Source organism: Megalobrama amblycephala, linkage group LG20 (assembly GCF_018812025.1).
Source record: "Megalobrama amblycephala isolate DHTTF-2021 linkage group LG20, ASM1881202v1, whole genome shotgun sequence".
Lineage (NCBI taxonomy): Eukaryota > Metazoa > Chordata > Actinopteri > Cypriniformes > Xenocyprididae > Megalobrama > Megalobrama amblycephala.
In genome coordinates, this window is record NC_063063.1 from 8,674,588 (window position 1) to 8,796,483 (window position 121,896).

General features: G+C 36.2%; 5 protein-coding genes across 5 annotated transcripts; 4 read left to right on the plus strand and 1 right to left on the minus strand.

Moving 5' to 3' along the window:
- Nucleotides 1-14,944: 14,944 nt before the first annotated feature.
- Nucleotides 14,945-26,146, plus strand: LOC125255621 (putative serine protease 46). The gene is made up of 6 exons (XM_048171006.1): nt 14,945-15,032; nt 15,184-15,249; nt 22,918-22,941; nt 23,016-23,187; nt 23,308-23,582; nt 25,717-26,146. Exons 2-6 carry the CDS (start codon nt 15,210-15,212, stop codon nt 25,968-25,970), a joined length of 765 nt encoding a protein of 254 aa, XP_048026963.1. The 5' UTR covers nt 14,945-15,032; nt 15,184-15,209; the 3' UTR covers nt 25,971-26,146.
- Nucleotides 26,147-26,311: 165 nt separating this feature from the next.
- On the plus strand, nt 26,312-33,852 carry LOC125255978. Its single transcript, XM_048171590.1, has 14 exons — nt 26,312-26,503; nt 27,567-27,845; nt 28,395-28,490; nt 28,609-28,726; nt 28,871-28,916; nt 30,412-30,567; nt 31,023-31,168; nt 31,772-31,866; nt 31,985-32,117; nt 32,245-32,369; nt 32,461-32,739; nt 33,268-33,363; nt 33,479-33,608; nt 33,737-33,852. Exons 1-14 carry the CDS (start codon nt 26,312-26,314, stop codon nt 33,850-33,852), a joined length of 2,007 nt encoding a protein of 668 aa, XP_048027547.1.
- A 132-nt stretch (nt 33,853-33,984) lies between these two features.
- LOC125255615 (serine protease 27-like) lies at nt 33,985-41,929 on the plus strand. Its single transcript, XM_048170994.1, has 8 exons — nt 33,985-34,231; nt 34,349-34,441; nt 34,545-34,681; nt 34,854-34,880; nt 35,903-36,098; nt 39,948-40,216; nt 40,326-40,471; nt 41,243-41,929. Exons 3-8 carry the CDS (start codon nt 34,552-34,554, stop codon nt 41,636-41,638), a joined length of 1,164 nt encoding a protein of 387 aa, XP_048026951.1. The 5' UTR covers nt 33,985-34,231; nt 34,349-34,441; nt 34,545-34,551; the 3' UTR covers nt 41,639-41,929.
- Nucleotides 41,930-45,312: 3,383 nt separating this feature from the next.
- LOC125255624 (cytochrome c oxidase assembly factor 3 homolog, mitochondrial) lies at nt 45,313-49,076 on the plus strand. The gene is made up of 2 exons (XM_048171010.1): nt 45,313-45,573; nt 48,610-49,076. The coding sequence occupies exons 1-2, from the start codon at nt 45,369-45,371 to the stop codon at nt 48,702-48,704; spliced, it is 300 nt and encodes a 99-aa protein (XP_048026967.1). The 5' UTR covers nt 45,313-45,368; the 3' UTR covers nt 48,705-49,076.
- A 27-nt stretch (nt 49,077-49,103) lies between these two features.
- wnk4a (WNK lysine deficient protein kinase 4a) lies at nt 49,104-121,326 on the minus strand. Its single transcript, XM_048170978.1, is given in 23 exon segments — nt 49,104-51,018; nt 52,688-52,791; nt 54,456-54,661; nt 56,576-57,182; nt 58,906-58,984; nt 60,741-61,495; nt 65,918-66,028; nt 66,134-66,182; nt 73,069-73,239; nt 76,594-76,710; nt 78,328-78,463; nt 80,045-80,109; nt 80,281-80,447; nt 82,952-83,312; nt 85,973-86,192; nt 87,394-87,482; nt 90,024-90,181; nt 90,905-91,125; nt 91,224-91,366; nt 91,368-91,397; nt 120,256-120,447; nt 120,449-120,895; nt 121,088-121,326. Coding segments are annotated over 22 exon segments (4,404 nt in total). The 5' UTR covers nt 120,869-120,895; nt 121,088-121,326; the 3' UTR covers nt 49,104-51,015.
- Between the last annotated feature and the right edge of the window lie 570 nt (nt 121,327-121,896).

Genomic DNA, 121,896 nt, shown 5'->3' on the forward strand with positions numbered 1-121,896 from the left:
ATGTGTTAATTAATAACACATTTTTTGTGTCATTTTTTGTGACACGTTTTGTCATTTTGTGTACATAATTAATACAAATTGTGTAAATATAACATATTAGTGAGTAGAAAATGAGCAGGAATAACACATGGTTGAGTTAAAAGTAACACAAAATATGTTGTCCTTAACTAGACACATATGTATTAAGATATAACACAGGTTGTGTTGTTTTTAACACATCTGTTTTAAGGCTAGCCTATACATTTCCTTTGGGATTTTTGCTGTAATTATGCTTGATTTCACACTTTTAAACAGAAACAAGGGCTGTCAATATATTAAATTAATTAACCACAATTCATTTTATGATTGCATGTTTCAGGAATTGTATATTCTTGACTAAAAACATTGGTTTAATAATAAAACAGAAAAATATTCATTTTTACATGTTGATTTGTTGTTTTATATATTTTAATAAAGTCTGTTTGCTAACATTCATGTTGCAGAAATTAGAGCGCTCTGTTGGTCAAATCAAGTCACATTTATTATTAACACTTTACAATAAGGTTCCATTTGTTAATATATTAACAAGCATTAACTAACAATGAGTGTTAAAGTTTTTATTGGTCTTTGTTAATGTTATGTAATAAAAATACAACTGTTAGCTCAGTATAATATAAAACAGATGCAACTTTTGATTTTAATAATGCATTAGTAAATGTTAAAATAAACATTATCTAAGATTAATAAATGCTTTAGAAGTATTTTTTTTATTGTTAGTTCATGTTATCTAATGTAGTTAACTAATATTAACAAATGGAACCTTATTGTAAAGTGTTATTTATTTACATAGTTTCAAAGCAATTCAATTTAATCTGTAAATAAGACAATAAAGTATCAAGTTCAATAACTGTAAAATGTTGTAAAGTTCATCAAAATAATTATATTATTTTATATATTAATATATAAATATTAATTTCAGCTTTAAGCAGCTCGACAGAAGATAAGTGTCATTATTCAGCTCAGTTCGGTTCAATTCAGTTTTTTTTTTTTCCTTCAGTCAATGCATTAAATCGATAACATTACTGAATATTAATTATCTTTTGGTGTCTTTTGGAATGTTTAACCCTGTATTATTCATATGTTTTAAACAATGTAAGGTTCATTTGTAAAAATAAATAAATAAATAAATAAAAAATACAATAACATGATAACAGAATAAAATTGAGTAGCCTATAATCTCATTCTTTTATAAGTATTATTATAAAGTATTTTGTATCCTTTTATATAAGTAATAATAACAACAGTCGGACTGTAAACACATTTTCTGACAATCAGGTGCACTGGATACTGCTATATAAAAACATTTTTGTTTCAGTATGTCAAGGTTAGAGGTTGAAGTAAACACAATGAAGTACACACAGGAGATGTTTTCTGTTCAGTCAGCTTATTTTCATACATGGAAAAAGAAGCATTGTTCTCTTTGTCCAGGAAATCAGATGACTGACCCTGATATTTCTTAATCCACCAGCTGTTTCTGCATTTGGACTTTTTGGATATTTGTATTATATTTACATATATTTGCAACTGTCTTACATCAAGAAATAAAACTTTTGATATGATTTTTGCCTGCATCCAATCTAAAAACTGATGGGGAAAAAAAGTTATTGGGGAAAAAGCACATATAAAAACAAAGGGAATACAAAAATTAATTGTTTCAAATGTTTCAATTATTTTTCATTTGTTCAGTCTTGTCAAATATAGAATGCTACAATGACACAAAGGCCCTTCAAGCTTTTGTGAGCTATTGATTTAAAATTGAATATTTGTGTTCACTGACAAAAGCAGATCTTTTATGTTACCTTGGACTTTCAGAAACGTCTTTGTGGAGCTACACTAGCCTCCTGGAGAAACATTTTAATAAGAATATCTAAAAAATACTGATATATAATTTCTTTCCCTGTGCACTTGTTGTGTCTCCCAAAATGCCTGATTTACATGCTTTAAATCACAGTGTCCACTACAGTGGATGTTTGAAATCGATGTTTCATAACAGAAAGTCATATTCTGAAACAAACAAGTCATATTTGAAACCCTATAACAATTTACTGAGGTGTTGATCTATGACAAACAATTTGAAAATAACTCAGATTTAAATTATAATTACAAAATATTATCATACTTCCATAAGTGTCCTAGCGTTAGTCCTAGGAGCCTTAGCAGAAGTCACTCTCTGAAAAAATGTTGACTCTTAAAACAGCTTTACTATTGCTGTTGACTTCACTTAAAAGTGTAGGAGACCATCAGGCCTGCATATAAACTGCATATCTCATGTTATGACAAAATATTTTAGTGAGAACGATGATCGGTGGAATATTATGGCAGAAACTGCTGGATTCAGTGGTCGAACGGTCCATTGTCCAGTTTGAATAGGTCCAATGATAATATCTTACTGTACAATCGCAGCTGCACAGAGGTGTTGATGTTGTGTGAAGGCATCTTCAAATAATTATGAAAAAATACTACTGTATTTGAAGGATACAATGTGAAGAAAACGGTAATATTTGCAAGTTCCCTTTTTAAAATATTTTGTCAGTGATGTGTTGAGTCAGACAATTGCATTTACACTGCAATAAATAAGTAGTCCTTTCTGTTTCCACTAAAAATAGCCAATAAGCCCTAGAAGATATGAGGTTAAGAGGTTATGCATAGTAAAACTAGGCATTGTAAGCTTTATATATAGTGATATCGGGGAGGAGACGGGGCAGAGATGCAAGAATGCACAATCTTCCACTGATTGGGGTTTATGAAGGGATTTTTGCGCAGGTTTTGGCATATCTAGTTGTTGTGCATATGGACACTTTTAGGATGAAATCTATGGAAAGTTTTATAAATGAGGCCCCTGCTCTCTTTAACCAGAGCCACCTGGATGCCATCTGGACGCTGTGTTGGTGTGAATGACTCTCCTTCGTCTCTTTCCTGTCATTCCGAGAGCTGTAAATGCCCTGCAAAGTGAATGGCCTGTAAAACACTTAACCTCAACAGGCCAACACTTGGCAGACAGACAGACAGATAGGTCTCATGCGTCAGGCACCATCCACGAACTGAGACACCAAGGGGTCCCTCCCATCAGAAGTTAGCAGAAATAGTGACCACATAAACCTTTAAAGTAACTGGGTTCAACCCTGCTGAAAGACATTCTTGAAGAAACTCCATCACTGGGCAAACAAGGCAGTTAATTGGGTTCAGTTGATGTTGCTCACACCATGATACAAACATCTGCCATTTCAGGGCATACAACTTCCAAGTGGATGGACCTCTAAAATTCAGGATTGTCTCAGTAACCTCAGCCGAAAGACCAGAATCTATGAGCTGGTGCTCCTCAGGGGCCAGACTCAAAGTTTCCAGATCTCTGGCTGGGATAAAATATCGTCCCCTGAACTTGAGACAGAAGGTCTCTCCAGACTGGGACCTCCCAGGGAATGCTATCCTGGAGAGACACAAGGTCCGCCAACCAAACTTGGGCCAGCCAGAGCGGAGCCACTAGAAGGAGGTGAACTCTGCTCGGCTAACCCTTGCTAGAACTCCCGGGAACACATCTGCACCATGGCGTCCAGGTGTGAGGGTGAACCTTGTTTTTGTTTAATTAAATTTCATACTGCATTTCATATCCGCTGTCTCATCATCTCTCCTTCATCTTCAGCCATCCATGACAGTAATATTATGTTATCAGTAGTTGGACCCTAAACACATTTTCTGAAAAGTTACAACCATGCTCACTGGATCCTGCAACATAAAAAAAGGATGTAAATGCCAAGGTTTGTAGTTGAAGAATACACAACGAAGATAGATGTTTATTGTTCAGTCAGTAATAGGGTTATTTTCATATGTGGAAAAAGATAACTTTCAACTTTGTATACCGGGCTATTTCTGCATTTTGACTTTACCTATTTTCTGGATATTTGTATTATATTTACATAAATTTGCAACTGTGTTACATCAAGCCAATGAAGCCATAAGAAAGAAAAACAACTGCTGATATGATGAATTTTTCCTGCATCCAATTTCTAAAAATGGCTAGAAAAAGGTTCAGACAAAAAACACATAGGGGAGAGTGGGGTGATTTGTGCCAGGGGGGAAGTAGTTCCACCCATTGTTTCTGGAAAACCATAGAAGAAATTGGTCATGTGACCACATAATTTTGAAAAGCCATCCATTTTACTCATCCTCCAAAGAAGAGAGACACATGGCATGAGAGGAAAACACATTTTAGCTAAAAAAATGTTTTTTCCCTTTCAAAGTAAAATTTCTATGATCAAGGTTTTTTGATTGTAGTGTCTGAACAATTATTGATAAGTTTGAAAACATTTCACACATGTTTTAGTGCTTTAGCAGGCTACACAATGAGTCTATACAGTTAGCATGATGTTAGCTCTTAACTGCTGGATCATGCTAGTTTTTCAAACTTGTGGGTCCGGGGTGATTTGTGCCAGCGGGCCTGGGTTAAGTTGTGCCAGTGGCACAACTCATCCCCACGTATGATTATTTTCAACATATTATTAATTTGTAATTGTACATTGTACTCTTACATTTAAGCAGTTAAACTATGTGACATTCTTGATTTTAGACCAAAAGCCATCATGCCACGCACTTATAAAACGCACTTTCTGAAGACGAAAAGCATGAAATGGTCAAATGTTGTGCAAAAGGCATGAAAACAACTAATATTGTGTGAAAACTGAATGGAGATTATCGAATTATCATAAGATTTGTGAGTGATTTAGAGCACAGCAGAACTCGGTCAGATAAAGGCTTATTAATGAAAGTTTCTGTCAAAAAAAATTAATTGTATTAAAAGGGCAGCTATAAAAAAAGCCAGTGTTTAGCAGCAAACAGGTATTTTCATCTTCAGAAAGATCTTTCTTCCTCCCCATTTTGCATGAAAACTGTGACTTGCTTAATAATGTGGAACAACCTCTAAGTAGGGTTTCCATAGACCTGGCAAATAATTTTGATTTAATTTTGAAAAACAATGGTGACAAAAATTTAATTTTGAAAAACAATGGTGACAATCAAAAAAAGTGCTTCATGTTGCAGTGTATGATGGGAGCCACCAATCAAAATTTAAACTCAAAATAGTAAGTTATTACAGGGATGGTAATCTGAACTCAAAATAGTAAGCTTTTACAGACTTGAAAGTTCCAGTAACTTGAATTTAAAAAACTTAGTTGTCAGAACTTGAAAAACGTAGCTGACGGAACTTAATAATTGTAGTTCTTCAAAACTTAAAAAAATAAGTTGATATCTTCAACTCAAAAATTCTGTGCAGTCGGTTGCCTTGAAAATTTGAGTTGAACTAACTTTTTCTTTTTTACAGTGTACCAGTTATAAGACATGGATAAATAAACAAACAAACATTTTCTCAGGAAAAACTAAAATCTGAATGTTTATTCTACTGAAGTCTTACTAATATGTCACTTGCATAATAATTTGTAACATGGCGTATTCTTATGTTATTCTTATAATTGACAGACAGCGTTCTATGTATGTCAACAGGCATCTATTGCCAAAGCCTTTTTGCCTGAAATGATTCACAAATATCATATATTGTGTATTTAAGTTTTTTGTGTTTTCCCAAAAACTACAAAATATGACTTAGCCTATTTCAACAGTTTAATATGGTGACAATATCTAAATAAACCTTAAATGAGTAATTTTGTATTGAATTTGTCTTGATTTCATATAGCATTACAGTTCATAACATTAAAATGTTCTGTTTTACTTCAGAAATGACTGGCACAAATTACCCCTACGTATTCTCCCTAAAGGCACAACTTACCCCGCACCAGGGGCAAGTTGTGCCACGAGACCACTTTTTTTCCAAAAGCTATATTTCTGAAACAATTTATTTCAGATCCAAAGTGATTGTTCTCAGGCATGCACCACATCCTGAAATATATGTACATTCTTAAGTTGAAGGCATTACTGCCATGGCCTCACTTTAAAGTCACTTTGAGTAAAAACTGGCACAACTCACCCCACTTTCCCCTACACTCAAAAAAAAATGAAAAACATCTTTTCACTAATTATATCATCAGTATATGGGAAAGTGTGAAAGAGTACTATCATTTAGTATTCAGTAATCATTCTGTTTATAATAAGTTTCTAATAATCTTTTTCAATTAACTTGTTCACATTCTTTCTCATTTAAAAGTGTTTGCAGAGTATACGATCACTATCATTTGCCATGTGCTATTTCACGAGTTCACACTTACAAATAATCAGATAGTAAATAGTATGCGTAATAGTATGCGTAATAGTATGCGTATGTGGCATCCGCCTAGGTTGAACTGTGCTCCTCTTAATAATAGACTAGATGCGATATGCAGAGCCTCAGTTTCCTTTGGTGTGTGGCATAAAATAGACACCTAGTTTGCCTAGGTTCTGCTTCTCTGAACCTCCCTTTGGATGTCCTGAGTGTTGTTGGCCTCCTCTCCATTCTGAGAGTTGAATACGATATGTTGAAGCCTCCGCTCTTCAGAGCTTAGTTGTAACCCTCCCCTTTTTAAGCTCCTTGATTTTATCAAGTCACTGGTCAGAATTGAAGGCCTCTATATTGATATTTAGGCCTCTTTCTTCTCCGGAGCTCTTTTTTCAGACGCTGTTTTTGGCTGTTTAAGGTCTGCACCCTTGAGTCCTAACTCGGGTTCTTTCTCTTACTCCTAGGTTTTTGCCCCAATATGCAAACAGTGCATTTTGTTTACAGTGCGTGACTGAACAACAGAAAGTTATGGCTGTCCTTTTAATGACTTCCTGTATTCTTTTATAACATTTTTGCCTTTCAAATTGTGGTTACAGTACTCTGCAAAAGTTTCACGATATGGTTGCACAAATCGAATGACGCAGGAGATTAAGGAAAAGAAGAGTCTTTAAAAATAAATCCAACAGGGAACTCAGGAGAACAACCGCATTTACACATAGACGACACCGAACAATGAACACAGTGAACACTGGGCTTAAATAACAAGGAGAACTAATGAGATAATTAACAGAACAGGTAAACGTTATCAATAATCAGACACACTGGGAAACTAGGTCAGATGACAGGCACAAGGAAAACAGAACCTAAACACAAGCAAGGAAAATGAAATCAAACAGAGCAGTGGTTCCCAAACTTTTTTGCTTGGAGTACCCCCTGAAGGGATTACCATCCTTCTGCGTACCCCCTCTCTTCCACTTCGACTGCAGTTACACCTTTACCATTAAGGGACAATATTTGCCCCTAAATTGATTTTCCAGTGCATATTTTTACCTTTATGAATAACTTTATAAAATAAATAATGTTATAAAATAAAAAAATAATATATAAAAATGTTCAATAGAGAAATATGCAATGATGGTAAAACTAAGTAAAACTTTTAAATATTAAACTAAAACCGCCAGTAGGTGGCAGCAAGTCACTGTTTTTATGAGTGAGTCATCGAGTCATTCATTCAGTAACGAAGCAAGTGGCTGTGAATGAATCATTGAATCATTGACTCTTATGATTCGTTCAAAGCCGCAGAATTGTTCGCGAAACAGAGACGTGTGTTGTAGTTCTGCTGTGGTTTCGTTAGAACTATTATTTCATTGCAAAATAGTAAATACAGACAGTACTGTGTTTAAAATGTACGTTTTTTTTTACCTGTTGTATAATAATGTCACGTTTGCATTCATGTGGATATTTGGGAACAATTGCGTTCTTGCTTATTATCATCATTAAATACAAGAACTCACACAAGGTATGTTTTTGTATCGGAGAAAGTTTGAGTCTTAAATCGAAATTAATCCATTATCTGTGTCTTTATTTGTTCTTCATGCGAGTAAAGTGCTAAATCCCTACTGTTACAAAGGTGCATTGTCGAGAACGACAGTAAGCGCGATTTAAGGCAGCAGATTCTGCACGCAATCTATCATATGCATGCTGCTTGTGTGGATACAGTCATTTTTTATTCCAAATGATGAGGTAATTTGATTAAATGTACTGGATTTGCGACATTTTGGCTCGGTTTTAATATTATTTTAAGATAGAATTAAATGAACTACTCAGCATTTGGTCGCGTACCCCCTGTTGTCACCTCACGTACCCCCAGGGGTACGCGTACCCCAGTTTGGGAACCACTGAAACAGAGCATACACGTTACAAAATGAGTATACTCTGTCTGAATTTATAGATATTAATTATCATTATAAGATAGTAATTATCACTGTTGCAATCCATGGAAAGATGACAAAATTTAAATTTATTAAATGTATGCCTAATAAAACCTGAGGAAAAATGTCATCAATATCTGTGAAATAAGTAAATGATCCAATTTTACTTAAAAGAAGGATTGCAAAAACTAAAACACCCTTTGTTGAATTCAACAAACATGTAATATTCTAGTATGTATATGTATACAGTTGTAAGAGTCAGGGGGTGAAAACTTTTGAATTTGAATATCGAGGTAAATTGTACTTATTTTTTCTTCCGGGAAACATGCAAGTATCTTCTGTTGGTTCCAATGGGCAGTACTAAATGAAAAGCAATGATATTTCAATAAAATAAGAAAAAATTGGACATCTTCATCTTGTTCAAAAGTTTTCACCCCCCGACTCTTAATGCATCGTGTTTCCTTCTGGAGCATCAGTGAATGTTTGAACCTTTTTTAATAGTTGTGTTTGAGTCCCTCAGTTGTCCTCAGTGTAATACAAATTGATCTGAAAATCATACAGTCACTGCTGGAAAGGGTTCAAATATGCAAAAGATGCTTGAAAACTGAAGAATCTGCAGGACCTGAAGGATTTTTCTGAAGAACAGAGCTCAGTTTAACTGCTCAGGACAAACAAGAGACTCATAAACAACCATCACAAAACATAAAAACAGTCGTGGATCATCAGATAACCACACACAGTATTGAGAACCAATGGTTCACATACTTTTGAATGGGGGCATTTGAATAAATTCAGCTTTTTTGTTTTTTCTTGTGGACTACATGTAAACATCTTTTATGTAAAATATCTTACTCAGGACAGTACTAAACAAAAAATAACATGCATTTTGTATGATCTCTCTTATTTTGTTAAAATTTTGCACATTTTCACAGATTCTGCAAGTGGTTCACATTTTTCTTACAACTGTATGTGCTCTGACCCTTCTTGGCATTGAGTGTACAAGTTCATCTCAAATTGACAAATCTTTTCTGTTTAACGTGTGCTTGCGCGTGCCTCAAAAGACTTACAATGACTTAACAGCTACAAAAATACATAACAGCTACAAGTGTATGCACTACCTGCTTTATGCATGCACTATATAGGATAAATCACTAAACAGGATTTACCCCATTATACTTTACTGTCACGAATTGATAGGTGAAACAACAAACAGCCACCCACAAATAGTCTACAGGGAGTGCAGAATTATTAGGCAAGTTGATTTTCTGATCATATTTTTTTCCCAAGCACATTTTACCAATTCCAATCCACATCAATCTTAATAACTACTATTAATATTGTTTTTAATCATTTATAAGTGATATATAATTGTTCATGAAGGCTGGAAATGAAAAATGCCTTATATTCAGGTGTGCAGAATTATTAGGCAAGTTTTCTTTTACAGGCAAAATGAGCCAAAAAAGAGATTTAACTCAGACTGAAAAGTCAAAAATTATTAAATACTCATGAGAAGGACGCAATACTAATGCAATACTAGAAATTGCAAAGTTAAAGCATGACCAAGGGACAGCAAAATGCTCATTGGGTCAGCGGGGTCAGACAAAAACAGGTGGAAAAGAAAAGACACATGTTAACTGCAAAATAATTAAGAATTAAGTGTGAAACCATCAGGAACCCTTTAGTCTCCAGCGCCACCATTTTCCAGAGCTGCAACCTACCTGGAGTCTCCAGAAGTGTGAGGTGTCAGGATCTCAGAGACTTAGGCTAGCTAAAGAATCCTAAAAAATGACCTGCTCTTAATAAAAATCACAAGCTGAAGTGTTATAAAATACATGAAGACTGGGTTTTTATAGGCCTTATAAACAGACAGCTTGAGAGTGACTCCTGAAGGACCAGCACCACATCCTCTTGTACCACTGTTTGAAGAATTTATCTTCCAGAATCTGGCAGTAAGTTTTGGAAGATCATTTTTAGTCCATCTCTGCAAGACAGACATTTCAGGATAAGAGATGGACTAAAAGTGAACTCAAACACCTTACTGCCAGATTCTGGAAGATAAATTCTTCAAACAGTGGTAAAAGAGGATGTGGTGCTGGTCCTTCAGGAGTCACTCTCAAGCTGTCTGTTTATAAGGCCTATAAAAACCCAGTCTTCATGTATTTTATAACACTTCAGCTTGTGATTTTTATTAAGAGCAGGTCATTTTTTAGGATTCTTTAGCTAGCCTAAGTCTCTGAGATCCTGACACCTCACACTTCTGGAGACTCCAGGTAGGTTGCAGCTCTGGAAAATGGTGGCGCTGGAGACTAAAGGGTTCCTGATGGTTTCACACTTAATTCTTAATTATTTTGCAGTTAACATGTGTCTTTTCTTTTCCACCTGTTTTTGTCTGACCCCGCTGACCCAATGAGCATTTTGCTGTCCCTTGGTCATGCTTTAACTTTGCAATTTCTAGTATTGCATTAGTATTGCGTCCTTCTCATGAGTATTTAATAATTTTTGACTTTTCAGTCTGAGTTAAATCTCTTTTTTGGCTCATTTTGCCTGTAAAAGAAAACTTGCCTAATAATTCTGCACACCTGAATATAAGGCATTTTTCATTTCCAGCCTTCATGAACAATTATATATCACTTATAAATGATTAAAAACAATATTAATAGTAGTTATTAAGATTGATGTGGATTGGAATTGGTAAAATGTGCTTGGGAAAAAAATATGATCAGAAAATCAACTTGCCTAATAATTCTGCACTCCCTGTATAAACAAAGCATCAGGCTGTTTCTGAGTTTACAAGAACAACGGTTAAAGTTACTCAACAGGCTACAGAATAATACCAAAATTCCTCCGTTCAATTAGGCCTAAAACATTGAGAGTCACACAGACCTATAACAACCCAGCCACAACACATAATTGTGAATAACATGCCTTACCTTAACGCAGAATTGACCACAACTCCAGTGCCCCCACAACTTGATGCTCATGACAAGAATAGCATGTATAGTTATCTTTATTGAAGTCAATTAGGTTTAAATCGCCGTAATGCATGAATGAATGATATTTTTGCAATTTTACACATAATAATCCACGATGATCACATTACACAAAACTGAAATTGCATGTCAAATAACACATTGTAAATATTTTTTGAGACCCCCCAAAATTTCACAAATCATGTTTTCATGGGAGCCCATGTCTTATTAAGGGTAGCCGGGCTCCCCCTAGCTCCCTCATAGTTCGCACCTTCATAGTATTCATATCATAGTGATATTAATGATGTTGCCGTCTTCTTTTGTTAGTCATACCAAAGGATGAATGTGTGGGAGCAGGGAAGCCAGGGTAGTCGGCACAAGCGCCTTTCCATTATTGGAGAAACAATTGAAGAAGATCTTTGTGTCCTTTGGAAAGCCAGAACAGTGCATCTACACTGATGTGTTGAAGACACGGAAAACCCTTGAAGGCCAGTTTGTTTGTTTGTTTGTTTATTTTTTTACACCATGTTAGCATCAGGGCTATTTACATGGCAAACACAAGGTCAGTATCATAATCCGTAAAATTTAGATTATTATATAAACCTTTCAACTGGACATAAGATGGAAAATCTAAAATACTTTGGGGTGATACATTCTGAAATATTCCATGTAAACATATTTCTAAATAAAAGCATTTTCTAATAGTATCATAAAAATTACAATCCAACAGAATATGTTTAACAGTCAAAGGAAAGTCTTGAGTGACCCAGTCGGCACCTAATGAAGTCGACTTGGTCATGTCTTGATTTGAAGTTATGAAAGATACTTCTTTTTATACTGGGCTTTATTTCATACAGTTTATTATTTATTATTTTATCCATCCCATTCTTTCTGCCACTTGTTAGTGATGTACAGTCAAACCAAAAATTATTCAGACATTTTTTATATTTTTGATATATTTTTACTAGTTGGTGCAGGACACTATAGTTCAATTTATGTGAATGAGGATAGCAAAATAAAGTAAACTGTGACATATTATACCCGAAGACCTGACCATGTTTTGACATAATTAAGATTTTTTTTTCTCTTTTTTTTCTGACACAGTTTAACTCATATTTTATTACCATTTTTTTAAACTATAGTGAATAAACTGCATGTATTAATGAATGAAAATGTTCAAGGTGTCTAAATAAATTTAGGTTTGACTGTATAAATTAATTAATGGTCTAAAATCAGAAGGTGGCATTTGCAAAGTGAGTTAATGTGCGTTGCAGTCCAGTGGCCAAGACATAAACAATCTGTATTTAAAGACTACAAGGTCAGGATGGCAGAGGATAATTCTGGTGTTTGGGAGGAGGGAGAAATACAAAATAGCACCTGCAAGGCCTGTAAAAACTGCACAACCTGTTGCTATCAACTCCTCACAAGGTACAACCTCCTGACCGATGCCTATCACATAATTGGATTGGCATACAAATTCCTGCTGACTCTGCCTGTGACACAGCTTGTGAGAGAAGTTTTTCCATCTTGAAATTCATCAAGAATCGCCTAAGGAGCACAAATTCCATGGCACACTTGGAGGCATTCATGCTGATGGCCACAGAGAAAGACATTCTCATGTCCCTTGACACTGACACTGTCATAGACCGAGTTGCTGAGAAAAGTGACCTGTTGAGGAGGCTTTTACTCCCCCAACATTAAATGCAGACACACAGAAAGACAGATGGCATAGACACAGAGAGAGAGAGAGCGAGAGAGCGAGGGAGAGAGACATAAGAATACTCAAATTGTACAAACCCGATTCCAAAGAAGTTGGGACACTGTACAAATTGTGAATAAAAACAGAATGCAATGATGTGGAAGTTTCAAAGTTCAATATTTTATTCAGAATACAACATAGATGACATATCAAATGTTTAAACTGAGAAAATGTATCATTTTAAGGGAAAAATAAGTTGATTTTAAATTTCATGGCATTAACAAATCTCAAAAAAGTTGGGACAAGGCCATGTTTACCACTGTGTGGCATCCCCTCTTCTTTTTATAACAGTCTGCAAACGTCTGGGCACTGAGGAGACAAGTTGCTCAAGTTTAGGAATAGGAATGTTGTCCCATTCTTGTCTAATACAGGCTTCTAGTTGCTCAACTGTCTTAGGTCTTCTTTGTCGCATCTTCCTCTTTATGATGCACCAAATGTTTTCTATGGGTGAAAGATCTGGACTGCAGGCTGGCCATTTCAGTACCCGGATCCTTCTTCTATGCAGCCATGATGTTGTAATTGATGCAGTATGTGGTCTGGCATTGTCATGTTGGAAAATGCAAGGTCTTCCCTGAAAGAGACGACGTCTGGATGGGAGCATATGTTGTTCTAGAACTTGGATATACCTTTCAGCATTGATGGTGCCTTTCCAGATGTGTAAGCTGCCCATGCCACACGCACTCATGCAACCCCATACCATCAGAGATGCAGGCTTCTGAACCGAGCGCTGATAACAACTTGGGTTGTCCTTGTCCTCTTTAGTCCGGATGACATGGCGTCCCAGTTTTCCAAAAAGAACTTCAAATTTTGATTCGTCTGACCACAGAACAGTTTTCCACTTTGCCACAGTCCATTTTAAATGAGCCTTGGCCCAGAGAAAACGCCTGCGCTTCTGGATCATGTTTAGATATGGCTTCTTTTTTGACCTATAGAGTTTTAGCCGGCAACGGCGAATGGCACGGTGGATTGTGTTCACCAACAATGTTTTCTGGAAGTAATTCCTGAGCCCATGTTGTGATTTCCATTACAGTAGCATTCCTGTATGTGATGCAGTGCCGTCTAAGGGCCCGACGATCACGGGCATCCAGTATGGTTTTCCAGCCTTGACCCTTACGCACAGAGATTGTTCCAGATTCTCTGAATCTTTGGATGATATTATGCACTGTAGATGATAACTTTAAACTCTTTCCAATTTTTCTCTGAGAAACTGAGAAACTTTCTGATATTGCTCCACTATTTTTCACCGCAGCATTGGGGGAATTGGTGATCCTCTGCCCATCTTGACTTCTGAGAGACACTGCCACTCTGAGAGGCTCTTTTTATACCCAATCATGTTGCCAATTGACCTAATAAGTTGCAAATTGGTCCTCCAGCTGTTCCTTATATGTACATTTAACTTTTCCGGCCTCTTATTGCTACCTGTCCCAACTTTTTTGGAATGTGTAGCTCTCATGAAATCCAAAATGAGCCAATATTTGGCATGACATTTCAAAATGTCTCACTTTCAACATTTGATATGTTATCTATATTCTATTGTGAATAAAATATAAGTTTATGAGATTTGTAAATTATTGCATTCCTATTTATCCTTTTTGTCCCAACTTTTTTGGAATCGGGTTTGTAGAATAGTTCTGTTGTTTCAGGTTTCTAGATTCTAGGTTTATGTTTATCATTATATGTCAAATTATACATTTTTGCGTTCTGCTATTTTTATGTAGATTTCAAGTATTTTAGTTAATGCAATAACAAATTTATTTCAATCACCATGGGTTTTGTGATGTTATTTGTCATTAATGTGATACATTGACTGCTGTAATACAGTGAGATAGTAGTGGCTGTTTGTAGTTGTCGTGAGGCCTACCTGGGGGAAAATCCAGGGCGTTTTTTTCTTTCAGTCCATCCCTGCTTATTTGTGCTGTAATATTTCCTTATTATTCTGAGGACAGGTACAACAAAGATCTTTTTCACACCAACATTTTTGCATGCTAATATTCATATTCATATAGAGACATTTGAGTTTATATTCAAATTCTAAAATCAGTGATGTACCTGATATCATTCCATATAAAATAGATAGAGATCATTAGTTAATAGAGGACAGACGATATCAGAAACAGCTGTGAACATACGGCAAGGTATACAAGGGTTTTTCAGATATTATTTGACTTCTTTAAAAATTTAACTTTTTATATGACCTCCATAGATTTATTGCTATGTTTTCTATATAATGAGTCATGATTGCATGTTTCCATATTTATTTTCTCTTCTATTCCTCTCCATTTTTAGAGCTAACTGAATCTCCTTTCATTACAATGGAGTATCTGAAGTATCTGATGCTGATATTTCTCATCAGTAAGTGTTTCTTAGTTTTCGTCAATATTTATAACAAGTCTGAAAGATTTTTATTAATTATTTATACATATTTTTAGAAATGAATGCAAAAAAAAATAAATAATAATAATTGTATTCCCTACAATGGCAATACAACAGCAGGTGTTTAAAAAGGACATCTAAGCACAAAGAAAATAACAATTTTAAATATTATTTAAAAAATAAATTTATTCTTAATAAATCAGATGATTTATTCTTACACATGACAGCCTAAAGTTTTTAAACTTCTAAACAGAGACACTGGAAGGAATTATTTTTAGAAGTTTTAAATGAAACTATAGTTTTTAATAAATGATTATTACATTTTATTATTACAAGAGAATGCTATTTCAGTCTTTCTACTTCAGAATTTCATGTTTAATTCAGTGAGTTACTTGCCATTTCTTTATAATTGTTTGTGAAATTGACTAGAAATTTCGGTAACACTTTAGTATAGGAAACACATATATTAACTATGACTTCTTCCCTCAATAAACTCCTACTTTACTGCTTATTAATAGTTAGTAAGGTAGTTGTTAAGTTTAGGTATTGGGTATGACTAAGAATGTAGAATAAGTTCATGCAGAATAAGGCATTAATATGTGTTCAATAAGTACTAATAAATAGCCAATATTTTATTAATATGCATGCTAATAAGCAACTAGTTAAAAGACCCTAAAATAAAGTGTTGCCAAAATTTCAGAGTGAAAATTAATTCTAAATTTTTTTCAGTGCCTATAATAGGTCATCTGGTTGTACATCTTGGTTGTCTTCAAAGCATTATTGTTGTTGTTGCTGACAGTATGTGTTTGTCTAGTTGTACTACGGATGACTAACCATTTTAAAAAGCACAATAATTATATTAACAGTTATGAAGGCTATCAAGCAATTAGAAACAGTTGAAACAGTTATAATGAAGAGCATTGAAGTGTTTTGTATAGGTATGGTGAGCATTTTCTACTCATTGACTGAATAACATACAATTTTAAGGAAACATAGGTAGATCATTAATATTAATGTTTATAATACAGGGCTCAGGTACACTATGTAGGTGACTGGCAAATACTGCAGCTCTCTATCAGTCTACCTTTATTGCAGTAGTCCCCGAAATTATTTTACAGGCACCCAAAGCCCCCCAAAATAAATAAATGTGTTTCAGATGAGCATGAGATTGAAGCAAAGAAATATATATGTGCCAATATTTCTTGTAAGAATACATTTAAAAAAAAAAAAAAAATTGTATTCCCTACAGTGGCAATACAACAACAGGTGTTTAAAAAGGACATCTAACTAAGCATAAAGAAAATAACAATTTTAAATATTAAAAAAAAAAAAAAAAAAAAAAAATCTAATGATCTCAGATGATTTATTCTAACAATTATTATTATTTATAATTATTATCTTATTTATTCTTAGTGAAGTGAATAATTTATTTCCTTTTTTGGTAACACTTTATAATAACTGCACACTATTAATCATTAGTTAAGCATTGGTAAGTAGTTAATTCATCATTAATAAAGCATTGTCCCTACATTAATAGACATTAGTAATAAATACAGCTATAACTGCTTTATTTTTATTTATAGGCATATCTATAATGTGTTTAATAATTGTATTTTCATACTTTATTAATGATCAATTTATCATTTCTAAATTAAGTTTTACATTATTTACAAACCAGTTATTTTGGAGTTGTTTATTTAATGATTAATAAACTATGTACATTTATACATCTTTTTATCTAGACATATTTTAAGTTACTCAGTGTGTTAATAAATGCTTTATTAGTATGTATTCCTACTGTATTTCGTAATTAATTCAGGTAGTTATAAAACATTTAGTAGCTGTCAGTTAACTATTTTTGTGAGCTCATCTAAAGTGAGGTCTATTTATGGCTTGTAAAGCTTTTACAAAGGAGATTTAAAGGCTCAGTTATCTTCTAAAAAGAAAAAGGAAGCAAACACAACACAGAGTGATACAGAACATGGAAATATTTATTTCAAGATGCAAAACATGAAACTGTACACTTGTACTCGATATAAAATAAAAATAAAAAACCTCTGCTATATCATATAAAAAAGGAACTTAATAAGCAATAAAATGAACAAAAAAGAACAAAATAAGCAAGAAATTGAATATAAAATATAAATATGTGTCAAGAAAATAAGCAAAAAAAAATCATTGCCAAATTTCACATAAAATCTTAGTGTGGCAAAAGATCAATTCTAGTTTTGTCAGTTCTACTTTTCAAACTGAAAACTCACAATTAGCTGAGAAACAAATATACTCAGCAAGTGAACAAACAATTTATGAAATGAACATTTTATGTAAATTCTTGCCATTTCAGTTTCTTACACTGGTTACAGTGACTGGATAGAACTGCTTGTACTTTCTTGAAATGTCATGAATCAATTTGCCAAATCATAATGGGTTTTTTTTTTGCCAGCCATTCATTCCACTGAATCACTGCAAGGTGCTCAGAAAGCAAACTCTCAGTTCGATTTTATTTGTTGTATTTTGGTACTCCTGTAATCCAGTGTTGGCACTGTTAAGTTTTCTGGAGGTGTACAGGAAGTTTTATTTTCTATGACATTGCAGAGGTTTATTTTCCATTTTATACGTTTCATTTTTTGCATCTTGAAATAAATATTTCTATGTTCTGTATCACTCTGTGTTGTGTTTCCTTTTTCTGTTTAGAAGATAACTGAGCCTTTAAATCTCCTTTGTAAAAGCTTTATGAGGCATAAAAAGTCCTTACTTTAGATGAGCTCACAAAAATAGTTACAACTACTATATGTTTTACAACTACCTGAATTAATCATGAATTACAATAGGAATGCGTGTTAATAAAGCATTTATTAACACACTGAGTAACAATTACTATATTCAGTTTACTTAATAGATGCTAAATCACAGAAATATAACATTTTGTAAATTACTTACTACACAAAAAATGTTTAAGTTGTAAATTCTGGCTAAAAGGGGTGACACTATGTCAATAGTCCACTTTAGACATTCTGCTAACTATAAGTAACTTTGCAAATCCATGTCAACTAACATGTTCCATACTTTTGAATGAGTCTCAACAATAAAAATATTTTAAAAATCTGATAAATAATCTATTGCAATATTATTAACGTTGTTGTTGTTTAGATCTTAAAAATATAAAAGTGACATCAGATCATAACCAAACTGAACAAGCTCGGATCAAACATTTCTGTTCATGTTTGTTCTGCTTTAATTTTAATGTTTAGCATTTTGGTTACTTTTAAAACCTATTAACTAAGCAATCATGTCTAATTTCCACAACCTGGGAATACACAGCCCTGAGTATATGGAAAGGGCTATGTGACATCTAGTGGCTACAATATGGTATTACAGATTATTTTTTTAGTCCTTTGATAAAGAAAGAGTTTTTGTAGCTGGAAGGCAGAGTTTGCACTGTACAACCACTTTGTTTGGATTTTCTTCTTTGAAAACAAAATAGCAGCGAAAATTTCCATGAATTGAAAGCGTTTTTCCCTAGCCTGGATGCCAGCCGAACTTAGCCCTGCCCACAATATTTTGAGGTCGGGGAGTTCGGTCTGGACTCGATCCGTAGAGGAGTAATTATGCCCGAACAGAAACTGTTCGGACCAATCACATTGTCAGGGCGATGACTTGACAGATTATCACCAGAAACGTAATCAGCCACGTCATCAAAGAGCGCTTGGGGAGTTTGATTGACAAGCGATCTAACCAATCAGAACGCCGCATCTGCCATTTTGTCCGACAAAGCATTCAGGAGTTAGAAGATTAACCTCGGTGGAGTTAAACTTGAAAAATTGTGCATATTGACGTCTTTCTGCGTTTGAAAAAACATTCATTTTCATGTTCATTCATGTTTATTTGATGCTATAAATGGACTATAGGAAGAGATGATCGGTTCACGAGCCTCTGCAATCTGTCACGATCATGGTCACAACCCATTAAAGAGCCACAAAACGGTTTTTATTGTTTGAATTTTTTAAATAACTTACACAGTTTGAAAGCTGGGACTTTGTTTAATATCATAAGTGACCTGCTCTGTCTCGTCTGTCGATGTGTTGTCAGTTTCCTCTTTGCTCCGCGATGTATTTTCCACTCTGTGTGGCGTGACAGCGCCACGGCTTCTCGGACAAAGCAACAAGTAACTAAGGGGGGCGGGTCTTTGCGAAAGGTCAATTAGTTTACAACAATGATGGCTGTTGTTGAAGAACTGAGATGTGTAGATTCCGCCATCGCGTCCGTTATAGAAGATATCGACAGTGCATTAATTTTAAAAAAGGAACAGAGGACCGCGATCAAGGCATTTGTCGATGGGAAAGATGTCTTTGCCGTCCTTCCTACGGGATTCAGGCAAAAGTTTGATTTATCAGCTGGCCCCGATGGTCGCTAAGAAGAGTTCTGCTTGACAACTATGCGTCGCTCAACATACGTCACTTACTCTGTAGCTCTGATTGGTTGTAGGTCTATCCAATTGAGGTCTTTCCTGGATCGGTTGAAATACGCCCCCATAATCAAAGCCCAATGGAGCAGTATCAGACTCATATTCGAACTAGAATTGAGTATGACCACGTCAGGCTAGTTTTTCCCCACAGGCAGCATCATTTCAACTAGCAGCAGTGATTCAATCTGCGTCTGAGGAGATCATAGACGGGTGTTATTTGCACATGCACCAGCAGGTGGCTCGCATGAGCCATCACTGGCAAAAGAACCAGGAAATACTGTATAATCAAGCAACGCTTAATATGGTGTTATTATGGCAAAATAATTATTTATTTAGTTTTAAATGAAACCATTGTAATCCTGATAGTATTCCCCCTTTTTTCAAAATGTTACTGTAATCTGATTACTATGTTTTTTTGACATAACTGTAACGAATTACAGTTACTGGATTTTTGTATCCTGATTATGTAACGGCCGTTACATGTATTCCGTTACTCCCCAACCCTGGCTACAGACAGCAGGAATATTAGGCTGCTGTCCCTTTAAGATGTAATGCACAGATACAGTACACTGATACTGAACACATGCATGCGTTCTTGAGTATTTAAGTTCACTTAAGGCATAAGTTACTATGTTTGCAAGGATACTCACCAAGACGGGCATGTTGACATAATATTTGTGTGAATTTCTCCATTCTAGCACAAGACTTTGAAAGACAACTCAATATTTGCGTGCTTTGGATGAGTGCACAAATCTTCTCACAGCACGCGCACCAGTTCATTTTCTCGTCTTGACCTCGAATGTTTAAATTGGCAAGGCTTAAATGAGTTTAGTTTAAACACAGATAGCAACGTGTGCTGTTCATGGCGTAAATGACTGCTAATATTCGAGCATACAGTACGGCACTCGCATTGAACAAAGTTTACAAAGAGTGACTGTTTTGTCCACGTTTTTTGATCATCGCTGTTGTTGTAATGTATTGTGAAAGCCATGCGTATCCATCGACAGAAACATACATTAGCCTAACTCTCTCTGTCTGTTTTATTTATTTTCAACAAACTATATTATAGATGCATATGCGTCATCAGATATGAGATGAACCGCTGTGCAAGTGTGTGCCGAACACTTAACGACTTAAAGGTGCCCTCGAATGAAAAATTGAATTTATCTTGGCATAGTTGAATAACAAGAGTTCAGTACATGGAAATGACATACAGTGAGTCTCAAACTCCATTGTTTCCTCCTCCTTATATAAATCTCATTTGTTTAAAAGACCTCCGGAAGAACAGGCGAATCTCAACATAACACCGACTGTTACGTAGCAGTCGGGGTGTTCACCCCCAATATTTGCATATTCCAGCCCACGTTCCCAACATTATCATTATGAAAGGCATTAGACAAGGCAGTATTAACGTCTGGATCTGTGCACAGCTGAATCATCAGACTAGGTAAGCAAGCAAGAACAACAGCGAAAAATGGCAGATGGAGCAATAATAACTGACATGATCCATGATTACATGATATTTTTAGTGATATTTGTAAATTGTCTTTCTAAATGTTTCGTTAGCATGTTGCTAATGTACTGTTAAATGTGGTTAAAGTTACCATCGTTACCATTCACGGAGACAAGAGAGCGTCACTATTTTCATTTTTAAACACTTGCAGTCTGTATAATGCATAAACACAACTTCATTTTTTATAAATCTCTCCAACAGTGTGTAATGTTAGCTTTAGCGACGCAGCATAGCCTCAAACTCATTCACAATCAATGTAAACAATATAACAGTATACAATACTCACATAATCCGACGCATGCATGCCGCATGCATGACGAACACTTTGTAAAGATCCATTTTGAGGGTTATATTAGCTGTGTAAACTTTGTTAAGGCACTGTTTAAGGCAAGCACAAGCTTTGTGGGCTTTCCCTGGCTTCCTGGCTCGTGCTCCTCCTAGAGCGCGCGATTTAGGTTGGTCGTTCGCTGGAAGAGGCCACAGCATAAATCGGCGCGTTTATAATGATGCCCGTTGATTGGGTTCAAAATAGGCAGTTAAAAAAATTAATTAAAAAAAATCTATGGGGTATTTTGAGCTGAAACTTCACCCGCTCCAGAGAGCCCGCTCCACAGAGCCCGCTTCAGGGCTCCAGACACCTCCAGAGCCCGCTAGTCTCTCCACCCGCTCCAGTCTCTCCAGAGCCCGCTATTCTCCAGAGCCCGCTCCATCTTCCAGAGCCCGCTCCAGTCTCTCCAAGCCCGCTCCAGTCCCCAAGAGCATGATTTTAATTGTATTTGAGGGGATGAACGAGCCCGCTCCAGCCCTTTCCGAGCCTGCAGCTCCACCCTGGGCAACTTTAATCAAAATATATTTGTATATTATAATTTTCTCCGCCGAGCCAAGTTCTCCAGTCTCCGCCGAGCCAAGTTCTCCAGTCTCCGCCGAGCCATAGTCTCCGCCGAGCCAAGCTTTATCCAGAGCAAGTCTCCGCTTTAGCCAACAATTTCCGCCGAGCAAGCCGCTCCAGTCTCCGCCGAGCAAGCCGCTCCAGCCGCCGCCGAGCAAGCCGCGCCAGTCTCCGCCGCCGGACAAGCAGCGCCAGTCTCCGCCGCCGAGCAAGCAGCGCCAGTCTCCGCCGCCGAGCAAGCAGCGCCAGTCTCAGCCGATGTGAAGCAGCGCCAGTCTCCGCCGCCGAGCAAGCAGCGCCAGTTCCGCCGCCGAGCAAGCAGCGCCAGTCTCCGCCGCCGAGCAAGCAGCGCCAGTTCCGCCGCCGAGCAAGCAGCGCCAGTTCCGCCGCCGAGCAAGCAGCGCCAGTCTCCGCCCAGCAAGCAGCGCCAGTCTCCGCCGCCGAGCAAGCAGCGCCAGTTCCGCCGCCGAGAAGCAGCGCCAGTCTCCGCCGCCGAGCAAGCAGCGCCAGTCTCCGCCGCCGAGCCCTATCCAGCCGCCGCCGAGCCCTATCAGCCGCCGCCGACTGGATCCTACTATGAACTGTGTGTTTGTATCCTCCAACCCAAAGTGTTTTCCCTCCCTGCCTCCCTCTCCCGCCTCCTTCCATCACCAGAATATAAAATACTGAAATGAGCAGATATTCTGCAACAGCTAGATTGTGAACCACAACGTATTGTTTCATCTTGAACATACTCACACTGTTTAACTTTTTAACTACTTCTCTCCTTTTACGTTTTAGATGACACAAGAAAAGCTGTAGAAGGTAATGTTTTTAAACTTTAAAGTATAAAAAATATCTCAGATTTGGTGAATTATGTACATCACTATTCCCTTCAGCACAGGGCTGTGGTGTTTCCTCACTGAGCACTGGTATTGTGGGAGGTGAGAATGCATCTGCAGGGAACTGGCCTTGGCATGTCAGTCTACACTTTTTTAACTATTACATCTGTGGAGGATCCCTCATCAGCCACGAATGGGTGCTCACTGCGGCTCACTGTGTTTCCTTCTTGTAAGAACACAAAATAGATTTGTAAATCAAGTAATGTGTGATTTAATGTGATAGTGTATTTGTTAGTGAGTGCATTAATTACAGAGCTAACATAATGAGAGTCTTTTCTTCCACATTCAGACCCTCAGCCAGATACTGGACTGTTTATCTGGGTAGACAGAGCCAAAACATTTCAGTCTCTAACCCAAACGAGGTGAGTCGAAGAGTCCGATCCATCATTATACATCCAGACTACGACTCGTATCAATTCACTAATGACATCGCTTTGCTGAGATTGAGTGTGCCAGTGAACTTTACCAGCTACATCAGCCCAATCTGCCTGGCTGCTAATGATAGTGTCTTTCACAACGGCACCACCTGCTGGTCCACTGGATGGAGAAGAACTGGCTTTGTAGGTAATGATCATCGGTTTGATGCATTGGACTACATGTAATCTGGATTATATAGTCAGATTAAAAAAATAAAAAAAGAAAGACTTGTTATTGTACAACATTTTATTTTAAACATTACTAGTAGATATATATTGGTAAAATGAGACACTTTATTTTACTTACACTTTTAATTAGGGCCCACATACTGTAACCTGACATTATACCGTAATGAAAAGCTTAGGATTTCTCTTACATTAGTCAAATAAAATAAATACAAATTTAAAAAAAGAAGAATTACTGTACTTTACTGTAAATAATACTGTAAATACTGTACTGTAAATACTTGGAAAAACAACAATGAACCTCTTCTGACAAAATGCCAGTACAAGCCCACTGACCAAACTGAACTAACTCCAGATTTACTTCAGACAATATTAGCATGGGTATATATATATATATATATATATATATATATATATATATATATATATACAGTACAGTCCAAAAGTTTGGAACCACTAAGATTTTTAATGTTTTTAAAAGAAGTTTCGTCTGCTCACCAAGGCTACATTTATTTAATTAAAAATACAGTAAAAAACAGTAATATTGTGAAATATTATTACAATTTAAAATAACTTTGTACTGTTTAAATATATTTGACAAAGTAATTTATTCTTGTGATGCAAAGCTGAATTTTCAGCATCGTTACTCCAGTCTTCAGTGTCACATGATCCTTCAGAAATCATTCTAATATGCTGATTTGCTGCTCAATAAACATTTATGATTATTTTCAATGTTGAAAACAGTTGTGTACTTTTTTTTTCAGGATTCCTTGATGAATAGAAAGTTCAAAAGAACAGCATTTATCTGAAATACAAAGCTTCTGTAGCATTATACACTACCGTTCAAAAGTTTGGGGTCAGTAAGAATTTTTTTTTTTTTTTTTTTTTTTTTGAAAAGAAATTAAAGAAATGAATACTTTTATTCAGCAAGGATGCATTAAATCAATCAAAAGTGGCAGTAAAGACATTTATAATGTTACAAAAGATTAGATTTCAGATAAACACTGTTCTTTTGAACTTTCTATTCATCAAATAATCCTGAAAAATATTGTACACAAATATTTTGTACAATTGTACACATTAAATGTTTCTTGAGCAGCAGATCAGCATATTAGAATGATTTCTGAAGGATCATGTGACACTGAAGACTGGAGTAATGATGCTGAAAATTCAGCTTTGATCACAGGAATAAATTACTTTGTGAAATATATTCAAATAGAAAACAGTTATTTTAAATTGTAATAATATTTCACAATATTACTGTTTTTTACTGTATTTTTAATTAAATAAATGTAGCCTTGGTGAGCAGACGAAACTTCTTTTAAAAACATTAAAAATCTTAGTGGTTCCAAACTTTTGGACTGTACTGTATATATATATATATATAAATATGATCTTTATTTCATTTTTTTCTATGTTTGTAAAGCGCTTTGAGATGTTACCTTTCCCATCTAGTTGTAGCCAATATGCTATGCTATATAGAGGTTAAATATAGCCGTAATATTAGGGTGACCAGACGTCCCCGTTTTCCAGGGACAGTCCCAGTTTTTGGTGTTCTGTCCCCGACTGGAGCTGTCCCCGGAAATTTCCCCGTTAGCTCCTTCAAAACAACCCGCATATACATTGCAAAAAGACCTACTGTCTGCTGGAGAAATTGTGTAGTGATCATGTTCACCAACAGAGGGGGCTGACTTGGATCACGTGAGGCACTTTACGTTAATCAGTTTCTTGTGGATTAGCATGTTGGTTCTTTCTATCGCTACCAGGTTAAACTTGTATTGAAATGTGCCTAATAATGATCATATAACATTTTTTAATGAATGTTAGTACATAAATTCATAAAATTTTAATGAATTAAATATGTATTAAATTACAATTAAGTTTTGGTGTAATCTTAAATTTTGTAAGCGCCATGCAGTGACTAATTTGCAGCTAATAAAGACTGCAGTAAAACACATTCCACAAACAATGCAGTCCTACTGTACATTTACTAGTATAGTGTACTAGTAAATATAGTGTTATATACTAATATAGTGACTTGTGAATACATTTATTATTTTTTTATTACATTTATGTTTTCTTCATATGACAATTAGGCGCCGAGTCCAGTTCTGGAACTCTACAGGAAGTGAAGGTAAATGTGGTGGGGAATAAGGAGTGTGACTGCAGGTTTCAAGACATCCCATTTTTGGACATACCAATCACTCCGACAGTGATCTGTGCTGGAGGAGAGACAGGCACAGGAACATGTTTTGTAAGTTGCAATAGTTCCCACAACAATGTTGAATTCTTGATTGTGATTGATTGTGACACTTTTGAAAGGGGTTTTCTTTCTTTCACTCATAGCTGAAAGATGCTGAGATGTGACTGCCTCCATAACCTGCCAATAAACAAACAGTGCAAAGTTACGAGAAGATTTTATTAACCAAATGAATTATATTCATTATCTTTAGGAATAAAGTCATGCATTTTATGCAAGGAGTTAGGCATTTCAAACAGGCAAAAAGACAGATGTGCCACTCGTTTAGGTGTCTGAGATTGCTTCCTTATATGTCGTTTTGCATTAAATAAAATGATTTAAAGCACAGTTATGATTTTACAGATAAAATATAACATACACAAACCTGAAATTCTCAGAGGAAATGCACTAATTCTGCAACACTGAGAAGAGGGAACTACCATGGAGCCTGGATGAGAGAATTCAAACAGCCCGCGCTCACTCAGCTGTTGAGTTCCTTTCAGTCGATCACTCTCGATGTCTCGTTGGAGAAGACTGGCGAATTGGGATCTCACTTAGAGGGACCAATCTACTTTGAGTGTAAACTAAACAAGCCAGTGCACATTGGCATGCGATTATTGCATTCAGCTGCTCTGCCTCGCAGTGTGGGTATAAATGAGCAGCAGGTGTAAGCGCATATCAGCTTTTCGCTTTGGAGCCAAGCTGTTCATTTCTCTGAATGCTCTACAATCTATGGATTTGTGTTTTCTACATGTTGGCGAGACAGCATTTCAGTGGTGGCCACATTCTCCAGCTGACTTCAAACAAACAGCTGCTTTCACCGTTTCGGGAACAGTGGCGTTGCCCAAGTCAAATCCTGAGTTGATGGCTATGCTTGCCCAGGCTACTGAGAAGGTCGGGCTTGTGTGGAACCCTCCACGTGTCCCGAGCCTTCGATGTTGGGCGATTGGTTTCTCGGGGAGGCCCGTGTGGATTCTCAGTGCCCTGCCCCGGTGCCTTTCTTCCCGGAAGTGCATGAAGAGCTTACCAGGTCATGGACGGCACCTTTTACTGCCAAAAACTGGTTTCTTCTCCCCCTTTACCACCCTCGATGGTGGGGCGGCTAAGGGGTATACGGGGATCCCCCCGATGGAGCGGTCAGTTGCGATACAGTTGTGTCCAAATACTGCCTCCACCTGCCGTGGTGACACATTGCTCCCCTGACGGGCCTGTAGATATTTGTCTAGTCTTACTGGCAATGCCTATGGAGCCTGTGGGGAAGCTGCCTCAGCCTTACACGCTATAGTGTTCTGCAAGTTCATAAGGCACTAAAGAACTTGCACAAGGATGGTCACGACCCGGAAGTTCTCCAGGAACTCTGTACTGCAAAGGACCTCACTCTACTAATGACAAAGGNATATGAAGAGTTTCGTTGCAAAACGAGATAACTCCGTTTTTTTAATTTTTCAAAAATCTTGTTTTTTGGTTGTGCATTCCAATTAATATCAATTCAACTGCAGTTGGTTTGTTTTGATTTAAACCTTCATAACTTAAAAAATACAGCTAAGTAGCACCATAAAACAAAATAATAACATGATAACATAATAATAAACATGTTTTGACAAAATTGTTAAAAACGGAGTAATCTCGTTTTGCAACGAAACTCTTCATATATTCCACATTGATGATGTTACTTGAAAATCCAGATAACATATTTTGATCCTACAGGTGAATAATAATGGAGACCTGACCTTTGACAAGCCACTTTCCCAGTGGCTTCCCAATTTTTTTCCTGCATACTCGACTAAAGACATCATCGCTCCACTGTGGACAGACATTAATAATAGCAGGAAAGGAACCATCTCTTACCGACAAGTAACAGACGGTCCTCTCTTGAAACGGGCATCAAGAGACTTAAACAAATATTTTCCCAACTTGAACTTCTCAGCCTCGTGGGTTTTTATTGCTACATGGGATGAAGTACCGTACTTTGGAATGACAGAGACAGTAAGTTTTTCTTTCAACCTTGAATGTTTATTTGTCTCTCAATCATCATTGTATTGCATTGCATTATAAGATTTGCCCCCATAAAAACTACAGAGCTTTGATCATAAAACTAAGCATTTAAATATCATCTCACTAAGACATAATTGGGAGATATAGAGTGATATTTAAATTCTTTTTATCTTAGTAGTCTGTTATAAATATCTCATTGATTTATATTACAAGATATCAGGATTTTATCTTACGTTTTGGCCATATAAATATCAGCATCCGCAACAAACTGCAAATTTTTGCTCAGTTTGTGTTTTTTCCTCCAATGCGAGCTCCATATTCTCACTATCACATGACGCTCAACACAAAACACATATGTAATTTTTATTTCTTGAGATTTAAAAAAAAAAAAAAAAATTCTGAAGGCTCTGTTTATGATTATTAAAGCACATAAATGGGAAGATGACCTGCTTTTATTTAAGGCACTGCAGAATTAAGCATAAAGATGGAATTCTGTCTATGAGATATTAGGATAATTTTCTTTTCTTTTTTCTGTAACAGAGTTCATCTTTTCAAGTTGTTTTGGTCTCTGATGGCTCTCTGTCTTTTGTCATGATGAACTACGGAAATATTTTCTCTACGAATCAATGGTTTCAGGTTAGAAAGAATTAAAGAACTGTATCTCTGAACTCTGGCACTAAGATAATACTAGAGAACTTGTAAATATCTTGTGCTGCAAGGCCTTTTTTATGATGATTACTTTTTGTTTTTTCAGGCTGGCTATGACACAATAGACTCAACTAATTATTTTTCAATCACTGCGCCTGATGCAAATAAGCTGTCCAACTCCAGCAATGTCAATGTGACGGGACGATGGGTATTTCGCGTTGATGGTGGGTCTAAGGAAGTTAACATAACTGTTTGATACAAATAATATGATAAATAGCCATGAAATATAACATGAAAGAAAAAAGTAGACACTATAAAATTTCCTCCAAATCTTGAAACACTCATTATGATATTATTGGGAATATTAGAAATATTCTACCCATATGGAGATGTAGAGGATGTGAAAAACCCACAGTCAGGATGATGGAAGTTCTCCACTGATCCCCTTGCGGCGACCATTTGTGTACTTTGGCCGTGTATATGACAAAATATTTGTAAGAAGCATTCATTAATGACATTCATTAATATATATTCCACATTGATGATGTCACTTGAAAATCCAGATAACATATTTTGATCCTACAGGTGAATAATAATGGAGACCTGACCTTTGATGAGCCACTTTCCCAATATTATTCCTATTCTTTTCCTGCATACCTGACAAGAGACATCATCGCTCCACTGTGGACAGACATTGATAATAGTAGAAAAGGAACCATCTCTTACCGACAAGTAACAGATGCTCATCTCTTGAATCAGGGCTTCAAGAGAAATAAACCAATATTTTCCGAACTTTCCAAAGTTCTCTGCCTCGTGGGTTTTTATTGCTACATGGGATAAAGTACCATACTTTGGAATGACAGAGACAGTAAGTTTTTCTTTCTATTATCATGCACTTTGAAACCTTGAATGTTTATTTGCCTCTCAATCATCATTGTATTGCATTGCATTATATGTTTTGCTCCCATAAAAACTACAGAGTTTTGATCATAAAACTATGAATTTAAATATCATCTCACTAAGACATAATTGGATATAAAGTGATATTTATATGCATTTTATGTTAGTAGTCTGTTATAAATATCTCATTGATTTACATTACAAGCTATCAGGATTTCATCTCTTTGGCCATATAAATATCAGCATCTGCAACAAACTGCTAATTTTTGCTCAGTTTGTGTTTTTTCCTCCAATGTGAGCTCCATATTCTCACTTTATCATTCTAAGCCACGAAAGCCTGATATATCAAATATGATGCTCAACAAAAAACTGTTACAGATCCCTTGTTCCCCTGGACTCTAATTCCCATGATCCTCCTGTTTCGTCACCTGCACTCACTTCCCTCGTCAGCTCCTCATCACTCATCACCTGCACCTGGACTCTATTATCAGCACTCCCTTTATATGGCACTCACTCCCTTCACTCCTTGTCCGTCTTAATGTTCTGTTAAAGTGTATGTTGGGTACTCCTTGCCTGTGTATATTAAAGAATTGTTCATGATTGTGGAAATCCGTATCTGCCTCATCCTTCTACACCAGCTACACGTAACAGAAAGACGGACCTATACCGACTGGATTTTCACAAACAAAAATGGAGACTTTCCCCCGCTCCCTGGCTCCTGCTCCTTCTACGCCTCTCTCTCATCTGTCAGCCGGCGATCGTATCATCGGGCTTCTGCAGGTCGGTCGTTCGCTGGAGAGGTATGTGGAGGAGTTCGTTGAGCTCGCTTTTTTGTCTGACTGGCCTGAAGCATGTTTGATCTCCCTGTTTCTGGATGGACTAGACGACGACACTATCCGTTTTGGTGAACCCGATTATTGTTTCTCAAGCGAAACTATCAATTCCATTTTGTGGTTAAATGACTCCAAATCCTATGTTGATTGGGTTCAGGATGGGTGTTTGTCTCTAGTCCATCCAGAAACACGGTTGGCCGGGCCAGTCAGTCAGCCACCGTCTTCCTCCGCATGCCCCTCCAGCGAACTTCCTGCCTGTTCTATGCTGGACTCCTCCGCTGGGTCCAGAAAGCGGAGGAGGAAGAAGAAAGCAGCCCCAGCCCTCTCCAATCGTATATAATATCTCCAGCTCCCTTTGAGCGCACGTCAGCCTGTCAAGAGCCTTCAAATGATTCTGCTTGGCTAATAGACTTTTGGACAGAGCCAACATCTCCAGTCTCCGCCGAGCCCGGTTCTCCGGTCTCCGCCGAGCCAAGTTCTCCGGTCTCCGCCGAGCCAAGTTCTCCGGTCTCCGCCGAGCCAAGTTCTCCGGTCTCCGCCGAGCCAAGTTCTCCGGTCTCCGCCGAGCCAAGTTCTCCGGTCTCCGCCGCCGAGCCCTCTGCTCCAGCCGCCGCCGCCGAGCCCTCTGCTCCAGCCGCTCCAGCCGCTCCAGGACTGCACTCCTCGGATTTCACCTCGTCCCTTCGTCCCTCACGCTCCGTTGGCTTCCTCACTCCCTCCTGCTCCCCTTTGGTCGTCTGTCGCTCTGGCTCCTCTGCGGCCTTCTGGAGCCCCGTCTGCGTCTCAGTTGGCTGAGCCTGCGGCATCTCCATGTCCCACCAGATCCTCACCTCCACCTGGGCTTGGCTGCATTTCGGCTACGGCACCTGACCCGCCGCGGCAGCCCGCTGCACCTGACCCGCCGCGGCAGCCCTCGGCTCATGACCCGCCATGGTTCTTGGACCTGCCCTGGAGACCTCCACTCCAGTCTACTCCTCCCCCTGCTCCGGCTTGAGGTCTCCAGGGCGCCCACCCCTCCTCCCGGTTGTTCCATCTACGGCGCGAGGACGCGCCTACCGGGAGGGGGAGGTACTGTTACAGATCCCTTGTTCCCCTGGACTCTAATTCCCATGATCCTCCTGTTTCGTCACCTGCACTCACTTCCCTCGTCAGCTCCTCATCACTCATCACCTGCACCTGGACTATTATCAGCACTCCCTTTATATGGCACTCACTCCCTTCACTCCTCGTCCGTCTTAATGTTCTGTTAAAGTGTATGTTGGGTACTCCTTGCCTGTGTATATTAAAGTATTGTTCATGATTGTGGAAATCCGTATCTGCCTCATCCTTCTACACCAGCTTCACGTAACAAAAACATATATGCAATTTTTATTTCTTTTTTTTTATATTTTTTTTTTTCTAAAGGCTCTTTATGATTATTAAAGCACATAAATGGGAAGATGATTTGCTTTTAGTTACAGCTATGCAGAATGAATCAAGCATAACTATGAATTTCTGTCTATGAGATGTTAGGATAATTTTCTGTTTCTGTAACAGAGTTCATCTTTTCAAGCTGTTTTGATCTCTGGTGGCTCTCGGTCTTTGTCATGATGAACTACAGAAATATCTTCTCTACGGTTAAACACTTTCAGGTTAGAAAGAATTAAAGAACTGTATCTCTGAACTCTGGCACTAAGATAATACTAGAGAACTTGTAAATATCTTGTGCTGCAAGGCCTTTTTGATGATGATTCATTTTTGTTTACTCAGGCTGGCTATGACACAATAAACTCAACAAATTATTTTTCAATCCCTGCGCCTGATGCAAATAAGCTGTCTAACTCCAGCAATGTCAATGTGTTGGGACGATGGGTATTTCGTGTTGATGGTGGGATTGATGAGGGTAATGTCACTGTTTAATACAAATAATATGATAAATAGCCACGAAATATAAAAGAAAAAAGTAGGCACTATAAAATTTCCTCCTTTAAATATTCAAACACTCATAATGATACTATTGGAAATATTAGGAATATTCTACCCATATGGAAGTGTAGAGGATGAGAAAAACCCACAGTCGGATGATGGAAGTTCTCCACTGATCCCCTTTCGGCGACCATTTGTGTACTTTGGCCGTGTATATGACAAAATATTTGTAAGAAGCATTCATTAATGACATTCATTAATATATATTCCACATTGATGATGTTACTTGAAAATCCAGATAACATATTTTGATCCTACAGGTGAATAATAATGGAGACCTGACCTTTGATAAGCCACTTTACCAGTGGCTTCCCAATTATTTTCCTGCATACTCGACTAAAGACATCATCGCTCCACTGTGGACAGACATTAATAATAGTAGGAAAGGAACCATCTCTTACCGACAAGTAACAGACGGTCCTCTCTTGAATCGGGCTTCAAGAGACTTAAACAAATATTTTCCCAACTTGAACTTCTCTGCCTCGTTGGTTTTTATTGCTACTTGGGATGAAGTACCGTACTTTGGAAACAATGAATCAGTAAGTTTTTCTTTCATTTAGCATGCACTTTGAAACCTTAAATGTTTATTTGTCTCTCAATCATCATTGTATTGCATTGCATTATAAGTTTTGCATAATTGGGAGATATGGAGTGATATTTATATGCATTTTATGTAAATAGTCTGTTATACTGTTATAAATATCTCATTGATTTACAAGCTATCAGAATTTCATCTTACTTTTTGGCCATATAAATATCAGCATCTGCAACAAACTGCATATTTTTGCTCAGTTTTTTTCTTCCTCCTCCAATGTGAGCTCCATATTCTCACTGTATCATTTTATATAAGCCATAAAAGCCTGCTATATCTAATATGATGCTCAACACAAAGCACATGCAATTTTTATTTCTTGAGATTTTTAAAAAAATATTTTCTAAAGGATCGGTTTATGATTATTAAAGTACATAAATGGGAAGATGAACTGCATAAGGCACTGCATAAACAAGGATAAAGGCAGAATTACTCTTTGTCTATGAGCTATTATCATTTTCTGTTTCTGTAACAGAGTTCATCTTTTCAAGTTGTTTTGGTCTCTGGTGGCTCTCTGTCTTTTGTCATGATGAACTACGGAAATATCTCCTCTACGAATCAATGGTTTCAGGTTAGAAAAAATTAGAACCGTATCTCTGAAGTCTGACACTTAGATAATACTAGAGAACTTGTAAATATATTGTACTGCAAGCATTTTTGGTGATGATTGATTTTTGTTTACTCAGGCTGGCTATGACACAATAAACTCAACAAATTATTTTTCAATCCCTGTTACTGATGAAAATAAACTCTCCAACTCCAGCAATGTCAATGTGACGGGACGATGGGTATTCCGTGTTGATAGCGGGCCTAAGGGTAACTTCACTGTTTAATATAAACATCATAAATTGCCATGAAATATAACATGAAAGAAAAAGTATGCATTATAAAATTTCCTCCTTCAAATCTTGAAACACTCATAATGATACTATTGGGAATATTAGGAATATTCTACCCATATGGAGGTGTAGAGGATGAGAAAAACCCACAGTCGGATGATGGAAGTTCTCCACTGATCCCCTTGCGGCAGACCATTTGTGTACTTTGGCCGTGTATATGACAAAATATTTGTAAGAAGCATTCATTAATGACATTCATTAATATATATTCCACATAGATGATGTCTCTTAAATACAGATAATATATTTTGATCCTACAGGTGAATAATAATGGAGACCTGACCTTTGATGAGCCACTTTCCCAGTGGGATTCCCAATTATTTTCCTGCATACTCGACTAAAGACATCATCGCTCCACTGTGGACAGACATTGACATTTCACAAAAAGGAACAATCTCTTACCGACAAGTAACAGATGGTCCTCTCTTGAATCGGGCTTCAAGAGACATAAACCAATATTATCCCAACTTGAACTTCTCTGCCTCGTGGGTTTTTATTGCTACATGGGATAAAGTACCGTACTTTGGAAATAGTGAATCAGTACGTTTTTCTTTCAGTTAGCATGCACTTTTATTGCATAGTATTTATATTGAACTGAACTTTATGGTATGTCCAGAATGATGCCTGTATTAATGAGGATTTCCTGGTCTCTTCCAGGAGTCAACTTTCCAAGTGGTTTTGGTGTCTGGAAGAAACTTGTCATTTACATTCATGCATTATGATCATATCACCTCCACCTATGCTGTAGAGGTAAAGCAGTGTGGGAAATGTGTTAATAGTTTATGGTCTGTAGCAGTGTGAAATGTATTCAGATTTAATGGAGTTTTTTTCTTTGTGTTTTCTTCATTAACAGTCCGGCTATGACACAAATTACTCTACTAATTTCCTTTCAATTCCTGTTTCTGACATCACAAACCTGTCATACACAAGCAATGTCAATGACATGGGTAGATGGGTATTTCGTGTCGACAATTCATCAGGAAAGAAATGGTAAATATGTGTCTTAATGAAATGTGCCATTTACTTAAATTTGAGATGTATAATTTTGTAACTGTTGTCTCAACATGCATTTGTTTGTTTCTTTAAATAGTGTGTGTAAGAGAGTTTTAAGTCTTATAGGTAGATATATGTATGTAACATCTACATCTGTTTTGTTTTTCAGGATTTTGTGGCAGAACTAACCCTCAAGGTAGATTAATTTTACATTGACAATTTGGTTTATAGTTATAGTAAAAGTAGTTGATGCCTCTGTTTTTGGTGAAATCATTGTGCATTTAATATACGGTATCTATAGAAGAATGTACATTCAATCTGCATGTGTCCCCTCAGATTTTTGAGGCAGCTTAACTTTGAATGCAAATTCCAAAACAACAAATAATATTTTTACCTTTAATCACTTTTAATTATTAGTGATTGGTGAAATATATCAGTGCTGAAAACTCATCACCATTTGGTGAGATTCACTGTTTTTAATCTTTTGTATTTAAATTATTAATTTAAAATATTCAACATAATATAAACTTTAATTAAAGTCAAATAGTTGAAAGAAAAAAAATCCCATCTTAAAACATTTTTTTTCTTAAATATATGTACTCCACAATTATACTCTACTCCACAATTAACCCCTTCATTTAATACCTTGCACAACCTCCCTTTACCAAGATAACACCTCTGGATCTTCTTCTATAATGCCTGATAAGGTTGGTGAACATATGGGAAGAGATATGAAACCATTCCTCCATAGAACCCTGTGAATATTGTGAATATTTTTTAATTCTTTCAAAGAGGAGAAGATTGAAAAAAAAAAAAAAAAACAAAAAAGAAAAAAGTCAGTTTTGCTCATATTTACCAAGGGTGCCAATATTTGTAAAGCAGACTGTATTTATAAAGTACTTTATAAAGTTTTTTAATTTTGTTGATTTTTATTATTTACTGAAATATTTATATATATGTTAAAATGTCAGCCGTATGTGAATATGCCTTTTGCTTGGCTGCTTGAATACAGCATCATAATCTCAGGAATTAATAACATTTGTTAATATTTAATGTGGAGTTAGGATAACTTTTTTTTTGCTTGAGTAATTACATAAAATGTATATACTGAATCAGGATTTAAATGTGGGTCCACTTTAAAAAATAAATTAGTGCATGACGCCGTCTGCTGCAACTCACAGTTCTTGAGTAATACAACATCGTCTTCTGTGTTTGCAGCCTCAGATAATCTTCCCAGTGCTCAGGTGTGTGGAAGACCCACATTTACCGCCAGCAGCAGGACAGTAGGAGGTCAGAACGCTTCAGCTGGACGCTGGCCATGGCAGGCAAGCATTCTTCTGAATGGAAGTCACTTCTGTGGAGGGTCTCTCGTCAACAAAGAGTGGGTGCTGACCGCTGCCCATTGTGTTGATAGGTAAACTCATTCAACTAAATACTTCAGCTTTCATAGAATCTTTGAGTAGATTACATTTTAAATGAGGAATTGATTTAACTGTATACAGCCTACTGTATCATATATTGATACTCAAATTTTTATGGCCTCTAAATTTTGAACATGATCAGAACTTTGTATATTTTTGTACACAAGCTTTCTGCATTTCTTGATGCAGCGGCAGACCGTGTTCAGTGACAATGGTTTTTCAAAGTACTCCTGAGCCCATTTGGCTATATTTAACACAGAAGCATGACAGTTTCCCGTGCAGTGCCATCCGAGGGCTCGAAGGGCATGCACATTCAATGGAGGTCTCCAGCCTGGCCCTACACGGACTGAGATTTCTCTGGATTCCCTGAATCTGTTCACAATATTATGTATGGTAGATGTGAAAGACATAAATACTTTGAAATCTTGCATTAAGAAATGTGATTTTTGAATTGTTTGACGATTCTCTCATGAAATTTGGCCCAAAGTGGTATGCCATGACCTATCTTTGCTCGCAAAGTCTCAGTCTTTGGTGGATGCTCGTTTTATAACCAAACAAGATACCATCACCTATTACAAATTCACCTACTTATTGTGGACAGATTCAAAACAGTTTAAATTGGATATTCTGTAATCTTTTCACTTTTAATTTTGCCTCTGTCCCAACTTTTTTGGATGTGTTGCAGCCATCAAAATCAAAATATATATTTACAAAATACAATTAATTTGGCCAATGAAAAAATCACTACATATGGACACCCAGCCTAACACAGGTTCCATAATGCATATGAGTGTAGGCCTGGCGTCAGACACTCCGCCACGTCTGACTGCAGAGGGTGATGGATGAACTCAACAGGGTTAGCCAAATCTGGGTAACTCTATTGGAGCAAAGAACACACGTATCAGGTCCAGCGGGCGGGAGTGGTGTTGCAAGCCGACACTTAGAACGGGTCCCTCGCGCTACTGGCCACTGGGACGAGTACACGAGAGGATACTGGCTCTATACAAGGCTATATAATCTAGCAAACGTGCTAGGTGTCACCTAGCCCGCAGCTCTACATATATCTGCCAGTGGGGCATCTTGAGTCAGCGCCCAGGAGGAAGCAACACTTTTAGTTGAGTGTGCTCGCAACCCAGATGGGCAAGGCATGTCTTTGCGAGTGGGCTAACCTCTGCTTGTAGACAGCCTTTCCCTTCTGCTGGCCTTTGTAATGGATGAAGAGCTGGTCTGAGGTTCTAAAGTTTTGAGTTCTGTCCACGTATCTGCAGAGCACGGACGAGACAGAGCAAAGCTAGGTCTGGACCGCCCGGGGATGGAGTCGCCACTCTCACGGAAGCGCAAAGTGTCGTGAGAGCTCGACGGCTGCACAATTGAGCACGCCTGGGATATGAATGGCACGAAGTGACCTCAGATGCTTCTGACTCCAGAGGAGGAGATGGTGGGCGAGTTGCATCCTGCGGCAGAAGCGTAGACGGTCACAGTGTTGTCTGTACAGACAGTACGTGCTTGCCATGTAGCAGCCCCTTGGGGCGGCCCAGCACAAGACCTAATTCTAGCAACTTGAGGCAGTTGATGTGCCAATGCAGTTGGGGACCCGTCCACAGACCTGAGACTGAATGCCCATTGTGCATGGCCCCCCAGCTGGTGGCAGGCATCCATGTGCACCCCAGCATGCATGGACACTTGTTCTAGGGGAACTCCTGCCCATAGACACGAAGGGTTCCACCACGGGCTGAAGGATTGGCAACAGTAGGGGGTGACAGACACCCAGTGCGTGCCGCTCTGCCACGCCAATCTCAGGACTTGGTCGTGAAGCCAGTGCTGAAGCGGCCTCATATAAAGCAATCAGAGCGGTGTTACTGCCCCAGGAGTCTCTGAAATAGTTTCAGTGGGGCCGGTGTCCTACCTTTGAACGAATTCAGGCAGTTCAACACTGACTGGACACACTCCTCTGTAAGACGTGCTGTCTAGTTGACCGAGTCCAGCTCCATAACGAGATAAGAGATCCTCTGCACAGGGGAGTGTTTGCCCTTGTCCCAGTTGACCTAAAGTCCCAACAGGCTGAGGTGACTGAGCACCATGTCCCTGTGTTCACACAACTGATCCCATGACTGGGACAGAATCAGCCAGTCATTGAGATAGTTAAGGATGCAAACACCACGTTCTATGAGTGGAACAATGGCTGCCTCTGTGACCTTCGTAAAGACATGAGGCAACAGGCACAGCCCGAAGGGTAGGACTTTGTACTGATATGCTCGACCCTCGAACGCATAGTGCAGGAATGGGAAGAATCGAGACATGAAAGTCCTTAAGTTTGATCGCTGAGAACCAATCCTGGGGACGGATGCATTCGAATGGAGGCTTATGCAGGACCCGAGGTTCGCAGGTCCAAGACTGGCCGTAACCCACTGTCTTTTCTTGGGTACAATGAAGTAGGGGCTGTAGAACCTTGTCTTCATATCGGCTGGAGGGACCAGCTTGATTGCGCCCTTCTCCAGTAGGACGTCGATCTCTCCCCTTAAGACCGGAGCATCGCTGCACTGCACATAGGTGAACTGGATGCCCCTGAACTTGGGAGGGCACTGGGCAAACTGAATCGCGTAGCCAAGTCTGATTGTACAGATGAGCCAGCGAGACGAACTGGGAAGCACTAGCCAGACTCCCAGAAACCATGCAAGTGGGACCAAAGGACCACAGATGTACACGGGGTGGGACAGCGAGGCGGAACACAGAGACCTGACTCAGGAGGCACTGAGGCAGCCCGAAGTGTGATTTGAGTGTGCGGTGAAACACTTACCTGGTTTCAAGGTTGGGCAGAGGGTGCGTGAGAAGGGCTGGTGGTGTCCTCGAGCCACAGACTGCTGCCCGCTGGCGATAGTAGAGGGGCATGGGAGTGGAAAGGCATTTTTACAGTTTCGCACACTCACAACCGTGCCCTCTTGTGAACAAGAGATAAAGGAAACTGCTCTTTCTTTGAACATGTAGGTACAATTGGACTCCAGGGGGCCAGCGGCAGAACAGAAACAAAATGAAACAAAAGATTCTCCACCTGGCCCTCCCACGAAGAAGGGAGTTCTGTGGTCACCATCTCCTGAAGAGCAGCTCCTTCCATCTCCAGGTTGCCCGTCTCAGGGCCGCTTTCCCTTTTTACGTTTAACGCCTTTGGCGGGGACCTGGACGGGCTGGGCACTCGCATTGTGACCAGCCGCCTGCTGCCTAGGTGGAAGCTGCTGCTTAGGCTGAGCAGGGGTGGAGGCGGTGCGCTGGATAGAAGCAAAGTTTGAATGCCAATGTCCATTAGGCTCGTTTAGTTTACCACTCAAAGTAGATTGGTCTCTCAAAGCGATCCCCAATTCGTCGGTCAGTTCCGACGTAACGCTGGGGTTGTATTTCATGATGAACGTACTGAACTGAAGCATCTTAGCAGCTTTTTACTAGATTATCCATACTTAATTTTGTTAGAAAAATTATGTTAAAATATGAGTACCAAATATGATACATCAGGTTTTGAGGAACATTTATTTGTTCATCTCTCAGTCATCATTAAATTGTATCACATTATATGTTTTAAAACTACAGAGCTTTGATCATGAAATTAAACATTTAAATATCTTATATAGAGTGTTGTGATGTGAGCTCCATATTCTCACAATATCGTTCTATATAAGCCATAAAAGCCTGATATATCAAATATGATGCTCAACAACAACAACAAAAAAATTCTTCATTTAAAAAAAAAAAAATTAAATGTAATTGTTTTTGTTTTTTTAAAGGATGTTAGGCTTTATAGGGTTAAAACTCATCTTGACTACTTTCTTTGTCTATTTCTTTATCTTCCTCAGTTATTCCATCTTTTCTTTAACTGTGGTTTTGGGGCGTCAGACCCAGAAAGGCTTCAACCCCAATGAAGTGTCCAAAAATGTGAAACTAATCATCAAACATCCCAGTTACAACAGACGTACGAATAACAATGATATCGCTCTGCTCAAACTGAGATCTCCCATCACCTTCACTGACTACATCAGACCCGTGTGTCTAGCAGCTGATGGCAGTGTGTTTAACAATGGCACAGACAGCTGGATCACTGGATGGGGAAACATTAGTCGAAGAGGTGAGAATTCATTTCTGGTTCATTTAGTTACATTAAACTCAACATGAAACACCTTTCACAATACCATTCGAAAAAGAATAGAGTAAATAACTTCATGTCTTTCCTACAGTGTCCCTCCCATCACCTAATGTTCTACCGGAAGTGGAGGTTCCTGTAATTGGTAACAGACAGTGCAGCTGTCTCTATGGAGTTGGAAAAATAACAGACAACATGATCTGTGCTGGTCTACTGGAGGGAGGCAAGGACTCATGTCAGGTACACAAACCCTGTTCAGTTCCCTTAAGCCACTTTTCCACCGTTGTTTCGAATGGTTATAAGAACGGTAAGGAATGGTTCCAGTTATATTTCCACTAAAGCTTGGTTCGGTACGGCACAATTACAAATCATTCTCGGCCTGGAATTCTCAGCATGGTTGGCTAAACCGTGTTGGTAGAATGCATGTAGTGATGTCACAATTCAGGATCGGTCACTTATTTGTTGCCTGAATGGTTTGGCCCAATGGTGGTAAAGTGGCTTTAGTGTCCTCAAACTTGTGTTTACAAATTAAACAATGAGTGCTTCAAATAAAATAACATGCTTCCAATTCAGAGGCTGTATTCTGCAATGGTGGAACTGGGCATTGTTTAATGGGATGGTTTAACCACAAAAACATTCTGTATGAACTTAAATCAGTTTCATGCCACGATTAATTGAGAATTGATGTCATGGGCCAAAAAAGAATAAATAAAATAAAATTTATATAAAAAATATCTTGCAAAAAGAAGAATTTTTTTGCAAGGATAATACACAGCAATAATTGTCAAGATCAAGCTTAACAATCTTTTAAAATATACCTTTTTGGGAAAAAAAGTCCCAAACAAATGAAACAGCCCTCTGCCATATATTTTAATGTTTTTGAAATGAAATTTAATCAAAAATAGAGTAAAACAAAGTATTAATTTCTTTAAATCAATCTTACTGACCCCAAACTCTTGAACAGCAGTGTATGTCTCTTTCTACAATGATTGCATTGATTTGTATTTTTAGGGAGATTCAGGAGGTCCGATGGTGAGCAATCAGAGCTCTGTATGGGTCCAGTCCGGTATCGTTAGCTTTGGCTGTGCTCGACCTGAATATCCCGGTGTTTACACCAGAGTATCCCGCTATCAGGAATGGATCACCTCCTTCATGTGCAGCGATCCTCCAGGTTTTGTGCAGTTTACCTCTGCTGGAAACAATTCTGACAACAATTACACCTGTCCTGATCCTCCTCCTTCTTCTCTTCCTCCTTCCACAACAATAGTTCAAAGAAACAAATATTCCATCTTCTGCAGCATCTGTTGTACAAATCTCTTTGATATCATTTTCTCTATTTTTTATAGCAATTTTTTTTATTTTTGTTTTTTATCATTTTTTAGGCAAGAAAGCATGCAGTGCTTGTAAAAAGTTCTTTTCCAGTGGTGGAAAGATTACTGAAAACATTTACTTAAGTAAAAGTACCATTACATTCCAAAGAATGTAGTGTGAGTAGAGGAAAAAGTACCAAAAAAATACTTAAAAAGTAGCTTTCAAAAGTACTCATGAGTAGTGAGTACTGAGCTGTGGATTCTACCCCTTTACAATAAATACTGTACACTACAATTTATAAATTTAGAAAACTAAATTTTACATACTGTAATTCCCATTATATTTTGTTGTTTGTCAGAAAGATTAAAGAATATCTATCATCCATTTTTTTTAAATGTATCGAAACAACACAGAAAGACTAGTATTGAGATGAGAAGATGAAAGTTATTCTCAGTTCACTTGAAATCATAATCATTGTTTAATAAAAAAGATTTAAAATTAGGCGTAAGGTCCACTGAGCCTGAGCATGCTATTTTTGCACAGAAAATATCAATGATAGGAACAGTGCAAATTCAAAAACCTTTAGAAACTCATACAAGAGTTCAGAATCACACACCCCAACCTCACACCAAATGTGTATATATGTATATATATATATATATATTATTTAGCATATTAGAGGAAGACGCTGATATCTGAATTGACTCAATTCAGCAGCCATGATCGGCGGTTGAAGTTTTGCAGAATTTGATTTGACGACAGTCACAAGACCAATTACTCGATCCAATTACGTTGATGGATAAAAATAAAATTAAAACAAGCATGTAACCAGTAACAACCACAAACGGAGGGAAAATAGTGGAGTAAAAGTAAGCTACCGATACATCACTTAAAATAATAATAATAATAATAATAATCCTTACATTTATATAGCGCTTTTCTGGGCACTCAAAGCGCTTTACATATTGAAGGGGGAAATCTCCTCAACCACCACCAATGTGCAGCATCCACCTGGATGATGCGACGGCAGCCATATTGCGCCAGTACGCCCACCACACACCAGCTTATTGGTAGAGAGGAGACAGAGTGATGAAGCCAATCAGTGTATAGGGATGATTAGGAGGCCATGATGGACAGAGGCCAATGGGCAAGTTTGGCCAGGATGTCGGGGTTACACCCCTACTCTTTTCGAAGGACATCCTGGGATTTTTAATGACCACAGAGAGTCAGGACCTCGGTTTAACGTCTCATCCGGAGGACGGTGCTTTTTGTCAGTATAGTGTCCCCATCACTATACTGGGGTGTTAGGACCCACACAGACCACAGGGTGAGCACCCCCTGCTGGCCTCTCTAACACCTCTTCCAGCAGCAACCTAGTTTTCCCAGGAGGTCTCCCATTCAGGTACTAACCAGGCTCAGCCCTGCTTAGCTTCAGTGGGCAACCAGTCTTGGGCTACAGGGTGATATGGCTGCTGGCAAATGTTCTCAAGTAAAAGTAAAAGTACACAAATTTTTAAACTACTCAAAAAAGTACGATATCTGAGTATTTGTAATTTGTTACTTTACACCCCTGTTCTTTTCATTTTTCCATTCATCAAAGAAAGGCTGCTGAAAATGTATCTTTGGGATCACAGGAATGAATAACATTTTGAAATATATTACAACTGAAAGCAGTTTTTTAAAATTGTAATAAGATTTCACAATAGCCTATTACTGTCTTACTATTCTGTTTTAATCAAATAAATGCAGCCTTGGTGAGCAGGAGAGACTTCTTTCAAAAACATGTTAAAATCATATCAACCCCAGACATCTGAACGGTAGTGTATGTACAAAAATAGACAACAAATCAATGCTAACATAAGTGGTGATTGAGCTCAGTCAGTTACACTGATGTAAAGAGTCTTACAATATTTTGTTGTTTTCTTGATTAATCTTACACAATGTTAATTATTCCCTGACTTTTAAGTACTTCTAACTAATAATTAATTTCTTTTCTTCTGTATCTCATCAACTTCTATTTACTGGGCTTATGACAATTTTCTATCTTTTATTGCTATGGATATATATGTTATTTGCAGATGCATGGTGTGTTTCACAAATCACAAAAATATATATTTGTTTTACTGGATATTAATGTGGCAACATAAATGGTCACAATCGGTTTTATATTCTGTTGACGTTTTTCCAAATATATCACATATAAATGTCATTTCAGTTTATTAAGTGCTTTTTAAACTTTAAGGGTTTTAAGTTTTTGCTATTTTTAAGAAAGAGCTGTTTGACATCTGGGTGGGCTGATTGTATTGTAGCACAACATTATCTTTATGTTTCTCTTTAGTCTGTATCCTTTCATTGTTTGAAAAAAATAAATATAAGTTTTAAAGATATGTACAATGAAAATATGTAATACACTTTGTTGTTATGGTGGCATACTTACTCTAATGGGCATTATTTCTTTTTTGAAAAAACTTTTTTTGTAAGTTAATATATCTTTATATATGATCATTGTCAAAAATAAATAAATAATTAAATAAATTGGAAAATGCAAGGAATCCTGGATTTCTTTACTGTGGTACAACCATTAGTTTCACAAGCTGTCTGATGAGATTGATCAGTTTGAGCGATATTTCAGTTTCTTCTTCAACACATTGCATGTTATCTGGCTAGCTGACTTGCACTGCCTTCACTTCTCATTTCAAATAGTTATCCTCACACTTCCTGGGGTTTGTCAGGATGTTGATGTTCCAGTAAAAGTCTACTGAAAAGTGGAGCGCATATACTATAAAAGTATAGGCTATATACATTTTACTTTAATGCATTTTCTTATTTAATTTTATCAATTTTATTATTATTATTATTATTTTACATTTTTTACACAGTTTTTCTCTAAACTTTTACATGGAGCCCCTAGCACTCCCTTGCTGTTTGTTATTTATTAATGTTTTTTAAAAAATCAAAACCAGAGAACATGAAAAATATTTAAGTCTGAACAGATTAAGTTATGAATCATTATACCAGGATAGGTTACAAAATATTATTACAACCTAAAATGTTACGGAAAAAAACGGTATTGTATTCAATAAATATAGCTCCAGTTGAACTTTATGGAGGACGAGAAATGACTTAAGTATAAATAAATAAATAAATATAAATAAGTAAATGCATAAATAAATAAATAAATGAAGAAATAAATATAGAAATACATAAATAAATAAATAAATGTAGAAATACATAAGTAAATAAATACATAAATAAATGAATGAATAAATAATTAAATGCTGAAATAAATAAATGCAGAATTACATAAATAAATAAACTAATAAATAAATAAATAAATAAATGAAGAAATAAATATATGAAGAAATAAATACACAAATACACAAATAAATAAATAAATGTAGAAATCCATAAGTAAATAAATAAATGAATAAATAAATAAATGCAGAAATACATAAATAAAGAAATAAAAACAGAATTACACAAATAAACAAATAAATCTAGAAAATCATAAGTAAATAAATAAATAAATGCTGAAATAAATAAATGCAGATATTTATGTATTTCTATATTTATTTCTTCATTTATGTATTACTGCATTTATTAATTTATTTCAGAATTTAATTATTTTTTATTCATTCATTCATTTATTTATTTATTTATGCATTTATGCATTTACGTATTTATTTATTTATTTATACTTAAGTCATTTCTCGTCCTCCATAGAACTTGTGTGCAGAAAATAAATAGCAAGGCGACCTGCGCAAATGAAGTGCATCATTGACGTGCAGAGTAACCTCGCGTTGCGTCACAACACAGCGCTTCAAACATGGCAGACAAGAGTAGTCAAGGGGACTCCAAACCTGAAGCCCAGTTTGCAAAGAGAATAGACCCTACGAAGGAAGATCTGACCAAGGAACAGTTGCAGTTCATCCGACAAGTGGAGCTGGCGCAATGGAAGAAGAACACAGCCAAGCTCCGGGGTCGAAACGTTGCGACAGGACTCGCTATCGGCGCTGTGGTGCTGGGCATCTGTATCCTTTACAGCTCTGTTACACAAGGTTATGTCAGTAACACACTGCTACAGCGTTACATTTATCAGATGAGCTAGCTGATTATGTTGGTATAATGAATGATAGTTATATTAGGTCATAGACACTACACGTGGGCGCGTTATTATATGATCAAACAATGTGACATAAGTGCTGATGTCACGATGAACAATGATTCTCCAAATTTCTTACACCAGTGAAAGACACTTGAATATGTTAATAACCCTCTGGTGCTGTTAACTTCCGGGTTAACCCTTTTTTTATTTTATTATTATTTTTTAAGGGATACATTAAATATAAATTTTGAAACAAAATACAAAAATGATGTATAAAAAAGCAAGCAAAAAATTATTTAAATAATATTTAAGACAATAAATAATTTATATATATATATATATATATATATATATATATATATATATATATATATATATATATATATATATATATATACAGTACAGTCCAAAAGTTTGGAACCACTAAGATTTTTAATGTTTTTAAAAGAAGTTTCGTCTGCTCACCAAGGCTACATTTATTTAATTAAAAATACAGCAAAAAACAGTAATATTGTGAAATATTATTACAATTTAAAATAACTGTTTTCTATTTGAATATATTTCACAAAGTAATTTATTCCTGTGATGCAAAGCTGAATTTTCAGCATCATTACTCCAGTCTTCAGTGTCACATGATCCTTCAGAAATCATTCTAATATGCTGATCTGCTGCTCAAGAAACATTTAATGTGTACAATTGTACAAAATATTTGTGTACAATATTTTTTTTCAGGATTATTTGATGAATAGAAAGTTCAAAAGAACAGTGTTTATCTGAAATCTAATCTTTTGTAACATTATAAATGTCTTTACTGCCACTTTTGATTGATTTAATGCATCCTTGCTGAATAAAAGTATTCATTTCTTTAATTTCTTTTCAAAAAAATAAAAATAAAAATTCTTACTGACCCCAAACTTTTGAACGGTAGTGTATAATGCTACAGAAGCTTTGTATTTCAGATAAATGCTGTTCTTTTGAACTTTCTATTCATCAAGGAATCCTGAAAAAAAAAGTACACAACTGTTTTCAACATTGAAAATAATCATAAATGTTTATTGAGCAGCAGATCAGCATATTAGAATGATTTCTGAAGGATCATGTGACACTGAAGACTGGAGTAATGATGCTGAAAATTCAGCTTTGCATCACAGGAATAAATTACTTTGTCAAATATATTTAAATAGTACACAGTTATTTTAAATTGTAATAATATTTCACAATATTACTGTTTTTTACTGTATTTTTAATTAAATAAATGTAGCCTTGGTAAGCAGATGAAACTTCTTTTAAAAACATTAAAAATCTTAGTGGTTCCAAACTTTTGGACTGTACTGTATATATATATATATATATATATATATATATATATATATATATATATATATATATATATATATATATATATATATCAGGAAATTCACAGGAGGTATTATAATTAAATCATTTTTTTTTTTTTTAGCAGTAGTGCAGTTTTAGCAGCTTTCTTGTTGAGCGATGAACAAAGAGAGTCATAAAATAGTTTTAGATCAATACAGAAAAGCATAATGTTGCAGTCAGAAACTTTATATTTATGAAGATGAAATAGGCCACAGATAGTTAGCAATTTTAACACATTGTCCATCTCCTTTGACCCACATCAAAAACAGAACATTAATTATTTCAAAAATAAAAAGTTTGCATAAGCAGAGAAAATAAGACAGGCTACTTCTATCCAAAAATCATTTGCATAATCACATTCAGAAAATAAATTTGGTTTTGTTTCAAGATTACAGAATGTGCATTGTGAAGAAATGTCCAACTTAAATTTAGAAAGAAAAGAGTTACATGGATTTTGTAGTAAAGTTCTTTTGTCTTGTTAGGTAACAACAACGTATTAATACCAGACCATACTTTAATAGTAGAAAAATAAGCATAGTTTATTTTCCATTTAAAAAAATGCTTTTGGGTGACAGCTGAACTTCACCTTCTTCTCATCCAAAAATTGTTACATTTAACATTACAAAGCTCCAGACCTCCAAATGACAATTTGGGTACTTCACATTTTGCTACTCCGTAACTACAATATGCCCTAACTGGATATAACAGTTTGGGTGAGATAGATTTAATAACCCAATCATAAATTTTAGATCAAAAAAGGCTGTAAATTGAGAATAGGAATAGAAGTTACCATCCCTTTTTAACAAATCTAAAACAAAAGTTACACCTTTGTCAAACCAGTCTTTTAAAAAAATAGATTTTTTTTCCACGCAGCACATTCTGATTATTCCATATGATACTTCTATGGGGGGAAAAGTTGTGGCAGAAAGCAAGCTTACAGGCTTCCAAGGCTTGCTTATGGAAATTGGCAAGCTTGATTGGGAGTTTGCTGGAATTAAAATCGCAAGCCAACAAAAAATGTAAGCCTCCACATTTATCAAAAATCAACTTAGGAATATAAACCCATATCATATTAGGTCAGACCCCTGCACTCTTTCAGCCAGTCAAATTTAAATTAAATTAACATACTGTTTGTTTTCCATAATATTTTTTATTTAAATAATTTGTGTTTTGTGTCGATTTCATGATACTAAACGTTTACAATATTTACCTCTAAATTGTGCACCATGTATTTACGTAAAAAAAAAAAAATTAATAGAAGCACATTTTATACTATTTTTCGACGAATGCATTATGTAAGTTAAATCTAGAGCAAAGGAAAGTGAAAGCATTTTGTTAAACAATCTTATTCAATCATAAACTTTAACGAAATCATTGTGCATCGTGGCTGATTTCTAGATCGTATCTCCTGTTTCTTCATGTTGCTATGGATTCTTGGTGGTTGCTGCTGTTTGAAAGGGATATATAATGTATTAAACTGAAATATAAATATGAATAACCAGTTGTTACGTATTCTCCTCAGACTGTAAAAAAACTCAGACTGTAAAATCTCTGTGTGCTATTTGCCTTGACCAGCCGTCTGCAGATGGCTACACTTTCTACTCAGTTTCCCAAGAAAAAATCATGGACGAAATAGATGAAGAAGCAAAAGCACGTGCTCCGAAGACCGGAGCCAACTGAATGAACTTTTATCTTCAGGAACTGTCTGCACTGCCACAGATGAACGCAGTTGAGCAGGGGCGCCAGCAGAGGGCGCCACATCCATTCAAATAGTCTCCTGTTGGAACTGAGACTCCATATTTAATGAATACAAGGAGGAATCCTGCGTTTTTATAAAACGTGTTTCTGATATGCAGTTCATGGAATATGTTAGGAAACTGAATGTCATAATATTCCCTGTTAAACTATGAATACTACAGTAATTCTACTGGTCATCTTGCTTTGAGTGCAAATACATAAACAGAGAGAGATTAATTTAAATAATGCCCACCATTTTCTTTTGTTTATGTTTGTCTTTTTTTTTAATGAATACAATAAATGTGTCCTAAATAATGCAGTGTGTCTAAAATGAATACTCAATTAACAGTCATCTTTATGCTGTTTATTGACTTTAAATGTACAAATATGATTTAGAATATAATACATAATCATCATAAGATAGAGAAGGCACAGCATGGACGTGTTGCATTGCACACTGAAGTGTATATCAATATAACAGAGCATGAAGTCACATTTATCTCAATCTGAAACACGGTCTGTGTTTGTGTCTGCAGCTGATTTCAATGCTCATATAAAGGCATTCATATGATTTTTCACAGTTTTTAATGAGCCATGAATGGACGTTCTTGGGTTGTCATATTAAAGATCTGGTTGGCATGTGTGTTTGAAACTCTGAAACTGGAAAAGTGCAATACATCATGACAGAAACCCACCCGAAAATATGAAGCCAAGTTTTTTTTTTTTTTTTTACATCATGAACTTTTATATTTCTTAATGTTCATATTCAGAATCCCTCTTTTACATCATGCAAGTAGATGTCTTATAAGTTAATAAAAAAAATGATTTCACTGTACATATAGTATATTTAAACACTTAAGCCCAAAGCATACTTCACGTTTTACGCGTACGCGAGGGTCAGCGTACAGTGCACGTGACGCGAATTTCGTCATTAGAAGAGTATGGGCACGGCAGGGTTTTTGTATGAGCATTTAATTTTTCTGCAGTCATTAGTTTATCCACAAGGGGGCGTCGATTCTCAAGGTAATAAACAGAACAGACTGGAACTCATGCAAGCTACAGTGACAATGTGCGAAGAGGTCAGAAAGTACCCTCATTTGTACAACTCTAGCATGAAAGAATTCATATATTTACATGGGTTGTAACTCATGGTGAGAGATTATTCAAAACTGCGCATGCGTCAAGTGAAGTATACTTTGCAAGGCCGTGCGCTCGACTGCATACGCGTAAAAACATGAGGTATACCGAGGGCTTAAGACTACAGAAAGCATAAATGTTGAACCTTTGGGCTCGATGTGAAAAATCTGAACATACTGTGTTAATATATTACAATGAAGATAATGAATGCACTTTTATTGACTGCTCTTTGTAAACATCAGAAATCAATCATTTATTATTGAGTCTATTGTACAGTCCCAGACGGGACTTTGAAACTTATGCCAAAGTGCAGTGTGCATATCATTTACATTTGTCTTTAACTTTATGGCTGATACTTGCTTTGATTTTTGGTGCAAATAATTAGTCAGTCAGTCATAGACTGGTAAAAGACATTCAAATATATATGTAAATGCACATAAACATAGACTTCAAGGAAACAAAGTTCTGCATCTCAATGGATGAAAATCTCAAAGCTGGAATAATCATTGCAAAAATAATATATTTAGCTCAACTGCACCCACTCTCAATCTGTTTTAATTTATTTATCATAGTTTTTATTCACATTTAAACTACTATCATAAAGCCTATCAGGTGATAGCAGAAATATCTCTGGACCGGATCTTCAGAGTTCAAGGCGACCGCTGCGATTCTTGCGTGACGATTTGGTGTTTCTAGAGCGCACACACGAGCAGTAGAACAGAAACGGCAGGACATCTGTTGATTCAGATGTTTGCCCGTTCAGCAGGTTTTCAGAAAGTGCAAAAGAGACAGTTAGGAATCTTCCTCAGTGCTGAGCCTTCAGAGAGAACGTCACAGCATCGTATGACAGCAGAGTCCCGCCAAACCATTGGCTCTTCACGGAAATAAGGGGACTAGTTAGTGCATTTGCACTAGAAACATCCCTTATGTCAATCAAACAGCATATTCTGCTTAGGAAACTGTACATTATATATTACAAAGCAAATCTGTCCAGTTCATGCTTTCAGTATATGACTGACTGGATTGTGACTGGCTGGTTGTTGAAGGTTTGCCGTGCTGAGAGCAGTCACGTATGGATGAGGTAGTCGGATATAGTCCCGCCAATGTACCAGGATTCTTACTAATGGGAAAACAGAAAAGAGAAACGTTATTCAGATTTAAATGCATGAAAAGAACATACTATCGGACAGTGTTTATGCATAGATCAGCTTTAAGCATCGTAAGATGCACAAAATGAATCCTGCATGGGCGATATACTGAATATTCACAATATATGATTTTACAGTTGAAATTGTGCACTTTTGAGTTTGATCATCCTTGTATCGTAACTAACTAAAGCATTAAGACATATTATCTCTGATTTGAACATCGATAGCAGAAATGCTGTTAGTTGTTAGTTGGTAAATTTCTGTGAAACTGTCTGTTTCTAATCAATTCTGTTAATTCACTACTTGTAGCATTTTTCATATTATGTTTTAATAAAGATGTATGTAGGTAAATATTGCTGTTAATTACTATGCATTATTATATTGGTGCATATAAATGAAAATATAAAAAAATGGGTAACACTTTAATACGGTTTCATTTGTTAACATTAGTTAAATACATTGGTTAACAATGAAAAATACTTCTAAAGCATTTATTAATCTTAATTTCAGCACTTATTTGGGTATATATTATATATATTTATTTTTAAAAAAGTTAAAAGTTTTTTCTGTTAATATTTAATGGGCTTGAACTTTAATGAACTAACAATAAACATTATTTTTATGAACTACAAACAAAGATTAATAAACACTGTAGCAAACGTATTATTCATTGTTAGTAAATGGTAGTTAATGCATTAACTAAATTTACTAAAAATAATTTGTGTTTATTTAGTGAAAGACAGTAAGAAAAACATGCCATGATCATTTCTAATAATCTTGAATCTACTTGGTAAAAAATATACTTGGTTGAAATGATGGTTCAAGAGAAAGAGTATGCACACAGCCAGGTTTTTGTATGAGCATTTAATTTTTCTGCAGTCATTAGTTTATCCACAAGGGGGCGTCGATTCTCAAGGTAACAGTAAACAGAACAGACTGGAACTCATGCAAGCTACAGTGACAATGTGCGAAGAGGTCAGAAAGTACCCTCAATAATCAAGAGGAACCATCATTTCAACCAAGTATATTTTTTACCAAGTAGACAAAAACATAAAAATCTAGGAATTCTATTCAATATCATTAAAATTAACAGATGTCAGTGCAATTTCTGAATGCTGCATTATTAATGTCCCCCAAAAAGTTGAATAAAGCATTTAAATTTAAATAAAAATTATATTATATATTTGATTTAATTTAATTTTATTTTTTTGTTTTGTTTTGGTAAGACTTAACAATAAGGTTCATTAGTTAACATGAACATTTTTTTAATCTACAGCATTTATTAATCTTTGTTAATGTTAATTTCAACATTTACTAATACATTATTAAAATCAAGAGTTGTATTTGTTAACATTATTTAATGCACTGAACTAACATGAACAATCAATGAACAGCTGGATTTTTATTAACTAACATTAACTAATGAACCTTATTGTAAAGTGTTACCATTTTTTTTTTCATTTTTTTTTCTTTTAAAATGAATTACAAATTTTCTTTTATGTCTGTCTGAATAGAGTCTACACTGTGTAAACCAGCAATACAGGAATGTTTATTCCATTAACGGTGATGGCAATCAAGGACTCGGAATGAATTGCACTCATTAAACGAGTGAAACCCTGTGCTGGATGTAATGCATCATACCATTCTAGTAAAGTCAGCAGCGAAAGTCACTCCTTTAGTCGGCCGTGAGTCATCCTGGGAACTGCTGCTACTGTTGCCGCTCAGGGAGTTTTTCCTCATGATCCCTGTGGGCCAATCACAGCACAGGAAGATGTTAAACATTTCATTTGGTTATTTACAGTTTTCATTTAATTAAACAATTGCTTATTCAGCCCCACCTAAAACCACTAATATGGCTCTGTAATGAAAGCTAGTGTGCTATGAACTATGAAGGCAGCATTTTAAGGCATCATAGATGCAAAGGCTGTTCCAAAAGATATTTTCTTTGTATGGGACCTTATTGTAAAGTGCTAATTGAAAAGTTTTATTTGATTAATTCTGGTATTTTCCCAGACTTTCTGTGTGATGCTGTCTTCTAATGCTTATTAGAGTATCGCAGTGTAGGTGTAGAAACACTAAACTGTTGCTGCCTGTGTAGAGCGTTCCAAATCTGCTACTTATAAGCTGCTATCTCAGAAGGATGCTTCCTTAAAAGGCAGCTGCCAGTGTAGATGGTAAACAGCAAGGCAGCCAGTAACACTTTACTTGAAGGGGTGTGCATAAGACTGACATGACACCTTCATAATCTTGACATGACACGTGTCATGAATATGAAGGAGGTTTTATGCATGTTTACGACAACTGTCATTAAATGTCATTCGCTCAATTATGTCATTTTTAATGCAAAGATGACATTGTTTGAGATGTCTGTGTTACGACAACTTGACATAAACCAACACATCATAACCTCTCAGTGTCTTTGTCATGACAACTTGACATTAGGCAAAACATCATAACCTGTCATAAACATGACATAGCAGATTAATTATCAAACTTAAAAAACTACTTAGCTTTATGGGTTAACATTACATGACATTATTTTGGTAACACTTCAGTATAGGGAACACATATATAAACGATTAACTATGACTTTTCCCTCAATAAACTCTTAATTTACTGCTTATTATAGTTAATTGTTAGGTTTAGGTATTGGGTAGGATTAAGAATGTAGAATAAGATCATGCAGAATAAGGCATTAATATGTGCTTTATAAGTACTAATAAATAGCCAATATTTTAGCCATATGAATGCTAATAGTAATAAGCAACTAGTTAAAAGACCCTAAAATAAAGTGTTACGATTATTTTATAACAGTGTCATCTTTTTTAAGAAATTTGAAATTGTCTATTATCTGACCTTCTGTTGGTGGAAAAACAAAAAAAAACATGAAATGAAAAATAGTCATGACGCTGTTATAAAATTATTTGTCAGAGTATTGTCACTTAATGACATTTTAATGTACCACTGTACTTGAGCTCAAGATACATATTCATGACACTATTATAATGGCCTCATGACAGCCAATGTCGAAACCAACCACATGACAGTTTAATGTATGTTAAGCCATAAAGCTAAATAATGTCAAGTTGTCATGACAAAGACACTGACAGGTTATGATGTATTGGTTTGTCAAGTTGTCATAACTCGGAAATCTCAAACAATGTCATCTTTGCATTAAAAATGACATAACTGAGCGAATGACACTTAATGACAGTTGTCATAAACATTCATAAAACCTCCTTCATATTCATGACATGTGTCATGTCAAGATTATGAAGGTGTCATGTCAGTCTTATGCACACCCCTTCAAGTAAAGTGTTACCAGCAGCCCACTAAAAGAGCCTAAAATTTTACTATAATGATTATGGTTAAAATGTGGATATAATAAAAAGCTAAAACATTGCTGAACCTGTTAAAGGGAGAATGTCGACTCTCTGGAGGCTGTTTCTGCGAGACGACGGGAAGTTTCCTCCTTTAGACATGCGGCGTTGGCGGCTGGAGAGCATAGCAGCTGGAGACACGATACACGGGGGAGGAACCTTCCCCATCTTGGCGTACAGTTCCTCTATCTCTCGCTTCTGCACCGCCTGCAGAGACTGAACCTCAAACAGATGCCTGAGAGGGAGAGAGGAGGATTTTCAGAGAAATTAGGGCTGCCTGCACGATTATGGCAAAAATCATATTCACGGTTATTTTGTTCAATATTGTGATCATGATTATATAAAGGGGTTGTATGTAAGAATTTTAATGTATTGATCTCTTTTTTTATTGCCAATGTGTGAACAGCCTGTAATGAAACTTGAAAAACGAGATCTTCCCTGACTGTAGGCTGGTTTTTATGTGAAGGATTGCTGGGAAAAATTAAAAAAGATGTTTGTGAGCCTTTCTTCCATTCTATGACACATGAAACTAATGCTTCTACAGTGTTCAGGATAATGTCGAAAGAGTCATTCTTTACTGTAATGTCAATGTGTCATGCAAACAAAAGAAAAGGGATTAATTAGCAGATCCTGTGCAAACATTTCCACGTCGCTATGATCAGATGCTTTCTGAACGGCTGTTTTCTCACCGCTGTCATTTTTGTTGTTTATTTTGTTATTGAGAGGAAAGCGCACAGCACATATTAACATATTCATCTAAACGTCACTCTCTATAGCCTACTATAAAGAAATTATACACTAGCGTTCAAAAGTTTGGGGTCAGTAAGATTTTTTAATGTTTTAAAAGAAGTATCTTCTGCTCACCAAGCCTGTATTTATTTGATTAAAAATACAAACAAAAACAGTAATATTGTGAAATATTTTCCAATTTAAAATAGCTGTTTTCTATGTCAATATACAGTAAAATGTAATTTATTTCTGTGATCAAAGCTGAATTTTCAGCATCATTACTTCAGTCTTCAGTGTCACATGATCCTTCAGAAATCAATCTAATATGATGATTTGATGCTCAAGAAACATTCATGATTATTATCAATGTTGAAAACAGTTATTTACATTTTTATTTCATGATGCTATGATGAATAGAAAGTTCAAAAGAACAGCATTTAATTTAAAATAGAATATTTTCTAACATTATAATTGTCTTTACTGTAACTTTTAATCAGTTTAACTCATCCTTGATGAATAAAAGTATTGATTAATTTTATTTCTATCCCCCAAAAATAAAATTAAAATTCTTACTGACCCCAAACTTTTGAACGGTAGTGTTTAATGTTACAAAAGATTTAGATTTCAGACAAATGCTGTTCTTTTGAACTTTCTATTCATCATAGCATCATGAAATAAAAATGTAAATAACTGTTTTCAACATTGATAATAATAATGAATAATTTCTTGAGCATCAAATCATCATATTAGATTGATTTCTGAAGGATCATGTGACACTGAAGACTGAAGTAATGATGCTGAAAATTCAGCTTTGATCACAGGAATAATTACACTTTACTATATATTGACATAGAAAACAGCTGTTTTAAATTGGAATAATATTTCACAATATTACTGTTTTTGTTTGTATTTTTAATCAAATAAATGCAGGCTTGGTGAGCAGAAGATACTTCTTTTAAAACATTAAAAAATCTTACTGACCCCAAACTTTTGAACGCTAGTGTATAAATGCAAAAATATAAATAAAACGCCGCATAGTATCTACTTTATGAATTAAATATACATTAATTCTAAAGTTTTACTACTAAAGTTAGTCAAAAGCAGTGAGTGTTTGCTTTTTCTTTGTTGTTGATTAATATTAATAGAACAGACAGCAGCAGGTATATTAGACAATATGCACTTTCAACTCTTTTTAATATCAAGCATGTCCCAACTGCATGTTACGGCAGTAACGTTACGATTTGACTGATTTGGATGTTACATTTGTTTTTTTAGGGAGGAAAGGAACTGAATGCGGCATAATAATCTCAATTATTGTGTTTTAATAATCCTTGGAAGCCAAAATAAAACTAAAAATTCGATTAACCGCACAGCTCTAAGAGAAATACAATAAAAACACAGAACATTAAAAGGCCCTTACTTCTCCCTCAGCTCCTGTAGCTCCCCCCACATCTCCTCATCCTCGCTCTCTGATTCGTCACTGCTCAGGTAGGAGGAGCTCCGCGTGTAGCTCATCCACAGGTTGTGGAAAGGAGTGGCATACGGAGGGCTGGCCGTGTTTCCATCCCACACCCTCCCCTCTGTGTCCAGGGCCACAGAAAAACCGCTGTCCACCGACGTTCCCATGAGACCCGGGCCGCAATCCGCTCTGCGTTCCTTCTTCCTCCTGTGCTTCTTATCCACAGCGGTCTCATCACGATCATAATCCTCATTATCCCGCTCTTGCTCATCAATCCGTCCCTCTCGGTTCTCTTTTTGATCGCTCTCCGTCACGGGCTGGTCAGCAGGACTCAAATCACGCCGAGCCTCACGGGAAGGAAGAACGGAGAGGTCCTGCCTGTTTTCCGCTGGATTTTGAGCTAAAAAAGAGCACGCAGGCTGATCCAGTGACCTGATGAGATTATCCGGAGGGACGACAGGTGGAGTTTCAGTGGGTGTATTTTCACTTTCTGTGTGTCTGACGGGAGCAGGAATCTCTTTACTGGGGGACACTTGAAAACGGCCCACAGTCACAGTAGACTTTGGCTCTGTAAGAAAGACAGAGTGATAGAAAAGGTGGAAAAAGTTGTAAAAGACTGCAAACATACCAGTAAATGTCACTTAACCTCATCACATTGCATTTGAGTGACCGTCCAGTTATCATCATGAAAATAATGTGCTTAAAGGATTAGTTCACTTTCAAATTAAAATTTCCTGATAATTTACTCATCCCCATGTCATCCAAGATGTCCATGTCCTTCTTTCTTCAGTCGAAAAGAATGAAGGTTTTTGATGAAAACATTCCAGGATTTTTCTACTTATAGTGGACTTCAATGGAGCCCAAACGGTTGAAGGTCAAAATTACAGTTTCAGTGCAGCTTCAAAAAGCTCTACATGATCCCAGATGAGGAATAAGAGTCTTGTCTAGAGAAACCATCACTCATTTTCTAAAAAAAAAAAAAAAATACAAATTTTATATGTTTTAACCATAAATGCTCATCTTCAACTAGCTCTCTTCTTCTTCTCTATTAGAATTCCAGCAGTATAGACACTGCTAAGTGTATTACTGCCCTCCACAGGTCAAAGTTTGAACTAATTATAATATACTTGCACTAGCATGGGGGTAATGGGGTAAAAAAACATGGGGGTAAATAATCAGGAAAATTTATTTTAAAAAGTGAACTAATCCTTTAAATCCTCTGATGGTCTTCGGTCATTTTACATTTTGAATTTTTAAATTGTTTTCTTCATTGGAATGGTTTGGTTACATTTGTGGCACTTCCTAAATAAATGCATGATTAGAAAATGCAAAATGGTCTTAAAAAAGTTTTTATGTTTTTATAAAGACATTTTTTATGGGGTACAATCTACAAATTAGCCATAATAAAGTACTCTTTGATTATTTCTTAATATATAAAAAATGGTAACACTTTACAATAAGGTTCATTAGTTAAACATTAGTTAATGTATTCACTAACATGAACTAACCATGAGCAATACATTTGTTACTGTATTTACTAATCTTCGTTAATGTTAGTTAATGAAAACACAGTTGTTCATTGTTTGTTCATGTTAGTTCACAGTGCATTAACTATGGGTTTTGACTGCTGAGGATCACAAGTATGACCCCTGAAGGTTAATTTCGATTTTTTGTAAAAATGCTCCAATAATGAGTCAAAAAGAGAGATTACAGCTGTAATATTTTGTCACGCAGGAAATGAAAGACCCAGTCGAGAGCACTGCATTGTGGGATGCAGTATTCTCCATCTATATAACTTTTTTACTCATTAGTCTGCCACAAGTTAAAATAGTTAATATAAATTTGGAATAAAATGCACAATAATATTTATTTCATGTGATAAAATGCAGCACAATACTATTCAAAATGTCTCATGTTGTTTCACATTTTACATATTTTTAAAAAAAAAATATATGACAGTATTTAGTGTAATATTCAGTAAGTATTATGTTTATATTCCATTCCGAACGCAGCCAAAATCGCTCCGGTTTTAGGAACACATAAAAGCTGTGAAAAAAGGAAAAAAAAAAAAAAAAACACTTTAGTTGTGCAAGACCTCCGCAGGCATATTTAATAGATGTCCACAAACCCTCTGTGAGTGCGAGAACATTTAACCATGTATTTAGTGCTGCTACATTATAAAACCACATTATGTAAGAAGAAACCACTAAGTGTACCAGCTAGTGCGTAACAGTAGTGTTGAATACATTTGTGCAAATGTGTGTGTTTGTGTTTAGGGGTCAGTATCTTACCAGATGGTAAAGAGTTTTCTTGGCACTGTGAAGTTCTGCTACTCTGAGGGGACAATGATCTCGGACTGGATGACGACACCTGGAGAGAAAGACCGATTCATTCAGGCATACTCACACATCTGGGTTTCATTACCGAGGATGAGCACATTCAAAGGTACATTAGCAATGTTAGTTATTGACATTCAGAGATATAAAACATGTTCAGAACAACTGCCAACACTATGGAAACAAACACAGTCATAACACAGAAAAGCACAACAGTTGCTCAATGTTAAAGAGATAAGTCACTCACCCTCAAGTTGTTCCAAACCTGTATAAGTTTATTTGTTCTGCTGAACACAAAGGAGGATATTTGGAAGAATGTCAGTAACCAAGCAGATCTCATCCCCCATTGAATACCAAAGTAGGAAAAAAAATACTATGGTAGTCAATGGGGGGCGAGACATGCTTGGTTGCAAACATTCTTCGAAATATCTTCCTTTGTGTACAGCAGAAGAAAGAAACTTGTACAGGTTTGGAACAACTTGAGGGTGAGTAAATTCGACACAATTTTCATTTTTGGGTGAACCATCCCTTTAGGAGCAGAGGTCAGCAATTTCCTTACCATGATCAAGATCCGAACCCATCATTGGTTCCACCCAGGCCAAGAATTATTTATCATATATGCACACATATATGTGTATAACATTATACATTTGATTATATATTTAATACCATTATTGTTGTATTAATTAACTGAGTAATAATTGAAATTAAGAAATATTTTATGAAGTGATTATTTGACATTTCTTTATTATTTATATAATTAAATTGCATTTTAAATATATTTTTTTAAATGTATAATATATATATATATATATATATATATATATATATATATATATATATATATATATTGAATATATATTATTATTTATATAAAATATATATTATTTATTAAATTAAAAAAATAAATATGTTTAGTATTTATTATAAGAGAAATGTATTTATTTATAAATTTAGTATTTATTATAAGTTTTATTTATTTTATCATTTATTAAACTTTTACTAGGTGCTGCCAAAATGTAAGACGAATTTTTCTGAAATGCAAATAGCTTATTTACTGTAAGTTATTTTGGGACCACTGATTGATCAGAATGTTGCTGGGAAGGAATTTTGTTTTTTGTTTTTTTTTCTGATAAAATTGCGATAAAGAATTTTTGTTTTCCGATTAAACAAAAATGCTATAAAAAAGCTCCCTTTTGCTGTGCTTGTTTGATGCACAATTTGGCCAAAAAATGTATGATTATGTATCAATATAACTATGAAATAATAATAATGATACTATTTATTTATATTTATAATAACATATTTATAATATATAATAATAATACTTATAATATTATTATTACTTATTAAAATATGAAATGTATAATATAAATTAAGACAAATGAAAAAAATAATAACTAAAATAAATTATTATTATATATTTCTTAAATGACCCATTTTTTATTTTAGAGTAAAATATTACAATAGTAATAATTCTTATAGAAATTAATTCTATTTTAAAATGATTTATATTATAATAATTGTCTATTTCTATATTTATGCAATATTTATTAAGTTATGCGATATATATATATATATATATATATATATATATATATATATATATATATATATATATATATATATATATATATATATATATATATATATATATATATATATATATATATATATATATATATATCGCAATTTCAGCTTTATTTAAATGAACTGTGCAGCCCTAGAAGGAAATGTACAGACTGGACCTCTTTAATTTCATTCCACTGGTTAGGATGTTAATGGCTTACTCTGCTATCTGGACTCGCTCTGGGGGAAGACGACAGTCCAGATGAAGACCCGGGGCTGCTCCGCTGGTCTAGTAAGTGCCTGTGGAAAGCGGGTCTGTATCCGTGAGGATATTCATTAGAGGATTCCTGTGCATATTGCATTCCCTCTTGGGAAACTGTAGATGCTGTCTGCTGGGCGGATATGGAAACGCCACCGGGAGAAGTAGATGTTGGAATAGTTTGGGAAGGTGACGACATCATAGTGTCTCGAAACTGAGAATCCATGGTCTGGTAATACTCGGCCATCCCTGGAGGTGGAGCATACTGGGGCGCATACATCGTGGGATAACCAGGCTGGTAACCCGGCATGGCCTGTACCAGGTTCGGTGCGGGCATGAAGGAATGTGCCATGCTCATTGCCATAGACAGCATATTAGCCAGGGAAAACAGAGGCTGACTGTGTGGTGGCCACATGGCCGGAGACATCAGGTTGACGTCGGAAAAGGGACTTGAGACGTCTGAGCTGAGTGGGCTGGGGGAGCCCGGGCCGGATGCAGGGGACGAGAGGGAATATGACGGGCTGCTGTGTATACGGGACAGAGGAGGATGGCTGGGATTGGGGGAGCCTGGGTGAGGTGGGTACGGAAAGGGGAAGTGGGTGGCTGTGTTCATGTACGAGGGTATATACTGCTGCACGTGAGGTAGTTTAGAATGAGGCATTCTGGGATCAGAAGGGTAGGCTGAAGCTGATGGAATGTGATGAGGATGAGGAGAACCTGGGAAATGACAAACATATAAGTCAGATAGTAGTGTAGAATGAGATTTTCTAAAAATATATATATATATATATATTTTTTTTTTTACAAAATTTTACATATACACTTACATTTTATATGTGTAACTTAATAAATAGAACTTAATAAACATGTGAATTATGCTTGCACTGTGCAAAACTTTCCTCCAGAACTTGCCTTTAATTTTTAAAAACACTCATAATTTAATACCATTCTTAAATGTAATTGTTAACAAATTTCTAAATCAACATCCATTTTCCATACTGTACATTATATTGTGATGCCTGAACGTCTTAGCGATTGATTTTAGTGTTTTGGGTTTTATTTTCAAATCACTTAGACTAAATAGTATAGAGTTTTAAATGTTTGCCACTGGGGGCAGACCAGAGCCAATGATTTTGTCTGAGAAATGAATAAAAAATGTAAAAAAAAAAAAAAAAAAAAAAAAATAGAATTCATATTTTCTCATTCTATTTGTCTTATTTCAGTGTAGAATGAGTAAAGCTGTTTGTTACTAGGATGACAAAAACGTTTTATGAAATTTCGCCATTTTCAATTGAAAATATGCAATCGTGATTCATGTAATTCATAAATGAATGTGACAAGAAACGTTTGCGTTTTCCACATATTATACCAATAATAATAGTGAATGTGTGCACATTTAAAAATAAATTATTTGCAAATAGCTTAAATTGATTATTTCCTAACTACAATATTAGACCTAGAACTTGCCATTCTTATTTATTTATTCCCTTAAATCCCTTTTAATCCTTTAATTATTTAATTCCTTTATTATTATTGTTATTATTATTATTAGCCTATTTATTAAGGCTAGTAATAATAGCTTGCCGGTAGCGCAAGAGTGAAACTCTGCCTATGTCTGCAGCACAAATATGAGGGCGAGTATTAGGTTATCAAGCACCAACAATGTTATCAAAAATCAGAAGAGTTGTTCATATACATTGATGCATTTATAAATGTATTTAGAAACTGTTCAATATATGCTTGAAAGGATCTGTTGAGAGGCACACCAAATTATTTTAGATGGATGTCCAGAAGAAGGCTTTCCAGAAAACAACAAAAGCTACTGTCAAATTCATTAGCAGTAACTGAACCATGATTTCAATACTCAAGTGAATACTGACAATGATAAATGCCCAAAACAGGTTCCTCTGCTGGTAAGTCTTTTGTGCGAGTCTAACCAAACAGGATGAGATGTCACCCTCGCTCTATTTCACACACCTATGGGCTTGTCCCGTCATCTCTTTTTGTGCAGCTGTCAATGCCAAATTGAAATGCCTCTATACAATAACACCTTTCACACATTGCCATCTCAAAAGCAATACAAAAGTGTTGTCTCTGATGGGTCCATTACGTCAACGGACCGGCCCCAGTGAATGATCATGCCTGAAGTTTAACATCGATGAAGTGAGCAAGCCAAAGTCTCTCTGACATTAGTGAAAATAAAAACCATATGTGCATTCGCTTGTAAAGCTCCCATTGTAGCGGAGGCTGAACATGATTACTGTAGACATCGTAACAGTGGCTCCTCTGGATATTCTTTTTTCAAAAAGGAATAAGCAAGATGTATCATGGAGGCATGAAGCCAGAAGGCAACAGAACAAAATGTTCTGTAGGCGGGACAGAAAAGCATCCAACAGTAGTGGAGCGAGATAAACTCTGGGAGGGGGACATGCAGGGTTTGTGGGTACTTGTATTTAATTTACGACAAAGCTCATGGGGAGAGTAGAAGAACTTACAAACAGATGTGGAGACCTTAAGTTACACTACAAATATCATTATCTGTCACTTTGACGGACTGGGTTGTAAATTTTCCTCACTCTAAACTATGATGTACTTACAGTTTTTTTTAATGCATACAATATAAAAGTACTGAATACATTTTAAAGCTGCGAATCAATGAAATATTCCTTATAAATTGAGTATACATAAGTAGATCTGAATAACTGCATTTGGTACCATGACAAATAAAATTGAGTAGACCCAACAATATAAGGTAAGCCAATTTAAAAAAAAATACACAAAAAATACCATTTATGAGTAATGTGACCTGCTAATGGCCGGTGACTTTAAAAAAAAATAAAAAATTTTTTTTTTTTTTTTTTTTTTTTTTTTTGCAGCCATTTTTGAAAAAACAGGCAGTTATGATACCATCAATTTAGAAAATTCACAACTTTTTATTCCAATTTCGATACCACAGCTAAAACTACTAGTCTAACTAATATAAATGTAAAACAGTCAGTAATAAAATAATAACAAAAAAATCATATTACAAGCAAAAGCACAAATAAATACAATATTAGAAAGGTACAAATGAAATAAACAGTGCTTTTCAGGTTTCAGGTAGGTCTGACAGTAGTTTTCAGGTACAGAAATTTAATAAATTAAACTTAATAAATTAATAAATTAAATTGAGCAAATTTATAAATTAAACATCCTTATTAATTAATCCTTATTAAAGTTATAAAAGTTATAAAGTTATTTTTCTTTGTCCTTTGTTGTTTGATTAACATTAAAGGGTTAGTTGACCCAAAAATGAAAATTATGTCATTAATGACATTTAATCCTTTCATCTGTTGGCGTTGGTAATGCACCAATAAGCTGGATGCCAACCGCCGTAAAACAGGAAAGTAGGGCTGCACGATTAATCGCATGCTATTCTCACGCGCATTTCGTCAGTAAAGCCGGTTCCCTGATTACCGCTAAATCGCCATCACCTGTTTTTAAACGGAGCGCCTTTTAATAGATGGAGCCGTAGTTCACGGACAAGCCACGCAATATCGCGTTCATTATCGCAGGCGATTCATCTGCGATATGAACGCGACATTGCGTGGCTTTTCAGTGACCTACGGCTCTGTCTATTAAATGCCGCTTCATTTGAAAGCAGGTGATGGCGATTTAGCGGTAATCAGGGAACCGGCTTTACTGACGAAATGCGCGTGAGAATAGCATGCGATTAATCGTGCAGCCCTACAGGAAAGAAGAAGAAGAAGAAGCAGAGTCGTGAACGCGAATTGACAACAGACCCGGAAGAGAAGACAATGCTGAATGAAGTCATAGTTTTTGTTATTTTTTGACCAAAATGTATTTTCAATGCTTCAAAATGTCGCGGATGTCCTAATCGCCAAAAACAACCATGACGACGTAAAAGTGCATTACCAACGCCGACAGATGAAAGGATTCAAAGGAATCAGTTCAATGGAATAAATTCAATGGAAAGGATTCCGGAAGAGAAGACAATGCTAAATAAAGTCGTAGTTTTTGTTATTTTTGGACCAAAATGTATTTTTGATGCTTCAACAAATTATAACTAACCCACTGATGTCACATGGACTATTTTGAAGATGTTTTTATTACCTTTCTGGACATGGACAGTATACCATACAAACATTTTCAATGGGGGGACAGAAAGCTCTTGGACTAAATCTAAAATATCTTAAACTGTGTTCCGAAGATGAACGGAGGTCTTACGGGCTTGGAACGACATGAGAGTGAGTCGTTAATGACATAATTTTCATTTTTGGGTGAACTAACCCTTTAAAAACAGACAGCAGCAGGAATATTAGGCTGCTGTCACTTTAAGAGCAAATGCACTGATCTAATATACTGATACTGTACACATGAATTTACTTTCTCAACTGTTTACATTCACTTAAGACATGACCGACTATATTTACTAGGATACTCGCTATTTTTTGACAATTTTGTCCGCTCAAGTGCAAGAAGACCTAAAAGAGAGCTCAGTTTAGTATTCGCCAATTTGTACTTGCATCTGGCGCTTGGAGAGCGTTATTTTAGGCCCTGGTTACAAGAGAACCAATGAAATATCAATAACTGATTATGGTTTAGTCAATGTATGCTTTTTCCTGTCAGTTTCTGCATAGTAACATAAACCCCATAGCTGTAGTTTTGTCAGATAAAAATACCATAACCAAGTTTAGTGTTTTATTCTTCCCTCATATTTAAAAATAGAAATATTTTCTTCATATTTTGATGGTTTAATCGAACTTGTAGGGTCATTGAAAACGAATATCCCTTCCGGACATCTCTTTTGGCCACTACTGTAAGTCACAATAGGGAAGAAAATGTTATCGCAACTTGCATTCCATGCCAACATTTTTTTTAGGTAATACAAATTCAATTGTTGGGATCCTGAAGACAGCATTCACAGTCCACAAACAAGCTGCCTCCAGCTAAAGCGGTTACCCAAGAGTCCCTGGAGCCATGGCTGAATCAAGCTACATCTTTGATGTGCAGTATATGTTGAAGGGGCTGACTAAAGCCTGGCGACCTTTAAAGAGTGGCGAGCTTTCATTCCCACTCACTGCTAGGTAGGAACAATAAAGACTAGCAGAGTTACACTGGAGAGAAGTGGTAACTTACCTGGGGCATTATGGAAAGACTGCGAACGTAAGAGTGGACGTGTGGATGAGGTAATGTCTCCACCGATTCCCGGAGGAGAGGCTCTCGCCCCGGTGCCCAGACCAAACTCCGCTTAAAAAAAAAACATATGTATATGTGTGAAAAAGCTGCTGAATTGAAAGAGCTACTTCATTTTGACATCATCAATACTCAATGGAAAAGTTTATGCAAGCTTACCTGGTAGAGAGGAAGAGGAATGAGCTCGTGCCAGATTGTGGAGGTTTGGCTGAAAGGGAAAAACAGTTTTTATTATATATTATAAATGCACTTTAGTAGGGGACAGTTTTTGCAACGGGTGGGTTTGTCCCAGCCATATTATGAAAAAACAATTTATGTAATATTTAGTGTTTTTGAAAGAATTTTGTTGTGCTCACAGAGGATGCATTTATTTTATAAAAATGCAGTAAAAGCAGTAATATTGTGAAATATTATTACCATTTAAAATAGCTGTTCTCTATAGTAATATGTTTTAAAATGTAATTTATTCCTGTGATCAAAGCTGAATTACTCCAGTCTTCAGTGTCACATGATCACACGTATACACATAAAGAATTTACACTGTACTATAATATACACTGCCCGGACAAAACTGGTGCTAAACATACAGTATAACATGCTATAAACACAATAATCACTGCAATAATGAGCCAGTCATAGACTCTTAAGCATTTTCCTATTTAAATCCAAACAGCGACTTTTTTTGGCCGGGCAGTGCATATAAAACTATAATAATATAAACTAAAATTTATATAATCAATCTTTCATTCATGTTTAATCACATTGGAAATAAATACAGCATAATCCTTTTTAATCCTGTAATTTATTTCATTATTGCATAATGTTCAGATTTTAAATGCTCGAGAACTGAAAGGAGTAACAGTATTGACTTCAGCCTGAGGTTCTATTTATTAGTGTAATATTCTGTAATGACAGAGTGCTTAAATTTAATTAAGGTTACGATCAGTCGCAGCCTAATTGCTTTAGCTCTCTCAGCTCCATCACAGCTCACTCCACTGCAGTTGCACACTGGAACAGTCATTTTACGTACTATTTGTGCAATAATTAACACGACAAGCACTCTCTATGGCAATGCAACAGGACAAAACAGCTCATACACACACAAATGCCACTTCTTCTGCATACACTCTCTCAGTCTCAACTCCACAGCTGCGCTGGTTATTGGACAAGAGGCCTGCGGTTTGTGTACGAGGGTTACATTCTGTCATATTCAAAGCCTGCTTTGAGCCTGGTGAGCGAATGACGCTGGAGACTCTAGAGACGAGCAACTAATGATGGGGAAGACGCCTGCAGGGAGGAGGTCTGGGACGCAGCTACTCTTGCACGGCTGGTTGCAATCAGGAACTGGTCCGGGTCCAGCGGACTTCTCGAGCGGTGGTTTCGCAATCCTCAGGGTACCACGCATGATTGTGTGGGCGTGTGTGCCTCCATTATGCTGTTATAGATCTCTAAATCCAAATAACACAGCCATTGTTCTGCTTCTCTGTACTAATTAAAACGTATCTTCAGATCAGTTGACTGGCAGGCTGGAGTAAACGGAGACTGCATAGTTTGAACACGAAGTGAAGATTTTATTGCAAAGAGCAGCTAAAAATACCATAATGTTCATGTTACTGTTTCTCAGTTATATAGATACCATATTTTGTATAGCAGCATGACTAGATATACTCAGCCAAATGATACTATGAATATAGTTGTAGCTAAAGGGCCTATTATAAAAATGTTACCAGATAATTAACATGTTCAGGACAAAATGTTCCTTTTATTTCATTAAACAAATGATTAATTGTAGTATATACACTAGGGCTGGGACAATAAATCGTTGCATCGCGAATTGAGAAATGATTCTGGATCGATTCTGAGATTTTCCGAATGCATCATGATTCTCTCTCAAATCGATTCTGAGCTTCGTTTTTAACAGCTGATGGCACTGTGTGCTTTAAAAAAAATCATCCATAAAGTTCAAAAAGTTTGAAGGGAATTAAAAGGTTGTTTGCATTGGGCTGTTTACATTAATCTTGCGTCACAAAAGCATTCTGAGGTGCAAATTACATAGCCCAACGCACAAGCGCTTTTCTTCGTGAGCATTTCAACGTAGCTAGCCTAGAGCGCCATCTATTGTTAAAAACGAACTCAGAATTGATTAATGCGATGCATTCGGAAAATCTCAGAATCGATCCACGATGAATCGATTTACTGTCCCAGCCCTAATATACACTATTGGTCAAAGTTTGGAATCATTAGGATTTTGTAATGTTTTTAAAGTCTCTTCTGCTCACCACGGCTGTACTTATTTGATAAAAAAAAAATATATGGTCAAAAATGATTGCAAGTATTTGTAGTATGGACTTGCTACTGCTAATAGATACATAGACAAGCTGTTGTGAGCATGTAAGAAATGCTGCTGCTGCATAAATAGACATACATAAATCTCCTAGCAGATCTATGCAGGTGGAGCTGGGGAGGTGGAGGGTTTCAGAGGATCAAGCAAGCAATCTCACTGGCTGCAGGATCAGCAGAGGCCAATCAGCTTGTGCCATACCATAATGATGTGATTGCTTGCAGATTGCATGGAAAGGACCAGCCTGCACCCTCTAGAGCATATATATTGATCAACATCCTTAACCAGAACTGTCCAATGTAAGTCTTCATTGGCAGTATAACTTTATTGAGGATGTTGTAATGAGGTAGGATTGGAGAAAAAGATCTGTGATTACGCAGGTTCCCTTAAGGGTTCATTTACATTGTAAATGGCACAGGAAATCAGAGAAAATGTAAATGCACAAGGTGTACACAGATCTAAAGCAGTGGCTCATTGTTAAACTGTCCTGTTTTGTGCTGCCCAGAACAGGACAAAATGGTACAGAACACGCCTCGAGATAATGAGTTAAACCTGAAACCGATCATTTTCAAACAAACACCCTCACAACAACAAAGAACTCAAGATAGTGGTTGTGTAAACTCCTGAACAGAGCGCGCACCCTCACCTACAGCTATAGACAGTGCCGGTCCTAGACTTCTGGGGGCCCTAAGCAAAACTGTCCTGGCCTGTCTATGCATTCATAAAAACCCCAAAATGATGCCTAACCCCTTAATATGTTCTTTCAGAGCAGTTTCACTGTCAACAAACAACAGTGAGTTGAAACAGTCAGTAAAATGTAAAAATAAAACTCAGGTATAGTCATCACCGTATGAATTAAATATACATTATTAAAGTTACTAAAGTTATTAATTGAAGAGCAGTAAAAGATTCTCTCATTTTCTTTTGTTGTTTGATTAACATTAAATGACAGACACCGGAAGATTTATTAGGCCACTGTCACTTTAAGACCAAATGCACAGGTCTAATATACTGACAAGCATTCGATTACTTTCCCAACTGTTTATGTTACCTTAAGACATAAGTGACTACATTTAAGGGAAAACTCGCCAAGACGGGCATTTTGACATACTTTTGTGTGTATTTGTCTGTTTAAGCACATGCCCGAAGCCCAAAGTATCCTATACTTGTCTGTGCTTCTCTCCGTCTCGGATCACAAGCACAGAAAGCTGCCTGGGGAACAGCATCTCATTCGCAGCTCAATGTGATTTAGTATCGAGCAAGTCTGACAGGAGTAAAATTCTATTAATCACATCCCTAATCATTAAATCACCAGAGAGCAAGGGAGCCCCCTGGTGGTTCAGGGGCCATACGCAACTTGCGTACTTTGAGTATAGGGAGGACCGGTACCAGTTTTAGCTGAAAACATGATTTATCTTCTTCCTCAATTACACAGAGGTCTTTAAAACACCTCTCTCATCAAATTATCTGCTACTAGTGCATAAATATTGTGCTACAGAAAATAAAAGTAGCTATTCAAATAATTATCATACTGTACATTATATATATAAGTCATTATTTTATTGATTAATTAATTATAGTATATACACTACCGGTCAAAAGTTTGAAATCATTAGGATTTTTAATGTTTTTAAAGTCTCTTTTGCTCATCAAAGCTGCATTTATTTATTGTGTAATTTTGTAAAATATTAGCACAATTTTAAATAACTGTTTTATTTATATGGGCAAATTCATCAAGGTTCATCCTATAGTCCCTGTATAAAAATGCAACCGATCTTGATTTTTTATGACAGCTAATATACAGATTATTTTTGAGTGTCTGATGACATAATGGATTATTTATTTATTGTTTTATTTCATATATTTTTAAACAATAAAATAATATTCAAACAAAACAAAACAAAATTATAATAATATAAATAATAATAATAATAATAATAATAATAATAAAATGTGCGCTATGATCTAAGTAATAACAATTTTTTTTTTTTATTATGTGTGGGATACAAACCCGATTCCAAAGAAGTTGGGACACTGTACAAATTGTGAATAAAAACAGAATGCAATGATGTGGAAGTTTCAAATTTCAATATTTTATTCAGAATACAACATAGATGACATATCAAATGTTTAAACTGAGAAAATATTTCATTTTAAGGGAAAAATAAGTTGATTTTAAATTTCATGGCATCAACACATCTCAAAAAAGTTGGGACAAGGCCATGTTTACCACTGTGTGGCATCCCCTCTTCTTTTTATAACAGTCTGCAAACGTCTGGGCACTGAGGAGACAAGTTGCCCAAGTTTAGGAATAGGAATGTTGTCCCATTCTTGTCTAATACAGGCTTCTAGTTGCTCAACTGTCTTAGGTCTTCTTTGTCACATCTTCCTCTTTATGATGCACCAAATGTTTTCTATGGGTGAAAGATCTGGACTGCAGGCTGGCCATTTCAGTACCCAGGATCCTTCTTCTACGCAGCCATGATGTTGTAATTGATGCAGTATGTGGTCTGGTATTGTCATGTTGGAAAATGCAAGGTCTTCCCTGAAAGAGACGGACGTCTGGATGGGAGCATATGTTGTTCTAGAACTTGGATATACCTTTCAGCATTGATGGTGCCTTTCCAGATGTTTAAGCTGCCCATGCCACACGCACTCATGCAACCCCATACCATCAGAGATGCAGGCTTCTGAACGGAGCGCTGATAACAACTTGGGTTGTCCTTGTCCTCTTTAGTCTGGATTGACATGGCATCCCAGTTTTCCAAAAAGAGCTTCAAATTTTGATTTGGTCTGACCACAGAACAGTTTTCCACTTTGCCACAGTCCATTTTAAATGAGCCTTGGCCCAGAGAAAACGCCTGCGCTTCTGGATCATGTTTAGATATGGCTTCTTTTTTGACCTATAGAGTTTTAGCCGGCAACAGGCGAATGGCACGGTGGATTGTGTTCACCGACAATGTTTTCTGGAAGTATTCCTGAGCCCATGTTGTGATTTCCATTACAGTAGCATTCCTGTATGTGATGCAGTGCCGTCTAAGGGCCCGAAGATCACGGGCATCCAGTATGGTTTTCCGGCCTTGATCCTTACGCACAAAATTTGTTCCAGATTCTCTGAATCTTTGGATGATATTATGCACTGTAGATGATGATAAGTTCAAACTCTTTGCAATTTTTCTCTGAGAAACTCCTTTCTGATATTGCTGCCACTATTTTTTCGCCGCAGCATTGGGGGAATTGGTGATCCTCTGCCCATCTTGACTTCTGAGAGACACTGCCACTCTGAGAGGCTCTTTTTATACCCAATCATGTTGCCATTTGACCTAATAAGTTGCAAATTGGTCCTCCAGCTGTTCCTTATATGTACATTTAACTTTCCCGGCCTCTTATTGCTACCTGTCCCAACTTTTTTGGAATGTGTAGCTCTCATGAAATCCAAAATGAGCCAATATTTGGCATGACATTTCAAAATGTCTCACTTTCAACATTTGATATGTTATCTATATTCTATTGTGAATAAAATATAAGTTTATGAGATTTGTAAATTATTGCATTCCTTTTTTACTCACAATTTGTACAGTGTCCTAACTTTTTTGGAATCGGGTTAGTATTTATGTGAAGTATTTTTCATGTAAAAAATTCTAAACGATATTATATATGACATTTATATCAAATATTGTGTTGTTGTTGTTGTTTTTTTTACTGAAATGTTTTCTAAAATAAACCTTTAACGGAACCTGCATGATCACAGATCTTTTTCTTCAAATCAAACTCATTAGAAACAACATAGTCAATAACTACAGAGGATAGTTAGACAATGTTGTTTCTAATGAGGTAAGACTGGAGAAAAGGATCTGTGATTACGCAAGTTCCCTTAAGGGTTCATTTACATTGTAAATGGCACAGGAAATCAGAGAAAATTCAAATGCACAAGGTGTACACAGATCTAAAGCAGTGGCTCATTGTTAAACTGTCCAGTTATGTGCTGCCCAGAACAGGACAAAATGTAACAGAACACGCCTCGAGATTATGAGTTAAACCTGAAACCAATAATTTTCAAACAAACACCCTTACAACAACAAAGAAATCAAGATAGTGGTTGTGTAAACTCCCGAACAGAGCGCACACCCTCACCTACAGCTATAGACGGAAACATGATTTATCTTCTTCCTCAATTACACAGACCTCATTGAAACACCTGTCTCATCAAATTATCTGCTAATGAATTGATTTTAAAGGAAAAATAAGGTAATTAATAATTAATTAATAATAATTATTATAACTAATAAATAATAGTTATATTATACATGTAAGTCATTATTATATATGCACTACCAGTCAAAAGTTTGGAATTATTAGGATTTTTTAAATGTTTTTAAATTATCTTATGTTCAACAAGGCTGCATTTATTTGATCAAAATTACAGTAAAAACAGTAATGATAAAGTCCAAATAAATACGACATCCGTTTTCAACATTGATAATAAAATGTTTCACGAGCACAAAATCTGCATATTAGAATGATTTCTGAAGGATGATGTGACACTGAAGACTTCTTTCAAAAACTATTAATGATCTCAGAATTTTTGACCAGTTGTGTAAATTACAGTAAACTTATGTGTAATAATAAATTATATAATAATAAACTATAGTAAATCATTTATTCAAATAAACGGCGTAGCTTATTGGTAGTTATCATCAGGTATGATTATGAATGTGAGTGGATTGGACACTTTCTTCACTTGCAGGCTCACCTGAGAACCAGACAGTGAGTTGACGGCATTGAGATAAGAGGGACGGGCGGCTCCGTAGGCTTCATGGTGACCCGACGAGTCCTTCATCATAGACTCCGCTCGCTTAATGATGTCACGGATGCGGTGAATGAAACCTTCCTTCTCTGAGGGCAAGATGAACTCATTATGCACCTGGAGAAACAAGAAATAAACAAAACCAAATGAGCAAGCATGACTTAAGGAGCCCATCCATTCTGAATGCCGGGGGGAACTGGCATCGGCACACGTAGCGCACGTAGACCATGCAGGGATAAAGGGTACTCTCTGTGCGATGCAATCTATCCCTCGACTACTTAAAGTGAAACGTGCTTAAATTGAGCATGTGCGCACTTGTGGACACTCTTTTAATTCAAAGGAGCTTTAATTAAGTTTGTCCACAAGCTGAGCTTTTACACACCACTAATAGCAGTGGGTGTTCACGCTTCGACCAATAACACACCAGGAGTGACTCCAGCGCTGCCAGGACTCTGAGACGAAACAAAGAGCTTCTGTATGTGAGAAAAGGAGCTGTGCGCAGTCACAGTCATGTAATCGAACACACACACTTACAATAGATGTCCGTCCATCTACTCCTACGCACTCAGTATTAGAAACAAAGCCTCAAATTTAAGAAAAATGACAGGAATAAATTAATATTTGATTTATACTTTGATATGAAATGGGAAAGGCACAATTTTATTGTTGTCCTAAGATTTTATTGACTCTGCTTCTTGCCCATTCATCCTAGACGACCTATTATGCCTATTTTCAAAGTCTTGATTTTGTTTTTGGGCTCTACTAGAACAGGTTTTCATGCTTGAATGTTCATAAAACACATTATTTTCCCCATATTTGACATTGTTGCAGCTCCTCTCTTCCCAGTCTGTCAGTAACACTCTGTTTAGTTCCTGTCTCTATGAAGCCCCTCCTTCTGAAAAGCACAATGTGCTCTGATTGGCCGGCTGAATCAGGGTGTTGTGATTGGTCAACCGCTTTGAGCATATCTGGGAAATGTCCCGCCCCTTACCATAACAGTGAGTTTCAACACATTACTAACTAACTCAACCAGGCCCCGCCCCTTTATTCTGCATATGCCTTGGGCGGGAATTATTTAAATGAGGAATATTGTGACGTGTTCTTTTTAAGTACTATAAGTAACTTTACAAAGTATGTCAACTAACTTTCTAAGGTTTCCATAGATGCATGGATTGTTAGGATAGGACAATATCTGGCCGAGATATAACTATTTGAAAATCTGGAATCTGAGGGTGCAAAAAAAATCTAAATATTTTAAAAAATCACTTTTAAAGTTGTCCAAATAAAGTCCTTAGCAATGCATATTACTTAAAAAAATACATTTTTGATATATTTACCGTAGGAAATTTACAAAATATCTCCATGGAACATGATATTTACTTAATATCCTAATGATTTTTGGCATAAAAAAAAAAAAAAAATGATAATTTTGACCCATACAATGTATTGTTGGCTATTGCTACAGATATACCCGTGCCACTAATGACTGGTTTTGTGGTCCAGGGTCACAATTTAATAATTTAGCAACATATTCACATATTCACTGTTCTCTGGTATTGATTCATGTTCACACAACATGCAGGTAAACAAAAAAAACAGTGTTTTATTTTTATTTGTTTTTATTTATTTATTTGTATTATTTATGACTTCATTCATTTTTAGATTTTTATCAACTCACAAACCCCCAGCAGTTCTTTCACAAACCCCAGTAATGTGATGTACAGTATAAGGCATTTCATGTTACTGATAACAAAGAACGGAATCTATTTATATTTATTCTTTCTATATTTATTTTTATTTCAATATGGTACAAGATTATCCTTTTCAAGTTAACACAAAAAATGAGTTAGGTAAAGTTAGGTCAAAAAGTAATTTAAAAAGTAGTCAGATTTTATTATATAAAATGTGAAATGTCTGTAATAGATTACATTATGAATCACAGTTTTCCTCATATAATTAGCAATCAGTAACAACCTACAATTTGTAAGTAATCTACCCAGAACTGTCCTTCTTTAACAGGAACATTCGTAGCCCTCTGGTGCAATGCATGAATTATTAAATCACAGAATAATTTATGACCTCTCTGGGAGTAAACATATTAGAATGTCTTCAGACAGTATCAGTATCTGAGGTGTGTATCTGAGAAAAAACAAAATTAAATAATAACTAATGCAAATAAATAACTCCTGCAAATCTATAGACAAAATTGTTCACAATAAGATCAATAACATGCATTTAGAAAATTAGGTGAATTTTCGGTTCATGCTGACATTTTATTTACAAAGTATAAATAGCCCATGACGTTTTATGTAAACCCCGGGACATTTTAAATGATTTGGGGGTGAACATTCAATCAGAACAAACAAAAAAAAAAAAAAGAAAGGAAAAAAGAAAAAGAAATGCACATCGCTCTCCCGCATCTTATAATGAGAGGCAAACAGAACCAGATGTCTGAAACAGTGGGTGATCTGGGCTAGTGCTAGTCAGCTTATGACAAAATAATACAATGTAATAGTAAAATGTCAGTGCATGTGTATCATGTTTTGTGCTCTACTTTGAAAGAATAATTTTAAAAATATGGTAATACTTTACAATAAGTTACAATTCCATTTGTTAACAAGTTAACTTTATTAACTATTATAAGTTAATGAACTGTATTGCTTCTGACTTTATTTGATAGCTTGAAGCGAGGACCACAAGCAGGGACTCAAAGAGGTGAGCCTCGGCTCACTAAAGCTCCCATCTCTAATCCAATCTATCACTGTACGCTCTGCTAAATGAGTGTGAGATCTGGATCCGTGCTCAGGGCTTTCTCATAAGGTTTTCAGTAAACAGAGCGCAAAAGAGCGTATCACTCACTGATGAAGAGGAAGCAGAACATTTGCTTGTGGGATTTTCCTGATAAGGGCAGTAGTAGGACATTTGTGTATATAGCTGATAATGTGTGGTTATGTGCTAACGTGTGTCCCATGACTACTAGTAAACATTTAAAAACACTAAAGTGCTGAGCAAAAATAAGAATCCAATACAATAAAAAAAATATAAAACAATCTAAAGAATACTTAAAACGCCGGGGAGTAAATATACATTTTCAATCTATAGTTTTAAAAATGATAATGTCAGGTGGATTTTTAGAAGTTTTTAGAAGTGATTGTGGGACGTACAATAATGCCATGTCAGAAGATCTTAAAGGTCTACTAGATATAGAGGATAAGAAGATATTTAAGATAAAATGGAGCTTGGGCATTAAAAGCTGTAAAAACAAAATCTTGAGTTGTATCCTAAAATGGACTGGAAGCCAATGGAGAGAGGCTAAAATTGGGGTGACATGGTGGTATTTCTTTGCCCTAGTCAACAGCCTTGCAGCTGCATTTTCAACCATCTGAAGGCATGAAAGGGATGAATGAAGACATGGTAGATGGAGGAAAAGACAATGTGTCAATGTGTGCATTTAAGATGTTACACACTTACCATTACCGCAGCAATGTCCTCAGGATTGTCACCATCCAGGTCAAATTTAAAGGTGACCATCTTATCGTTATGGGTCTGAAGCTGACACTCAACCACCCGATCGACTTTATCCGAGAACTGTGGGGAAAAACACACACATCATAGTCACGGAAAATACTCTGTGTCTGTGTGCATCTGCACATTACTAGACATTCATGTTATTGAAATAGACAAGGTGGGTTTCTAGAAGGCTCCCAAACGTATTCCATGTTTTGATGTAAATATTTAACATTTATGCATTTAGAATAAATCACCTTTATTTTTATAACGCTTTATACTGTAGAAACTGTTTCAAAGCAGATTCACAATAATAAACAGGAAAGTAACAGAATTAATCATGCAAAACTTCATCAAATATGAGACAAATAGCAAGATAATAGTGTTATTATTGAGCACAATTTAGTTCAGTGTTGATTTAAATCAGTTCAATAACTGTGTAAACAAGAGTATTCAAATTATTTAGGCATAATAGCATAAATAAACAGCATTTGGGATCAAGTGCCCTAAATTCTCTTTGTGCATGTGTTCATTGGTCATGGTCTGAGCTAATTTTGTTTGACAGTGTGTTTATTGTTGATCTCTCTGGCCCTTTGAACACTTAATCAATGCAAGCCTATAGGGTTCCTCATGAAACAAATGACTGAGGACATGCCGTACCCACACTGAGAATGATCACACATGGATATCTGCAAAACATCTTGAATTCACATGCGATATCAAGGCAAATGACTGATATATCACTGATATTTAGCATTTTTTAATAATCAGCATCCGGCACTAAGTTTTTCTGCTTGGTTGATAACCGTTGGAAGCAGACTTTTATTTTGACAGCGCTAAGACTTGTCAAAATTATATTATAGTATTATTTCAAATTAATTAAACTTGTATAATTTATAATTTTTATAAATTAAGTTATTATAATAAATTAATAATAAATAAGTTACTAGTAATAGAAAGGCAAATGCTTCCTTTCCTTATTTGTATTTTTTCACCATTTTTTCACTATTTATTTAATTTAGTAAATATGTCAAATTAATGTAAATATCATTGCAGAATTTACTATTTTTGCAAATTAAAGTCAAAATTTATATTATAATATTATAACATTATTTTAATTTTTATATATATATATATATTTTTTTTTTTTTTTTTTTTTTTTTTTTTAATTAAGTTATTATAACAAAAAAAATATAACAAAATAAGTTATTAATAGAAAGTTAGTAATAGACAGTTTAACATTAACACTTCCTCATGGTTTTTTGTATGATTTTTTTCCCCTTATTTATTTAATTTGGTAAATATAATGTCAAAATTAATATAAATATTATAGCAGCATTTGCTATTTTAACAAATTGAATAATCAAAATTATATTATAATTATATTATATTATTTTTAATTAATATTTTTAATTAAAAAAAATAAAATACAAATATATATATATATATATATATATATATATATATATATATATATATATATATAGCATTTTAAAAGTTAAGTTATTATAATAAGTTTAGAATTTAATTTGGTAAAAAATAATGTCAAATATAAATATTATTGCAGCATTTACCATCTTTAAAATGAGGTAGTTGAAGATCATATTTATCAGCTTTATATTGATTACCCTGCTATCTAAGATATCGGCATCTGCATCGGCCTATACGTGACTGTATGAAATGCTGAATTTTTCTCACCCCTGTAATTCGCAGACGGGACCGTGTTCTTCGCCTAAACAGTTTCCCTGCTGTCCGTCTGACAGCTGACTTACTCCCTCTCTCCGATTGTCCCTCATAGCCATCGCTCAAGCCTGACGTCACATCTGAAGCATAACTGTGGAAACAGACATAAACAGGATAAATATATTATAGACAAAACATTATATTTTGCATTCTACAGTCCAAACTGCAGGAAAATACCTGTGTTTCATTATCAGCTATCATTACCAGCTGTTTGCTAATGCATACTGCTCATAGTTCAGGTAAATGGATTAAAACAAACACCCAAACACAGTATTAAAGTTATGCGTGTAACTCGCCCAACACCATTCATCAAAATCAAGTTTGTTATGCTGTCACATCAACATGACTAGCACACCGCACAACCTAGTAAACTTATAAAAGTAAATGTGAACATCATGTTAAGTAAACGGAGGTTTGTAAGACCTGAAGTTAAACCGAGCCTATAAAAACGGTTCAATAAGCACAAAACGAAGAAAACCATTGAGGAATTTCCCTCTCTCAATATCTTAACACCATTATTTGTTTAATATTAGGTTTTTAAGAGAACATGGTGTGCTGTGTTCCCTTTTATTAGGTTTTACAAGTCTGAAGTAAACAACATTTTTGTATGTCCTTCTTTTAGTTGTCGGCCTTTGACCCCACAACTTGCATTGTGTCAGTAATGTCAGCACAGAGAACCCTTGTTAAGTCAAGTCAAGTCACCTTTATTTATATAGCACTACAATACAGATTGTTTCAAAGCACCTTTACAGTGACAACAGGACAATGATTCAATGATGCAAATAGAGTTTATTTTGGCTGTATAGCAGATCTAAAATCAGTTCAGTGTTGATTCAGTTCCTTTAAAAAGATCATCAATATTAAACAATAGAAGTAATTGTGAAATTGCATATAAAAATGTACTTTACTGGAAAAAAGCACTCTTTACTAATATAATATGAAAATATGATATTATCATTTAATTATAAATAACATGCAATTAAGTGTCCGAAAACATTAGAATCAGTTTGCACTTAAAGTGCATAGTTTCCATAATAAGTACGCTTTTAAAAGTTTACTTTTTTCACAAGGGACAGCAAAAAGTATTTTTCACCGCACTGTTTCAGGAAATCCAATATAACAGCCAAAGTGAAAGAACTAGACAGACATAGTATTTGAATTGGCTTTATCTTTGCCGAAGTGTTTGACTTTGGCCCGTTGGGACGTGGAGTCCATTCTGAGCTTGTTTCTGTGAGCTAATTGTGTCTCTCAGGTCTTTTACCAACACAAGCCTCCGTTTTATCCAAACACTAGGCTTCCTATGAGGCCCACAAACGATTAAAGCCAGCCTACTGCTTGGCAGACTCTGGCTCTTTTGAAAGATCTCTGCCTGCTGAGGAACGTGAAGTTCTTATGAGTGGAAAACTATGCTGTAATGGCAGGCATTTGCTAGGGACAGCATCCAAGAGCCCTGTAGTGTATAAACAGTATCCTATAGGACATGGAACATGTGCTGTGTTACGAAAGATGAGTGGAGCCAATGGACTCCAGATGAAAACATGGACCCTACTGAGCACAAAGCCATCAGTACATCTGGCACTAAAGAAAAACACAAACCTCGAAGTTCTGTATGATGTCTTTAATATGACACAGATGTTATTGAAGAGCTGAGATAAAGAAAGCAGGTCTTTACCTGTCCACAGGTGAGGAGAAAGGGCTAGGTGGTCCTCTCTCGGTTTTAGTCGACACGGCAATACTCTGAGAGAAGATTAAGGGATAGGCTTTTTTTTTAGCTACATGGAGTACTTAACAATGAACATCAAAGAAACAAGATCATTATGACTTCCTGCAATGGTAAATTGTGTTTAAATGGGTCTCCTAAGATTAACTTGTCATTAAGTGAGGCCAATTTTGTCATTATAAACTCACTGAGGGGAAACGGAGAGCCGGGATTGGTGGGGTGTGGATGGGTGTGGCCTCTGTGGGAGTGGCCTGTGAGGGGAGGGAGACTGGAGAGCAGCTGATGTTGCCATTTGGAGCCTCCGTACCATCCTGTAAACCAGAGGGGCTGAGATATCCATCAGTCTCACAGTCAGCTGGAGAAACACAAAGATAGTCAGACAGTCAGTAAGGGTCACACTTATGATCCTCAGTGGTCAAAACAAGCCAAAGACAGTACGATTTTTTTTTTTTATTCAATGAACGTTCTATATTTTATTTCAAAATTTTTATTCTTTAATAATTTGCATTTTGAGGGAACAATATTCACCTCTAAATAATGCACTATTTATTTCTATATAAAATAATACAAATATTGTTATAATATTGTATAATAAAAAAATATTGAAAACACTCACTGCAGTCTTATTTTAGCATCATTGAGATACTATTATATTTTTTAATTAACATTTTGGACTTTGTTTTTTACTCCTGCAGTGTGTTTCTAGCTGAAAATGTATGTTTTTTATATTTTATTTTATTTTAGTTAACATTTGTTTTATTTCAAGTAATGGACATTTTTTATGGTTTTTAATTAACTACATTAACCTTGACTCACTGTTAACATGTCAACATAGAGAAAACGTACACATGATGTAGGAATATTAAAGGAACAATATGTAATTTTCGCCACTAGAGGTCGCTTATTCAAATTGATGACACCGTGAATGAGCGTGGAATCATGGGAGTTGACATCTTCACCTCCACAGCTGATGGAAAGCAATTTGACGGACTCAGGCAGAAATCATGTTCATGGATGATCTAACATATTAAAGGTGCCCTAGAATGCTTTTTCACAAGATGTAATATAAGTCTAAGGTGTCTCCTGAATGTGTCTGTGAAGTTTCAGCTCAAAATACCCCATAGATTTTTTTTAATACATTTTTTTAACTGCCTATTTTGGGGCATCATTAACTATACACTGATTTTGGCAGCGCCGCCCCTTTAAATCGCGTGCTCCCTGCCACACGAGCTCTCGACTATATTACAGTGCATTTACAAAGTTCACACAGCTAATATAACCCTCAAATGGATCTTTACAAGATGTTCGTCATGCATGCTGTATGCATGTTTCGAATTATGTGAGTAAAGTATTTATTTTGATGTTTACGTTTGATTCTGAATGAGTTTGAGGCTATATGCTCTGTGGCTAACGGCTAATGCTACACTGTTGGAGAGATTTATAAAGAATGAAGTTGTGTTTATGCATTATACAGACTGCACATGTTTAAAAATGAAAATAGCGACAGTCTTGTCTCCGTGAATACAGTAAGAAACGATGGTAACTTTAACCACATTTAACAGTACATTAACAACATGCTAATGAAACATTTAGAAAGACAATTTACAAATATCACTAAAAATATCATGCTATCATGGATCATGTCAGTTATTATTGCTCCATCTGCCATTTTTCGCTGTTGTTCTTACTGGCTTACCTTGTCTGTGCACAGATCCAGACATTAATACTGCCTTTCCTTGTCTAATGCCTTGAACATGGGCTGGCATATGCAAATATTGGGGTCATACATATTAATGATCCCGACAGTTACGTAACAGTCGGTGTTATGTTGAGATCCGCGTGTTTTCCGGAAGTCTTTTAAACAAATGAGATTTATATAAGAAGGAGGAAGCAATGGGGTTTGAAACTCAATGTATGTCTTTTCCATGTACTGAACTCTTGTTATTTAACTATGCCAATATAAATTCAATATTTAATTCTAGGGAACCTTTAAAGTTTTATTAACATTTTGTAGTATGAAGCAGGACGGGCTGAGAATCACGGGATTCCAGCGGAGCTTTTATTACGCTTATGCTGCAGTCGGCCGCTTCCGCTCTTTTCGTTGAGTATGTGGGGTAGGTAACGCAGCGCTGTTTTACATGGCTAAAAGTAAAATCAATTGAGTAAAACTGGAAATTGAGAGTAACCCGGATATGACGTCATTGACAGGCAACGAAATGACACCTTTCCTCGTTAAAATTGCTAATTTTAACTGATTTTGCGGGATTTAAACATTGTTGGAAACATTTGGGATAATGTAACTAGACAAGTCAACAAAATACATAACACTGTTCTAGTGTTTTTTTTATATTTTAATCTAAAAATCTTACATATTGTGCCTTTAAAGTTAATAATGCAGTAAAATCTGCTGCTCCATATTAGTGTCCTCCTTAGTTTCCACTCAAAAAGTGTGTCAAATTGCGTAAGTTTCTAACTGTAACCGACCCCCTCACCCTCCCCGATAAGCATACACACAGTGGCTATTAAAAAAGAGTTTATTTGTGGAGTCAGTTGACTGTGCCATGCTGTTCTCAGGTCTAGGAGAGCTGCTGGTCTTAACACACCGTGAAAGAAACATTGAGGAAAATTTAGGGCACTGCACAATGTAGTTTATGTGAGGCTTACTGTATGTCTTGAACCTGTGCAAGGGAGCAAAAAGGCATCTAAAATAGTGGTTTACCAATGTGGGGTTTTCAATGGCCAATAATGAACCAAAAACATACCCTCCTGACTCATGCACTGGTCTATAACTACTCCAAGAATTAACAATAGCATTACTGTAATCACATAAGCACGGTAAAACGAAGATCTAGTGCTTACAGGTTGCCGAGGAGCAGCTTGTATGGCGAATGTGGAAGTGTTGATCGGCCTCTGGTTCCTCTGGCTCCGGTGGGAAGCTCCCGTTAATCCCAGAATCCGATGAGCCACTAACAGGTTCAGGGATTACAGGAGTGGGCGGGGCCTGCACAGGGGAAAGGGCGGGGTTTTCAGACATTTGAATGGTGGATTTGGGCGATGGCAGCTCAGGCTCTTCCTCAATAATTTCGCCCTTCTTCTTCTGCTGCTGCTCCTCTGCTAGCCGACGATGTTTTTCACGCTGGCGCTTGATGGCCGTCACGCGGTCTCGCATGGCCTTGGCGACCAGCTTGTAGTCCACCTCGCATACAAACCCCAGAACCACCTGGGAAAGACAGGCGTTTGATAAAACTTTATTAGGAAATGCAACACAATATATGGTTTAAATCACATTCAAGTGTATTTTTTTTTTTCCATTTGCATCAAATTAAATATGGTTTACAGAAAGATCCTATTAGTAACTGCATCTACTGTACATGTATAAGGCAAGAAACCACATGTGAATAGGATGAAAATACGTTCCCCAGTTGATCATTATCTAATTAAATATGCGTACATTTCCAGCACAGAAATCTGAACATTGGATAAAGCCATGTTCAAAGTTCTTGATTTTGTTGACAGATTAAAGGTTTTTACAGAGAGAATTTTGAATATCTCTTTTATTTTGTGAACATTAACTGAAATAAAATTATATATTAAAGGGAACCTACAATGCCCCTTTCACAAGATGTAATTTAAGTCTCTGGTGTCTACAGAATGTGTCTGTTTCAGCTCAAAATACCCCACAGATCATTTATTATAGCTTGTCAAATTTGCCCCTATTGGGTTTGAGCAAAAACACGCCGTTTTTGTGTGTGTCCCTTTAAATGCAAATGAGCTGATGCTCCCGCCCCCTTTCCAGAAGAGGGCGGAGCTTTAACAGCTCAACAACAACAAAGCTGGAGAATCTCACGCAGCCAAAATGAGGATTGTCAGTAACGTGTTCAGCCTTTACTCGCTGTGGAGTTGATTCAATGTTAATCTTTTGTGCAAACCCAGCGTTAAATTGACCCTCGTTTGTGAAGCAATTGACCAGTGCCTGAAAAAACAATGGTTTCGCCTGTAGTGCCTAATGTGGCATGGGAGTTTGAACTATGGCATCTTGTTATGGATGGCAACAAATTCTGCATTCTTTGCCGATCTAAAACTAACTTTTACTTGGCATAAAGTTGATGAAAACAGCTCTGAGACGGAGATCTCAATAACCTTTCACCCAACTTTGGAACAGTGTGTTTTCACTGAAACAACATTGGTTGAAGTCTCTATCACCACATCAGCTAGTCAAATTACACGATAACCCTCCGTCGATGTGATTTGATGATAAATTTGTTCTTGATGAAAAGCAGACCTGTTGAGAGATAAAAGAAGGATTGTGAAGGTCCAGCCTAATAAAACGTCTGGACAAGAGAAAGGCTCCAGTTTCACAACACGGTCTTGAAACCGTTCTATCACCGGTCACGTGACCCTCTTCCTCCTTTGGCCTCGCTCTCACATTTCCACACCGATGATTAAAAAGTTATGCCCTTGAAACTGTTACGCAACACACAGCAGGGTTACACAGGCCCCGTCTTTAAGCTGAAGTGAATGGTGAGGGGCATGTCCCACTATGTCAAGAAAAAGCTTGCCAGAAGATACACACTCAGGTGTGTTTGAAACTTTGTGCATTATGAAGGTCAAGAGTTCAGTGACGTCCCCATATTACTGACACAGGAAGAGTAAAGAAATCGACACAGAGTGACGACAGATTGTTGGACATTACCAAGATTGTGAAGGTCACAAAGAAAACAGTAGAAAGTCAAAACCGTAAAAAGATAGACACTGAAGCTTAAGCATATTGAGTGATATAGAGGACCAAACCTGCAGAAATTATAAGTAAATAATTAAGTAAATAAGTAAATAAATAAGTGAGCTCTCAAGCCCTCCCTGATTTACATACTGCACACAGAAAAGTAAAAATAAATAAATGTATAAATAAATAAATATAGAAATAAATACAAGAGGGAATAAATAAATAAATCTAAAAATAGATAATAAAAAATAAAAAAATACAGAAATCAATAAATGAAGGAAAATGTAATACAAAAATAAATGTAGGATTATATTTGTTTCTACAAAGTCATTTATTCCTTTATTTATATATATATTTTTAATTTATGCAGGTTTGGTCCTTTAAAAGGTGAATCTTGTTTCATATTTGAGTCCAAAAAAATAAAAATAATGAATTATATTTTACTTAAAGTACATAAGTCAATATAACTGCAATAAACTTGCCACCTGTTATGTTTTTTATTTTTTCTACTAACTTTTCATTATCATTTTAATGCAATGTTTATGTAACTGAACAATATGCTGTTTCAATGAATTAATAATTAATTATTATTAAACTATGATTTAATTCATGTAATTATTTAGATTAATTAATTTATTTAATATTACATTTTTATTTTCAAACAGTTACCTAAAAAACTATTAAAATAATATAGTTCAGTTACACTTTATTTTAAGGCGTCATTGTCACAGTGTAATTATACAAAGCATAAAATACTGATTAATATAGTTTTAACAACATGTTCTTGCTATAGGGTTAGGAGTAGGGTTTGGTTTAGGATTAGTTGCATGTAATTATGCATAATTTACTGTTATTACTAAAGTTTCCTTAAATTTTCCAAAAATCTCCTTAATAGCTTAGGACCATTTTTGCAGATCTCTGCAGGAAGATCAACCCACATATTTACGTACATCTGTGAGTACGTACGCTTTGTTGATCCCTGAGGGGAATATCTGGGTTTAGTGTTTTTAAATTGACAGTAAGCCACTGAGTCAGAGGGCTGAGAAATGTAACCACACCTATAGGATCTCTTCAAGAAACGCACATTAAACGCTGACAATAAGACACCATACTGGGACATGAGATCCGGTTAGCGCGAGATTATGTGTGAAGCTCACCATCTCCTGCGCCACCTCCTCTGGCACGTCTTTGTAAAGCTCAAATAGGAACTCAATGGCGTTGTTGTCCTTGTACTTTCCGTGGAGTTTCTTGGTGTCGTCCATGCGAAGCCACAGCTTCAGGCTGGATTTGATCATATCATCTTCCTCAGCCAATTCAACGTGAACGCCGTTATGCTCCTGGAAGAACGTGTGCTCCAGCAGGTCTTGGATGGTGTACCTAGCCAGAGAGATTGACATGAATCCACACAAACTTGAAATAAATGTCAGCTAAAGCTGTTTTGTGAAAAATTAGGTTATATGCACCTGTTTTCAATTAGTACAATTATTTAAGAATAATAATGATTAAATTGTAAAAAATATTTTGGCATAAAGGGGCAGGTACACTAGACTTCATGCTTCAAAATGTATATGCAGCTGAATGGGTGAAAATACATGCAAAAAGTGTTGTATATCACTTCAGGTTCAGGTTGTGATACATGACTTTTATACTTTTATACACTGAAAAAAAATGGGTGTAGGAACAGTTTTCAAATTTCAAATTTAAATTTCAAAAATAATTACAAATAAAATTAAATGAATTAAATGTGAAATTTTAATGTATAAAATAGTGTTTTCTTGTAAAAACATACTCCAATAATCTTTGTTTTATTTACAAATTAAAAAAAAAAAATTGGTTCAGTATTAGTTTTTATTTATTTACAATTAGTAATTTTAGTGCTTCAACTTAAACTTATTTCAGTTAGTTGCCAAAGCAAAATTTTTAAGTTTTTGTACTATTATATTCCTAATAATAGTATTTAATACTATTATATTCCTTTCATTGGTCTGGTTTGTATATATAGCTCTATGTTTGTAGTGCCCGATCTTGTCCGTATAAAGTGGTTGTTCTATTTGCCGAAATTTCCTATTCAATTCAATTCACATTTATTTGTATATCGCTTTTCACATTACAGATCGTTTCAAAGCAGCTTTACAGAAAGTGCATGTCTACATAACAATTTAGAGTGACCTGTTATCAGAGGTGACATGCAGTTAGCTAATAATGTATTAATTTAAGGCAGAAACAATGAGCTCAATGAAGCAAGGAATTTGAAAATTGTATTTTGAAAGTTTGTTATTTTGAGTTTGTTTTCAATTAAATCACTGTTGCAACAAGATCCAGCCTTTATTTTCATTCTTGCTGAAACCCTTTGTGACCTTAATGTGTTTTTTTATTATTAAAAACACAAGCTCTGTAGAATGACATCATATTTTGCTGATATTTTGCAGCGTCACTTTCTCGAAGACTGTGACTTTGCAGAATAATTCCACATAATAACTGGTGAATATGTAAAATTATTGCTTCCGTACCAGATTTGGATCACAGAACATTTTCAAAATGTAAAACCAAATCAATAGGCTGAGCTGCAGTAAAGTACCTTTCATCTTTGTTCATGCGGATACAGCCTTCAATGATTTCCTTTAACTCTGGAACTTTCACCTTGTAGAAACTGTCTGGCTTTATACCCTGGAAACAGCAGAAATGTCAAAAGATTGAGAAAAACATCAGTAAGCGAGGCTTAATATGTTTTAATAATGTCATTCATTAATCTAATGTTCAAATGTTAATTAGATGATTCCCTTTCAGATAATCTAATCACAGTGAGTTGTTACAGATATCTTGTGCCAATTTCCCAGGAAGACAATTTAGTTCTCTTGAACACATGGGATGGAAATGGTGCTTTTTCACAAATGTTTTGTGCGATATTCCACTTTTGCGCATAAGTTAAATTTGGTTCAATCTTTGGATGGAAACATAGCTATTGTTTCTGACTCTTGTGCCATTGAGCAATTTTTTAAATGTTCAGTACTAAAAAACACTTTGACCCGATTACTTTTATGATGGATTGGTGCCCTTTTTTGGGCTTCAAAATATTGGTTACTATTCACTCCCATTATAAAGTTTGGAAGAGCCGGAATGTTTTTCTTTTTTTTTTTTTTTTGAACAAGGTCTGTTTATTTAAAATTTCATAATATGCAAAAGAAAAGACGAAAACAACACATATACAGTCAAAACCCCAACACAACCCAAGTATCAATTACATACAAAGAGAAGAGAGGGGAAAAAAATGAATTATACATATTTGGACATGTATTCCCTACTTGAGTTTTTCAACAAATGAGCCAGAATATTTTTTAATATAACTCCAATTGTGTTTGTCTGAAAGAAGACACCTAGAATGGCTTGAGGATGAGTAAATCATGGGATCATTTTCATTTTTTGATGAACTATCCCTTTAACTCCTTGTACCCAGGTATAACATTTAATAAAGCCTTGAAATATTATTAATTTTACAATGTACAATTTACAACACTGACACATGCTTGGTTTACACGCCTGTTATTTGTCACATTTGAATTACTTCGAGTCTTCGATAATGTGAAGTTAAACTGTGATTTCAAAGAATTACAGCTGAGGGCTGAATTACAGCTGGAGTAGGTCACTTTCCCTGTGGACTCGTGTAATATTTGTGGAGCATGAGCTCCATAAAGCATGGAGTTCACGGGAGTTTTGGATAACTGCCCGACGCGTTTATACTTTGGTGCGCTCCTTTGCTTTGTCATTAACACTCAACAACCTTTTCAGAGCTGGCTTTGTTTCGCTCATTCAAAACACGTTATTTAACAAACCTATAAACCAAAACCACTGGCGTCATCCGCATAAAGTGCGTGTCGAGTTTAGCTATTCGTTTAAAAACATCATAAACTTGTTTTCTGACATGCAAAATCAAAACATTACTGAAACCCTGATTAATGTTGTACAACATTTCTCAATCCACTAAATGTTAAAAATACTTTTAACTACAAACTATGAGTGAATCTATTACTTTAATAAGTTTCCCTTCAGCATTTGAACTGATATACTTAGAAACGCTCCTTCATGTAAAGGCTTTTTTTCCGAATAAATTGGTTTTCATTAAAGAGATCTGTCTGAAGAAGACATGCCGTAAACATGTTGATGACATTAAGAGGTAAAGTTTTCCAAATGCAATAAGGGGCAGACAAGTGAATATACTGTATCAACAAATTATATAATCAGAGTTGACCTCTCTGTGTCCACATGTGACCTGTGGGGCCTTTCTCAAATTATACAGAAAGAGACGAGCCCTGGGCTTTGACAAAACAGGATACAAACAGGGGGTATTCCAAACTCTGCCTTAAGCTCTAATCAAACCGAAGCACGAGTCTTAAACCGCTGCTCAAAGACGTCTCACAGCGAGCTGTTTAGGAAACGAGGACATGCAGGAAGAGAAGGAAAGAAGAGAATAGAAAGAGGATGTTTACAGCACTTCGCATGCTAGGTTAAAGGTCTCAGAGCTGTCTGTGTGAGAGACTAAACTGGGACATACTGAATGGACGGACATGTGATTATGCAAAACATTTGCGAGCAGCACATCTGCATGATAATATGACCTATTTTAAAGCAATCTCACAATTGAAAACATATACTGTTCAACATTTTTTAATGTTTTTGAAAGAAGTCTCACCAAAGTTGCATTTGTTTGGTCAGAAAAACAGTAAAAACAGTGAAATATTATTACAATTTAAAGTAACTGTTTTCTATTCTAATATATTTATTTATTTCTTTGATGCAAAGCAGAATTTTCAGTCTTCAGTGTCACATGATCCTTCAGAAATCATTCTAATATGCTGATTTCCTAGTCAAAAACATTTATCATTATCAATGTTAAAAACAGTTGTGCTGCTTAATAATTTTTGCATCTTTTTCAGGATTCTTTGATGAATAGAAAGTTCAAAAACACCATTTATTTTAAATAGAAACATTTTGCAACATTATAAATGTCTTTACTGTCACTTTTGATCAACTTAATGCATCCTTGCTGAGCAAAAGTATTAATTTCGTTCTTTAAAAAAAAAAAAAGTACTTTAACTTTTGAACTGTACTATATCAATATTTTCTGACAGAAGCCCCCAAATCTAAATTAAATTATTGAGTAATTAATCGGACTAAATTAAATATATATAATACAAGCAGGTTGAAACTCACGCTAGTAACTTTGCGGTAAATCTGGGCAGCGTTTTGGCACTCTGAGTATGGGTATTCTGATGTGGTCATCTCCAAGATGCACATGCCAAATGCGTAGACGTCCACCGCCTCGTCGTACTTCTCCTCATACATTTCTGGAGCCATGAACTCTGGAGTTCCTGTAAAACACATTATGAGGACACTCAGACATCACTAACAAAAATGGTACCATAGTAATACTGTGTTTTTGGGCATGATACACTGGAATACCACAGTTACCTTGAAGAACCATGTGAATACCACCATATGTAAAAATGGTAATCACTCAAAACCCTTGTAAAAAATAAGTGTGCTTGATCGTATTGAAAGTGCACTTGAAATGTACTGTAAAAGTATATTAAAAAACTGTATGTATAATGGTCACACTTTAGATTAGGGTTCGGTTCTCTCACTATTAATATTAACTATGACTTTTCACCTCAATAAACTATTTATGCTTATAAATAGTTAGTAAGGTAGTTGTTAAGTTTAGGTATTGGGTAGGATTAAGAGATATAGATTATGGTCATGCAGAATAAGGCATTAATAAGTTCTGTTAAACAGCCAATATTCTAGTAATATGCATGCTAATAAGCAACTAGTTAAAAGTGAGAGCTGGACTCTAAACTAAAGTGTTACCAATAAAATATGAATTACTTAAAAGGTCATTGCAATTGCCTTTATTTGATAGGACAATCAAGAAGAGACAGGAAGCAATGGGAGGAGAGTGGGCAAAAGAGGCTAAAGGTGAAAGCGTCAAATATAAAATGTAATGTTTAATTTGAAACTTGAAACATGATGAGGTTGAAGATCTCAGGAGATAAATCATTACTAAGAAACTACAGTAGTTTGCAATGACTTACCTATTACGCTCTTTGCAAAACTCGCTCTCTTGAGTGTGGCCAGTCCAAGGTCCCCGATCTTCACACTTCCTGTGGGCCCTGTGATGAAGATATTGTCACACTTCAAGTCCCTGTGAATGATGGGAGGGGCGCGCGTGTGCAGGAAGTGAAGTCCTTTAAGGATCTGACGACTCCACCTCTGTAGGAGCTTTGGTTTCATCTCTTTAAAACGCTTTAGATACCTAGGGATATTGTAAAGTATATGTCAATGTTCACCTCAGCAGCAAAAAAAGAGGCATTAATATGATATATGAGATTCTGAGATGAAGGACAAACTCACGTTTTGAGAGTGCCAGAAGTCATGAGCTCAGTGACCAGCAGGATGCACTTGTGACCTTTCACAGTGGACTTCCAGGAGTCGTAAAAGCGCACAATGTTCGGGTGCTGAAGACCCTTGAGCATTTCAACCTCTTCACTGAAGCGCTTGACGCTCCACTTTGGTCAGTTTGCGAGTCTGAAAAAAGTAGGAAAAATATGCTCTTTTACACAGTCTTTTGTTTTTGGGCTCTACTAGAATAGGTTTTCATGTTTTAAAGTTCAAAAACACATTATTTTTCATAAATCTGACATTGTTGCAGCTCCTCTCTTCCCAGTCTGTCAGTAACACTCTGGTTTAGTTCCTGTCTCTTGAAGCCCCTCCTTCTGAACAGCACAATGTGCTGTGATTGGTCAGGCTGGAACAGTGTGTTGTGATTGGTCAGCCACTTTGAGCATGTTTGGGAAATGTCCCGCCCCTTACCATAACCACGAGTTTCTACACACTACTAACTAACTCAACCAGGCCACGCCCCTTTATTCTGCATATGCCTTGGGCGGGAATTATTTAAATGAAGGATACTGTGACGTGTTTGTTCCCGGAAGAAAACTCATTTCAGGGAGTTCAGAAACAGTGACACTGATATAGAAAATAACTCCCGCTGGAGGGACTTTACAGAGCTTTTTCATGCTCAAAAAGCAACATTACACACTAAAGAAAGTTGAACATGTAAAAAAGCATAATATATCCCGCATGGTTTTAAGTGTCGTAAATTCTCATAACGTAACGTCCTCCCTCAATAAGCATGATTCACTGCAGATTCTGACAGATAACAACCTGTAATTAGTGTTTAAAAAATCATTATAACAGATAAGAACCTGCAAGACAGTTACAATCGCAAGGAATTTCACCATTTACATAAAGCACTCTGCATAACATAATCATATTTTTCCCATGTCACATAATTAGATCCCATTCTAAACATAGGTTTTCGGAAAAACTTTAGCAACTATAATACAAACAAGCAATTACTTGGCAATTTCTGTCCTCTGGTGGGTATGAAAGGCTTGATTTAGCTGGCCTGGGCCTCTCAGCCGTGTGGAAAACTCCTCAGAAACACCAGCTCAAGCACATGAATCCCACATTCAATGAGTTCTAGGAAAAGTAGTGTGTGTTTATGTCTCGAGTGACCACTCTGAAGAGATGAAAACATACGGGAGAGGCCGAGATCCGCATTTAACTCTGTATTTAATCATGTTTCTCATTAGATTCTTTAGGAAAAAATAACAATAGACACAAATGAGGCAATCTGGTGAATGACATATAAGAGTGTCCAAGAAAAATCCTTTATAAATCTATCATGTACAGTACTATATCAAGCTTCTTAGAAATGTGCTCTTTGTATTTATGTTGGTTCCATTTGGTTTTAAAAAACATTAATACAGTTTAAAAGAAAATATTAAACTTAATGCCTCTAAAAAATGAAATAAATCTATTTGGGCAGTGGGGGAATAGTACAACATGCACTTTTACAAGCTGAACTAACCTTGCCTTGTCATAAAAAGAACAAACTATTTGATATTTTAAGATACTTATTGACCTTGGCACACAGTCATGAGGACCCACAGAGGTCATCTCTATGATATCATTTCCTGCTGTGTTTTTTTTTTTTTTTTTTTCATGTCCCTGCATGTTGGTTGCACCACATGACTTTGATTTGGCAGCCTTTTTTTTTTTCTTCAAATATTTATAATATTTTAACAAAACTGTTTAATAGCTCAGGAATAATAATAAAATATTATGCCCAAATTACTTATGGTTTTCTGTTCAATGTTCTTTTAATGAGTCTTTCTTCTTCATGATATCAGGACAGTTGTCTCACCCTGACATATTTGACTTTATTCCCCCAAATATATCAAAATATTGTGATTTAAATATTAACAACATACTCATCATAGAAGAAGTGTATTTAGGTCATTGCATGTCTGAAACCATAAAAAACTTTGCTACTTGGAATAAAAGAAATGTTAACTGAAATAAACCATCCATGACATAACTTATTTTACTTCAGCTAGTTGCTAAGGAAACATTTCTCATTTTCATTCAGTTGAACTTGATTTGAACTTGATGTATTAAAATAATTAAAACTTGAAATAAAATGACAGTAAACACTTTAGATTAAGGGTCCAATTCTCAGTATTAACTAACTATTAACTTTTGCCTCAATAAACTCTGTAATTACTGTTTATTAATAGTTAATAGGTATTGGGTAGGATTATGGGATCTAGAATATGGTCATGCAGAATAAGGCATTAATATGTGCTTCATAAGTACTAACAGCCAATATCCTATTAAAATGCATGCTAATAAGCAACTAGTTAAAAGTGAGAATTGGACCCTAAACTAAAGTGTTGCCAAAAAAATTACCAAAAAATACAGATATTTAATTAAAAAAAAATAATAAAAAAAATGAATAAAAATGACAAAAACACACAACAACATTACTAAAGCTTTAAAGGTGCCCTAGATTATGTTTTTAAAATGTAATTTAAGTCTAAGGTGTCCCCTGAATGTGTCTGTGAAGTTTCAGCTCAAAATACCCATAGATTTTTTTAATTAATTTTTTTAACTGCCTATTTTGGGCATCATTATAAACACGCCGATTTTATGCTGTGGCCCCTTTAAATCCCGTGCTATCCGCCCACAGAGCTCGCGCTTGCCTTGAACACTGCATAAACAAAGTTTACACAGCTAATATAACCCTCAAAATGGATCTTTACAAAGTGTTCGTCATGCATGCGGCATGCATGCGTCGGATTATGTGAGTATTGTATACTGTTATATTGTTTACTTCTGATTTTGAATGAGTTTGATAGTGCTCCGTGGCTAACGGCTAATGCTACACTGTTGGAGAGATTTATAAAGAATGAAGTTGTGTTTATGCATTATACAGACTGCAAGTGTTTAATAATGAAAATAGCGACGGCTCTTGTCTCCGTGAATACAGTAATAACCGATGGTAACTTTAACCACATTTAACAGTACATTAGCAACATGCTAATGAAACATTTAGAAAGACAGTTTACAAGTATCACTAAAAATATCATGTTATCATGGATCATGTCAGTTATTATTGCTCCATCTGCCATTTTTCGCTATTGTTCTTGCTTGCTTACCTAGTCTGATGATTTGGTTGTGCACATTCAGATGTTAATACTGGCCGCCCTTGTCCAATGCCTTTTATAATGTTGGAAACGTGGGCTGGCATATGCAAATACTGGGGGCGTACATATTAATGATCCCGACTGTTACGTAACAGTCGGTGTTATGTTGAGATTCGTCTGTTCTTCGGAGGTCTTTTAAACAAATGAGATTTATATAAGATGGAGGAAACATTGGAGTTTGAGACTCACTGTATGTCTTTTCCATGTACTGAACTCTTGTTATTTAACTATGCCAAGATAAATTCAATTTTTCATTCGAGGGCACCTTTAACTAAAAAGAAAACAGAAAATATAAAATGAAAAACTAACAATAGTATCTCAATGATACAAAATTATTCAAAACATTTGAGCATAATTTGAGACAATGCTGAGATCTCATCTGAAACTCTAGAGGAAAGTTTCTTCCCTGTGGGAGGATTTAAAAAAAAATGGAGCAACTTTACCCTCTTGAGAAAATGAATTATTGATTCATGTTCAAGCTTGTTTCTCTCCCTACCCAACATAACTACATTTTCCCTAAACTAGCCCCAAGGCTTTGTGACACCAAATGATTGACAAGCATTGTTGGTTTTACGCACACATTGAGGCCCTCGGCGCACGCACTCACACTACATGTCATTCCACCTGAACTACAGTACTTTCCCCTAACAACCACTGCAACAACACATGCAAACATAGATACATATACATGGCACTAATCTTATTAGCGACTCCAAACATCAGTTCAGCATTTTCAGTCAACATAGGATTGCCTTTCAGACTCGAGTACGCGTACAATCAACACTGAGCTTCTGTCCCCATAACCTGCCTCATATCAACCGAGACCTTCTCGTACACACAGGCACGTTTTTAGCACAGTTAATGTCATTATCTCCTCAAATACACTCTGCAGGACTATATCTGTGCTTGAAAAACAAACTGACAGAGGTGCAGGGGTGTCCGGTGGGTCTCGCTGTCACCAGCAGAGCATATACGAAGTGCATGGACACACATTTAGGTAACCAGAAACTTTTTCCAGGATGTAAATATCATAAAGATGCATTTGACTTTCCAGTGCCTTCTAAAAGCAGAGTCGCTTTCCCTCCAAGGCAGTCTCTCTCTCTCTCGACCCTGAGTAAGCAACACTAAAACAGGAGTTTTCCATAAAAATATTGCATATGACAAGCTGTAAGTTTAACCACTGGTACACAAACAAGTTAATATTGAGTACCTTACATTTTAGATACAATACTGCCAATTACCAATCGCTCAGCTAATGATAATGGATCTGAGCGAAGTCAAAGTAAAAATCAATCATGGCATGCCTTGTGAAAAAGAAGTGCACTTAATTGTTTTGAATGTGCACTTTACCTCAAAACTTTTTAAAAAACTACTTGCAGATAATATTAGAGAAGATAACACTTTCATGACTATGTATTCTAACACACTTACGTACATTTTTCAAAGGTCCACTTTGTAATAATGTCAATATAAAAGTTGTACCATAAAGAACATTTTAAATCATCATGTTTTAACAATCGTTTGTCATCCTTTAAAGAAGTATACTTATTCTGATGTGATGACTAACATACTATAGCACATGTAAAGTACTTAATTATAATTTTAACTAGAGTGTGTTATGCAATATTAGATTAAAGTTTATATATATCAAATGTACCAAATTATTACAAATGTCTAATTACGAAGATTCATTAAAAATGACATTAAAGTATATTTTAGTTTACTATAAATACTTGTCATTACATGCAGCAGTACACTTTAACCATATTTCACAGACAATAAAAGTATTTGTCAAATTACATATAACAATGTACTTAAGTCCTACTTAAGTGGGTCAAAAATGCACCTCTTAAAGGGTTAGTTCACCAAAAAATTAAAATTCTGTCATCAATTACTCACCTTCATGTCGTTCCAAACCCGTAAGACCTTCGTTCATCTTCAGAACACAAATTAAGATATTTCTGATGAAATCTGAGAGCTCTCTGACTCCTAGACAGCAATTTAATTATCACTGTCAAGGTCGAGAAAGGTACTAAAGACATCATTAAAACAGTTAATGTAACTGTAGTGGTTCAAACGTTAATGTTATGAAGCGTCGAGAATACTTTTTGTGCACAAAAACAAAACAAAAATAACAACTTTATTCAATATTATCTTCTCTTCTGTGTCGTTCTCTTACGCTGTTTACGTTCAGTGCTTCCAGATTCTATAAAGTTGTTATTTTTCTTGTCACTTCATAACATTAAGGTTGAACCACTGTAGTCACATGGACTATTTTAAAGATGTCTTTAGTACCTTTCAGGACCTTGACAGTGGTAGTTAAACTGCTGTCTAGGAGTCAGAGAGCTTTCGGATTTCATCAAAAATATCTTAATTTCTGTTCCGAAGATGAACAAAAGTCTTACCGGTGTGGAACAACACGAGGGTGAGTAATTAATGGCAGAAATTTCATTTTTGGGTGAACTAACCCTTTAAGTTCAAATTTACAGTTGTGAAAAGTACACAGATGATTTACTATACAGCAAGATTCTGAAGTGTGCATCCAATGGACATTTGTGAATGGCAGTGAATCAACACAACTGCGTCTGGTAGGTCACATAACAATAACAACAGGAAAATTGGAGAGAAAGCAATTTCAGACACAGCCACTTTTTTTTTGTTACTGAATTAATCCACATTTTGAATGAATCGATTGAGTGAATGATTCAATGACTCATTCATAAAGACAATCACTTTTAAATCACCACCATAATGTTTGTAAAACATTTATTTATTTTATTAATTTGTGATTTAATCAAGAGGTATGGTTGTACTAAATGGTTAAAATTAACATCCTGGGACCGATACTGTTAAAACATGTTAGAACAGCATGATTGATGACATGGTGGGCTTAAACAGGAGCAATCCTGGAGGATTATACTGACCTATAGAAACACAGCAGTTTGAGTTTAGGACAGCCAGAGGCACAGAGAGGTAGTGATTACAAAATGACACATAACCTCTACAGGCTTATCATGATTGAAAGAAGGAACCTAAGGGCTTTTCAGCCATATGGTAGTGCTTTTGTGTGGGACAAAATGAGAGGAGTATACGCATATGGGACAGCTATTGTGAAAAAAAGTTTTGCTCTGTGTTTTTTGTATTGGCACATTGAAAGCATTATTGTTGTGTGGTACTGTGAAGATTCAAATGACAGACCCTGTAAGAGTTTTAGTTGCCACTGTAGCTTCTGGGAAGGATCAAGATCATCAAACCAATTTTGAATTCGAAAAGCTTTTAACCTTTCGAACTTCTCATGTATATCTCACATTAGGCTCCGGCCTGGCTAAAGTTTATGGCTCACCTGACAGCCGGCTGTGAGGTGTGAGACAACTCAGATATCCATAAAACTCTCCCTCCTTGACATCACAAAGATCTTTATCAACTCAGATCGAATTACCCTAAACCAGGCCTGAATTCCAGACGACCCAATACACACACACACACACACACATGCAGAGACTCTTTCTAACCCATAAGTTAAATTCCAGAAATGTATTCAATATATTCCAGACATGTATCTATGTAACCCTGCATGCATGTATTTCTCCCTATTATATGAGCATAAGTTATGACTGTAGTTGTGTTAGTTTTACCCTAAAACGATTATATTCAAGTGGATAAAAATGTATCGCGGCTTTAATGTTTTCCAAATATTTACTTCTTGGATTCAAAATGTTCTTCCAGTTGTCTGAATCAACTCTGTATGTTATGTTACTGTAAAATGTTTTAATCTAAATTTAAAGTACTTTTAGGGAAAATGTACCCAGATCTGACACCTCCATAAGTTATGCAAATTAAGCCATAAAACAAGACAAAAAAGCATTTTCCCGCTTCAGAATTCCCGCTGGCTATTGACCAATCCGACCCGTTTTTCTGTATAAAACCAACAAGCCTCAAGTCTTCCTCACCGGTTGTCTTCTTCATCCGTCGCCTTCACCCGAAGTCTTCACTCTTCATTACCTACAAGACGGACTCTTTCTTTCTTATTTTTCGGCCATCTTACACTTAAGTTAAAACCTTGTTTGAAAATCCCGCCCAAGACCCTTCCTCTGGAAAAGGACCAATCGCTCCAGCTTGCACGCACTGAAACTCCAGCAGAAAGACAAAGTAACCACAGCACCTAAACCTACATGCAAGTACAGAACCATTTCTTTTGCTTTAAGCTTTAAGCTTCCATGTGTACGTTTTGAGTTTTGATATGTATTACATGCAGGTAGTGCTATATTGTAATGCTTAATTACAACAATTAATTCAATACAACCCAATAAATATATTAAAGGGGACCTATTAGGCAAAATTCACTTTTGCATGGTGTTTGGACATAAATGTGTGTTGGCAGTGTGTGTACACAACCACCCTATAGTGATAAAAATCCACCCACTCCTTTTTTTAATCCCCATAAATCATAAGCAGTGTCTCAGAACAAGCCGTTTCCAGATCCCTGGCAGTGTGACATCACAAAAGCCACAGGCCCCGCCCACGAATGTTGACAGACACTGCCATTTGAACATAGAACCGCCCTGAGCGAGTTCACAGCGAGTCCGCCATTACTGCACTGACGAGAATCTCTCCCAAACGTTACTCCAAAATCCACATAGCTCTCTCTATTTACTCCCTAAATCTGACCTGCTGAAAATGAGGTGGATTAACTTGGTTTTCCAGGAAAATGCTTCCTCAGTTCTGTCGAAATTCGTTTATGTCTGTGTGAATCATTTCACACCAGACTGCTTAGTGAACAAATATCAATACAAAGGGACAATACAAAACAGAGACTGCGCTAAAAATGTGCTACTCAAGGATATACAAGTAAAAAATGTTCGTGATCTAGATTAAAGTCTGCAGAGTGATACTGGATACGGCAGTAATGAATGTGAGAGCACTTTATTACAGTTCATCTGAGTTGATTTGCATGTATAAAGTTTATTTAGCACCACCCGAAAGGCATAAGGTCTTTATATACTCGACGCAGCATATATTCGCAGTTTCTGACATTATAGCGCATCCTGACTGAATCCTGACAGGGGAGAAGGAGCTCTTGAAGCTCCGCCCTCTTAGGCCGATCGCAGCAGCTCATTTGCATTTAAAGGGCCCACACTGATAAGGCTCGTTTTTGCTCAACCACTAAAAGTGGCAACTTTAACATGCTATAAAAATTTTCTGTGAGGTATTTTGAGCTAAAACTTCACATACACACTCTGGGGACATCAGAGACTAATTTTACATCTTGTAAAATGGGGCATAATAGGTCCCCTTTAAACACTTTTGTGGATTTAAGACAAGTTGGATCTTATTCTAACTTTTAGAAGTTACAATTTACAATGATTTTTAAGAACATTCTTCTCAAGAGTTTTGTCTTGAGAACCATGGAAAGAAAAAGATAAAAACTTTTGGTTTCCACTTTAGTATAGGGAACACATATAAACTATTAACTATGACTTTTCCCTCAATAAACTCCTAATTTACTGCTTATTAATTGTTAGTAACTTAGTTGTTTAGTTTAGGTATTGGGTAGGATTAAGAATGTAGAATAAGGTCATGCAGAATAAGGCATTAATATGTGCTTAATAAGTACTAATAAACAGCCAATATTCTAGTAATATGCAAGTATGCTAGTATATCCTAAAATAAAGTGTTAAGAAGTATTTTTGGGAACTCAAAATATTTTTGTGGAATAAGAAGAATTTTATTCTTAAGAATGTTCAGTCCCTTGTTATCATATGCAAATGCATTTGGCGTTCATGCAAGACATGAAATCGAATGTTTTTTATTTTCATATTTTTTGCTATTTTTTTCCATTTTAGTTTGATTATATAAACAGTAACTATCATTTTAAAAAAATCTTAGTTTCTTAAATCATGTGTGCTTGTATTTCTGTTTGTTATTGAAAGATATGTTGATGTAAGTTTTTGGATAGCATTTTATTATAAATTGCCTCATTGTGTTATTATATCCCTGAATGTTCAGAGGAACAAATGTACAGAAACACATGTGTGTTCAATCAGAGCACACCGCTGGGGGTTGAGAGCAGTACGGGCCAGCAGTTTCACAGCGCTGGTTAACTCCAAAATGCCCAGATCAGAATGCACCAGTTGCCGGCCTCTGCTGAACTTGTGCCAAACCACATCCATTCATTCCAAAGACCTCTACACCAGTGACAAATCCAGTGTAACATTAGAAGAAAAGTTAGAGAACTTACTCTAGGAAATTAGTCATTTTCAAATCCCACAAAAATGCAGTACATCTTCATGTTATTAGTGACACTTGCAAAGGGAAGCCTCACTGGGATAAGGATGAAAGACGATATGAAAATGATGATAACTGATTGATTGATTGAGTCCATGACAGTCATATGAACCAGGCCTTAAAGGGATAGTTCACCCAAAACAACATTTACTCACACTCAAGTTGTTCCAAAGATTGTGATCAAAGATTGCAGATTGTGTCAAAGCAGCTTTACATTGATAATTGGTATATAATTTTCCTTTTAAAGAATAGTGTCAATGCAGGCAGATCAAAAGCACTGTTGAATAAATGTCAAGAATACTGTTGAATATCAAATGTCAAGTCAAATTAAATTAAATTAGGGCTGCATGATTAATCGTATTTTAATCACGATAACGATATCTGCTTCTCCCGATTGATTTTAAATAATCGCCACGATATTGGCCCGCTCTATGAAAATAACATAATTTGGAAATATTGGAAGTAATATTAGGAGTTTCGCTGTTTTATCTTTTGAAGTTCCTAAAGGTTTCACCAGTTTTCATAATGTTGATCAGCTAGAAATGATTGTTCTTTGCTTTACAAATTTGCCGGGCAATTTGAATCTGGTTTGTCTTATTGCAAACGAATTTTGTTGCTTTAAAATCTAATGTGAATACATATTACAAAGCGCTCACCAAAACCATGTTTTGTATTGATTTACCATCTAACGAAGTTATCATAGTTGGTTAAATGAAGTCGTTGTGCCACCTACAGGCCTCTTGGGTGAATTGTAGGTTGGTAAAGAACTTGCAAAATAGCCATAATTACATTACTCTTTTTGATAGAATAAACGTAATTAATAATCGTGATTATAATTTTGAGGAAACTGTGGCACTGGCTGTCGTGTCGATGAGGCCTTCACAATGGATGATCTAGTCGACTCGATCTCTGCTGATACTTCATGTCTCTGGCCTCCACCAGCGAATGGAATAAACAGAACAGATTTATAACCATCAACACATGCATATTGCATCAGGTTTGTAAATGACACCGAGCACATTGTAGACAATGAATGTCTCTTTGCTGAATTCAGTCACATAAGTAGAGCCATTAGACTCTCAGTATGAAAGTTTAGTAATATTAAAACCTGAAGGGTACTTGACTTTTTGTTAAAACTTTACAACTTTGGTCCAAAGAGTACTGAAACATCAACAAACATTCATTCATTCCAGCAAAAAAAACACCACTGGAAGAAGACGACGACGATGCAGATCTGCAAAGAGATCATCGTGAAAATGAATAAAAACGCTCCAGGGGTTCCAAGCTCCAATTTTCTGTTGATTTATAGTGTTCCAACACTAAGGCAGTGTGTCCACCATAGCGTTTTTAGCCAGCTGCCAGCGCTTGAGAGTGCTTCAGCAGTGCAGCTTTTTTTTCAGTTGCTTGCTATGATAAAGAATATCAGCAGAATATCCATTATTATGCTTGTTGTTTTCATCTCTTGACATTGTACAAGCAGAATATAGCGATTGGTCGGTGTTGTATTTGTCCTTCCCCGCCTCCACTGTGATTGGATGGCTGGGTACAAAGTGACAGTGATGAGCGCTGCATTTTACCCAAAGTTGAACATTCTCCAGCTCTCGGCGACTGGTAAAAAAATTGGCACTTAGCGCATCATTACACTCCTGGCGTTTTAAATATGTGGTGCTTCCATTGAAAACAACTGGAAAAATATGCTAGCCACGGGGAAAATACATGAAATACATGGCACAAAATTAAATCCTCAAACGCTATGCTTCATTGTCCTGACATTTCAAGCTGGATGGAACATTATGAATTTGTTGAAAGGTTTTTAGTCTAAAATACTGTTACGTAAAAATTAACGAAGTAATAATTTGCTATTTCTTTTTGGGAAATATTTTTCACCCTGTCCTCAAGCTGCCATGAGTTTAGTTGTAATATGCTCTGACATGTTGCAGGACATCCGTTACATTAGTGTGGAACATAGTATATAATAATAGAACAATCATAACTGAACACCATGCACCCCTGATTACAACATGCAATGCAGCAAAAAACAAATAATAGTAATTCAGACATATCTATACAATAGCAATATATCTTTGCTAATTTAACAATATCTTTAACAATAAATGTTAAAAATAAATGGAAATAAATGCCATTTCCATCATGAAGTGCATCAATTTTTGGTCAAGATTTTGTATTGACAATGCAAGAGGTGAGCACTCTGTAAAGTCTACTCCAGCACAGCCCAAAGACTTTCAATGAATTTAAAGTCTGGACTCAGAGGTACCAATTCATGTGTGAAAATGATCAAACAATCTTTAACCATTTGAGCTTGATGAATCTTGACATTGTCATCCTGGAATATGGCCATGATGTGTCTTCCTACATGGTTGATTAAGAAATGAAAAGCTACACACTCCATCAGTTAGGGTTAGAAGAACTGTTGCCAAACATATAGCATGCTAGAAACATAATAATCACTGCAATAATGATCCAATCATAGACTCTTAAGCATTTGCCTATTTTTGCAACTTTTTTTGGACGGGCATATATTTGCATGCCATCATTTACTAAATTCCACACTTATATTGGGGTCTGGTCATGGGGGTCTGCAGAAGTGTTCTTCAAATCCAGGCTGAAAATGTTTTGGCCCAGTTCCACATGGGTGTTGCATAACCAGTGTTGATGTTAAAGAGCTCCACATGGGTAGGGAGCACCTGTCAGTACATTTATTAAGATGAACATGAGCTGTGCAGGAGTATGCCACCCTCACTGACCAGCATACATGCACTATAAAGACCCTGAAATACTTCAAGAGATTTCGAAAAACAAAAGGGTGTGATGTCATTTCGAACAAAATCAGGCCAAAATGAAGTTCATTTGGAGTTTGTTTGCCAAAAGCTTGCCAAAGCGAACTTTCTCTGAAAAGTGGTAAACATCTTCATACTACCATTGGTTTTTGAGCTTTTACCAGTTAATTTTTTCTGTTCAGTCCGTCGAGGTCAGACACGAGTACCAAAACTCCCGTTAAAATCAACAAGCCTCTTATTTACATTATAGTGTTTGCACTGTTAGTTATGGTGAAAGCATTCGTTATTGTGCAGAAATCGAGATCACTCAACATGATCTGTGATCAGTTACATGCTCATCACTGCAACCTTTCATGCCACAATCTAAATATAATGCTATAATCAACACTGCTTTTTACGATTAATAAACTGTAAAAACGTGCTAAAAGTTTTCAAGAGTTCCACATGTAATACTTTCATATGCAAAGATGTTAGCCAATCACAGCAGTGGGCGCTTACACTGAAGTCTCACAGCAGACACGCCCCTTAAAACAGAGCGTTCAAATCAGTGCTAAAACCAGGGTAGGAAAAATGCCTTTTATTTTTTTAACTTTGACAATTTTTGATGTAAAAATCATACTAACGTTACAAGTGCGCCCCAGGAAACATTACAAAATAATAAAATAATGCAGTTCATGACCCCTTTAAAATTAATAAAAGATACAGAAGAGGAAGCTTTTTCCATTAGGATATATAGGAAATATATATATTTTTTTTCTTATTGATTTTGTAGTGGAATGTGGTCAGGACATGTTTTCATAAAATTGACCCTATTATAGCTATCATTGAGTTTATCTATCCTTCAGCTGGGTTACGTTTCAGTGTATTTACTGACTGTGGTGCTGTACAGTATTCATCAAGTGGATCTAGGCTGCACAAAATGTTCCTCCATATCTGTGTGTGCATGTGTGTGTAGGAACACAAGAGGCTTTAAATGAAGGTTAGTTTGACAAGACTTATCTAGAGCACAACAGTGTCCACTTTATTGACCTTGGTTCCAGAAATATTTTATATATAGGAATTTAAAAACATTTTTCAACAAAGACTTCCAAAGCATGAACCAAACCAATTAGATGTGAGATGAAACATAACACTACAAACTTTGATTCAAAGAAAATAAAGTACAAGACTGAGTCTTTCGTGAGGGAATCAACTACACTTTCCATGCAGCACTATGAATGACTTAATTGAAATATTATTGCAATTTAAAAGAAATGAGCATAATAGAACACTTTCTGATTATTGCAACTTAAAATCAGCATATTAGAATGATTTCTGAAGGATCATGTGACACTGAAAAGTGAAGTAATGATGCTGAAAATTCAGCTTTGATCACAGGAATTTTAAAACAGATTAAAATGGAAAACAGTTACTTTAAATCATTTACAAAATATTACTCTTTTTACTGTATTTAATCAAATAAATGAAGCCTTGGTGAGCATAAGCCTTATTTCAAAAACATCAAAATAAATATGAATTATTTGAAACTTTTAAGTATATTTTAAGTATCTAAAATATTGAGCACCATCACTAATCTTAAATGTGGTCATAAGAACAACAGTTATTCAGTTCCACAACTCATGTCAGCACTTATTATGACTGTACCTTGTTCTGGAAACACACTGGCAAATGACTGGCATTGTGCACTAATACAAGAGCTGATAGTGTTACTATTTATAAAAGCAGCGGCAGGGACACATGCTGTGAGAGAAACTGATAGTGACCGACACAGAAAGAGGGAGGTGAGGCTGAACAGACTGAGAGGAAGATGACTTTGGGAAGAGTCCAAAATATAGGTTAACACAATATGGACATAAGCCTTCATGTCACTGTAAGTGACTGTAAGTGATGGTTGTCCAGTGAGATATTTCAGTCTATTACAGAGAAGAAGCATTTTCACAAACGATTATAGGAAGACTTGACATTCAGACAAATTATGAAGGAAAAAAGAAATATAGAATCAGAAAATGCGACAAAGTCAAATTCATAATCAAGTCGATGTTAGAATAAAGCACAAACCCGCCTCCCCTCATTCACTCATTTCATTTGCTCGAGATAAACATTGTTTGTGTTACAGGGCTTGAATTTTGATGCGGGATTGCGCATAATTTTACTAATTCCAGTAGATTTGGTGCTCACGCCCAAAGTGCGTGCACATTAAGCCGCCTCTCAGTATTAAATTGAGCTCTCTTTCACTGCTTATTGCACTTAAACAGTCAAATACACACAAAATAATGTAAAAATGCTGGTCTTGGTGAGTATTCACGTAAACACAGTCAGTTATGTTTTAAGTGAATGTAAACAGTTGAGAAATAAAACGCATGTGTAACAGTATAATGGATCCATGCATCAGGTCTTAAAGTGACAGCAGCCTAATAAACCTGCTGCCAAATTATGAGATAATATTAAAAATATCTACATGGCAGTTTTCCCCATGGTATCGATGTCAAAATTGTGGCCAGTAAAGATGCTGAATGGCTACTAACTTTGGAAAATCACTAGCCACAGTAGCTGGTGAGCAAAAAATGTTCATGTTAATGTTAATGTCAAGCCCTGAATTATTTGGTCACTATTCACTGCCATTATATGGATGAGAGCAAGCGAGACATTTTTTAAAAAAAAAATGCTCCTTTTGTGGTCCATAAAAGAAAGCGTGGCATACGACATTAAAAAACACCAGGGTGAGCAATTTAAGGCTTCATTTTCATTTTAGGATGAACTATCCTTTTAATGTCCCCCAGCATGAAGTAGAAAGAGACATCTGCGGTACAGGACACACTGCTGGGCTTGATTACCTGCTGCAGAGTAACGTTCACTACAGGCTTGTTCTTGTACAGAGCTGTCGTAAGAAAGCCTCCGCTTTAAGTGTTGGTGGTTAGTTCCGACAATTGCCTTTTTCAGGGCTTGGGAAAGGAGGTCAGGACTGCACATTTAGCCATCTCTTCAGAACATGCAGTTTCTTCTATAAAACTTATGATGTACACAACTCTAGGGTTAACAATTTGCATTAAATATAGCAGGTGGTTTAAAAAGGCCAGAGCAGCAAAAGGTAACAGACGTCATGAAGCACAGATTCATGCTTCTTGGTTCATGGGCTGAATTTTCACAGCTGGAGATTTTGTGTATTATTATCTTTGACCTGTTCTTGTGAATGACCCCCTTATCATTACAGGACAATCTCTCTGAGTATCATTAAACTTTACAGTTATTAATAAAATTGCTGCAATCCCTCAAATGAGGGCAAAGAGTCTGGATGCAGGTAAGCGGTCTATTCTCAATCATTATTATAGAAGACATTTTAATCAAATGGCAATTTGATAGTCATTCACAGACATTTCCATTTATTTAACTACATATATCTCTTAACCCTTTACAGTTATAAACAATGTTTGGAAAATCATACACTGATTTTTTTTTTAACTCAGAAATTGCTACAAATAATTACAAAGTAGTGTGAAATTTTGAAGTTGAAAGAATGAAATAATGTTTTCTTGTAAAAGTGTTTTTTTTTTCGAGGCTTAACATGTCTTAATGCTTCGTTTTTTTGAAAACGCTGTATTTTTCAAATATTTTATCTTTATTCTACATCTCTGTTTCCACTGTCAGATGAACGGCTCGTTTGACTTCCTGCTTCTATGAAGCCACTCCCTCCAAAATACGCAATGTGCTCAGATTGGTTAGCAGGTTGGTAACTGGCCCAGTGTATCGTGATTCGCTGAAGCGTCCAGAAACGCCACGCCCCTTACCATTTGTTGTTACCTGGTTGTTTCGCGTTTAGGTGGAAAGTAAATAATAGCGCCTATATTGCTGTATCAAATTGAGCCCGAATCAGACCCAGATGAAGAGGAAAAAGCAGAACCTCTACAATCTGTCTTTTAAACGACGTTTATGAATGGTATTTCATTTAGTATTTGTGTCAAAGTGTTTAGATGCTGTCACTGCTGTTTGTTAGCTTTCAATATACAGTTTTATCCTGATTAAAGCTTTACTGTAGCCGAATACATGACTGAGTAGTCGCATTTTTGTAAAGGTAGTGTTTAATTTATTGCATTAACAACTGTTTGTCTATGAACAAAGAAGTTTGTTGGTGTTTGTTGCACTAGAATTTAGCTAACTGGCTAGCAAAAACGAGTTGCTCTTTGTATATGTCCTTGATGCATTAAAATAGCAACAGAACTATAACATTACGTTTAAAAGACAAACAATAAAACGTACTTACAGTTTGGGGCCGATAAACAGCAGCTTCTGCTTTTAAAGTAGGAACTGCTTCATCTTTCAGTAATAGCCTTTGTGCAAATCCAGTATTGAACTCGTGTAGATTCTGAAAGCTGCCGCATCCAGTGTAGAAAATATCACAGATTATAATGGGTTCTATTATCTTTTGACGCGTCGCGTCGCGCAGCTCGCGTTCGGTGTAAACAACTCTTCCTCTTCCATTATACTGCGCCACATGGCCTCGCCCACTTTGTTGCGTGCTCCCGGGGGCAGTGTTTATGTTAATAGCAAGGGTTTATGATGTCACCAACCCGGGAAGAAGCTCGTTGTAGTCCAAACCGGCCGTTTTTGTAGGCAATAAACTGCCATAACTTTAAAAACAATATCTCCGTTTGAATTGAACTTTCAGCGCTGTAACTTTGCAGATACTGTTTATGCTCAAGCAGCAACATTACACACTAACTAAAGTTAAAAAAGTGAAATCGCATTGAACCACCCCTTTAACTTCCATTTTACAGTGTATTCAGTGCTGTTTTCAATCAAATGTGCACTAAAGATGGAAAGGTTTTTGTTAGTGTGACCAAATTAGTCAGATTAAATACTTATTGTGACTTGAATAAAACATTATTCATTCAGATGTTACCACTTTACTGTATAGTAGTTATTTACAGTCTGAGACTGCCAGTGAAAATGCTTCGATTAAGACAAATCTGCCACAATTTCATCCCAATGGGGGATATAATGGAATGAAGAACAGTTTCTTATTCATGCTATTTGCCTACATTATGTGGTCTGGAAAAACTGCTGCTTTCTGGCAATCTGTTTGGTCCATTTCCATTCAGATTTATTGATTTTCTGGGTATGGGTGTTTTCATTAGTCAGAATGACTCAATGTTTTCCTCAAGCTGAGAGAAGGACATAAAAGCACAATGAAGTGATAGTTAGATCGCTGGCAGTGTTCATTGGTAGGGAAACGGTTTGGAAACAGACTGGCCTCTTTGTTTGTTCTCTGTTTGAAGGTTATGCTCTGATACTCTTACTTTCTCCCTCCCTCGCACACTCTCTTTCTAACAGACATCTCCTGTTAAGGAAAAAAAAATGTATTTTAGTTGACTGGAAACACAAAATGCACTCCATTAGAACACTTTCTCCATCCTCACGCTTGTTCAGACCCCTTCAACACCGAGACCGATCGAGTTGGAAACAGTTAAGGCTAAATGAGTCATTCTTATGGAAATGTGCAGTAACAAAGATTAGCAGGTTTTTGAATGTTGAAGTTGCTGGTCGCCTACAGTATATAAGTTGTCTGACCTACCTATTGTACCTAAGATACAAAACGTAAAGATAACACACTATAAGATATTTGTCATCATTTTTGGGCTGACGTCAAAGACTCGTATCAGTGACCTCTAGGTCTAGAGTCATGTATATTCAGCAAATCTTGGATGCATCAATAAGGGTTTACAGTTAGTGTAATATGCAAGTTGCATAGATGTAGGTCAAACGTTTTTGTAAAAAAAAAGATCACTTAGTGCACTTCAAATCTTAAAGATATATTCTAATCATCTTTGTCATGCACACTTATTTTGTTGACTAACATACTAAAGCACTTAAAGCATGTAAAGTACTTGATTATAATTTGTAGTGTGTTATTCGATTTACATTTGAAGTGAATATATTTTAAATGTACTAAATTGCAACTTCATCATTACAAATATGTAATTAGAAATATATTTAAATAGAAGACATACAAGTTTCAATATAAATGACATTAAAGTATATTTTAGTTCATCATAAATGCTTGTCATTACATTCAACAGTACACTATGTTTCTATACTATATTTACACAATAGCAGAAATTACATATAAAGATGTACATAAGTTGGTCTTAATTTCAACTAACTGCATTTAATATCAATTTAAACTTAAATTTCCTAATTTAATTGTAAATAGCATGCAATTAAGTGTCCGAAAACAATACATTCAGTTTGCACTTAAGTATATTCTTCTCTTGAAAAGTATGCTAAAGTGTACTTATTTTCGCAAGGTTTGAAATGGTAATAGGTTTAAAAGAGATGGTTTTTCTGAATAAGAAAATTCTGTCATCATTCACATACCCTTATAAACTTATTTAACACCCTTATAGGTCATTTAAATTATTACTCATTAGAATCCTGCTGTACATTTTTGCTCATATTCAACTTTTAAAACAACTTTATGTACTAAATGTGTTACATAAAGTATAGTCTTTCTTGTTGCATAATTGCACAGCATCATCAGCAAGCAAATGCTCTGCACACACATATTTGCGGCTTTTTCACTAGAAACAGATGTAATCTTCCTATATCAGTTGGCACAGAATGTACAGTCATACATGAACATAGCGTACAGCAGCTCTACGTGAGGGTGCAGGCGTTTTAACATCACTGCAGACCCCCACCTCTTTTTTTTTTTATTTTCGAATATATTTGTCCAGCAGGCAGATGCTGATAAGATACAGGCAGACATTTTGAAAGACCCCTTTTCTTGGACTGCTGAAATAAACTCAAGCTGAAAAAGTCAGATAAACAGCAGCTATTTGTCAGTACATAGTGCTTGATGTGCTCACATGGATGTCAAGATGTTAACCACAAGAAAGGGCATGTAATAATGCACTCTGAAATAACAGGGCATTTTGACAGAAAAATTACTTTGTTCATCAATCAAGGCAATTTTAAGCACTTATAGGATGAATCTAGTAAAAAAAAATGCTATTATATAATATTTCAGTACTTAATTCTTTATATTGCATGTTAGCATTTGATGCACTGTGTGATGTAATATATATATATAATATATTCAAGTCGATTGGTACACGTTTTCCCAGTCATGTCAAGTGTTCCAATCAACCTAAATTCACCCTATATATGTTCCCCTTATTTTCATATCGTTTTACTTTTGAAATATCAATAATTAACTATGAAATAAGTTGTTCAAATTCAGTCCAAATACAGATGTCTCTCATAGCTTTGGGTCACCACTACTTTTAGGGCCCTATTTGAATGATCTAAGTACATGGTCTAAAGCGCACGGCACAAGTGCGCTTAAGGCGTGTCCGAATCCACTTTTGCTAGTTTAAGGACGGGAAAAGTGTTCGGCGCGCCCAGCGCATGGTCTGTATGTGTAACAAGCAGAGTGTACGTGCGTTTTGCTCACGCATATAGGCGCATCTTACTAACGCACTCATTCATTAACAAAACAAATATTGCACCATTGACTTTAGACCAAGTTTCAGTTGGCCAATGGCACAGTCTATTTCAGTTGCCTCAAAATAGTTACGCGCCAGCAATGCGCCGTAACACACCTCGTTTTCAGACCAGCACGCCCATGGGCGAACAGACTAAACAAACAACGTGGCAAAGGACATGAAAATAACTGCGTCGGGCTGGAACTTGCAAAAAAACATTTGCGTCTTGCCAGGTGTATGATAGGGCCCTTAGTTTCAGATCAGAATCAATGCATTTCTACTTTACATTACTAACTGGAACCAGACTCTCCTATTAAGAAAAAATGCTCCTCAATTTGCTTGTAATTCATAGTAATTGCAGTAGATTCACCCACACACTATCAAAGAGGTTAAAATGTGTGTCAAAAACTGATTAAAGCATATCAGAGAATTTAAATTCAAAGCAGACAGCAGCCGAAGGTGACAATGTTCTGCTATGCAAACTCTTTATGAGCATGACTGCATGCATGCTGAGAAATTAATGATTATGAACGTGGTTCAATTACATACATTCTTTAACCCTAATAAAATGATTGATCTGCAACCTTTTTGTCTATTTAAAACAGTTTGAGTACCTGTATGCTGCATTAGATTCCAAATAGCATTAAAGTAGTGATTTGGGTTTAGTAAAAGTTAACCATTTGTGGCTTGTCCCTTGTGAAAAAGTACACTTTAGTATAGTTTTAAAAAATAATTTATTTATTTATTATTATGGAAATTATATACTTTAAAAGAATATACTTGAGTGCAAATGTAATGTTTTTGAACCTTTAATTGCATGTTATTTACAAATAAATGGAAATAAATGGTAAAATACTGTCGAATGTACTGACAACCATGAAATCAACTAAAATATATTTTAATGTCATTTCTATTGAAACATTTAAATGTAATATCAATAAAAATTAAATTCTTTAAAATATCTTAGCCTTTAAAATACATAATAATTAAATAAGTGTACTTCTTTAAAGCGTGACAAAAGATTTTAAAGTAAAATGTTTAATTTGACATTATTACAAAGTGCACTTTTTAAAAGTGTACTTAAGTGTGTTAAGAAACATAGTCATTAAAGTGTATTATTATTCTTATTATTCATTATTCATTATTATATTACCTGCAAGTACAGTTTTTTGTTTGTTTGTTTTTAAACGTACTTTTAAGCATTGAAATACACGACAAGTTGACAATTAAGCACACTTCTTTTTCATCTCTTTCGGCAATAGTTTCTAGTGTTCATTAAACATGCAAATGTAGTATGTAGCAACAGATTAGTAACTAACTCTCTCTTTAGTCTGAGAGCAAAGCAAAGGAAAATTCCACAGCAGAGTATCTGAGCATCAGCTGTAATCTATTCTCTGAACTACAGCACTGCGGTTTTACTAACACACACAATGTTTCATTGCATTACCCAGCAAAGCTTTAGACCCACAGGAAGTGAATGGCCAAGGTCCAAGTGCTGGGTAACTGTACACGGGACGGCTGACTGGAAATTTACAGAGGCCCAGACAGGAGAAATAGATGTAAATGAGGGCAAATATTAGATTTGTATCTAAGAAATGACAGCAGAAACAAGAAAACACAAAAAAAAAAAAAAAAAAAAAAACCTAAATAAAAATATTCTTTTTGCTTAGAATAAAATAACATGTTCTTCTCCTTCCCACATTAGGCACTAATGGCAACGCCATTCATATCTTTTTCAGATGTGCAACACTTAGCACTGAATACTCTGACGTGGATTGTGCTCTTGGCCATATTCCTTGTATAGTCTGTCCTATTTGGCAAAGCTCTGATAGGAAACTGTTGCGGGGTAACTATGTGTTGCTAAATCCACAACACTGTCATGCTGTTCCCATGTTCATATACGTATGTTCATATCTGTTTATATTGTAATCATCATATTATGAGTGCCAATATATGCAAAACAATATTACGTTGCTGCCTGCAAGTTTTGCGACTCTTTCAAAGTGAAATGTCCAGTAAGTGGCGCTAAAAGCATTCAGGTTTATCCGAAACAGATGAACGCGAATCTGGCATCGTTTCATTCGGTACGTATTGTTGCAGTTCAGAAATTAAATGTCCGCTGAGTGGCGCTAAAAGGTTAATTCTCTATTGCGTTTGAAAATAATGTAGCTCCCACACTAAACCTAACCGATAGTGTTAAAGGGGACCTTTGTAATATAAGTCTCTGGTGTCTCCAGAATGTGTCTGTGAAGTTTCAGCTCAAAATACCCCACAGATCATTTATTATAGCTTGTTAAGTTTGTCCTTATTTGGGTGTGAGCAAAAACACACTGTTTTTGTGTGTGTCCCTTTAAATGCAAATGAGCTGCTGCTCCCAGCCCCTTTTTCCAGAAGAGGGCGGAGCTTTAACAGCTCAACAACAACAAAGCTGGAGAATCTCACGCAGCCAAAATGAGGATTGTCAGTAACGGTGTTCAGCCTTACATTGTTCAAACCGGAGTCGACACTGATGGAGAGACTCAGGAAGAAGTTACAACTTTTAGAATGAAACTGGACGTTTCTGAATGGTTAGTGGATAAATTGATGTAGTTGCTGTGGAGTTGATTCAACTCATCCACTAGCATGTGCCGTCATGTTCATCTTTTGTGTTGAATTGACCCTCGTTTGTGAAGCAGTCCGCCGTAAAATGACGGCATGTCAACAACACTCTACTACAACAACTCTTCCTCTTCTCTAAAGCAGCACAACATGGCCCCGCCCCCTTTGTTGCATGTTCTTGGGGGCGGAGTTTATGTAAATTTTAGGGTTAGTGACATCAAGCTCGTTGTAGTCCCTACCAGCCTTCCGTTGTGGTCCTTAAACAGAGAATTCTTTATCTCCCTTTGCATGGCAGCGTCGAAACTTTGCAGATGTTGTTTATGCTCAAACAGCAACATTACACACTAACTAAAGTTAAAAAAGTGAAATCATAATCAAGGACCCCTGAAAAGGAACAAAAGTTGTTAGTGTTTTATTGCCTCTAGTGTTCATTTCAGCTGGAAAGAAACTGAAGTTTCGAAATAAGGTAGGCAGAGGCACGTTTTCCAGTGAGCCTATAAACACTTCATTGAGGGACAAGCTCAGTGAAAGAAAATCTATAATGGTGGATGAGGTGAGAATGTACATAGACGGTTTAGCTCTTATGACAAACTGCTTGTAATGTTCCACATTTGTAAGTCTGCTAATTTGGGTAAAATTGTCTGCTATGACAAAAAGGACGAAATTCTTCTTCACCTGCAGTGAAAACCACCTCGCAGTCTGTTGTGGTTTGGGTATCGCGGATATTGTGTCTGCAGCACCAAATCAGGAGAACTGATCTGGAAGGTCATCATAGGTTGTGTGTGTGGACATCCACAAAGCAAGATTAGAAAAGGTCAGACCACCAGCTGCTGGCGGTCAGCTCAAGATGATGTCATCGTGACCAAGCAGAGACGGCAGCACGAGTGACAGCAGCAGCCATCTGAAATCCCATCAGAGCTGATTAAGACCTGCAGAGGGACTCGCTCGTCTACACACCGCTTTAGCTTAACCTGCTTTAACATGCAGCAGGGAAGAGTCGAATGCATTATTAAGGCATTTGAAAGCAATTTAAGCAAAAAAAAGTAAAAAAGCAAAAAAGTATTTAAATGCAATAAAAATAAGTTAAAAGACAATTACATGTCTTTATAAACTTGCTGTGGTTCAATCCCTAGCCTGACGCTCACTTTGATCCCTTTAGTTGCTATTCAGGTTTAACTGAAACTAAAACCATAACAAACATTTTCAATACTTTAAATAAAAGTAAACATCAACTGAAACAAAATAAAAACTTATTTCAGCGAGTAATTTAAGGTGAAATACTATAATGACTACTAAATAATGATAATACAAAAATTTAAAAAAAAAAAAAACTTTACCTAAAAATTAAAATGAAAACAAAAATATAAAAAATAAAATCTAATTCAAAATATGAACAAAAACCATAATAGCATATCAAGGGATAAAAGTAAGCTTTGGGCTTGATATTGAAGCACAGAAGTGATCTTTAAAGGATTAGTTCTGTCAGGACCATTATCGTCAATTCAGTACATAGTGCTTGAGTTTGTATTGGCAGTATGGTTCTGTTCCGGGCAAGAACTCCCCGCGCATCCATGCAGCCTAGCAGGGAGAGCAGCAAATAACCCCCCTAGGGTAAACAGAACAGAACCGAAATATGCAAATATAATTAATGTCACAATTTAATGTACACATACAAACCCGATTCCAAAGAAGTTGGGACACTGTACAAATTGTGAATAAAAACAGAATGCAATGATGTGGAAGTTTCAAAGTTTCAATATTTTATTCAGAATACAACATAGATGACATATCAAATGTTTAAACTGAGAAAATGGATCATTTTAAGGGAAAAATAAGTTGATTTTAAATTTCATAGTATCAACACATCTCAAAAAAGTTGGGACAAGGCCATGTTTACCACTGTGTGGCATCCCCTCTTTTTATAACAGTCTGCAAACGTCTGGGGACTGAGGAGACAAGTTGCTCAAGTTTAGGAATAGGAATGTTGTCCCATTCTTGTCTAATACAGGCTTCTAGTTGCTCAACTGTCTTAGGTCTTCTTTGTCGCATCTTCCTCTTTATGATGCGCCAAATGTTTTCTATGGGTGAAAGATCTGGACTGCAGGCTGGCCATTTCAGTACCCGGATCCTTCTTCTACGCAGCCATGATGTTGTAATTGATGCAGTATGTGGTCTGGTATTGTCATGTTGGAAAATGCAAGGTCTTCCCTGAAAGAGACGACGTCTGGATGGGAGCATATGTTGTTCTAGAACTTGGATATACCTTTCAGCATTGATGGTGCCTTTCCAGATGTGTAAGCTGCCCATGCCACACGCACTCATGCAACCCCATACCATCAGAGATGCAGGCTTCTGAACTGAGCGCTGATAACAACTTGGGTTGCCCTTGTCCTCTTTAGTCCAGGATGACATGGCGTCCCAGTTTTGTCATTCCCAGTCCCAAATTTTGATTCGTCTGACCACAGAACAGTTTTCCACTTTGCCACAGTCCATTTTAAATGAGCCTTGGCCCAGAGAAAACGCCTGCACTTCTGAATCATGTTTAGATATGGCTTCTTTTTTGACCTATAGAGTTTTAGCCGGCAACGGCAAATGGCACAGTGGATTGTGTTCACCGACAATGTTTTCTGGAAGTATTCCTGAGCCCATGTTGTGATTTCCATTACAATAGCATTCCTGTATGTGATGCAGTGCCGTCTAAAGGCCGAAGATCACGGGCATACCAGTATGGTTTTCCGGCCTTGACCCTTACGCACAGAGATTGTTCCAGATTCTCTGAATCTTTGGATGATATTATGCACTGCAGATGATGATAACTTCAAATTCTTTGCAATTTTTCTCTGAGAAACTCCTTTCTGATATTGCTCCACTATTTTTCACCACAGCATTGGGAGAATTGGTGATCCTCTGCCCATCTTGACTTCTGAGAGACACTGCCACTCTGAGAGGCTCTTTTTGTTGCCATTTGACCTAATAAGTTGCAAATTGGTCCTCCAGCTGTTCCTTATATGTAAATTTAACTTTTCCGGCCTCTTTTGCTACCTGTCCCAACTTTTTTGGAATGTGTAGCTCTCATGAAATCCAAAATGAGCCAATATTTGGCATGACATTTCAAAATGTCTCACTTTCAACATTTGATGTTATCTATATTCTATTGTGAATAAAATATAAGTTTATGAGATTTGTAAATTATTGCATTCCTTTTTTATTCACAATTTGTACAGTGTCCCAACTTTTTTGGAATCGGGTTTGTATTTCAAGAATTAGTTTGATTCAGGGGAATCATAAGGCCAATCCTGACTGAAGAGAGGAGGAGCTGGGGATGGAGGAGGGTAATTAGCTCCTGAGAAATGCAATAGCTGCTGATAATACTGAGGAGCTTATATATGAATGCCGTTATAGGTGTCGTATTCCTATAGGTAGACGCAAGTCACCTGGGAGACAGCTGATACGAGCTTGACTGACGTGACCTGCCAGAACTAACGCTATTGCTGGTCATTATTTTCTCACCCTCACATCATTCTAAACCCATATGCTGTTTTCCTCAGAACTTGACATATCATTTATACATTTTGAAAATTATCAGTCAATAGTGATTAAAATGTCAGGCTGTTTCTCACACAAAACTAGCATGAGATATGGACTAACTTTTATGGTGTATTATTCATTGTTATTGCATTGAAAAAGAGCAGTGCGAACATTCTTCAAAACATCTACTTTTGTGCTCAATGGAAGAAAGAAAAGTCATACAGGTTTGAAATGAAATAGGTTGACTAAATAATGACAGAATTTTCATTTTTGAGTGAACTAATCCTTTAAAGATCACTTCTGTGCTTCAATCTCAAGCCCAAAGCTTACTTTTATCCCTTAATTTAGTTCAAGCTGATATTACAGCAATTCCCTCAACAGACTAGGAATGTGACCTTCAGGCACTGGAAGCATTTTGAGTGTTTTGAATTATAGGCCACCTGCATATCAGCATGTCCTGATTCACCCTGCCCTGCTTCACACCTGTTCCATCAATCCCAGCGCTGTAATCCTGGCCTCACTTTCCCCTGAGAAACCCCCATCATCACAGGACAACATGATGCTAGAAAGCAACAGGTGCAAAGAATCTACCTCACGTGCACATTTAATCCCTGTGTTTACACTTCTGGAAAACTTTGCAAACTCAGCCTTGTTCCACGCCTATCAGTCCTATCAAAACAAAACATGTTTTCCAAAAGCCATCATAGTATTAAATGGATCCAAACCATTAAAGGGACAGTTTCTAAACCGTAAGACTTTTGTTAATCTTCAAGACACAAACAAAGATAATTTGGGAACGCTTTACAATAAGGTTAACATTAGTTAATGTATTAACTAACATGGACTAACTGAGCAATACATTTGTTACTGTATTTTGTTCATCTTTGAAAATACAGCTCATGTTCATGTTAGTTCACAGTGCATTAACTAATGTTAACAAATACAACAAAACTCAGATTTGCAATATGATTTTGAACTCCTCTCATCAAAATCTTCCAAAGCCAAATAATCCATACTATGCAATCGACATTCATTTTACAGCTCTATTCTGAATAATTTGTTTTTAAAGGATTAGTTCACTTTAGAATTTAAATTTCCTGATAATTTACTCACCCCCATGTCATCCAAGATGTTCATGTCTTTCTTTCTTTAGTCGAAAAGAAATTAAGGTTTTTGAGGAAAACATTCCAGTATTTTTCTCCTTATAGTGGACTTCACTGTGGTTCAGTGGGTTCAAAATATCAGTTTCAGTGCAGCTTTAAAGAGCTCTACACGATCCCAGATGAGGAATAAGGTTCTTATCTAGAGAAACGATCTGTCATCATTCCGCTTACGTCACGTGTGGCCTTTCCAACATGATTACGTAATGCGTGGCACATTTGTGGTTAAAAAGTATAAAAAATATATTTTTTTTTAGAAAATGACCGATCTTTCGCTAGATAAGACCCTTATTCCTCGTCTGGGATCGCGTAGAGCTCTTTGAAGCTGCACTGAAACTGACATTTGGACCTTCAACCTGTTGGTCCCTGTTGAAGTCCACTATATGGAGAAAATCCTAGAATGTTTTCCTCAAACCCATAATTTCTTTTTGACTGAAGAAAGAAAGACATGAACATCTTGGATGACATGGGGGTGAGTAAATTATCAGGAAATTTTAATTCTGAATCTGAAGTAATCTAATCCTTTAAGGCATTTTAGCAAAACATCTGATATTAATATAAAACACAACAGAAATCTCCACTAAGTCTCCTGAGCTATAAAAGAGCAGTTATCCTCCGGTGGACTGTGAGAGAAACGAGTTCCTGTACGTGATACTCTTAATGAACGCAGAGACGTGTGGAATGCATGTATTAGCACAGTTAAGTGTGGAAACGGTGGCACGGAAGAGTGACCGCCTGGCCGCCTGACTGTGACGTGCATGAGTGGACGACAGAAGTCTGATCAAGGTCAAAGAGAAACAGGAGAAAGTAGGCAAATCTAGACGTGTGATTTCACAGGTACAACATTTTCATGCCATAGAAACAGAGCAAAGACTGGCTTTTGCATAGATTACAGTGTCTCATTCAGTGGGACAGTCATTGCACCTGATCCCACACTACTGATTAGATTAGAGCCTGACTGAACCTGAGAGAACAGCACGGCTCCGGAAGAATAAATCCCATTGATTTTCTCCAAAGAGATATTGATTTCAATTAAACAATATCCCTTTCAAGACAGAATTTACATGAGCTCTGATGTTGTTCAGCGATAGTATTCACTTCTGCACAAGGCAAAATTCAACATGATTTCAACTTCAAAAATCATATTTAACTGCCAAATTCCCAGTTAGAAAAACTATACTACACACAAATCAGAAAATTCACTGTTAACATGGAAGTGAGAGAGGAAGAGTCAACATAAGTTAATGCATTAACTAACAATGAGCATTTGTTACAGTGTTTATTAATCATTGTGAACAACTGTTAGTTCATGTTAACTTAAATCCATTAAATCATATTAATAGATGCACCTTTGAATTTTAATAATGCATTAGTAGATATTCAAATTAACATCAACTAAAATCAATAAATACTTTATTTCTTAGTTCATGTTAATTAATGTTAACAAATGGAACCTTCCTGTAAAGTGTTACTGAGAAAAATGATCTTGCAATATGTTAATATGTTTTTATACTTGCAACAAAGGACTATAAATCATTTATACTGTACTGCTGATTATGTCATTTGCAATGCTTTATGGGACGAGTAGCTTTTTCACTTGTAAAACAAAGTAAGAACACAATTTTGTATTCCAAATTTCAATGACTATTTGTTTCGAATCATATTTTACAATGTTGTGATTCATCTCGAAGCGAGTTGGTTTGGTTCATGGCTCTTAATTTTAGATTTCTGTTTAGGACAGAAAGACAAAAACACAATCCACATGTGCTTTTCCAAGCATGCAGGAGTCAATTACAGAAGAATGACTGATAGGCTTGTATGCCACACATCTGGAACATTTGCTTTTAATATATTGTATCATAGTTTGTGCATCAGGTCTAAAATCATTATGAAGGAATTATGACTGCAAAACGACCTCTAACCTGCATGAACTATTCTACATAAACAAAACATTGCCATACAATTTAAGAAAGAGAGCCAACCTGTAACTCGCACCATGCCACTTCCACCGTGGTCTCTGTGTCCAGCCCCTTGTAGACCGTCTTGAACGACCCTCTACCAATTTCAATGTTGAACTTCAGGTACCTTCCATCTGGTGAGGTGGCCACCGCTTTGGTCTCGATGTCCTCCTTCTCGTCCTGTTCCAGTCTGCTAAGAAATGGGCGTCGTGGTGTCCACATGCTCGACCTTGGACCCCTCATTGTCCGAATCTGAGCTGGCATCCTGAGCAGGGGACAGAGGCGTCTGGACGGAGCTTCCCCAGTCCTCTGGAGCTGAATTTGCATTGGGTGTAGAAAACTCTGGGCTGGAGACCGCGGATGAAGAACTTGGAGATGGAGGGTCTGTTTTATCCTCCACAGATCTTCTTTCTGATAATAATATGTTTTCAGAGGACCATGACAGCGCCTTGGAGAGTGTCTCCGTGTATATTTGCGGGTCAATATCCACACTGAGTTTATGAAGCACGTATGAGTTCCTCCTCGCGCTCAAGGAGTGCGTTCGCAGCCTTGGCACTCTGGAGAGACAGTCCTCCTCTAATTCAACAGGTAAACCTGGAAAACCACGTCCAGCGAACTCAACTTCGGCATGAGACATGATGAAGACTGCTCAAAGCATCACAAACTGGATGAAAAAGAGAAATAAACAAGCGCGCGCATTAAACGCAAAGCATCAAGAACATTTTGTGCCGTCCGCTTCTCCACTTTTACTTGAAAATGACAAATATAACAGCAAATTAGGTTATAATAATAACAGCAAAAGACATATAGTTCTTTATACAGAATAAATATAATATAGCGCGCTAGTAAACTTTACCTTATTTAGAGCAGTCTGAAATGATTCCAGAATTGAAACAGCGCATGTCACTCGCTCCACATACGCGCATTCTGCAGAGGCGCGCGTGCACTACAGCTCTTCACAGTGAGTAAGCGGCTGACTCCGCCCCCTTCACCTGAGTCCCGCATGCAGCGTTGGGTTTCACTGTTATTCAGTGTGTAGATCTATCTGTGCCTTGTGTTGGTGAGAGAGTCTCCATTAGATTTTCCGCTTACGATGTCCGATTCGTTATCTCGAGTAGAAACGTTTGAATGAATCGCTTGAAAACCGGATCACGTGGTCATTTTCCGGACCATGATCACTGTCGCGATGGACCCCCCATCCTAAAATTTGAAAGGCAGATGTATATTTTCATATCTATTTAAACTATATTAGGCTTTCTCAAGCCAACATCAAAGTTTGTTTACAAACTCATCTAGTTATAATTTATGTGAGTTTAATTTATTATGTATCCTATAGAAAATGTGACAACTTACTCTGATCAGTTTGATTAGTATTTATTAGTAATTAATGACATTAAATTTCATTTTTAGGTGAACTAACCCTTTAAGGTTTTTGATGAAAACATTCCAGGATTATTCTCCTTATAGTGGACTTCAATGGAGCCCAAACAGTTGAAGGTCAAAATTACAGTTTCAGTGCAGCTTCAAAGAGCTCTACACGATCCCATACAAGAAAAAAGGGTCTTATTTAGCGAAACGATCAGTCATTTTCTAAAAAAAAAAAATTAAAAATCATATACATTTAACCACAAATGCTCGTCATGAACAAGCTCTCTTCTTCTTCTT

Excerpts from the sequence above, each read along its gene's own strand:
- LOC125255621 (XM_048171006.1), top strand. The coding sequence starts at position 15,210 with ATGGAGTATCTGAAGTATCTGATGCTGATATTTCTCATCA. Across the intron at positions 15,250-22,917 it reads GATGCTGATATTTCTCATCA|ATGACACAAGAAAAGCTGTA; the intron begins GTAAGTGTTTCT and ends TTTACGTTTTAG. Across the intron at positions 23,583-25,716 it reads GAGAAGAACTGGCTTTGTAG|GCGCCGAGTCCAGTTCTGGA; the intron begins GTAATGATCATC and ends TATGACAATTAG.
- LOC125255978 (XM_048171590.1), top strand. The coding sequence starts at position 26,312 with ATGAGAGAATTCAAACAGCCCGCGCTCACTCAGCTGTTGAGTTCCTTT. Across the intron at positions 28,727-28,870 it reads ATGGGTATTTCGCGTTGATG|AAATATTCTACCCATATGGA; the intron begins GTGGGTCTAAGG and ends TGGGAATATTAG. Across the intron at positions 33,364-33,478 it reads CTACGAATCAATGGTTTCAG|GCTGGCTATGACACAATAAA; the intron begins GTTAGAAAAAAT and ends TTGTTTACTCAG.
- LOC125255615 (XM_048170994.1), top strand. The coding sequence starts at position 34,552 with ATGACACAAATTACTCTACTAATTTCCTTTCAATTCCTGTTTCTGACA. Across the intron at positions 34,682-34,853 it reads AATTCATCAGGAAAGAAATG|GATTTTGTGGCAGAACTAAC; the intron begins GTAAATATGTGT and ends TTTGTTTTTCAG. Across the intron at positions 40,217-40,325 it reads GGGAAACATTAGTCGAAGAG|TGTCCCTCCCATCACCTAAT; the intron begins GTGAGAATTCAT and ends TCTTTCCTACAG.
- LOC125255624 (XM_048171010.1), top strand. The coding sequence starts at position 45,369 with ATGGCAGACAAGAGTAGTCAAGGGGACTCCAAACCTGAAGCCCAGTTT. Across the intron at positions 45,574-48,609 it reads CGCTGTGGTGCTGGGCATCT|ATGGCTACACTTTCTACTCA; the intron begins GTATCCTTTACA and ends AGCCGTCTGCAG.